The sequence below is a fragment of the Dermacentor variabilis genome, chromosome 6 (assembly GCF_050947875.1).
Source record: "Dermacentor variabilis isolate Ectoservices chromosome 6, ASM5094787v1, whole genome shotgun sequence".
Lineage (NCBI taxonomy): Eukaryota > Metazoa > Arthropoda > Arachnida > Ixodida > Ixodidae > Dermacentor > Dermacentor variabilis.
Window position 1 is genome coordinate 141,891,853 of NC_134573.1, and position 140,317 is coordinate 142,032,169.

Here is a 140,317-nt window from a genome sequence, read left to right on the forward strand (position 1 = left end):
GGCTAACGTTGTCGCTTTCTCCGTTCCGTCAAGTTGCACCCCGCGTCCTAGTGCATATAGGATCCCCAATTTCCTTACCTTCTTTCAATTTACTATATATATATATATATATATATATATATATATATATATATATATATATATATATATATATATATATATATATTACGCGATGATCAGGAAAAAGCTTGCTTCCGTTGCGAGCACTCGTTCTCGCGTTCGCCTTTCCTTTCCTCCAGTTCGCGTTGTATTAGTTTCACAGCCCTCCTCGAGTGTTTCATTTTTTTTCTTGTTTTGTTATAAATCTCGGTCTTCTATAACTGCACAACTTCTCTGCGCCTCGCGAGCGTCTCATCACGGAGGAGGTAATTGCGCGTCCTTTGTGATGGCCCCGAAGAGGCGGGCGCGGGAGCCGTGCCTGTACAGCTGCTTCACCGTCTCGCGTGTTCCTCTTTCTCTCGCTCTTCGTTTCATGCGATTCTTCTCTTAATCATCTGCTATACTGCGCTCGTAGCGACGGAAAATGAGGGTCGCAAACGGACAAAAGACCGTGCGATCCTGATTTTTTGTTATTTTCTTTTTTTTCTTTTCATCTTTGCAGGCTTGAACGAGAGGGCGAGAGGAACGAACGAAACTCTCCGGCAGCGCCAATGGTATACAGGCGGAGACTGCAGCCTGTAGATTAAAAGGAAACAAAAAGGTCAAGGAAAGAAGCAAGATAAGATCAAAATACGGATCCTTATCGCATATAAACAGGAACTAATTTGCCCGCGTGGTGTGGATTGTGAAGCCACTCGCTCGTGCATTCTGAACCACTTCTAATCTGTTTTCTTCTTTTTTTTTTGCTCTCGTGTGCAGGAAGTTTAGGATAGAGACGAATATTGTTGCGTTGCTCTTCAGAAATTCTCGCTTTTGTCCCTTCCTATTTGGTTCTGATCAGTTTCTTTCGATGACGCAGGGCCGACGGGTAGAATTGCGCTTGTTGCTTATAGCCATGTCTCGATTCGGAGATAGTGTTTGCCAGTAGTAACGCGCGCTTGATTTGGCGAGAGATGCGGATTCGTGAGTCAAAAATCCGAAGACACCTAAGCACTTCTTACGAGGTGTGAATGGAAACGCATTCATGCCCAATGAAACACCGCTGCACGAGGCTTCGATTTATGAACTCCTCGCGGGCAAGCGAGCGTGCTGAGGCGCGTTTTGATTTGGCCTTATCGGAGCGCAGTTAGAACACACGCGAGAGCTTGCGCGGACAAGGAAGGCGCGGGTAACGCCGCATTCCGAGAGTGAGAGCGAGGATGACGTGGCGTCGCGGCGATGCCCTCTCCCCTCACGCAGCACCTGGCGCGCTATCGACGCAGCAGAATTTCCCTTTCGCGCGCTCTGCTCCGTCAAGGCGCGCTCCTGCTGTAGCATCGCAGCAAATGTGAATTTAGGCGCCGTTTCGCTGTTGTAAATTGCAGGCACCGGCTATTTGGCTCAGTGGGTAATTTCACGCTTTCGCATCAATAATTTTCCTCTGCACTTGATGCACGAAGAATGAAGAATGGATATGGTATTTTTCGTGAGCGCGCGGTAGTATTTCTAAGCTTATGTTATTCATAAACGCCGGCGTCTACTATACATGTGTGCGTATAAAACTTTCTCGCGTGTTTCTCGTACAGCTGAGATGGTGAAGCGCCATAAACTACAATACCATATCACACCATACCTTATCATGCCGTGCGCTACTCTACCATACCTTCTACCATACCATACGATAGCGTGACGCATCATATCATGCCGTACAATAGCGTGCTGTATTTTACCACGCCATACCACACCTCACCAAAACGTGTCCTAGCTTATTTAACCTTCGTGTGCTCGTACAGATTATTTTCTTCTACTTGGGCCTCTCTGTGCATACAATAGGTTAATTTTTGCAAATGCATCAATGAATAAAGCATGCGCTCACATTGCAGCAGCCCTCAGGCCTGTGTTGTTCATCGCAGAGCCAGTTTGAAATGCTTCAGCTAGCGACAATCACAGATGGAACTGCGTAATTCTGCCGATGCGACAGTTGTAAGGAATGCCTGCACCACAGCCAGGAACACGGCCGTGCTAAAGATTGGCTTTCTATACCGCACCACCCATTCGGTCCCACGGAAAACGAAGTTACGGGCGTGAGGACGTTCTTCGCCGCATACCTAAAACGCATCGCAGTGAAGCCAGCCGCCCACGAGTTAAAACGATAGTGTTCATGCATCAGCCGCGGAGACGAACAAATTTGTGCGCTGCACTTTTGCCACCTCCAGTCACCGCCCGTCCCCTCTCAGCTCAAAACCCGCAGGCTGCGCGTGAATCGTTCCCGCCAATCAATGTTACCGGCGCGCCTCCGCTGTAATATGCTAAACGTGCCGTTAAAGCGACCGGCGACTCACTCGCTCCCGGCGCTGCGAACCCGTGTGCCAAGCCTCCTCCCCCCCCGCCCCAACCGCTTGCGAAAGGACTGTCGCTACGAAACACGAGAAACTGTTCTTTATACTCTTAACTTTCTCACCACTCCATCGCTCTCTCTTATTGCTTCCCTTACGATGCTCGGTGCGAGGCAGTGAAGCCAAAGCGCATGAAAACACAAACACGACGGAGCCACATTTTCTCGGCAGTGCCCAAGCCATTAGCATCTCATTTGAAGCCGCACTGCCGCTGCCGTTAGGGCAGAAAAGGAAAAAAAAATAAGGAAGGCGAGCGAAGCTTGGAATTGTGTGGGGCTCAAGCTCCGGCTCGTCGCCCATTCGGTACCACGCCGCGGCAGCCGCATCGCCTGCAGCCATTGCTCGGCTCTTTCGGTTCCCGCCGCATTAGCTATGCATCGAAAATCTGGCCGCCGCCGCCTCCCTCTGTCCCCGTTCAATCTTCGCCTCTTTGTTTGCCTCCCTGTCCCCTTTGGCCTTTGGAGGCCGCCGGTTCTTCCCCATTTCGTCCCCAGGTTGTCGGCGTCTGGTGACTTCCTTAACTGCACTCGGTGCGGTGGAGCAGCGGTGGAGCGAGAAACGTTGCGCCGCTCTTTCTGCGGCTAGACGGTTGCGCCCTCCGGTTTTGTGGTGCAGTGCGAGACACTCGTTGTTTGAGTTCGCCGTGGCAACAGACAGGACCGGATAATTTAGCGTCTTTACACACGCCCGCACGCACACGCGTACAAACACACCTGAACAAACACATATCCATTACACACACACACATTCTCTCTCTCTCTCTCTCTCTCACACACACACACACGCACGCACAGAGAGAGAGAGAGAGAGAGAGAACGAATGTCTGGTTGAGTATGCAAGCCTGTTATGAAACACGCGCCCGCGCACAACTAATAATTATCAGTAAGCTCTTTGCAGGCTTGATGTTAACGTGCGAAATAAAACAAAGGTGAAGAGCCGCGGTTGTGTGTCGTTACACCCAGCTCTACATGATGCTTTGTCCCACGCGTAGCTCGTACGCGCAACTAACTCGATTCCCGGGGTCCCCTCGTCATGCGCACATTATCGACACCGCTCCCCCGCAAGTATATACGTATATATGCATCAACCGCGTATATCTGTTTAGCGAAAACACCGGCCGACTCACACCCTCAACGTTGTCGCACGCGCCTATATACTTGCCGTTCGCGCCGAGCACGAGATTGAATAACACTTCCGGGTTCCGGTTCCATTGTCGTCGCGCGGAGCTGTAGAGGAGGAGGAGGAGGAGGAGGACTGTTTCTACCGCCCAAGTGCGAAAACAAGGTATCGCTAAGAAGCGAGGAGGTGACCGCGGAGAGGCTGCCACAACTACAAACACACAAACTGCCACAAACACACAAACACATCGTGTGTCAACCGAGACCGCGAAGCTGACGCCGAACACGTCTGCGATATAACGACGTTTGCTCCGAGCCACTGGAGCGGGGGGGCACTCTTCTTTCGGCCTCCGCTGAAGCACGGCGTATCCACCCCGAGGCGTCGGGGTAACGACGGCTTCCTGTCGTGGGTGGGAAAGGAAGTCGGGGAAAAGTGCGAAAGAGCGATATAGGTGGCTAGTTTGAGTGGCCTGATCTCGTCTGTCGTGGGATAAGGAGCGGGCAGGCCTTAATGTGACTTTGAAGCGGCTTCTCCCGCTTCGTGACCTCTCCATTCGTAGTCACCGATCGTGATATCTTTCCCGAGGCACATATAAGTCGCTCGTGGGTGAGCTTATGCGGGAGAGATGTTAATGAACTGTCTTTTTAAAAGGCGCTGGAGGAGAACGTAGATAGGACACTAAAGAGGGACATACCCAGGAATTTTTGGACATTGCCCCTTCGACAATCTGTTGAACTTCGCCGCAATCCGCTCGCGTAACTCTGTGGGCAACCTTCTCGAAAAAAAAAATATGTATTTCAAAAAATTTGGCTGAGTTTCAACAAGTTTCACTTGGCAACGTCTTGAGGGTACTTTCCTTCTAATAAAGTACGCCAATAAGTTCAACAAGCACTTTGTTAGTTTTTCTAGTTTTATATGCACGCATAATGACCTCGGAGATGTCATCCCGTAAAAGAGACCATTTTTCGTGATCCAGTAAATGATAAGGAAGGTATGTATGTGTTTCAACAACTAAACAATACTAATTCCGGAGATATTGGCAGTGTCCAACTAAAACCTATAAAATCACTTTTTGACATTGTTCTACAGTGTTTAACATATATTTTTAATTTATGCATTGCGAATGCAGTCTTCCCTTCCAGCAGTTGCCAGCCTGCTCCTCGCTTTCCCTTTCTTGTTAATGGTGTATATGTGTTCAAAACAAATTCGAGAATGCAAATAGTTCGTTTTACCCTAATCTTTTAATGAATTAAGGAATTCGGGAACTACAGGCCCATATCCATGCTTGCAATTTTCTCCAATGCGCTCGAAAAAATAATATATTATCGCTTAAGTAAATTCAAACGCGAAATAACACAAACATCTTGTTTTCCCAACAACTTTCTAATTTATTAACACGCGAATAGGCCTACACAACTCGACAAATCGATAAAGGTTCGTTCGAACATATAAAAAACAATATGGCTGGCAGTTACAATCATTTGCCACGGCTTCCGAACATATTGTGCACAAATAACAATTTTCTTGAAGCCGCTACTTACAAGAGAATTTTTGAATATTTCATTTACCGAGATGTTTAGCATTATTAGCTAAATGCCTTGCTCTTTAAATAAGGTGTTCGCCGACATATGTGGGTACTGTTACTCCATCATTTTTTGTCGCTAATCTATATTTTCGCGTCATCTTGTCTTTCTTCCTTTATTTTTTTTTGTACTTTGTCCGCAGAACACCTCGCGGACTTATATCTCAATTTTACTTTTCCTATTAATAATTTATTTTTGCTTTTATCGTGCCGAGCTTTGTGTATTTGCTGGTAAACTCCATGTGAATATTTAGTTTACTTATATTTTGTCTGACTTCAGGCGGCTTCAATGCCGCCAGGGTGTCATAGGTGTGCATGGCGCTGCCAAGCTATCGAGAGAGAGAGCTTTAACCGGGGGCTCCTCGGCTACCATGTACTGATGTGATGCCGAAATGAATTGAATCGACTTGAATCAAATTCAGACGCTTAGTCAGCACTTAATTCTGCGTGATAGCGGCGTTTTGTCCCTGAGCAAAACACTGCTATAATGCCGCAGCGAAGTTGGAATAAGTGCCCTAAATGCGTAAGGTATTTGAAGGAAGTATCCTCTCGGCGTTGCTAATTGAAACTTGTTGAAATCTGGCCACTCTGTTGGAATGTATATGTATGCATTCTTCAAAATGTTGCCCATCGAGTTACTCTGGTGTATCGCGGTGAAGTTCAAGAAATTTACGTCACAAATTTTAGCGTCGTCTATAAGTGTCTAAATAATTATTTACCGGTAAAGATGGACTACATTGTACGATCTGCAGTGGTTTAGCCCACACTGTAAAATCATTTACGCCCTTAAAAGTGAAAAAGGGTGTAAATGTGTCTATAACTTACACACTTACGGTGTGATTTATGTAACGGACACTCTAAGGGGGAGAGTTATAGACACATCTACACCTTTTTTTTCACTGTTAAGGGTGTAAATTATTTTACAGTACAGTGAGTATAACATGGCGTTGCGCTGCTATGGTCGAGGGCGTGGGTCCGGTTGCGACCACTGCGGCCGCATTTCCACGCTGGCAAAATTAAAAAATAGAAAGAGAAAAATACTTGTGTACCTTAGTTTAGGTGCACGTTAAAGAACCTCAGGTGGTCAAAATTCAACCGGACGTGTATACGCCCCCCCCCCCCCCCCCCATGCACGGCGTGCTTCATAATCGGGTCGTGGTTTGGCACGTAAAGCCAAAATATTAATTAGTTTAAAATTCGACAGCAGATATATGATAAACACTATAGCACAAGTGCAAGGAGGCCGCGAGCGACGGGAAGATGGCGTTAGCAAATGAATTCGCGTGCACATAAAGCGTATATTGCAGGTTTCCTCCCTGTAGGTGACATCCCCCCTCCCTCCCCCCCTTTTTTTTGACGACCAAATGAAGTTGTTGCCCTTGTAACTAACAAGCAGCTCGCCGCAGGACCGATTGCCAAGCCGTCTCACTCAACTCGACCAAAAGAAGCGATAAACGCGTGTGGAAAAAAAGACATTCCTGTGGCACGCATTCCACGCGTTCCTGAAGTTGCGTATGCATTCTCAGTCGTGTATAGCTGTGTGTACCATCGGTACGACGAGAGAATGGCGTGCAAAACCTCCTACCTGTGCATAAAGGGTATACTATATAGGTAGCAGACGAAGGACGGCGAACAGACGACAAACCCAGCTGCATGCAGGTATAGCCCGGAGCCCGAGTTCTAACTTCGGAATTTGTCAGTTGCGCGCAGTCGGAGGCAGTCGCGGACTCCTGCGGCTATACGTTTCTCATTGTATAGCAAGAATGCCTTGTATATATATATATATGTATACACGGCGCGATTCTGTAACTCAACCGCGAGCCCTAGCTGCGGACAGCTCGCCGTAACACGCCCCCATTATAAGCTCGTTCACCCGCCTTGCTGTGACAGGCTGGCTCTGCCGCCGCTTAGTACCTCGCGGTGGAGCTCTCGAACATCGTTCGGAACCAGCGCCCTCCCCCCCCCCCCCCCCCCTTTGCCCTACGACACCGCGTCAACACCTATAATAGTCCGATGAAGAGTGCATATGCCTCTGTAGCGGTGAGGCCTGGAGTAGTTCGGCGGCCCGCGGCCACTACAAAGCACCGCGGCGGCTCTCCTACATGTAGGTTAACGGCGGTAGGGAACGCAAAGCTTGAGGTCCTTGCGAAAAGACATCCCTTCCTTCTGCGATTCAGTGACGGCACAGCGCGGTGAAGTGGGTTAGGGGGAAGGGGGGAGGCCGGGGGGGGGGACGGGTACAGAATACGAAAAGTCTTTCGGACAGCGGCCGGAGCGGCTTCATTCAGCAACAGAAGCTCTAGCGAAGTGTATGTGTGCCGAAAGAAAAAAATAAATAATGTGAATAAAATACGGAAAGCCCTCGCCCACCCTCCCCCTTAGGGGGGCGAGGGCCACAATAGTTCTTGTGGGACAGTGCTCCCGATCGAAGCAGCTTTGGCGGACGCACGTCTCCTCCTCCTCCTCCTCCTCCTACAGCTATGTGTAGGTGTGCCCGGACTGTACACACTCCCTTTCGTTTTCCCTCGTATTCTCTCAATGAGCCCTACCACCCCCCTCTTCCCGTCTCGCGGTTTCCCCATTCGTATACCGTTCATTCGCAGGGGCGCGCGCGCGTGCGCGCCATGCTGTGTGTGTTCAAGAACTAATTCTCGTCCCATGTACTGCGCACCGACAGTGGACCTGGCTTCTGTGGTCGCGGCAAAGCAAAGACGTCTTTGGCAACCTCCCCCCCCCCTCCCCTTCTATTAGAGGCCCGTGAAGCCTGGTGAAGGAACTGTGCGGTTCCTTCGCCCCGTTTCCTCGGCTAGGAAAGCGGTCTTACTTTTGTGTGTGTGTCTGTGTGTGTGTGTGTGTGTGTGTGTGTGTGAGAGAGAGAGAGAGAGAGAGAGCACGGAAAAAGGGGGAGGGGGCTGACGTAGTCTGCGGCTGCGTCCACATTAGCTCGTTTTGAAAGGGCTCGCCCCTCACTCCATTGCTTGTCTTTGCGGCTAATGGAGTGATGCCGAGGAGGGAAAAAAAAAAGAAAACGCGAAGGTTACGCAGAACAAGAGGTCTCGCAGTCGTCCCTCGATACAGAGAGCTGCAGCAGAAACGAAATAGACGCTCAATCTGGGATGGGTCAATGCGACGGCTGACCACCGCAACGCCAGCTCGCTGTGCCTTCTTCCTTCGACTTTGAAAGGCGCGGCGGCGAGGTTGGTTCCGCTCTCTGTGCGACCACTGTCCGCTGGTCGACGAGCCAAGCCAAGCCGGTTCGGCGTAGGAAAGAGGGCACACAAGATCAGTTCGCCGCTCGTTTACTTTGGATTAGCGAGCGCTCTTTCTGGCGTCGTTGTCGCGCGAGGTATACATACAGCCTCTTTCCTGAAAGGCTCGCGGTTATTACTGTCCCGTGCGGGGATTGACTGTGGGGGGAAAGTACGCAGCCTGTATACCTTTGCACTTCGTGTGCGCACGCAATGTGAGAGGGATCGGAGGGCCATCAATGGTGTGTGCGCAATTGTTGTCTCTTGGGTACGGGGAGCGACTGACGTCGCCGCGGTCATTCCTTCTATTCAATATATACTGGCATGAAAGGTATATGAGCGGTCGTCCATGGTTTGATCTTACGTTATATGATCTGTGCATTCCCATTATTTGAACGCACTCGTATACAACAATCCTCTTCTTGTTTTTGTGTACGCTACAGAGCGTAGCGAATGGCACTACGTTATCAAAATTCAGCGCTTAGCTCTATAGTTTCTCGCTTTTTTTTTCTTCTTCGTCGCTGCTTATGTGATGCCACAGTCCGTGTGCACTTCGTGCGTAAACTGAATCGCGTAAAGCACGCCAGTGTCGACGCATCTGTGATGAATGGGCATCTAGTAATAGGAGCTAACTTTGAACTATTTATTTCCCATGTAATAACGCGCCGCTTAGCACTGTACAGGACAGTAAGGATAACAGTTAGCGTCTGCCACAAGTTCCATGAAGTTGAAGTGGTGGTCCTTTTGTGTCAGTGCGATAGTCGCCAATGGCCGTGCAAACGTTCCGATGGCTGAAGAAGCCAACCCGGATGCCTACCAGATCATCATTATCATCATATTTATGTCCACTGCAGGACGAAGGCCTCTCCCCGCGATCTCCAATTACCCCTGTCCTGCGCCAGCCGATTCCAGCTAGCACCTGCAAATTTCCTGATTTCGTCGCACCACCTAGTCTTCTAGGTGGTGCGACTTGGCATTGGACACCACCTAGTCCTATGCCAAGTTTCCTTCTCACTGATTTCAGGCTGCGACCATTTTTTACGGCTTCCTCAGTCTTTCTCACGTTATAATTTAGAATATCACTCATTTTCGCCTTGTTGATCAGTTTTGACAGTTCCGCAAATTCTATCTTATCTCTTGAGTTGGACACTTTCATTCTTTGTCGTTTCTTTATCAGCTCCTTCGTTATTTGGGAGAGCTAGCCTACTGGTTGTCTTGGTGCCTTACCTCCCACTTCATTTGCTGCCTCTGAAGCCAGCCTCATTACGGTTTCATTCATTAGCTCTATGTCAACATCGTGATCTCTCTGTTCTAAGGCTGCAAATTTGCTTGCAAGTACCAGCCTAATGTTGTCTGCTTTTACCCTTACTGCCTGTAAGTGGACCTGTTTCTTCTTGACCAATTTTACTCTTTCTCTCTTCAAATTGAGGTGAATCCTAGCCCTCACTAACCTATGATCACTGCACTTTACCCTACCTATCACTTTTCCATCCTGCACTTTGTTGGGTTTGGCACAAAGTATGAAATCAATTTCATTCCTTGTTTCACCATTAGGGCTTTTCCAGGTCGACTTTTTCCTGAAAAAGGTGTTCATTATTTTCAGCTTATTCCTTTCTGCGAATTCTACCAGCACCTCTCCTCTAGCGTTTCTAGAATTGACGCCATAGTTGCCAATTGCCTGTTTCCCCGCCTGCTTTTAGCCCACTTTTGCATTGAAGTCGCCCATTGCTACAGTATACTGAGTTTGCACTTTTCTCATCGCTAATTCAACATCTTCATAAAGCTGATCTAGTTCCTCATCATCGTGACTGGATGTTGGAGCGTAGGCTTGTACTACCTTTAGTCTATACCTCTTATTAAGTTTGACTACGACTACAGCTACCCTCTCATCAATGCTGTAGAATTCGTCAATGTTGCCCGCTATGTCCTTATGGATTAAGAATCCTACCCAGTATTGCTTCTTATCTGGCAGACCTCTATAGCAGAGGACATGGCTGTTATTCAGCAACGTATAAGCCTCACCAGTTCTTGTAACCTCGCTGAGGCCGATGATATGCCAAACAATGTCTGGTAGTTCCTCGAACAGTACTGCTAAGCTAGCCTCACTCGGCATAGTTCGGCAATTAAAGGTTGACAGGGTCAGTTTCCATTGGCGGCTTGTCCGGACCCAAAGATTCTTAGCACCCTCTGCTGCGCTACAGATCTGACTGCCGCCTTGGACAGTTGCTCCGCAGGTGATGGGGACTGAGGTCCGTGAGTGAATTGTAGATATCATTGGGGAGGTAGCCTGGAGATAGCCTCGCTATGTTGAGGATGCTGATAAATCACAAACGTGACACGTAGCTACAATGTAGAATGCTCAAACATTCGGGTGGTTGGAGGAAACGCAATGAAGAAATAATAAATACACGAGCAAAAGGAAAAGGCAGGAAAATCAAAAAGGTGGAATAGAAACAAGATTAGAGCGTAATTAAGCAACCACTGAGCCTGGAGAAATAAACAACTAACGGTATAAAAGAAAGACGACATTCATTCAAAGCTTCAGTTCCTCAAAAATTTCGAAGAACGATAATACAGGCAGTATAGAAGCTATAAAGAGTCATTTCTTCTTCTAACCACGATCATCATCGTTCTCCTTATCTTTGTTTCTTTCCCCCACGGGCTGATTTTGACAGACGACGCAATGCGAGACAGCCCGCGCTTTCTCTCTGACGCGTTCGTTATCGTAACAGCAGTCTCAAGAGTTCACACGCGAGAGAACATCCCACTATAGCATGCGTACAGAGACCCGGAGCCGAACTTCGGAGCGCACGCTTCAACTTCGGGAGTAAACGAGGCGGACGAGGGTGTTCCGGAACGACTTGCGACTCTCAAAGGGGTGTCGGCCGGGAAGAGGAAAGGGCACGCCTCCTCCTCTCCCCCCACTCTCGGCGCTCGCTTTCGTACGCCGCCGCCGACGGCGAGCATTGATTGTCGTTCGACCGACGAGAATTTAACGACCCGTTCGCGCTCCCGTCTCTCGACTCGGCGACCCCCTTTCTTCCCTCGCGTTACCCGCTGCGTCCCATTAAAGCGAGACGTGAGCTCCGCAGGAAGCGGAAACAGCGGAAGCGTGAAAGTGCGCGAGCTATTTCGAAGCCAGAAAAACTGCAGTGGACGCCAGTGTCCGTACGCGGGTGTGTATATAACTGTGCACAAAAAGCCGCGATCCCCTTTGCGGAAAGGAGCACTTCGCAGTAGCGAGGTAGCGCGTGGTCTCGGCTTCGTTATACAGTGCCAGTGAGCTGGAAAATAAAAATAATAGGGAGAGAAACGTGGCGCTCAATAAAGCGCCGGGAGTTCGAGCGGTATAAGAGGGCGCGGTTTGCGGGGTTACTCTCGTTGATTTCTGTTCACTCCGTTTCGTCTTTTATTATTTGTACGTTATAGGAACGCTCTATCGTTCTCAAAGAAAGCGGGTGGCACGGTGGTCTGCTTTAAAAGCGATATCACCGGCTTTGTCCTGTGTTCGAATCTCGGCTCTCAGAGGAAAGAGATGATCCGAGAAATGAGACGATGTCTAGACGGAAGTGAAGGACCGCGGCCGGAAGCACGTTTCGTAGATCCTCCGACTATAATTTATTAAGAAAAAGCTTTAGCTCGAGAGGTCCTACCGAAATACAGGGAACGCAGGAACAGTTTCTGTCGACTTCTACGGCACCGAATTTGGTGAGGTTTGTTGAATTTAAATGAAACAAGTAAAAAGCCCAACGACAGTACGTATAGGGAGCAAACGTTTTGTTTAAGCAATCAATTATTTTACAAACATTGTCGAAAGCTGAAAAAAAATAGACGAAAAAGAAAACCTGAGTCATTAAGTCTACAAACTGCAGCTGAAACAAAATGACATCACAATTCTCAAAACTTGATTTATTGAGACACATAAGGAGGACCAAGAAATTGAGGTAATAGACACCGATATGAAATATGTCAGTAATTTGTAACTACGATTTTTTTTTAAAATGCACCTTGCAAGCATTGTAACGATTTCATGCAAGATGTGAATTTGCCGGCCTGAGACGCTCTATAACAGACGCAGTTTACAGAACTGCGATATCTGTTTTTGGTGCAGAGTTAAGAATTTGTAAACGTTGTAGGGGGGGGGGGTTGATCTAAAAAAAAACTTTTTCAGATTCGGTCTTTTTTTTGTGTGTGTGCAAGCTGCGATGTCTTAAATCGACAGTTTGCTTCAATACAGTCGGTATAAATTTTTTATTGCACTAACAAGCAACAACTTTCATCCGACTCAGACGCGGGGTTGTCTAAAAAATAGCATTTCTGCGTATCACATGTACTTGAATACGGAAACTGGAGTTGGCCCAGCTGGAGGCAAAGTTGACCCCGAGATAAAGCAAGAGACGCACAGACACGCTTATTTTGTCTTGTACACGTTAAGTTTACGCAACTCGTTATTGTGCAGTTAACGCAATACAACAATGCATATAGTGCATATGCATTCTTTTCTCTTTTAGCTTGCCTTCCTACTGCTTTGATCCTTACACATATTTAAGGATTTATGACGTCATTCGTGACTTCATTCAGATGACCTCTCCCTCTTTACATTGTCGTCCAATTGTTATACCTGTCTTATATGTTGTTCTTTTTAACGCCTGAGCTATAAGAGCCTGATGCTTGTGAATTTCAAATCAATAATTTCACAGCTTATGTGCCTTTCTATAACGGTCGTTTAACAATACCACGCTCTGTCTAGCTGCAGCAATCACATCGGCGCCCGTTATAAGAAAACGCACAATAAAAGCACACGCCAAATGGCAAGGTGTGCTGTACATAGGTATTCGCGGTTTTCAACTCGCAGTCCCTATAAACAAAAATTGGCAGTAAAACAACGACACCCCTGTGAACAATAGTTTTTGTTCATCATCGTTATCGTCTGCATTACCAGCCTGCAAAATCACTTCGAGGACCTCTTCAATTCATGTTTCTATGGTGTCGATCAGCGCTGCAAGTCCATATATATATATATATATATATATATGCGACATCGTCGACATTGGTCTGCTTGTTGATGCCTGTATACAAAGAGACCCTTTGCTTCATGTATACAGGGCTCAGCGATTGAAACGCGATACTGGGAATGCGGCTTGGCTGTCGGCTCTTTTTTGCGCCACCAGCTGGCTAGGGACACCGGGCCTATATAACTTATGGGTATCACGACGGAATTGAATGCCTTCGTGACGTGTGATGACTGCATTTGGTGAGCCAGCGCTCACAGCTGGTGCAAGAAGCGCCGGTCGCCATGCGCTCCCGTTATCGCGTCTCAATCGCCAAACACTATACCGTAAAAACCTGTCGCTCAGCCGAATAGAAGGTATCGACGATGGTTGCGGAAGTTTGGCTTAACAGAATGGGAGGTTTGTGTTAAGCGTTATTATTACCTTTATTTTTGCATGGGGTTCATGGAAAAACCAATCAAATCCCCGCACGTTGTTCGGAATATCCGAAAATTCGAATTAACCGGGATTCGTCCTGACGGCATACCCATACCCACAACGCGCTCATTGGCGCAGAACAGGACAGCATATACATCGTGGTATTGCTACTAGCTCTTTGATATAACCGCCGCGCGTAGATGATTATAATTCCCGTACGATAGCACATACCCACAGCGCTTCATCGGCCAAGAAGTGGGCGGTGCATTTAAAATAAAAGAGAAAAAAAGAAATACAAGCCAACACATATTGCGTATAGCATGGTTGCGAGAGCGCGCACACACACGCGCGCATGCATATATATATATATATATATATATATATATATATATATATATATATATATATATATATATATATATATATATATATATATATATACACACACACAGGATGCTTCAGGGTACACTTTCAAAAATTTTTAAAGGTTGCCTGTGGCAGATAGCTAAATTCTAGTTTATGAGCCGGTCTACTCGAAGCGGCGGACACTACTTGAAAAAAAAAATTGACGTGCAAAATTGACTAATTAACAACAATGCGATAGTTAGCTTTTTAGCTAATTATCTTATGACCGATATTGCAATTTGCAAATTCTATCAGTGTACTTCGCAAGGCGGATCCATTTGGAACGAATTCTCAGGACGACACCAGTTTCGAGATGCAGTCCCGTACTTTGCGGAGAGATGCATTGGCGTTCCCGTGACTTGTGTGCTTCAGTGCGTGAGACGACGTTCTGTTAACAAATGAACTCGAACACCAATGCATTTCCGCGCAAAGTTCGGGAATTTATATCTCGAAACTGGTGTCGTCCTGAGAATTCGTTCCAAGTGGAGCCGCCTTGCCAACTCCACGGCTATAATTTGTAATGTGCAATATGAGCCGTGAGGTAATTAGTTAGAAACTAATTACTGAATTTTTTCTAATTACTCGATTCTGCTTCTCAATTTTGCTGTGCAAGTATTGTCCGCAGCTTCGAGTAGACCAGCTCATGAGCTAGAATCGTGATACCTGCCACAGGCAACCTTTAAAGATTTTTGAAAGTTCGCTGAAACACCCTGCATATATATATATATATATATATATATATATATATATATATATATATATATATATATATATATATATATATATATATGTGTGTGTGTGTGTGTGTGTGTGTGTGTGTGTGTGTGTGTGTGTGTGTGTGTGTGTGTGTGTGTGTGTGTGTGTGTGTGTAGCGCCACTAATGGGTCAGCTCCGGACCACCGTTAGTTGCACTTCGCTCATCGAAGAGCCAAGGCCTGTGCCGAGTGAGCTCCTGAATAGCACTTTGCAATGGGTGCACGCGGCTTGCATTATGGATCCAGGACCTCAGTGAGTTGTGACGTAGTGCTAACGTCATTTCTCTCGCATTTATTGTTGAATTGCCATGAACTTTCTTTCTTTCTTTTTGCATGGCGCCTATGGAGTTCGCTGTATAACTGTATAGCGCAATTCACTGTATGACACATAACAGCGAGGAACCGTTGTTGCCACACAGATTAATCGTTAGCTTATGTATTGGCCGCTGTGTGTGTGTGTGTGTGTGTGTGTGTGTGTGTGTGTGTGTGTGTGAGAGAGAGAGCTCTTTAATGGATATTGGAGAGGTTTGTCATAATGACACCTAAAGTTTTGAAGGAGTCTCTGTGTGCAGTGCGAAACTTTTCGGTTAACCGTGGCGCCCACACTGTAACGCGGGCTTGAACTTGCTGAGCTTTTATTGTGCACTATGTTTGTCTTGCTCGCGTCTGGCTGTTACTTTGAATCCGCATCTTTCTCGTTTTGTTCACGTAAGCTTGTTCTTCCGCACATTCGAGAGAAGAGAGTTGGGCGAGGAGTGCGCACCCAACTCGAGCCAAACATCTGCTCAGCCTCGGTCATTTCTGCTCAAACCTCTCTCTGAACTCGAATGGCGCGTCTCGTCTTTGCACTCTCGTTCCGATACAGACAGGAAGCAGAGAGCAACGTCGCGTCGCACTTTGCGCTGCAACTCGGCTCTTCCTGTCCAATCGCCGCTGTGTACCGTGTGTGTCGCATTCGATCCGCAAACAGAGCAGTATACACGCCTGACCACACTGGAGGCACAGCGTGGCGCTCGGCAGGCGTGTCGTTTATAGGGAAACGAAGTGGAGAGGAGGTTGCACTTCCCGGAAATGTCCCTACGTGGCGCCTTTTGCGGGGCTTTTAATTGATCTCCGATCGCCCAGTGGGAAGCGAACGCGCCTTTCCCGGCCGGCAGTTGTTTGAGCTGAGCGGTGGACCGCGTTGCCCCATCGTGCACTCTCGAGGCTACAACGTGGCCTGCGAAGTGGGGCTTTAAAGGCGTACGCGGCAAGTGCCCTACTTTTACTGGGGGGGGGGGGGGAGGGGGGAACGGATTGCCGCTTTGGCCGCTGGGTCGCCGATAGGCTTTTCGCGTGCGCGAGTCTTCTAACTGAAGCTGCACAGAGGGCTTTTTACGGAGAGTGATCTGGGCGCGATCGCTCTGTTGGCGCAGATCGGTTGGATGGCTTGAGAGTATTTGCTCGACCGGCTTGCTCTGTTTCGCGTCTGATCGGACACGCGGGGATACGAAACTCAACTGCGTGTGCTATAGGCACTCTGGGTAGCCATGTATGAAGCACTGATGGGGCGCTATATAAATCATGATTAAAAAAGAAAGAAGAAAGAACCCCCGCATATAGAGCTCGCTTTCTCTCTAATATACGAAAGGGCAAGCGTAAGCCAACAGACAAGAAATGTGCGAAGACAAAGTAACGGAAAGACGCGAGCGAGAGAAAGAGAAAGATAGCACAGAACAAAAACTTAGCGAGTTCAAGCGCATGTTACACTGTGGGCATCGTGGGTATGCCCAAGGGGTGTCGCGCTGCGCACAGCGTCCTCTCTTTAACGTTTAGGCTATAGACCACGGTCTAAGCTGTATCGTGGCCTTGGAGGCTATCCTAGAAAAGTCCAGACAACGCACGATTTCCCAGCGCTCTATAGCTTGAGGCGTATGTACTTTCCCTGAGCAGGCTGCATGAGATCCATCTTCAGTACGCGCTGTAGGCCAAAATCTTGTCGAAAGAAAAATCAGAGAGGAAAACAATGGCTATCGGTAGATAGAACTACATATACACACAGTCACTGGAAATGATTTTTTCAGCGATTGAGTTCTCATATGAAGACGATTATCATTTATTAATTACCTTCTCCTTTATTATTAATTATTTTCTCTGTAAGTAAAGGGGGGGGGGGAGCCATTTCACACGCTTTTTTTTTGTGGGCTCTTGTGACGTTGCTCTGAAGCTCTCTCGCAAAAAAAAAAAAAAAATAAGGTGATAGATATAGGTTGTCTGTACACCATTTTACGGACATGGGCCTGCATTCACATAAATCTCTTATGTTATAACATTGTTCGTTAGAGCGAATTCCAGCCAATCCTGATGCTGGACATAATATTGCCAGCCAAGGGTAAGTACACAGTACTTATGAACGAAAAACTTTGAAAATTCGACCTGCGTTTCTTTAGCTATGCTATCAGAACATATAACCTCCTTAAACAAAAGGCGCTAAAGAAAGCTTTTTACTTTGGGATATTGTGATACGCAGACCTTCGAACGGGTTGTTTACAGAATGCTTGCAAGTAGTGTTTGTTACCAAACAGCGTAAGGTGTTGACCTCATGCGTTGTCTACGTAAAAGTTTGTTAAGGAAGGACGAGGCAGCACATGCTGCCTCGTCGGCTTATCGTCGGCTTATCGGCGAGGCTGATCGGCAAGGTCGGCTTATCGGCAGAGGAAGTATACCGACGTGATGAAATGGAGGGTACCACACTGCACAGTCAGGTTAAATGAAAAGAGAGTGCCCGTGTAAAGTATTAGAAGGCGTTATCCCTTTTAGAAACTTTCGAACGAAAGATTGAGTACGTTTGTTCTTGAAAGCAAAAACAAAGTGCCGAACATGCTGGAATTCTTTATGAACAAACATTTGTTGGTACTGAAATATACGTTCCTGAATAACAGTTTAAATACGAGTGTTTTCAAAAGCGGGAACATACTGTCGAACAAGTTAAAATACCATTAAAAACGTTTGTGGCTTCTTAAATAACCGATATTTAAGGGTCATTTAATTTCGGTGCTAAAACAGAACCCGAATCAGAAAACAGAACCCGAACCCGAATTCCCGAATCAGCTGGAATTCTGATATATCTACGTTTCAGCAGTTGAAGAAAAAAAAAGGAAGCTGCCAAATTTCACTCTCATTTCGGGTTTTGTACCGGCACCCACGAACATTCCAGTTACGCCGATACGATCGATAGCCGGGTGGCCTCAAGTTTCACACCCATACGCCCGCTGTCAGTTTGCCCGCGTGACGCAATCGCTCCCGGAATCGCCGCTGGATGGCGCCACCTTCGAGACGCGCCCGTGTGAGTTATATACGCTGCGGTTCGACGAAACACGTGGTGGTATAGCGGCTACCGCTTTTCAGTTACGTTAAGTTTGCATAAGAATGCAAGTGTCAGTCAAACATGAAAATTAGATGTTTGGGACAGAGAACGCAGCTTGCTGCAGAAAGCGTGGGACGTTCCGAAATGATCTGGAGTGCTTGCGCACATACGGGTGCACACACGGCTTGCATCTTCGCAGTTAGAGTTTAAAGAGTCACTGCCTCAACAAGTTCTCATCAGGTCTGTTGTTGTTGTTGTTGTGGTTGTTGTTGTTGTTGTCGTCGTCGTCGTCGCCACTATCGTTTAAAGGCCCATGGGAGCGTTACAAAATGCGCGCTTTGTCATTTATTTCTTGACAAAGGGCAACTTGTAGGTTTATTCTACGTAATACGTAAGTGGTAAACGTAAGAGAGGAAAGAAAAATATTAGAGGAAGAGGGATGATTGGCGCCGACTTTGGTGGTTTGTTTAAACATACACGCGATGAAATAAGTGGTATGTCAATTCAAAGGGCGCTGACGTCGCGGCGTGCGAGCGAGGCTATTGAATTGTACTGTTTGACCGCGGTCGAGCTCCACGAATGCACGGAAAGGCTTTTCTTCCTTGACTCTGACGTCTGGCGGCGACACAATGCAGATTCCGCGTGGCTTTGACGTGCCCGACGCAGACGCACCGTGGGACCGCCCGGGCTGATTACATCTTCCAAACTGCATGGCGCCGCTATATTTTGAGCTGTGCTCGCTTATCTGCCGATGGCCGCCGTGCCAACCAAAAGAAGTCATGCGGGCAAGTGGTCAGACCGGCACATAGGCTGGTCAGGTCGATTGTTGTCCTCCATTCGACGTCTCTTTCTCTATTTTTGTCCCCAGGCTTTGGAAGACAGCGGTTGGTGCGGGATACCCGAGTGCGCGTCTGCTCCTGCTATATAGCTGCTGTCGTCTGCAGTCCGTCCGCACAGAAGGCATGTGAAGGGAGGAATTGGAGATATCAACAAACGTCATGAAAATTCAGTCGTTCTTCTGACGCTGCAGACTAAATTTTTGCTACTGTGATACTGACTGCGTAACAATACAATGTACAAATGCCAGGCTATTATGTTCAGCTTCTGATTAAAGGGGGCATTCATTGCCCAGCAACACTATAAATAAGTTTAAAAGCATTCCTTTAACTCTAATTCTGTTCATTTGGCTGAACAAGTGTTGACTATTGGGGAAAAAACCAAATACCGAAAATCACTTCTTTTCTTCTCCTTTTATTGTATTCGCTTTTATCTTTAGTTTTCCTTCTTGAATAGCGCGTCGAAACAATATGGCTGGTACGTCAATGTGTCGTCACGGATTTCCAAGCGTATTTTCGTATTTGGGGGGGGGGGGGTTATTACGCAGAAGAAGCTTTCCAAATATGCTCGCTTGAATTTTTATAGTACATTCAGAATACCATACCGTCGAACGCCTTTATAACGAAGCATTTGGGCCCTCCGAAATCATTCGTTAAACTCGTTGTGTAATCAATCGTTCCTCATATTCGGTCATTTCGTTGTAAAGGTTGCGCGCCGCACAGCTAGCTCGCAATAGAACAGGGAGAGAGTTATTCGTTCGTTATACAAGTCATTGCGTTGTATAGATGCATTTGTGGTAGAGGCTCTCGACTGTATAGTCCTTCTGTAACATTTAGCCTAGTCCGCGTGTGGAGACGCTGTCAAAATCTATGCCCATGTGGTGCACGTATACTTCAAGATGAGGCCATCGCCCGCGTCTCTCGCATTTGCGTTTTTCCGGCTTGCCAAAGCCTTCTCTAGGATTGTAGCAGATGCTTTGTAGCCGATTTGGCGTAGAAGATGTACAAGTTACAAGTATACAGCCTCACCTAATCGTTCCGTTTAGTATCTCCTTCAAGACGGCATATCGCTCCTCTTCATGCAGATGCGATCACCGCAACCGAAACGCCATTGCGTAAACAAATTTCAGGCTGCCCCTTTCATCTATATAGAGGATGGGGCGCCTGGAAGACACCATATACGGGGCATAAAAAAAAAACGTACGTATAAACGAACGGGATATACCGTATACACGCAAGCCATGGGCGCCTCAGACATAACGCAGCCCACAGCATGTGTATGCGCAGAGCTAGACGCGATTCAAAACCACTTTCCCCTCGTGCGAGGTCGCGCGGGACAACTTTGATGAAATCTTCGCGGCGCGGGCTATAGTGTGATGGGAGGCGACAACCGCTCCCACCGCGTCTCGTCGCGAACGTTTGTCACGACGCATTGTGACAGGCGTGTATATGTAGGGCGCTTCGCGCCTCCACCTTTTCTTATGGCGTCGGCGTTGTCAAAGGAACGCAGGAAAAATTCCGGAATACGCAGAAGGTGGGAATGCAGTCGAATGGGCGCCGCGGTGTTTGCGATGAGTAACACGAGAAGGCCGACGGAGATAAAACGGGTCTGTAACGGGAACGAGTCTCAGGGTTGTGATGACGATGATGTCGTCGTCGTCGTCGACGTTGTTGTTGTTGAAGAAGAAGAAGAAGAAGAACAAGAAGAAGAAGAAGAAGAAGAAGAAGAAGAAGAAGAAGAAGAAGAAGAAGAAGAAGAAGAAGAAGCTGATGACTCAGAAACTGGCGCACACCAACTGAAGGGATCCAGTTATATCTGCTTTGTCGTCGTCGTTGCTGTAGTGATGAGGATTATTGGATGTTATTGGTAGTAGCTGTGGTCGTCATCGTAAACGATGGAAAAGCTAAGAGAAATGTATCTTGCCAATGTGTCCGGCCGGCCTCTTCGGAAGAGGAAAAGAAGACGCTTACGGCGAACAATTGGAAGGGAAGGTTAGTATGCATCCATCTTGGTGAACAAAGTGCCAACAAACCAAGACAGAGAAGGCAGATGCGCGTCTGTAGGTGTTCGCATTCACTCTCGTATAAACTGTTATGTTCTATAGCTGTTCGCAAGATGAATCTATATCTTGACGAAGGTGATGGCCACTTATCTTGAACATCTTACTGTAGCAAGCTCACTCTCCCTCTTTTGCCTCCCTCCCCCAAACACCCTTTTCTTCCAAATTAATATTTTTTTTAATTTTTTGCGGTCTCCGGATGTTCGATTCACCCTTTCGCACCTAAGTACACTTCCGTAAGGATGATGTACTACAACAACAACAACAACAACAACAACAACAACAACAACAACAACAACAACAACAACAACAACAACAACAACAACAACAACAACAACAACATGCGAATGCTGGAGCATGCGGTCCGAGGGCTTATCCGCGATACCTGCCAGTTTCGAAAGGATAGGCCCGGCAGCGCTAAGATAAGCGCATCATGAAGTCTGCTCAAATGGTAAAGAGCACGGTAATCAAACATGAACGCCGTTACAGAAAAAAAAAGTAACCGATTACAATTACAATTGCCCAATTCCGGAATGTAGGTCAATTATTGCCCCACAAGAGTAATTGATTAATTACTAAATAGTAATCGAATACTTCTACGTTACTTTCCTCCAAACGTTTACTAAAGATTGCGCAGATGTATTGACAGAACGATCTGGTCTGGCCCCTTCAGTGGGTCCTCTGCAGCCCTTCGCACATTGCTTATCTATGCTAACAATCGCTTAAAAAAGAAATCGTTGGTCATCGTCCCTCGCTTTAGTTGCGAAGACGTCAGCAGCAACACTGAAAACTTGCTCTAGGAGCTGTAGGAAAATGATAAGGTGGCTATACAGTTTGCTTGTTGTGCTCGCTGTGGGTAGGACGTTGTTGTAACGTATATACGAGTCTTGCTCTCAATACTTCGGTTATTCAGCACCTATAGGTTCTTTACAAAACGCAGGGCTTCGTTATTGCTGGGCCCTGGAGAAGACGACCCTGGTTCGGCCAGTGAAAAGCTGAGGAAAACATTCGTATGTGACTTCCTAGCACTAACGCGACAATTAAGTGGCCTTCGCCATCGAGACATAACTGCACCTGTTCATTTCATCGGCCAAGCTCTGGTGTAGCGTTAGGATGAGAAAACCATTACGGAAATCCTGTGTTTGCCTGTCTGAACATGCGCATGCGCAAAGGCTGCATGCTGCTGCGTGTGGCATGATCTCGACCGTTCTAAACGGCATAGTTTTCGCCAAATTCAGGTACTCCAAAGCTGCGTGGTTCGTTGCAGCTTGTCTCATCAATAAGCTAACTGGTTTCATGTAATTAGTTACCGAAGAAACAAAAGTAATTGAATTAATGTTATCGTGTAAATGAAGTGATCGTCAAATTACAATACACCAATAAGGTAATTGATTACGAGTAATTAATTACACGAAATTCGTCACGTGCACGTCTCACGGTAACGCTGTCAGACTACACACTCAGGCGTTCGCCTGTCTCTTTAGTTACTTTGTACAAAACACTAGAGAGGTTTAGCCGTGCAGTGTTTCGGTATCAGCCCGTACGGCAATACTGCAATGTTGTGCTGTGTACAACCTGCTCTGTTTATTTTTCTTTTCCGGACGGGCAGATTTACCGTATAGGTTCAGGCGTTTTCTTTTTCTTTTTTTTTTGTAAACAGTGATAGAGCAAGGCTAAAGAAACCCCAACACACGGCCCTCCTCACCGAGCTATAAAGGACGGAAAGTCAAAAGGAACGAAAGTACTAGGACACCACACATCACATTACTGTTCCAAATATACTGCATACACACGGCTTGGACAAACAACTTCGTCGAGAGTTTCACGGTGCGGAGGAAGGGGGGGGGGGCGAAACGGGGGGTCCGCGCGGCGTGGCGTTCTTCGCGAGGTAACCGGAGCTCGGTCCTCCTTTCCCATTTTGTGCCAGTTAAGGAAGGCGTAGGGAGTTAGCGAGAGGGAAAGGGGGAGAAAGAAGGTGGAAAGGAGACGTTATGAACGATGATGAAAAGAAACGAAAGAAAAAAGAAAGAAAGAAAGGGTCGGTCGGTCGGTCTCCGTGCGCACCACCTGAGAGCTTTCTTCCCCCTACGTTCTCCGACTTGGTACTTGCTTACCTTTCTTTTTTTGCCATTTTCTTTCTACTTGGCTTCCTTCGTTCCCCCGAGAAATTTCGGCGTTGCTTCTTTCTTTCTTTCTTTCTTTCTCAGACTCGGAACTAGACGTACTACTCAAGCTCCTCTGGAAGCCGCGGCGCTACACGCGTAGGTGTCCCTCCACGTGCGTGCGGTGCTGCTGCGCCCGTTCTCCTCGAAGGTCCGCGCCACTTGTGTTCGAGTGGTTGCCCGCGGAAGAAGGTTCACGACGACGCGGTCGCCTCCACCCCGAGCGGGCTGCCGCACGGCCGGGCTCGAGTCGCGGCGACGACGACGACGAACCGACGGACGGGACGACAGTGGTCCCGAGTGCGAGGCGACGGGCATACCCGTTGCTGCTACAGTTCCGGCGATCGAGTACGACGGCCATGCCCAGCGTCGAGGGAATCTCGCCTCCGCCGCCCGCGGAAGCTGGCTTCCCCCTGGAGCGTCGGAGGAGGCGCGCCCACGGGTGAGCGTTGTTGTGACCTTGATCGAGGTGATGGTGGACACGCGGTGTATACACTGGGAAATAATTTGCACCCTTAAAAGCGAGAAAGGGTGTAAATGAGTCTATAACTCACACCCTTAGGGTGTGATTTGTATAACTCAGACCCTAAGAGTGCGAGTTGTAGGCACACTTACACCCTTTCTCACTTTTAAGGGTGCAAATTATTTTACAGTGTAGCTCAGGGTCCGTGGCATATAGAGCTGTGGAGCTCGAGGTTGCGGTGCGATACCGACCGCATTCCTACGTGGGGGGGGGGGGGGGGGAGAGGGGATGCACAAACGGTCGTGCACTAGTGCGTTGTATGCACGTTTTAATGAAAACCGTGTGGGGAAAATTCAATTCGGAATCCTACGCTAATGCGTGCGAGTCATAATCACGTCGTGGTTTTGGCACGTATTACACCCCAGTATTTTTTTTTTTAAATTTTAATGACCAGGGGGAGTCCTCAATGACGAGGTGTGTACTCTCTGCGGAGGACAGGCCGAGAATCGGGCAGAAACGTATAGGTCAAATTGCGGCTATAATAAGCAGAGAAAAGAATGCTCAATGAATTATACCAAGCAGCAGCAGCAGCAGAACATGGTTGTGCGGCGAGACTAACTGTAACATAAATATAAAGATATTTTAAATAAAGAAATACAAGTTATCCTTTTAATAAAGTGAGGGAGAAAGAGGAATTGATTTGTAAGAGCAAAAAATAAAATAAGGCGAGATTTGGTTAGATTGCCAGTAGAGGGGTAAAAGAACAGGGCAATAGGGAGAGGGGTGGTGGAGCGCAAATCGCAAGTTAGTTACTGCGCCTAGCTAGAAGTGCGGCCTGTTTAAGGAATTACTCGGGAAAACAGCAAGTGAAGTGAAATGAACGGCCCAGAAAAAAAAAAGCAAGCAAGCAAGCAAGCAAATCTGCAACAATTTGTTTCATGCATTACTTTTTGAGCCTCCCCAATGGAACAGTTGATATGCGCAATTTTAATTCTGAGGAGATCGTGGGTTCGAATCGCGGGGCCGCATCTATTTGTAATGTTTTATTTTTATTTGATTCGATTCATTGCTTTTTGTCAGTCGTCAACGTCACTTCGACGATCCCTGTTATCGCGGAGCCACGATTTCGTTGCGAACCAGCTGTTGAAGGGCAAAAAAAATAAATGTAGCTAAAAAAATGAAAGGAATTGTTTACGGAATGTAGAACCTTGTAGCGACGACTCCATTCCGTCGAAGGCTGAACGTAACAACGTTCGTGTATACCTAGCTTTCAGGCTCCTTCCGTATAGCCCCAGTATTGCTTGGGAGCAGTTAATCGATCGAAACCTTTTTTTTTTTTAACGACATTCAAAAAATTTAACGGCACAGCGTCGTAAGTTTACTTTTTCTACCATTTTCTTGATTAAACAAATCTTTGTTGAATCGGCGTAGAAGGTTTCAAGAAAGCAGATGTGACCGAGGACTGTTTTTGTTTTATATTAAATTTATTTTCACTGTGTTGCTTAAGTGGATTTGCGGCGAAGCCCGATCTTGCCTCGCTCTTGGAACGCTTTGTGGTAAGTTCAAATTTGGCTTCCAGTGAGAGTGAAAGGGCAAAGGAAAATATCGTGTGAAGTTGCTGGTAACGAAAGATTGGTTTATTTCGTGCAACCAAAATGAGAAGAGGGAAGAAAAGACAGACAGAAAAAAAACATAGCCAGGAAAGGGTGTCAGGACGGTCTATTGTAACACCTTCGGAAGTTCGGAAACTTCTGAAGCTGCCACTTTTCGCATTCCATTTGGGTTGCAGTATACGCGAATAATATCATCAACGCGGCGAGGCGATCATGACGGCGCATGTCTGGTACATATACTGTGACTGTGATTGCAGCTCCTTCAATAGCTTCAGAGCTTGTCGATCGCCCCTTCAATATGATCGGTAAGCTATTCATTCCTCCGAGATTTTGAATTTCCTGCGTTGTCAATTTTTATGTAATCAGAAAGTACAAAAGGAGAAGAAAAATGAGAGGAACACCGCGGATTGTGAACAGTATATTGAGCCAGCGATATCGGCCTAATTTTATCCAGACCCCGCGCGATTCAAAAAGGATAAGCACAGGTCGGTCATCAGGTCATCTGGTTTAAGGGAGAGAAAATGTTTGATTAGATAACTGTAGGTGTTACTGCGTGCAGCTACATGTTTCATGTGCTATATTGTGATTATGGCCCCTTCACTCAGAGGGACTGTTGATAAATTTCTCAAAGATCGATACTCTTTATTCTAAATCGCTAAAGACTCCATTGAAAGAAAGTCGAGGTGGCACTACGATCCTTTCTGCATCTTCTAATGAGTGCTCTCAATTGCAGAGTAATCAAATATAAGATATTGTACCGTCAACTGTGTTGCGTTTTTCATCAAACGGATTGAATCACTCTTTCGAACCACGCGCATGTGCACACGTTAATTATGAGTTGTAAGCGTTACGAGGAGGAGGCAACTATTTTCGTCCATTGTTGAGTGAACACGCCATTTCAGACATTCCGTCAAACATGGTATAATGCAACCGACATTGTTGCCTTGTGTATAGCTTTACTCAGCACTTTGATGGGAAATGAAACTAGATCGAGTGCGCGGCGGGTTCAATTTATCCGAAGTTTTCTCCTTATCGCAACACCCAGTGGTAGATGCCCAGATTGGCCTCAAAGAGGTTCATTGAAGAGCGACAAATACCGGTAGGAACGTCCGGCCCACTTGGACTGTGCTATAATATATACCTTCGGGGTTTGAGAACAAATGAAGGACCGTGCAAGGAGCGATGGAACGAAAAATGGTAGGCGTAACGTTAAGAGACAGGAAGAGAGCGGTGTGGATCAGAGAGCAAACGGGGATAGCCGATATTTTAATCGACATTAAGAGAAAAAAGAATGCAGCTGCGCAGGCCATGTAATGCGTAGGATGGATAACCGGTGTGGTGAGTAAGTGAGTGAGTGAGTGAAGTAACTTGATTTCGGTCCAGAGAAGACGCAGGGGAGACCCTGCGCCACCCGGCTAGTCCCACAGGGACCGCCAAACCGAGGTTGACGGCCCGATCCCGGGCCCTCTGGACGGCCAGGGTGTGGTCGACTATACATATGGAGGTGCAGAATGGCTGCCAACAGAAGGGAAAAATAATCGTCCTGCATAAATTCAGTCCTGCATAATGCGTCACTTTCTTTCTTTCTCTCTCTCTTTTGCACGCACGTAATGCGACTGTAGCGCCGCCCCATCTTCGTGTGGTCAAGTTCTTCTCTGTATGGTCAGGAATGAAATAAAGAGGGCGCGAGATAAGGAAATATTCGTAGATCCAACACACTCGTTGCAGCAGAGTTCCCTCTATAAACGTTCGTTAAAAAAAAAAAAAAAAAAAAACCTACGATTGCCGCTGCTGCCACCACGCATGCAGCGTTCCGGCGTTGTTTCAGTGCGGTTAAAGGTCAGCGTAAAGGTAGGCGTAGCGCGTTGTATAGCGAGGACAAAAGAAGCGACACGACTCACTACTGCCAAGTGTGTATCTTGTCACTATACTTATTTTGTCCTCGTTTGCAACGGGCTACGTCTTTTGCCATGGTTATGTACCACTGACGAGCTCAATATTGCCACCCTATAGTATCGTAACACTGCCTATATAAGCTGACCGTAAGGGCGCGTTCACACCGACGACTAACAGAGGTCGCGCTACCGACCGCGAGTGGGCGAGGTTCCTAGATTGTTTGATCTCTATAAGGATCCCTTACGTGTCGCATCAAAGGAGCGACTGACGGTGACCGGTGTTCATATCAGCTTGCGCTGCTGCAGCCTGTTGCCGCATTAAAATGTCTCGCGATTGCCTGCATGGTGCCGTTCAACGTCCTACTCGAGCGGCCATTTACACGTAAAATAACCGTAAGCGTATATTCCGACGTCCCGCGCCTGCTGCTTTGGTGGTTGGTCCAGCAGCTCTCCGGAAATCCGCCGGATCGACTGCAGACGACCGTCTGCAAGTCGCGGAGCTGAAAATTCGTGCAGCGAGCGACGAATCCGAAACCGTCGCCTTGCGACGGTTTCGCGACGTATGCGATTTGTGTGTCGCGCGTCAATTCGCCTTCAACAGGTGGGCTGTCGCTTTTCAACTGCAGTCGCCTCCTTTACCATTGCATATATGTATAGTGCCGCGATGTCGATGCAACGCTCTCTCTCTCCCGTTGTCTAGCTAACCGTTGTGCCTCCCGCGGGGCGTTCAGACCGTCCTTTCCGCGTGCGTTTTTTTTTTTTCGCTCGCGTGCGGCCGCGCGAGCGCGTTCGAGTTGGCACGTGCCGTTGGTCTTCGCCGCGCTGTCGCGCAAGCGCCTCAACGATCCGCCCGGGCGACGCGGCCGTTGAGAACACACAGCGCGCGTTATTGAGGCTTCCAGCTGAGCCGTCGTATTCTTCGACGGAACGGGCGCGTGCGGGCGTCTCCGGTTACGCGAAAGCTCATTGCGTTCAATTCCGCGACGACGTACGACGGCGAGACACGTGCGACGGTCGGTTGCGGTTTCCGCCGCTTTTTTTTTATCTCTGTTGCGAACACCCCCCGCCCCTCCCGCATCCGGTTTCTTTCATTTTCATTTCAGTCTTTTTTTTTTATGATCGTACCCTCAGTGAATCTGTTCTCTCTTTCTCTCTCTTAGATGAGGTGGTGACACGACGCCACCTGTAAGCGTTTTGGACACGATACGGGTATATACTGTGTATACTCAAGCAAGGCCATAGCCTCGCTTCCAAGCGTGGCCCATTAATATCGCCTGAGTTTTCTTTTTTTCGGTGCTTTTTTCGGTGTTTAATAACTACGTGTTCTCAATAAAACGAAGTTAAAATGACACAATGCGAAAAGAAAGTTTTCGCCAGAACCGACCTCGTGATGATTGTCGATCGACGTCAATGCGAGATATAGCAGTCAAGCAAAAATATGCACCGACGCCCGTACCGCATTGCTTAAGACGCACCTTTAATTTGCGATCTGCAAAATGAGAGAGGTAGGCTAAGAATACTATAGTCGGCGCATTACTACGCCCACGCGCACCACGACAGAGCGTAAGGTGTACATCTTCGTACACATCACAAAGAAAAGCTCATAAACGCGGCCTCCCAGCCGCGTGGCAACAGTTTTTATCCCATCTTTAATGCATTGTATAGAATTGCACGACGTTCAGTGTATCCATTACAACTTCGAATGAACTGCGGCGCGATTGCATACATATGAGTTTTCTCAAGCGTGAAACATTTAATTTTCGTTGTCAGCTATACTGTGGGACACAGCGCGTGTTCTCACTTTTATGTAAGTCGGCGAGCACGGCGTTTTGACATCAGTGTGCACCAGTACATATAGAGTGGTGCTCGCAGCAAGTCGACAGAGACTTGTCAGCTTCGCCCAAGGGGAAGCATCGAAACCGACAGCAAGGTCTATCGTCGTTACACTCGAGCTTCTCGGACGCTGTTCTGTAACACTATATATAAGCGGAGGCGACATGGCGGGACGCAACGGCTGCATAGCAACGTGGAATAAGCGACCTGCAGCGTGGCGTGTCACAACGCGGGAGAGATCGGGAACACGCCGGTAGCTGTGATATCGCGCCGTCGCATATCTGGTATACGCACGAGATAAGATTGCAGTAATTTTAGAAAAATTGCCGCAAATAATGCAGGTCGAAAAAATTCTCCACTTCGTTTCCTTTCTTTTTTTTGGGCGGGGGGGGGGAGGCGTTTGTCACGGCATGGAGGGGTTGATGTCCGTTCTGCTGAAGACTGGTGCACGCATGCGCCACTGGCTGTGTTCACGGTGAGCCCACAGCTGCTTAGCAGGAACTATATGCAGTTAAAACTCGATCTAACGAAACCCGAGTCTACGAAGTTCCCGATCTAACGAAATTTCCATTCTGAGGTGGATATGCCCATAGGGTTCAATGTTATCATCAACCCGAATTAACGAAACAAACTTGGCCGAACTCGGTTTAACGAAGTGTTTTTCCTGAAATAGATGAGTAAGGAGAAGCGGTGATTTCTTTCTAATTTTGACACAAAAGGGTTCTTCTTCGAGTGCGCGCTCTAAAGCTATCGCGTATTTAGGCGCCATGGTCGCATCTCTATAGCTTTATTTTGACGAGGCTGCGCGCTGCGCTGATACACGGAACAGCCGACTCAACACCGCCTCGGTAGGGGCGGGCGGCGGTGGTTGCTTTCGTTATTTCATGGTTTATGCGACAGATATCTGGATTGCAAATGCAATGGCGTGGTAGCTTTTGCGAGTCGCGACGTTACAGTTTTAGATTTCGAAGGACCGAAAATTTTTGTTCTCGATTTTACAAACTTCGCGATTTAGCGAAATAATTCGAGCGTGGTCGATCGTCACTTCGTTAAATCGAGTTTCAACTGTAATCTGTGCGCGCACAACGTGCGGGCCATAAGCGGATGCCAGGACGCTGCACCTTCGTGGCTTCCGCAGAGACACGGAGAAAGGAGTCGCAGAGCTGCGGACGTGTTATGCGATGATCCACTTCGGCGATACAATCGCAAGCTTGGCCGTGCTTTGGCCATCAGGCGCGCGCTGATTGATATGGTTGAGCAAAATTGAATGAGTTGATTCCCATGGTTGGACAGTATACGTCATACGATTTCGATCAACCAGCCAATCAGCGCTCCTGACGGCCAAGGCGCGGCCAAGGCGATAGCGTCACCCAAGTGGATCGTCGCAGAATACATCCCCTGATTGGGCGAAGCGAAACGCGGCGCGTGCACTTTGGCTCCGTCGCTTTTGCAGCCAAACGCACTGTGCATCCCTGTATGGATTTCTCCACGCGCCGGACAGCGCATGCGCGTCGACACCGTGACGTCACGATGGCGGACGGCACAAACGCGCCTCGAGTGCCAGAACTTATTTCAGTAAAGATGAGTCGTCCAACCTTTTAGTGTAGAAAACATTTCAATAGCGTAGTTCCCACTATATTTTTTTTTTTACCTATGTAATTCGGAGACGATGGCTTAAAGGATACGAAGGAGGCCCAAAGAATTTTTATCGTTTAGATTTTTATGTTATGGTTGCCCCCGATGATAATTAGATGTGCATACTAACTTTGCTGACTAACCAGAAGAACAATGGAGGCTCTTCAATATACAAGTTGGTTCCGTACTTGCGTTACTGGGCGTGCGTTTAAATTGCGGACCGCAAGTGTTAAACGCACCTGCATTATACTTTAAGCCCGTGACATATTATCGCCACGTACAGCAGGTGCGTCCTGATGTATATAGTCGTTCTCGAAAACCGTGTTGTAGATACAATGTCAGCCTTACTGCTTCCTCTTTCCCAGCGCGCCGCGCACGTTCCAATAATGTGTCGTGGGGCGCGATAACGGCGTCATTTCTGGCTCACCTACGCGGCTTCATGTGGCATATAGGGTGGCAAGTGCTCCAGACGCGTGACAGGCTATAGAGCAGTGGGGCGTAGTCCCGTCTTCGCTGTGTCCCAATTGCCCCCTTCAAGAACCCAACAAATATGTGCTCCTGCAATGCGTCGTTGCTATACGGTATCTTGGAGGGCCGTGCATGCTGGTTTCCGTGGCCCTGGAGTTGACCGCTTTATTACATATGGTCGCTGCTCACGTGACCGCTTCGCGCGACTTTCCATTGCTGCGCGAGCCTTTTGTCTATGGCGTAACCGGTGCGAGGCAGTTGCCGCGGGACGTTGTCGCCGCGCGCTGTTTCCGCTTCTGGAGAGGCTCTACTTTGAGCTACTGTCGTTTCTGTGAGAGGAGTTCTTCCTTGGGAAAGAGGAGTTCCTTCGACAGTGGCCATGCCGTTTCCTGTCGGTGGCTGCATGATGTACGCGTGTGGCTTAATTTTCGACCAGCCTGGCTCTTGCAGCCAGGCTATCACGAGCATTCATTGGATGTGCATAGAATGTACGTGCATGCCCGTGATTTCTGTGTGTGCATGCTCTCGTATACAATATCATTTTTGTATATGCGCACCTCATAGCATCACTACAAAATTATGTAAAGTGTCTCTGTCATATCGTCATTGTGCGTAACCATTGGGTACACTGTATACATACTGAACATCATTTCATATATGTGGCATTTAGTTTATGTGTAACTGCGCGTTTCCGTGGGTATATATGTGGTTATATGTTAGTGAGTGAGGACTCGGACACTATACTATGAAAACTTTCCGTGTATACATGCAATGCTTCGTACTTTGTACATGTTATCGTCACCTGTAGAATTTATTTATTTATTTATTTATTTATTTATTTATTTATTTATTTATTATACCTCAAAGGCCCCAGAGATGGGGTATTACATGAGGGATGAGCTTAGTTTAACAAAACAGTGATTCGAGAGCAGCCTTGAAGTGATGAGCGTCGGAGTCATGCGTGACGTCGGCAGACAGATCGTTCCAGTCCCTTGCGGTTTTCACAAAATATGATCGTAGATGGGAGGTATAGTCTGCGCCGGGGGAGGATACACGGCTTTTCTGTGGTTAATGCGGTTGGACTGACGATGAGCTGCTAATATAGCTGAACTCTGGAGTGGTGAATGTTAGAATTTGTGAAAAAGACACAGTCTAGAAACAAGACGTCGTGATTTTAGATTAGTAAGACCGGCACGGGTTTTTAGTTCAGACACGCTTGCATGATAAGAATATTCAGAGTAGATAAACCGGGCTGCACGGTTTTGAACTGCTTCCAGTGTATTAGATGAGGATCCCAGACAGAGCATGCATATTCTAACTTAGGACCGGACATATGTAACATAAGCTAGTAATTTTACATATGGGGGAGCAAGTCTTGGGTTCCGGCGGAGAAAACCGAGGGTTGGATTCGCGGCATTGGCTCAGTTAATGACATGATGTGACCAAATTAGGGTAGTTGAAAAGGTTATGCCGAGGTATTTATATGAGTCAACGGATGAGATTTCTGAGCCGTATATGGTGTATTTCCCTGATTGGTGATGCTGTCTGCGATGGAAAAAAACTAGTGAGGTTTTTTTAGCATTTAAAGAAATCAACCGTTCGTTACACCATAATTCAATGCGTTTTAGGTTATTTTGAAGCAAATCCATGTCTTAAGTGTTAGTTATGGGTCGATAAACTACACAATCGTTTGCGAACAATCGAATATTAGAAGAGATCTCAGTAGGAAGGTCATTAACGTAAATTAGAAAGAGTAGTGGTCCGAGAACTGTGCTTTGTGGTACGCCCGAAAGGACAGAATATCGTTTAGATGACTGCGTGTTAGCAAATGCAAGTCTAGTACAAATGGATTAATCTTGAGACGGGAAAGTTTTAGGAGTAGCCGTTGGTGTGGAACTTTGTGAAATGCCTTTTCAAAGTCTAAGAAAATCGCATCTACAGGTACGTTCAAGTCGAGGTTAGAACTTAGATCATGAAGAAATAAAGCTAGCTGGGTGCCACATGAAAAACCTTTACGGAAACCATGTTGAGCAGGATGAAATAGGTTATTGGATGCCAAAAAGTTTATGAGCTGAGAGTAAATAACATGCTCCATTAGTTTGCAACAAACACTGGTGAGTGAAATGGGACGACAACTATATAGCACAACGATGGAGGACCTCTCTTTTTTTTTGGGGGGGGGAGGGGGGGACTAAACAATCTTGCCTACTCTCCAGTCTTCCGGCACCCCTCCGTGATCGTGATTCAGTGTTCGTATCACCTCTTGTTGAAATAAACTTTTTCTAAACAAAGGTTTTTTGTCGAGGACAGAGAGAACATCCTGCCGGAATGCGGCGTGGCAGTACTAAGGTTCGCGCAGCAGTTTCTGCGATGCCCTTGAGTGGAGGTTCACGCTCAATTACCACAGGCCATGGCCTGGCGCATTATGGCAACCCCCAGGGTGTTCCCGTTGAAAACGTGTAAATGCGACGCGTATATAGCCGTCATTCAATTCATGATGTACATCATTCGCAAGGTATGCGTAGAAATGCAGGTATGCGGATGGCCCTGTGAGACGTCAACCCACAGATGTCAGGAGGATGTGGCGATGCTATAGAAGTCTGTTGTTGACGTAAGCATAGCGTTGTCAGGAGAGGTCGTATCTATATGATGCAGGGTGTCCCAACTATCATGCACCAAGATTTAAAAACATGCAAATGTCACGTACTGCTCGACAGAACCGGTTTTGACCAGCTATATATACGTGGCATTTGCATATTTTTAAACCTTTGTGCATGATAGTTGGGACACCCTGCATATACAACCTCTCCTGACGATGATATGCTGACGTCGTGAAAGAAGCTCGCGAATACGCTCAAGGTGCCTCAGGTGGCCATTCGCGAGGCAATTTTGCGCGTATTCGAGGCTTCTTTCGCGCTCGGAAAAACACATTTATATAGTGCGTATTGAGCAAGAGAAAGCTTTATCGGGAGTTTTTCATGTTGCTCTACAATTTTATGATTTAAACTTTTCACCGAATTATAATGTTTGAGAAGTTGATTAGTTAAGACAAATTATGTGATTAGGCGCACGACGAGAAAGTAATCTGAGAATCTCCTATAGTGACGGCAAACAACATTACCTTGGTTCTTTCTGTCCAGCTACGTGCCATTTGTGTATATTAAGATCTTGGTGCATGATAGCTGGGACGCCATGTATATATACTATATGCAGTGAGAAGTGCGACAGGTGTAAATACATATAAGCCTTCTACACCTCTTGTGTCACTGTGGCACATACCATTCCGGGCGAGTGACCAAAACTGGGTCCAAGTGGTCCAATTATGGGGTACAGACAAAATCTGAGAAATAGGTAAAAACGATTAAAGGAACCATTTGAAAATTTAATCGCGCCCTATTCCGTGAAGTATATAGTCGGCGCGCTTTTAGACCTGAACTTATATAGGATATAGGAGCCGACATTATAGAATGGCTTTGCAGTACTGCGGGTGTACGGGAGTTTTTCGCCGGAGGCATGAATGAGATTAAACAAAGGAAGGAGAAATGCAGGTTCATAAGGTGAATGTGTGAGGTTATAGGACACAACGGATAGAGGTCTTCATTATTTTTGTTCTTTTTTCATAAGTTCTGCGTAATTGGGTATAGGGGTGCCATATACGCGAAAACCACGTAAAGTTGCTTGAAAATTCACATTTGGAACGTTTTGGCAGCGTTGTCGAACACTTAAAGGGACACTAAAGTGAAAAATGATTTCTTCTGCATCAGTAAATTACCATTCTACAACATCAAAAACACCACTCTTACAGCGATAAGATGTTTGGTAAGCCAGAAAAAGCGCAGGAACGAACTACGGGTGGCGGCGCCTAAGTTCCCGCACCTGGGGGCTGTGACGTCTTGGATTTTGATGGCATCTTCTAGGGCCTACTAATTATATATAGCGGTACAGATTGACTACATTGTGTTCTAAAGGAACCAAATATTAAACATGGCAAGTTTCGGGAACCTTTATTCAGCCTACGCGGCCCAAATGCGAAAACATACTTTGAAGTCCCTGACGTCACGCTGACGTACCGGCGCTGGGGTTTCGGCGCGAAATTCAAGTACTTATACATGGACCTCCATTTTCTCATCTAATAATCAATCTATTTCTTTGATATGACTGCCTGCAGGGTTCTCAAACAATGCTTCATTAGTCTAAACTGATTTATTGTTTCGCTTTAGTGTCCCTTTAGCGACATGTAGACGCGCGTTCATAACACAATGGCAAGCACTGCAGCTGCACAAGGCGCCTATACATGCAGTTGCAATCAAAGACCGCTTCTACGTACTAACAGGACATTTAGGCGGCACTAAACCAGTGTTTCCCATAAAATATTGTGTGAATCTCATTTTCTTACAAAATCTCCTCATGTGTGTTGTATACTATATAGCAACCGATATTTCGCGCGATCGTGAGCGGCTACTATTCCCGTATATTTCTGGACGTTATTAGGACGTGTTCTCGAACGCATATTCAAGGTATACCCCAATGTGGCATATATTTCCGACGCATGCAGCTCTGCTTCTTGCCGATGGTAATGCATGACATGACAAAATAGTGCCGGAGACGTACATGTCCAGGTTAAGCCACCGTCAACGTGGGAGAAGCTTCTTTACTCTTTAGATTATGTATCATGCTAGTTCCACTCTAATGCAATACGCCAGGCCGTGATAAGAAGCCTGTCGCCACGTCTTGCAAGTCTATATATGTGCACATCTGGTTGCTGCCGTCGACTGCACCAGATTCTGTAAAATTTTACTCTTACTACTCTCACTACATTTACTGATACAAGTAGGCAGTCAAGGTGGCTTTCCATATTCTCCTTCTTGTCCTCTTCTCATCCTCCATCTTCTTCGTCAGGTGATCAATGAGGATCACTGTATATACGCGTCAGGTGTTTCCAGACCTATTCATGACCTGGATCCTGAAAGTGTGTCTTCAAGTGGTATATCTGACCGACGTATTCCCGACGTGTGCCCAAGCGGTCATTCCGACGTATTCCCGAACAGTACTTCCGATCATTTTTCGAACGCCATGAGATATAGGGGTCCATTCTACACCGCGCAGTGGCGGAGCCGTGGTCCTGGTCGAAATGCAGTAGCGCATGCGCAAAGATAAGTATTTCGGTCATTGTAATAGCCTTGCTATAGTACCGGGCAGCGTGGGGAAATGAGGCGACGTCTGGTGACGGCACGCCGAAGATACATGAAAAATGCGTCGAAGAAAAAAAAAGCGTATTTCTGATTTTCTTTTCGTTCCGAGCATTTAACACTTATCTGCAGTGTGTCAGAATGACTTATGGAATGCTGATATGTGTGAACTGTAGTTACAGCAATGAATTTCACCGCGTATTTTGAAGATGTGTTTCTCGAAACTGGTAGTACGTCAGCCCAGAAGTTCCTCTAAATGAATATTTTTTTACTGTCCTGATTGAATTGCGCAATCGGAACATGTGCGTTAGAGCAATTAATTAGAAAGTTAATTATGCGACCTTTTGTTATGATAGCTAACATCACTACGTATTCGCTTTGTCGTACAAGTATAGTCTCTGCCTCTCCAAGTAACTCAGATGATGATAGAGAAATTAAATATCTATAAGACAGGAGATATTTACTCTGCATGTTTCTATTAGAAAATAAAAGAAAATTAGAGAACGCTTAAGCTTCGCTTTTAAGAGTGGTACGCGATAGCATTCAAAGATCCCTGACTGCTTCTCACGCTTCCCGGCTACTGCAGCTTCCTTAATCGTAATGTTTACCGGAAAACGCTGGCGGCGAATGCTATATATAGTAGAAACGCGGCCTCTTGCGTGGGCCGATCCCGGAGGTTGTTCACAACCGCGCCAGAAATATTACATATTTCTCGGGCTTCTTTTATTGCTTCGCACTTTTAATATTTCGGTCTGAGGAGATTTAACATGAAAGGCATGCGCTGTCTATGTTTCGTTTCATGACATTTGTCTGCATGTGGGCGGTCATTATCAGAACTCCGAGGAATAACTTAGTCCGGAATGTAAAACGCCGTTTAAGCAACTTGAGCTATAGAATTGTGTGGCAGTTCTATAACCCGCATAAACCGCATGTCATAAATGAAGGCGTGGTATATATATATATATATATATATATATATATATATATATATATATATATATATATATATATATATATATATATATATATATATATATATATATATATATATATATATATATATATATATATACATATATATATATATATATTATAAACGGGAATCTTTCGCTCACGCGGACGCCAGCGCCGAACGCAGACACCGCATTTTCTGCGACACGGGGCCCTTAACGCTGTCGCGTTAATAAGAGTTGTAAACACTTCTGTATTTCACTGCGAGTACGATCTACGAATGAGGCGTTCAAAATCTGCGTGCTTCTGTCGGCACATATGCTGCTGCGGCACCGCTCAGTCGTCCTCCTTTCTGGCCCGCTAAACTTAGCGGCCTGCTTTGCCCGCGGGCCAAACCAGCCGGAACCTTCAAGCATTCCTTGAGCTTCCTGCAAAAATTACCCGAGGAATTTCTCACGCTATATAGTGGCTCCTCAAGCTGTATAGGTAGGCTCGGCGGTTCAGACCGCACGATAATATATTGATCCGACTGGACTCCGTCCTTCTGGCTTGCAAGCATCCTTTTTTAACTTTGCCGATTGATAATATTCAACAAAATGACACGTCTTATAAGCACAACAATTCGCAATGCTTATAAATGCGCGCAGGAACTCTTTGCCTTCGTTCGTGTACAGTACGCGCTGATTTCTTTGAAACTTACGAAGGGTATGACATAATAAAAGAATGCATTCTTAATATCATGAAAGATGATTATTTTGTAAGCAAACAACAGGTTTCACCGCTTTCATTTGATGTATATATATAGACGACGTCGCCTTTCTTCTGCTTTCTGCGCACGGAGCAGCGTTGGCGCTCTTTCTCGACTTGTCGTCGAAGTACTCATCGGCATTATTCGGCCTGCCTTCCTGGTGGACCTGGCTTCGACGAGCGTTCGCCGAAATAGCTTGCTGGAGACAATTAATAAGTAGCGAGGAGCAGTGGGAGGTTGCCTTACGCGCAGCTCCAGGTGCGACCTTCAGGAGGCTAACCTGCATGGGGTGGGCAGAAAAAGTAGCGGAGGCCTACGTCAAGCATAGTCTCTCCCTCCTCTACCTTCTTTCCCTTATAGAGGGATAAATAATGTTGTTCATTCATTCATTCATTCATCATTCATTCATTCATTCATTCATTCATCACTCTGCGTTGCGCCGAACGCGCGAGAAGGCACAAATCGTTGCACATCACTCGGCGTTCAAGCATGGGTCCATCGCGCGTCCAGTGGGCAGCTTTTCCCGGGTTCGCGTCTTGCCAGAAATGCTAGAACGGCCGTGTATACATAGTGCACGGGGTGCATGTTAAAGAACCCCTGCAGCGCGAAGAGCAGTATGGGAACGCTGTCATGATCAGCGGCATCGGAGCCAGCTGTGAAAGAAGACGATGAACGCGCGAGACGAGCGCGTATCTGAGACCACGCGGTGTCTGCAATCAAGCACGCACAATATAGGCGCATGTCTTTAGTAAGCCAGAACTGTGGAGCAGCCGTGGCTTCGGATCGGAGCGTCATCAGCGTAACTTAACAGTTCGGCATTGCAAACGCGCTTCTCCCTTTCACGATGCTTTCAAGGTCGTTCTCGCAATTATGCCAAACACACCAGCGCACCACAACTCGACGCCACGTCGTTGCTATATACACGAAGTGCTTACGAATCGTTCAGATAACTGCCTGACGAGATTCGGCGTAATTTTTCTCTTCTTCGTTAGCAATTATATATACGGACGCTCGAGCTGCATTCACATCATCGACGCCGTCGTTAATTGTCGTGCGGTCCCGATGATGGCTTACGCGGGGCTTCCGCAGCTGGTGCGTGCGGGTCTCCATGCAGAGACGCGGAGTGTGTTTGGCTGCGCAAAAACAACAAGAACAAGAACAAAAAAATAAGCGGACGTACCGTCAAGGCTTTGCTCAATCGTCTCTGTGACGAAGCAAGGGCATGCAGCGTTCTTCACACGCACGCACGCACGCACGCACATACATACATACATACATACATACATACATACATACATACATACATACATACATACATACATACATACATACATACATACATACAACACACCATTTCGCGAACCGCGTGAGAGCGTCAACTTGGCTGCAAGACATTTGCACTAATCAACCGCTGACACACGTATAGGGTGTTTCATGTAACTTGTGCCAAGGAGCTCCACGTGACGGCAAACATATATATATATATATATATATATATATATATATATATATATACCGGATGTTTTAATGAACACTCTTTCCAAAATTTTATTTTAATTGCCTCGTGCAGATAGCAGAATTCTAGGTCCATGAGATGGTCTACTATTTAATCAAAATTTACCAACTAAGTTTTGAACTATAGTTACCGTATATGGCACGTATTGCAGTTTACAAATTCTTGCCGGGGAGTTCGCAAGGCGGATCTACACTTTGAGCGAATTCTCAGGATGAGACACCGGTTTGCAGTTCTGAAGGTGACGCGTCATGCATGTTTGCCGCTGCATCTTGCACGTGTGAACCCGCACTATATCAGCTAATATTCGAACTTTAAAACGAAGTCTTGGTACAGCTGCGCGTGAGTTGGTTGACGTCTACTTCATCGAAAGGAAAGGTGATTCATTTATAAATGAACATTTTATTGTAATACACAGTAATACACAGCATGCGCTGTACACATGCATATATGCAATGGGCGTTCTTCTGGAAGCAGATCAGTCGGAAGCGTGCGTGCGCTTGCCAATGTTGCTCCCTGTCGTGCGCCTCGTCTTTTGCTGCGCCCGAATTCTGGCAATTAATCGTACACCGACTATATAGCCCAGCAACGTGTTTCATTGAATTCATCATCATCATCATCATCATCATCATCAGCCTGGTTACGTCCACTGCAGGGCAAAGGCCTCTCCAATACTTCTCCAACTACCCCGGTCATGTACTAATTGTGGCCATGTTGTCCCTGCAAACTTCTTAATCTCATCCGCCCACCTAACTTTCTGCCGCCCTCTGCTACGCTTCCTTCCCTTGGAATCCATTCCGTAACTCTTAATGACCATCGGTTATCTTCCCTCCTCATTACGTGTCCTGCCCATGCCCATTTCTTTTTCTTGAATTAGCTGGAGATATATGGCTTCCGTGATGCCAAGGAAACTTTACACGAGGCAATCTTTGTTCTTCGTCATCTATGCATACATATATGCCGCGCCTGAAGGTCGGCTATAGATGCGTTAAGATTCACAGGAGTTTCACAAGTATATATATTTATAGTGCTGGTCACTCTTGGTCCGTTGCTTTTCCCTCATCTGTGCACGTATGTTTGCGCTTCCTGCGCGACGGCGCACTGAAGTTGCTGCGCCCTGTGACTATACAGACGGGTTTCTTACTGTTTTCTTTATATAGTGTTGTTCTTTCGGTTTTCATTTTATATACAATCCAATTCACTGTTAATTCCTCATGGCCTCGTCCCAGTTAGGGCACATTATACGACGCTTTCCGCAGAATCAGGTTCTTCGTGCATCACCGCCGCACCGAGGACATGGTGTCTAAACAGCGCTGGAGTGCCCCAATTTTTGATATTTGCGGCATTATAACGGTCGAGGAATGTGTGGACGAACAGCATGCCATGTATCTTTTACTTTCACATGTGTGGATAATTTGTCCCCTTCGAAAAAGTGCTTCACGCGTTTCGATCCACCAAACCGTTGGACGTCTGTGATACGGAGAGTTAATTACGATATCGTCGGACAGTCATTGTTATTTATTGTTTGTGTCCACATCGGATATAACTCCATGGGGTCGTTCTGTTATACTGGCATTCACGATAAATGATCGCACATGGCATATATCCTATTGTGCGGGCACATTCTTGAGGGTGTCTATAGAGTTGATTGTGTGGAAACATCAATTAGTATGTTCCTCCTTGGGTTGGTTCGGGCCCCTCTGACTCTCTCACGGCATATTCGTTGAAGGCAGGCTGTTTGCCTGTTGATATTGTTGAGAATGCCCATATAGCCTCAACTGCCACAACGTATACATGGTGCGTACTTTTGCCGAGTGAGTTGCGTAGCTGCAGACTCACCCGTACACGAAGTTCCGATGAACTTCCTCTTCAACCGTCGATTCTCTTAGTGACTGGAACAGCTAGATCGCGATAGAAGCCATCCGGATCGAACAAATTCGCGATCGGTAATGCCTGGACCTGGCTCGGCCCGTGATCGAAATTGTTTGTGTACAGGGGCATAAATCGACACGTTAGGAGGATTAGATCCTTGTTCGCTATATACAGCAGCAAACCGTTGTTCACGTAGTTCACACTAATCTAATATGTCACGTACAGTGCTGCCTTCGTGTCTTGTGCTGTTTTCATCACGCAAACGCGAACTTGACCGCATTTGTCCCGTCACTTCTGAAGAAACAGCGCGGCAAGGCGAAGACTGACAGAAAGAAGACAGCGCAAGCCCTCTCTACTTTCGTATTGTAGAAGCGTAATGTACCAATAGCTTTTACAACTTAAGTTTCTCTAGGTGAAACATTTAAGGAGAGGTTGGCGCCCATATGGTGACGTCGGCCACTGCCCTTCGCTGACATGATGATTCTCTGGCGTGAGAAGTAGCGGTAAGAAAAAGAAATACGGTGACGTCATTTGCGCAGTTTACGTATACATAAAATAGAAATGTTCGCAAAACAAGCGTTCTTTGCCAAGCACACATGAGGGGTCCTTCTTGAGTGTCCCACGCATTTAGTGACTCTTTATACATATAGCCCGGGCTATGGGCCGCGACTGCGTAGCGCGATGCCTTTTCCGATGCTATTCCTTTTGGCGCTTCGTCAGTGGCCAGAGCGACGACTCCGCCCGCTCAATCGATGGGATCATCGAGACGGTCTTGAACGACATGGGTGATAAAAGTGGCGCGGAATCGAGCGGAAGGCATCGCTACAATATCGCGAACCAGATCTCTCATACGCTGCATGGTGCCTTGCGCGCATCGCACATTATGCCGCGACTACACACCCTCGTCGCGGAGATGAGATTCCCACCGCGGACTCCAGTGTAGAGGAGCACGGCCAATGGGGAGAGAAACACACAGAGAGAGAGAGAGAGAGAGAGAGAGAGAGCGAGAGAGAGAGATCCCCAGTGGCAGCGCCGGCTTCGTTTTCGAAGGGGGGCCGGCCCTCGACGGTTCGGCCCAGCACTCCCGCGTCATTGTGATCCCGACAGTGCGTGCATGTGGTTAGTCGAGTGCGGACGCTGCTGCATGCATATGCAGCAGCGGACCCTTGCCACAGATGGCGCGGCGGACGGAGTGGCCGCGCGATGTGGGCTGTCGCTCCCACGGCTTGTTGCAGCCTTCGCGTGGGTCTCCGTTGTGTATCCGCACACTGTACGTGTGCTGGCGGGGTCCTTACTGGTATACGAATACGGAGGATTAATCCCGAGCGTGACGGATACGCTGGAAAGCTGTACTTGCCTGTCTGCCGCGGTGGCTCGACCTTCTGGGCGTCTCGCCAATAGGGGATTAGCGCGTCTCCTTCTCACCACCGCGTGCGTAAATGTGCGCGTTCTATTCTTGTGTTTGTTACACGTTCGGGGAAACCGGAAATCTGTTCGACGCGAAACAGCTATTCGGAGAATACCCGGCGACACCGCATCTCGCTCACTGTTTGCGGTTTCACCGCTTTCTGGCCGAGAGTCTTGAATTTCTGGGTGGAACCAGCTGGTCTAACTGTATGTACTGTTGTTCCGCTCACTGTATGAACGCGTTAAAGTTAGGACACAGACAGACAGACAGACAGACAGACAGACAGACAGACAGACAGACAGAGACAGACAGACAGAGATAGATAGATAGATAGATAGATAGATAGATAGATAGATAGATAGATAGATAGATAGATAGATAGATAGATAGATAGATAGATAGATAGATAGATAGGAACGGCAATGATGCAGTTCAAGTGACCAGTTTGATCATTTCCTGCGTCAGGTGTAAAATTATAGTTAGTTTGAACTCCCTACAAACTCCCGCCAGGAGGCGAGTAACCTTTTTACTCCCACGAATGGGAGTGAATAAAACACCGACGCGGGAATTCGCTAGAGGGCAAGTGATTCACTCCCATTCAGGGTGTATAGTGCAAGAAAGAGAGCTAAATATTGGATACAAAAGGTGCTCACTTTTAAACACAACGTCACCCACTGTCATTAAAAATATCCACGAAACAGCCTCTCAATATCTGGTTGCAAACAAGCTTTCCAAGAATGACTGGCTTCTGTATGGTATGGACGTTTCCAAAGACGCTAAATGAATTGTTGGGGAGAAAATGTAAGACGTTCTGGGAAAAGAAAAAAAAATAATTCTGGATAACTTGCGTGCCGTGAACAAATATAAAAGGGCCCGTTGCAAGGGAAACATCACGCTGCATGACTAGACTGCCAAAAACACCAAATGACAGAGTACCAGTAAAACTCAAAGGCTATAGTCCCGCGGGCTTCTGCCGCGAAACCGAAAACAAAACTTGCATTTCCCATTTTGTTTCTGCGTTGCTTCGGAAACGTTTGTCTCTTTCTCACTTGCGATAAGTTGCGATCTGCTTTGTCAAGCAGCTGGATAACAGTAACAATGAATGAAAAGTCGGTTGTTGCAATATGCTTGGTTAGTTTCGATATTCGAAAATGTATATACCGAATAGTTCCTTTTCGAATGCCAATACAAATAGTTAGTGTGCAATATTCCCTTCGTATTCGAAGTCTCGAATATTCACCCACCCCTATAAAAATGTCATCTATCCATTACAACAAAAGTTACACGCAGTTAATTACATGTAATTCGTTACCTGTACATGCCTGACAAGGAAGAAATTGTTCCTGAGAAGGTGATGGCATGTGCGGTGAGAGTTTTTCTGCTGCCAAAGTAAATGAGCTTACAGCCGGAGTACACTGTAAAACAATTTATACCCGCAAAAGTGAATAAGGTTGTAAATACGTCTGTAACTTACGCCCGTATACGCCCAAGAAGAGCGTAAATTATTTTACGTTGTAATTGCTGAGACCGGTTGGTTCTTCCTTTGTGTGCCGGTGACATGACAACACACCGCACGCTTATGCGCGTGTATATATATATATATATATATATATATATATATATATATATATATATATATATATATATATATACACAAATAAAACGTCGTCATACCAACTTAAAGCTTAAGTGATATTGTGAACAAGCATTAGGAAGAACTTGGTAGCAATATTTTTTGCAACTTGTTTGGGCAGTAACTGGCGTATGTATAAGGCGGTCCTCTACAAAGAGTTGGAGGCTATTGACCGCAATTTCTTAAGTCTTGACTGGTAGCCCGGATGGTCTTGTTTTGGTTTCTCAGCTTGCTCGGACGTTCTCGTCTGAATGCCCCGATAACGGTTCTGGCTTTTGACTCAAGGTCACTTGAACGTCGCCGACAACGGGAGCTAAAAGTAATTCATGCTTAAAAATGGAGCTAGGCAGGCTACGTAACGCGTAAGGTAGATGACCGATGGACCATTAGAGTTACGGAATGAGTGCCAAGGGAAGAGAAACGAAGCCGAGGACGGCAGAAAATTAGGTGGGGTGATTGAATGAGGAAATTTGCAAGGTGCAAGTTGGAATCCGCTAACGCAAGACAGGAGGGATTGGAGATCACTTGGAGAGGCCTTCGTCCTTCAGTGGACCTATAGATAGGCTGAGATGTTGATGACACGCATTGAATCTCTTTTATATCAAAATATTTGAACATTCAGAAGCCTGCTGAAAGGCACGCGATATATTTGTCCGGTATATATTTTAACGAATGTGTTTAAACATTAAAATATATAATATATCATGTCACATCGTTTTTAGACGCTAACATTACGAGCCTCCGTATCACTTTTGGAGAAATATTTCTCTCTTCAGCGTGAGCACTTTTCTATTTTTGCTTTGCCGTGCTACTCGGCACTCTCTATATAAAAGCTTTTTAGCTTGCTTGTCATGGTAATCATGAACGTCCACCAACTAGCCCCGTTTATTGCTTTACTAAATGGTAACCTGCATTTATACCACTAAAAAGGTTGTTATTGAAATTACATTGAGTTTTTACTGGCTTTTAAGTCCTTGAAGTGACTTTCAGTATATATGCAAATAATATTGCGCGTGACTTTTGAAAGAAAGACTCATTTACTTATGTCTTTTATGCGTGCTCGCCTCTCCTTGTACAAGTTATGAGTTACGTTCAAAAATTTCTTCCATCGACGTCGAGTCACAAAGAACAGCAACGTAGAAACCACTACATGCATGGTAACTCCTCTTAAGAAGATTTGGAGACTCTTTAAAAAGCTTAAAAGCTTTACTTCCTTTGTGTCTTTAAGTGCGATTAATGCATGGCTGGTTTGTATGATGTACAGTTGTCTATACATATGTACTGTTCACTTTCCTGTAATGCAAGGGTGCGAAAATGCATACCATTTTAAAGACGCACTATACCCATTTTAAGGTTGTGGCTATAGTATATCATCTCCAACCAATCTGCTTTGCCGGTAGCCATTTCATACTTAGATCTACACTCTCGATTACGGGAACGCCATAATTCTCTTTTGTCTTATAATTCTAACTAGACTATTCGCTATCGCCATTAGCTCTCTGACGCACACCACTCTCTTCCTGTCCGTTTGCGTTCCGCCTAACACTGTTCGTTCCATCACTATTTACTTAGCCCTAACTTGTACTCGAGCTTCTTTGTGAACCCCCAAATTTCTGCCCCATATGTAGCACCGGCAAAATGAAATGATTGTGCACTTTTCATTTCAACGACAGTGGCAAGCTCCCTGTCTGGGTTTGGTAATGCCTACGGCCAGCACCCCAACCCATTTTTATTCTTTTGTGAATTTCCTTCTCCTGATCAGGAGAAGGAAATTGTGAGTAATTGACACAAATCAATGTACCCCTGCACAGACTCTATTTAGAGACTGACTGCGATCCTGCATTAATTCTTGTTCCCTTCCCAGGCTATTGAGCGTTATCATTGTCTTCTGCATATTAATCTTCAACTGGCAACTCTTACATCTTCTCGGTTAAGGTCCTCAATCATTGGTTGCAATTTATCACCATGTTGCTGAACAGCACAATGTCATCTGCAAACCGAATATTGCTGAGACATAATTCGCCGTTGATCTTCACTCCTAAGCCTTCCCAGTCTATAATACCTTGAATACTTCTAACTACGCAGTGAATATCATTGGAGAGACTGTGTCTCCTTGTCTGACCCCTTTCACGATAGGTAATTTTCTACTTTTCTTGTGGAGAAGATAGGAAGCCGTGGAATCTTTGTAGGTATTTCTCAAGATATTCACGTATGCCACTCCTTGATTACGCAGTGAATCCATGACTGCTGGTGTCTCTACTGAATCAAATGCCTTTTCATAATCTGTGAAAGCCATGCATATACAAATGTTAAGTAATGCATACTCCGCAGATTTCTCAATTATACCTGATTGATGACATGAACGTGATCCACTGTACAATATTCCTTCCTCAATCCAGCCTTCTTTCTTGGTTGATTGAAGTGAAGTGTTGCCCTAATTCTATTGCAAATTATCTTGGTGAAAATTTGATACAATACTGAAAGTAAGGTAATGGATCTATATAATTCTTCCATTCTTTTATGTCTCTCTTCTTATGGATTAGTATAATGTTGGCAATCTTCCAGCTTTCTGCATGGTGTACCTGCGTTGTGTATATATGGGCGCAAGCTTTCCAAGCATAATATATCCTCTATCTTTGATTAGATAGACTGTTATTCCATATTCTTCTGCCGCTTTTCCCCGGGACATGTCTTGCAAGGCCCTTCTAACTTCATCGGTATACTTATAGAAGGAGCCTCTGTGTCGTGCTCATCACTATATTTCCATGCAATCACTCTTGGTTGCGTGGCTGCTTTGAGTATACTGTATAAGTCATGCAGTATAGAATCCTTCTGCTGCTTTAGCTACCATCGAAATTGCTGGTGTCATTACCCTGCTGACAATTCAGAGAATACATTTTGCCCTTTCTTATGCTGGGTTTTCTTCTGACTGATTTAATGCTGTGGCCATATTTTACGGCTTCCTCCATTTTCCCGACGTTATAATTTCGAATTACGTTAACTTTCTTTTCGTTTATCAGCTTTGACAGTTCAGCGAATTCCATCTGATCTCTTGAGTTACACTTTCATGCACTGCGCAGTTACATGCCTAAGTGCACAGAGAGAGAGAGAGAGAGAGAGAGAAAGAGAGAGAGAAAGAGATAAACAGGCCCGGGTGGGAAAGGCAAGGAGGTTAGCGCATGTAACTGCGCGTAAACCCCGCGACGAGATAGACTCGTCTTATGGGCTCCTTCTGAAAGCTTCTGTTCCTTCTAAAAAAATTCAAAGAACTCTAAGCAGCGGTCCCACGAAGTGTTTGAACTCCGTCAGCCATTTCTCATTTTCGCCACGTCCGCGCGAGATGCCCGTTTCCTATAAACGCGCTCCGTGCGGGAACTCGAGTATATAAAGAAAAGGGAAACGGCTTCCCGGCACGGAGACAGGACGGGAGTGAAAGGAACTCTCCAGGCATCAACGAATTCGCGCTGCGGAAACGACATCTGCCGCTCTCACACCGCGGGAGCTCCTGCATGGCTCTTATAGAGCGAGATAGGTCGTACTCAGTGACGCTCTGAGTTTGCCATTTTAACGAGTATACACATAAGCGCTTGAGCCGAAGTATACGCACCGCCCCTCTCTTGCCTTCTTTGCACGGCTTACTTTTTTTCCTCCCCTTTTTCTAACCGCGATGTTCTTTGAGTGCGGTTTCAGAGCGCTGCAGCAGACGACATACAGAAGCGGACGAATCCGCAGCAGACGAACAGCAGAAGACAAACTGTGAGCACTTTTGGCTGTTCGTTAGCGCCGCAGGACGCAAGCCTTATATGTATATGCATTCAAGAAGCATCGTGAGAGAGAGGTTTTAAAAAATAACAAATAAGAGAAAGAAGAGAAGGAAGAAGCCACGAACTTAAGAGCTGCATTGATGTACAGCACAGACAGAGAGCATCCAGGGGTGAAACGCGGACTCATCGCGTCGGCCAACGCCTATGCGCATCTATACTTTTCTTTTGCCTTTCATGTGACATGCACTGCGTGCAGCCACACCACTTTCTCTGTCTTTGATTTTTCTTTTTCTCCTATACTCTATAGATGGGCGGAAACCGCACGAAAATTCATGGTGCTCAGCCCGCATCCGCATTGCATGCTTCAACGCTCGCGCGCGAGGTTTATTATTATGCGCGAGGGTGCGAACTCGCGGTGGATCTGCGGGCTCCCGCGTGGATCAGTGCGTCTCCTCGACGACCTCTCTGTACGGCGTATATACGGATCACCGATCGCAGAGATCTGTTCCCGCTTTCTGGTTGGCTCCCTACTGTGAGTGCGTGCACTTTTCGCGCTTTCAACCTCCCTCTCTCCCCATTTTTTTGCGGCCGCTTCACTGCAACGTCGTTCACATGCCTGCTGCAGAAGCGCGCTGCGGTCTCATTCACATCTCCACGCCATGGAGTTGTTCGTGCGTACATGCACGAGGCGTCTGTTCGTTGGCCGTACAGCTTTTCTCTCCCTCCCTCCCCCCCCTCTCTCTCTCTAGGTATTATTCCAGTTTCGAATGCTTCTCTATTCTCAGTCTTGGTCCTCCTGTCTGTCTGTTTCTTTCTTTTTTTTAGGTAATGCACTTCGCTTCGTGGTCTGCGAACAGGCCTGCGTAAAGGCACAACAGGAGGATCCTAGAAAGAGAGTATATATATATGCGTGGTCCCATCAAAAGCCGGGGATGCGGGCTCGCTGTGATGCATCGCAACCATGCTGCGCCCATGAACTGTCGAAGTAAATAAACAGAAAAAAAGGTCATAGAATCAGCCTGCCCCGTCGGGCTGAAAATTACGGATTTGGCAGCAGCAGCTGTCGCTGCTCCTGCCGCTGGCGCTGCCATGCAGCTCTGGAGGAGTGAAGAACACAATGGGGGAAAACGTTTTTTCGGGCACTACTAGAGAGGGCGCTCGATTGGGGAAAGAAGGGATGAGGGCAGAGAGAAGGGTGGGAGAAGGAGGGGAAGAGCGGTGTCTCTTGGTGTTCGGTCTCGTGGAGATGTACTATACACAGAGCTATATGTGCGACGTCACAAACGTCGCCGCGAATAAAGCAGAGAGAGAAATGGCGGGGCCCTATACGGCGAGAGAGAGAGAGAAAGGAGAGAGAGAGTGATTGTGAAGAGGAAGAGAAAGATAAGAGATGCAAAGAAAATAAAGGTGTCCCATAGAGAGACGTCAGCGGCTGCGGCTGAGAGCGCGGCTGGAGACCCGGGAGGGGGCGGCATCGTGCTGTCGCTGAAACCAAAACTGGCGATGCGAGCGCCGAAAACGATAAGAAAAAAAAAAGGAAGTGGCCTGGGGTTGGTCGGGATGAGGGCAAGGAGAGAGAATAAACAGGGAGCAAACAAAGGTAAAAGAGAAAAAAAGAACATCGTCATCATGCGGTACTTTTTATACGTCGCTTTCCACGCAAGCTTTCGCTGCGGCCGCCGCCGACAGTGAGGACGGAAGAACGTTAAATCAAGAAGAAAGCGAATGTTGGAGGATGCGCGGGAGTGGTAGGGGAGATGGGGAGGGGGGTGCGCAGTACGAACAGAAAGGAAGCCGCTGGGAGAGCGGCCGACGGATCCCGAAAACGGGAACGCAGAGGGCGGGGCTTCTCCTCTCCCCCGTTTTTTTTTTTTCAAAATCTAGAGGCTGAAACTGGTGCTGCGCCGCCATTGGCTGGCGGGCCGGGCCTTTGTCGTGCGCCGGCCGGGAAGTGGCTCGCGATTGGTTGCTCCTCTCGATGCGTGCCAATGGGGAGGCGAGCGGGCGCCGAAGCGAGCGGTGACGCGGGCGGTGGAAAGGCCGGCGCAACCGCTTTTGCGGCGGCGTGGGTTTTGCGCGGCGTTTTCGGCGGCGGCGCGAAATGGTCACCGCGTGTTGCGCGACCAAGTGGCGCGTCGGAGGCGTTGGCGGTGGCGGCGGCGCTTTTGCAGTTCACCTTTCAGACGCCTCACGAGGGCCAATTTTGGGTCCGGGCGCCGAGGAGGAAAGGAACGCCGCTGCTTCACAATAGGGATAGCCCGAAGACAGCCGAGCCAAGTACGCGATCGGACTATAGCTAGCGCCTGCGGTACACTCGACTACGTAACCGACGTGAAAAAAAAGAAAGGGGAAGGCCTCTTCAAATTTCGCAGAGACGTTCTTGGAACTACTCGCGGAAGGCTTTCTTTTTTTAAATATAGGGATTCCATAGGATCTCCGGCGTGTAGCACCATCTACTGGTTCTTGTCTTCGTTGAGAGCCGTCGCGTTGTCATTTGACGCCGCCTGATTCGCGGATTTCGTAATCAACGATTGACGTTATCGTCTCGAGGCAGGATCTTTAGAAGGCACTCGAATCTACGCAGTCTTTGCGCTCGCTTTCTTCGAGCTCAACGGTGCAGTGTGTTGGCAAGGGAGCGGAGCTGTTGTCTGACCTTGTCATCCGCTGCAAGGATCCGAGCTACAACTCTGCGCTGGGCCAGCTAGGACAAGTTCGCCAGTCGCTGCTAAGGTGAGTGGACGCTTTTTGCGACACCTTGGGCGCCGCGAATACGTTCGCATTGTGAGCCACTCACGCGTAAATGTCCTTTGTCCTTACGGGCACTATGGCGCGTGGAGTTCGCTCATATATGGCGCAAGCGTATGCCCGCTGAACGTTGTTTCATTGATTGTATCTAAATTCATTATTGGTTCTAAGTTCATTCGTGTTCTGTATAGGCTCCACAGGACTTCGAGTATCTTGGGCAGGCTATTTTCCTTCCTCAATTATGTATATATATCTTTATATGGGACTATATAGTCACGTTGTACAGTGACGGTGAACAAGTATACAACGGTGCAGCGCAGGTCACGATCGAAACTAACTGTTAATTGGGCACGCACCTGTGTCCAGGAAAACAGGTAACCCTCAAGCATGCAACGATAGCGGTGAGTATTCAGGCGGTGATCGTCGAAAAACTGATTCGCGGGTCAAGCGCGTCTACTTTTATACCTGACTCGTCGAATGTTCCAACGTAATCGCTGTGCGCCTGCGTCCCTTCCAGAAATATATGCACTAAACAATTACTGTTGTACGCACAATCTCACTATGTATACACAAGGTTCGGTGCCAGCATGCAGACAACGGATAGAACCATGCAGCGATAACATTCGAGAAACTCCCTCTAGAAAGGCGCGCGTCCATCGCTGAGCCATAACTTTAAACATTTGTTAGCCGGTCGTGAAACGCGCCCACCGGTAAGTGATAAACAAGTAAGCATGTCAATATGTGAATGTTATATACAGGACCATCCACTGTTTAAGAAAAACTTCGTTAGTATAGTTTATATAATATGGTGTCTATACATTGCTTCTGCTTTATTATGGAATATATATAGTGGGCAATTTGAGGCCACGTAATGCACACTTCTACTGACGTATACAATATGCGCACGCATGCCTGCATGAACATGTTTTTCATCTTCACGAAGAAGCCCACGGGTTTTCTGTTCGCTGCGAAAAAATGACGACATTTTCGACCATTAACAAAGCCTCGCGATGCTTCAGTGTGAAGATATAAAGTGTTCTCCCAACGGAAACGGGGAAATAAAGTGCCAAGCTTACAGTCCTCATAAAACTATGGCTATAGCTGTGTACCATGTTTTCTTGAGCTCTGCACCGAAAATAGCTTACACTAGCTCATCTTATGAGTCATTCAAGGAGTTCCCTCAAAGACCAGCTATAAGCGTAGTACAAAACAGTTTTTTACATGGTCAGACAGGTCAGATGTAATATTTCAAGGAAAGCGGCTGCTGGTGCGGCTGCCGGGCACGATAAATGAGCTCTTGGGTTTTAATGCCATATATATGCCCTACATATACGGACTGCATGCAGCCACCGCATATATATATAGGTTGTCCGTCTCACGAAAAAAGTGGGCCGATCCCGAAGGCAGTGCATTCTTACACGCAGCGTCTCAAAGCACTATATATATATATATATATATATATATATATATATATATATATATATATATATATATATATATATATATATATATATATATATATATATATATATATATATATATATATATATATATACGAGGGAAGAATACGAGAAAGCGCACGCGTCACGTGATGCATGCACTGCACGCATATTAAAGAACGACTTCGGCACGACAGAAGCATATGCGCGCGATCGAAACCTATAACGGTTAGAGCGTAATTGGGCTGCTCTATATACTCTATACGGCAGCTAGAGGTTCGATCGATCCGCCACCATGCTCCAGGCATTTCTTTATACCTCTATATATGCATGCTTCACCCAGTATATGGTGGTATCTAACAGAAAATTCAAGGTGTGTTGAGTGAATGCGTCACAGTGTGCACGAAATGGCAAGTTGGTAGATACGAGGTATATATAGAAATGTCACTATGAGAAATGATAGGGGTCTAGGTCGCCCACGAGGCACGCGCGCAACTGTCGTGACGTCACAGTAATATCATACTCCGAGTATGATATCGTATCACTAAGAGAGTCAGCGGTTGCGTACTAGTTATGACCTATCTGCAATATGCTACAAGCCTGCAATAGTGTTTTCTCTTTCACCTGAAACGCCGTATAGTTAATCACCCGATTGTGCCAGGATTTCATGGAACCCTGAGCATCGTTCACCCGCATTAGTCGTAATCGTTCTTTGAGGCATGGGGAAAAGTGTCGAATTATGATACAGACTGTCCATAAAGGTATGTTTAAGAGACATAATTTTATTCCCAAGGTGCGGCCGTTTACATTGAAATGAGTCAACGCGGTATACTACTGTCACTTTGAATAACCGCTTCGAGGTATATAGGCACAAGTTAATTATTTATAGCAGGCATTATGATGAAATAGACGGTGTTATTTTGCTCTTTCGGCCACGGCGGCCGCATTTCGATGGGGGCGAAATGCGAAAACACCCGTGTGCTTAGATTTAGGTGCACGTTAAAGAACCCCAGGTGGTCAAAATTTCCGGAGTCCTCCACTACGGCGTGCCTCATAATCAGAAAGTGGTTTTGGCACGTAAAACCACAAATATTATTATTATTATTATTATTTTGCTCTTTGCTGGTAGGGCAACGCGACACGTCGAGCATCACGTCGAACATGGTATATAACAGTGCAGCGCGGATTCTGTAATGCATTCTTATATAGCGCAGTACTTTGCAGACTCCGTGAAAGGAAGCAACGCACATTGAGTGAGTGAGCGGGCGATTTATTTGGATGGACTTGGAGATGTTGGCAACTACTGTGTCACCACGACTTCTCCACAGACGATAAAGAGTGAGAGAGAATGCGCGTTGGGGAGATGCAGTGAAGTCAACCAGACGAGCACAAACAATACATCGTTTAATGATCACGCATGATGAAGCTTCCGGCAATAAAGCACATTTTCAAAACGTGCTTGGACATTCATGTGAGGAGAAAAAAAAAGAAACAGCAATGATACGGCATGTTGTACAGTTTCTTCTGCGATTAGACACCATATATATAGTCGATCAACGATGACAATCCAATAATATAAATGAAATAAAGAACACGCACAAAAGGGCACGATGTGTGTTAATACATGAATACAATATTGCTTTCATTCAAGAAGCTTATAATAATGCTTTTATAGAGCAGATTGCTCTAGTATATGGAAGGGGTTCAGTTTAACCGAAACTCGAGTTCCGCGGTTTCTTCCCTGACACCACTGGACCGAGGTGACAAAAAACAGGTTGCGCGCACCGCAACTGAAAGGGATGTTGGAGAATTCAATTATGCAGACCTTTTGGTGAACGCGAAATTACCCGCCCGAACATGACCTCAGCATCACTGTCAAAAAAAGAAAAAAGAAAGGTGCGTTTCAATTCTGGCCAGTATTGGAGACAGTCTACGTTGACAGCTAAAGAGGCAGCTGAATTCGAGCCCAGTTAACGGAATGGATCTGGAACACGTCTCTGCTACTCGCGCCGACAGCGCCGAAGGCTACCTCATACGGACCAAAAAAGAAAAGAAAATTATGAAAAGCACATATTATGACTAAATATTTAAATTCGTTTTTCGCGCTTGGACCCATAGGAAAAGCTCAACTTAGCTTACGTTATAGGCGCACAAGAAAGCGGGAGTATAAGCTTTATTGTGCGCGGACCAGCTTCCCGTCGAGTTTCCAAGCATTCTGCTCAGCTTCGCCATCTTGATTAGATACCAAAATATGGCATACATCATTTTCGACTTCGATGGCAACTGTCTTCGCGAAGCTGTCATTGTTATTATTTTTTGTGGCTTCGTCAGAATTGGAACAATACTCGTAAGCTGTCCGCTAGCCACCTATAGTTGTCTAAATAGCCGGCTATATATGGCGAGTATAGGAAGAAAACCCAAGTTGGTTGGTTGGTTACTTGATTGATCCTATATAGGAGATATGGTTTATCCCATGGGCTACGGGGATAGGGTATTATACGGGTGGTAGCAGAAAAAGAAAAGACTGAAAATTAATTAAGCAAACGATCTTGAAGCTATTAACAAAATATTTATAGCATAAATTAATAAATAATCATAATCATCATCATCATCCTCAGTCTATTTTATGTTCACTGCAGGACGAATTGGCCTCTCCATGTGATCTCTAATTACCCCTGTCCTGCGCCAACCGATTCCAACTAGCGCCCGTAAATTTCCTCATTTCGTCGCACCACCTATATAGTCTTCTGCCGTCCTCTACATCAATTACCTCTCTTGGCATCCATTCTGTCACCCTAATGGCCCAACGGTTATCTAATCTGCGCATTACATGACCTGCCCGTCGCCATTTTTATTCTTAATGCCAACTAGAATACCGGATATATACCCGTTTGCTCCCTGATCCAAACCGGTCTCTTTCTGTCTCCTAACGTTATGCCTAGCATTCTTCGTTCCATCGCTCTTTGCGCGGTCCTTAACTTGTTCTCAAGCTTCTTTGTCAGTCCCCAAGACTCTGCCCCATTTGTCAGCACCGGTAAAATGCACTGATTGCATACTTCCTTTTCAATGATAACGGTAAGCTTCGGGTTAGGAGCTATATTAAATGAGCTTATATATATGAACTATGCCATTATGAACTGAAGCCCCCCCCCCCCCCCCAAAAGAAAGAAAGAAAACACCAGCATCCACGCTCCTTTTCTATCCCTCCATGCGCTTCACGGTGATTTGTAGCAGGGAATATGCTTTAGCTTTGCATATTATCGCTCCCGATAAATGTATGCAATAAAACTTCGTTTGAAGTTGAAGTGGAAGCGACAATTACTTCGTTGTATTCATTACATCGTTATGTTCATTTTGCATGTGCTGAAGTGTGACTCTCCATGAGGATTTCATGGGGAATTTTACTTGCTTCATTATATTCGCATTTCGTTATACCCCGTTTCGCTATAACGAGGTTTGACTGCAGTGAACGGACGATGTGACTAATACTAATAAAAAAAAAACGACAATGTATCGGAGGACATCCTTGACTTCAATTGCAGTTCTTCTGAGGTCGCGAGAAAGAAAAGGTAATGTTATTCATACTGTGCACAATTACATCTCTTTCAGAAAAAAGTGTTTTTGTATACCGTGCAAGAAAGTATTTTTCAGAATTTGACAGGAATTAGTGTATATGTACATTATAAAAAAATATGCGCATAATCTGACTGCCAAACATGAAATAATTCTCACGCCGATGACGAGAACTAAGAGAGAGAGAGAGAGAGAGAGAGAAATCTTCCGTGCATCCGACGGGTCCATATGCCTGCCTCTGTCTCTCTCGTATTGGTCCATTTACCGAATTGAAGCTTTCCGTTTGGTTTGAGCAGATTTCAGAGATGTTCCGCTTTAGCGATGTATGCACGACAGCACACCCTTGATCCGTTAGGCAGGAGCGTCAGGCGAAGGGCCTCAGAAACTAGAAAAAAGAAAAGAAGGAAACCCTTGGGACCGCGCACTCGCGCGTGCAATACTTTCAAGCCACTTTTCGTTATACTTTCAGTCTTCCTCCAGTGTTCCTCAGCCTCAGTTTCTGTAGTCACCCATATTTTAAGTTCACAAAATAAAGTAGCCCAACTTTTTTTTTAAGCAAAGGCCCTATACTTCACGCTCACATTTATATATGCTATCTTACAGACATTACATTATACTGTATACCGGATACGTAATAAACAATGTGGCGAGTAGGGCGCGTTGTTGCATGCCTGAAAACGCGGCAGCGCGTCCCCGTCCGTGTCTTTTAGCGCTGCCGCCTCTCCAAATACGGACTATAAAACAACTTCGGTTTTGCTGAAAAGGTGACTGCAAACGTTGTCTGAAAGAAATTTCTACAATATATTATCGCATATTATGATATGACATTCATTTCGTTACGTTTCAGCGCATTTTGCTTCAATATTGTCCTGGGGTCATAAATGCGTCATTACTCACGTAGTATAGTAAAATATAAACACCCCAGAAACTGGCTGGGAAAACGGCGCCGGCGGTAGCCCAATTGGCTAGAGCATTGCACGCGAAATGCGAAAATGTGGGTTCGTATTCCACCTGCGGGCCGGCCAGTTGTCTTTTTTTTTCATTCACTTTCATTTCAATTTATTTATCGTTTCTTTAGTTCAAGTTATTTCCCTTATGTTGTCCTTGTTGTCTTTGTTGGCTTCTTTTCGCACTACTCAAGTATGTAATTTGGTTTTTTTTTTTTTGTAACCGCGAATCGTGCATTTTATGAACTTTTCGTTTGCTATATTGGCGCTGCTGGTATACTGTATATACTCTCTGTGAGTAAACAATCTGCTGAGTTGCACTCCGACTGTTCTGCCAAGTTTGCAAGAATTAAGGCGGGGTGGCGGCGGTGGCGCTCAAACGCAGCAACGACTGCGGGATTTGGGGGAGCTCGTCGAGTTGCGTATCAACGCAGCTTTTATCCCCCTCTTCTCTCTTCACGTCATGCACATGGGTTCACTTGTCCGTCAGAAATAGAAAATCAAATCAACTCAAAACGTATATTTAACTTCGCATGTGCATACGTCATTCATAAAATATTACCTTCATTTTCACGAAATTTGATCTGAATGGCTGTTCTATTAGACACTGCGTTCGTATGAAACACGCGCACGTAATGCTATGTGTGGGCGCATGCTTGAGAAATTTGCTGCGAAGGTCATAATTAACCTACACACACACCGTTAAACTTGTCACATCACCCACATTCGTGTGCGCCCCTCCTCCTCCCCCCCCCCCTTTTCTTTTCTCACTAAATATGAACAAAGTGCTTTGTTTATAGTTCACCGAGGATATCGCGGGAGCCTCGTAGAGTAACTAATGAAAAATAGGGACTATAGACGAGTGTTCAATAAATATTCACAAAAGTCACATAATCAAGCCGGAAGCGTCCAATTCTCGCCACACATTATATACAGATAACATGATTTCCATTTCAGTCGAATTTCAACTTTGCGTGACGCAGGTTTCTCTAGCAACACTGGGCAAAATAGTGTATGCAAGCGCTCACGAGCGGCCTCATAATGCTTTCGAGAACTTGCCTGTAATTTTTTTCTCCTTTGTTTTACATGGGCCCTGATTCAGCCATACACATTTAACTTCGGCATCCACAGCAGCCACGATGTTCTGCTCATTTCGCCTAAATTTGATCTCAGTGGCGGTATTTCTTTTTCCCAGGACAGCGGACTAAATTCGGCGCAGCTGGTAACCCGCATATATAACGCTCCGGCCGGAGCGCTCGCATTCCTAATTTACTCCAAAAACTTGGACGTAAATAACTTCAGGCTTTTCGTACAGAACACCCATAAGCTTCCCCATCTTTTCGTTGGATATGTAAACAAGGTGCCTTTGCTAAGTTCACTGAGAACTCCGGGCAAACCCATGACGCGCTTCGTATATTACGAATAAAGATAGCGGAAAAGCAAGTATAGTTATAGTAAATATTAGCCATCCTAGCTCACGACTCAGCCAGAAATAAACTTTTTTTTCACATGTCAGACCTATATACGTGGCCCCAATTTCAACCGAACTTGAACTCGGTGGAAGCATAGTTCTTCTACAGGATTATAGGAAACATTGCTGTTTTCAGCCGTGTAAAGCTTCCAGCACTTTATTAAGGAGATCGATAGTCAAGTAAAAAACATTCTGTCGAGCTAGATTGAAAGATTACGTTTCTGTCATAGTGGATTCGGCATTCGTATCGAGAAGAGGAAACGTATTCTTGGAAGACCACTTTCGGAGGTATCGGTATAAATGCGCGCTGATTGGCTGGTTGAGCAAAACTGCTCTCGAATCATACAACTCGCCCTGCACTACGTCGCGCGATAGTAATTTTATATATATATATATATATATATATATATATATGGATTCACTGGGCTATTGGTTCACAGCCAGCATATACCTGTGGCCCAAGCTAGTACACAACTTTGGCCCCTGGTTGAAAGAGGTTAGATACATACCGTAGAGTTACCGAACAGGGCTATAATCGCAGTCTAACTACAATTTTTGGTATGGAGAAGCACTTCCTGTTTTCTGTTCACGTACTGTTGTCAGTTTTGATGCACAATGATGTTGTCTTACTATTGTTGCAGCCGTCGTAGTTTTGCTGATGGTAATAATATTTGTATACAGTTACCGTTTCGTCGCTCTACGCGCGTATACTTGGCTTACTATGTAGTATGCGCTGATGTTAGTATTTTAAGTTTTTTGTTTGTTTCTTTGTTTTGGTTTGGGGGGGGGGGGAGTGTCAAGCTGCTGTCGTAGCTTTTAGCCCGAAAGGATCGTCTAGTCCTTTTTTTTTCACTGGAAAAATAAGGTTTATTAAATTTGATTTGATTAATAATTATCCTTGATCCTCCGCTCACGTGCCTCTGCTCCAGCGCCTACACTGTAAAATAATTTACACCCTAAAGACTGAAAAAGGGTGTAAATGTGTCTATAACTTACACCCTTAAGGTGTCCAATATATAGATAACACCCTAAAGGTGTGAGTTGTAGACACATTTACACCCTTTTTCACCTTTTAGGGTGTAAATTATTTTACAGCGTATAGCGCGTCGTGTTCGACAGAGGAACGCCGCGTAGACATGCGGAACGCTGTTTCTGTGTTTTCATTGGTCGTCCGAACTGCGGGCTGCACGTGATCAGGACAGCGTGCATATATATGTACACATATACACATCCGGGGCACGACGCCGCAGATGCAGCTGAAGTAGATCAGCATCACAACTGCTAATGCAATAGAAGTCTTCCAGGGATAAAATCCAAGCTTCGGCCACTGAAGCTAACATTTATGCCGTAAAAAAAAGCCAATGCCTAAGAATTTAAATTCGACCAAGTAAAAGAGACAACGCGCCTACATATGCTTGCTCATTCTCATTCTTGATTTACGATTTTTCCTTATCTTGAGTACGCAGGAAAGTATATCCGCTAGCTTTCGGTTGTCTGTACGAACAAAATTTGTTAAAGAAGCACGTGTATACGTCAACCTACTTTGTTACGCCTGCCACTTGCCAGAACTGCTCGCATTTCCTGAATAACTGTTTCGGTAAAAAATGCCGGATAATTCGAATGATCACAGGTGCTATATAATTAAAAATATATTGCGTACGTCTATTGTATACGCTGTTGGGAGCCTTTGAGTGGAACAACTGATTTTTCATATCGAAGAGCTTTCCAAAGAAAAAAAAAAGGAGAAGACGCGTGTTCCATGTTGTTTGTAAGTTTGAAAGATTCCCATTCGTCACTTCTTGATAGTCACGCCACAGCGTGAGAAGCCAACTGCTGCGTTCTGATTTTATTTCGCTAACGATCATGACACTCAAGGCGCTTTCGCGCCGTAATGCTGTCGTGGTACCGACTCGCATGCAAACCTGCAGCGTTGAGCTGGCTATAAGTCTCCGTATATACGCGAAGTATACGTTTGTCTGCAAAACCCACGAATCCAATCGGGGACGCACTTTGGGACGATCACTTTCGGCGAACGATATATATCGCCTCGGTCGTCAGGCCCGCGTTGATTGGCTGGTTGGGCAAAACCGGAGCACTATATACGTCACGCGAACGCGATCGACCTACAGAATCGCCGAAAGTGATCGTCGCAAGAATACACGTTCCCCTGGAAGGGCACCACCATGACGCTCCGCACAGTCGGCGAGCCATGCAGGGAAGCTCTCTGGCTTCTGCATGCTGGGATGAGTGTTGTCCGCTCACACAACATAGACAAGTTCAGCAGCTATAGAAGGTTGTTTACGTACGATTCCGCCCCGTTCCCGTTTCACGCGTGGCTTGCTTTTTGCTTAACATTGCGTGGCTACAACGAAGGCGCCAAATAAAACGGACGAAGGAAGGAGACACGGGACAACCTAGTACGCTATCGTTCTCTGCTAATCAAGCGAAACCCGTGGATAACCGGTTTTCAACCGTTAAGTCCATGTTTCCCATGTTTGTCCCGTGTCTCCTTCCTTCGTCCGTTGTTTTATTTGGCGCCTTCGTTGCCATCATGTATGACCAACTCGCCCACCATCACGTGCTCAGCGATTGCATGGCTGCATGAAATGCGCTGATTTTGCTTCTTTAACAAGCGCGTGTCTCAGAGACGCCTGCCACGCACTGTCAGCTTGGTTGTAACACGAGGAAGAAATCAAGTATATATAGACGCACCCTATAACGCTCCTTCTCATTCTATTTCGTATTGCGGAAAGTGGAGAGCTTTCGGTATGTGAGCGGGTCGCGGGATCGAATTCCGGCCACGGTGGCCGCATTTCGGTGGGGGCGAGATGCGAAAACACCCGTGCACTTAGACTCAGGTGCTCGTTAAAGAACCACAGGTAGTCCAAATTATTCCGGAGTCCCCCACTATGTACGGCGCGTCTCATAATCAGATCATGGTTTCGGCACGTAAAACCTAATAATTTAATTTTTGTTGTGTGTGTGAGCGTTTGCGCACGCGCATTAGTGTTCCCACTGTCAATTCTGCTGAGCGGGTGTGCGCGAATTGTCAGGATGCACCCTGCATGCAGTCTGAGAGGAACGGCGCCCTACCAAAGTTGTCTACACTGCAAACTATAATTAAAGGGAATAAGGGTGTAAATTATTTCGCAATGTATTATATGTATATAGCATTATCGCTGAGTACCACAGTGCGTATTCCATACTGTGGTGCATGTACGCACTATATATATTCTGAGCGGAACAGACAGTACAAACGTCGATACCGAATGTGGTCCTTTCATTGGGGTGTTGACGAATGCCGATGGTTCTGCGTCTGCCTCATCTGGGGCACCGATCGAGCTGCGATTCCCGTGACGCCGGTGCCGCGGCGTTCCTCCCGAGACATGTCCGACAGATATTTGCAGAGTCTGCCGGAGGGAGACCGCAGACTACACGCACATCTTGTGGGACTGCGTCAAATATCCAGAAGAAGCAAAATCAAGAACGCTCCCACCGCGGCTCAAGGCAGCCGCGAAGAGCTACGACCGAGACGCTCAGCTCTGGTCCTCGGGGCGCTCGAAAGGCAGGGACCCAGCGAGCCGGCAACGGCGAGCGGAGACCCGCGCCGAGTAACGGCGACTTCGAGGATGACGTAGACCCTCGTCGGGGCGCGCGAGCGCCCAACTGCAGGCATAAATAAAGTTGGCTCCAATCCAATTCAATCCAATCACCGGGCCAGCCTATAATTAATTGTGGCGCGCGCGGTATATCTGGCAGGAGCATGCTGCGCGTGGCAGTGGGCTGCAGTCGCACGCGAGTTTTGTTGAACGCTGCGCGAGGAGGTAGCGAGCGCAGCACCAAACCTTGCTAACGTTTTCCGTGCTTTGGCCTGCGGCCGGCCGAAACAGCTGCTAATTTTGGAAAGCGAACAGCTTGCTTAATTCATTCTTTCACCCGTCTTTTTTTAGTGGGCGGTGGTTGATGGGGGGGGGACTTTCACCGCCGCCGGTAACCAAGGCGCCGCCGATACCAACCCTCGCATAATTCTCATACGATCCTCCACTCGAAAAATATTTCTCCACTCGTGATGATGATGATGATGATGATGATGATGATGATGATGATGATGTTTTGTGGCTGAGTTAATTGAGTTTAGCGCAACCGAGTAGAGCACAGCGCCGTCCCTTGATCGAAAAAAGACGCTACGTACGCTTTTCAAGAGCTGCCGCCGGAGACGAGACGTTCATTTAAGGGATCGCCAGCCGTTTGTGCGCAGGCGCGAGTAAGAGCGAGCGCGAGAGAGAAAATCTGGGGGCTTTTGCTGCTTGAACATATGACCCTGTTTAAGCATTACGGGGGAAGTTTCTTGGCGCGTGTTGTATGTGTTTCTCCCCTAGACATGCCGCCATTGCGGAGTGCGGTCGAGTACGCGTTTGTTTATATGCTCCGCCGCTGGCTGCCCGCGCGGTGAGGCAGTGGGCACGGACGCCCCATTTTAGTGATCGCTGTGTCTGAAGGGGCAATTAAGGTTCTGACTGGTGTTGTATAAGTCGCGGGTCACTTTTTTCGTCGTGACGATAGATTGGATTTTTTTTTTTACAAGCACTGCTCCAGGAGGGCACGTGTAACCGGCGAACGGATGCCTCAGGAGAGCACCTGAGGTTATAATAAAGCAGGTGGCACAGGATCTCCAGACCACCCAAGGGGTGGGGGGGGGGCGAACAATGCTGGAAGCAGGGCGGCCGGTGGGTTGGGGCCGTGGTGGCCGAAACGTGCCAGGGTTGCCTTCATCGCCGAACGCGAAACTATATAAATAGACGCATGCAGGCGCTTTCGCGCGAAATCTTTGGGGCGCCTGAAGGTTCATATAGTATGCTGTGGTGGGGCGTGCCATCTATAAGCTACATACCACTATAGTAGCTCTGGTTAACGGCTCTGTTCCGCATACCAAATTACTTAACGAAACAACGAACTCTACCCAAATGTTCTGACTGCCGCAAACACGCACCTTCGAGCGCGTCATTGTTTTTTGTAGACGAATCTCTATAGAAACGTCTTTTATTTCGCTTACATCGACGGTCATCGTCGATGGTTTCTACAAATCGCTTCGTCACTTATACCACCACATCCTTTCTATTGACTAGACAGCCGAACCATTCTTATAGCAATAAAGAAAGGCAATTACTCAATCTAGCTATTTTTATAACTTTAAACACGCTATTGCGTGTACACCATTTAGGCGCTTGTATACCTATCGCTTGCTCAGTGTGCGTATAAAATATATCATACTGAAAAGAAACGATGTTTGTTCTTTGAAATGCTAGTACGCTGCGTTTGCGCTTACGATTATTTCGCTGCTACATGAGCACAGAGCCACGACGAGCAGTGTGTCTTATCCTCAAATGCTACTACAATTCGCATCTGCAGTTTCGTGCAGGATCAATTTGGCTGTTGGCGATGAGGAACATTTCTTACGTCTCTGAGTTAACGAAAGTCTACACTACTGCTGAACGGAGAAGAGCGCTTAATACATCTTCCATATATTTTGAAAGAATGGTTGATAAGTTCTTTCTCGAATAATTACCGTGCGCATTTAATTCATGGGTGTCGTGATGTGTGATATATGTTTGCCATGTGTTCAGTCCCACCATTGCGGCTTTAGCGCAGTGTCTTCATTTGTGACAATGTCAGCAAGTCTCTTTTTCTTTTAGTTCATTATTTTTCCCACATATATATATATATATATATATATATATATATATATATATATATATATATATATATATATATATATGTTCGGCCGTTGCGTTTATTTTAAATGTGAAGCACCCTCTATCTGTTTCGCCACGTTTCTTTGCGTCGTCGGTCGTCCGCAGCCCATTGTGTACAGCGAGCACAGTGTTTCTTCCTGTTGTCATAGCTAGGTTTAATCAGTTCGTGTGCACCATGCAGATGGCGCTTCAATAGCCTATCTTATTGCGGTTTACTTCATATGGCGTTCTAAAGGGAAGCGTCCTTTGCCTGTGTGGCTGGGTCGGTTTTACGCCTCGATGCCTCAGCAAAATCTGTCACTCAATGAATGAATGAATGAATGAATGAATGAATGAATGAATGAATGAATGAATGAATGAATGAATGAATGAATGAATGAATGACATCTTTGTTAAAAGGCTGGCACTTCGGTATATGTTTGGGGCTATATAAGGGAATTCAGACATGGGGATTAAAGAAGTTGCGCATTGAAAGGGGGGGTATTGAAACAGGTTTTCAAGAAGAAAAATCCAACGATCTGCCTGTTAGTGCGTCACCTCGTATGACAACAAGTTGCGTGTAAAACCGAGAGCGCGTCAGTTTGCCCCATCTTTTCCTCTAAGTGCTTAATGCGTTATTATGTGACACTTTACCACCTTCAGGGTCGCGTTCCGGTTCGTGACGGGACAGGGTGGAACGTTTTTTCGCCGGACACATCACCGTCGCCGTCACACCGCCGTGGACAATCGCCGTCGTCGTTGCCTTGCTGCTGCCGTCACGCAGATGCTTTTGTCATACGCACAATTGGTCGCCCTATATATGCACGTTTATGTCGGGTCATCATGCTAACGCTTTTCAGAGCCCCAACCGATGCTGGACTTGCAGTTTCGCGCCAAATGCTTCACCTGACATCGATTCCGACAATGTTTGCAATCTACATCACATTCACACTTCTGACTCGTGGTTTTGTCTTTATTGTGATACAGTCCAACGTATAAGTTGGAATAAATTATCTTAACAATGGTATAAGCACACTTATCCCAAATTTTTTTTTCTGGACTTGCAGGTGCTTACGGTCGCTATAGTATATATTGCGTTGTTCCAGCTGGCGTGTTGTTTCTTCCTCACATCAAGCAAAATTAAAAATTAAATTATGGGTACGAAAACCGCAATCTGGTTACGAGGCACGCCGTAGTGGGGGCTCCAGAACAATTCGGACCACATTGGGTTCTTTAACATGCAGCTAATTCTAAGTATACACGGGTGTTTTCGCATTTCGCCCCCATCGGAATCCAGCCGCCGTGGCTGCGATTTGATCCCTCGACCTCGTGCTTAGCAGCCCAACACCATAGCCACTAAGCAACCACGTTGGGTCTCTAGCAAAATTATAATCGTTATTTCAAATAATATTTCCTAACTTATCTTTTAGCATATCCAGTGTTTGACGCTTATACTGTGCGTATGTGTGTGCGTGTGTGTGTTTATGTCCCTGTATCTGCAGCAGTGAAGCTTGTGGACTGCTGTCTTATCATTGGTTGGTAACAACTGTATTTAGAGTCCTGCAGAGCTTTCGCCGACGGGGCCTTAGGTCTCCCACGTGGGGACGTCGAGGTGTTGCCCCGCCGCCACCTCACGGGCCTGCTGGACAGCCCAGAGTTGTTCACCGAGGCTGGGGCTGCGCAAGGCAGCGGCCCACCGCGGCGGAAGGGTTCCGGAGTTAGCACCGAGCGGGTTTTTGTTACAGTCCCAGAGCATGTGAGTTAAAGTGGCTATATCGGTGTGGCAGACCTTGCATATATTTGTCGGGTATGTGCCAGGGTAGAGCCTATGGTATTGTGCCGGGTTCGGGTACGTGAGCGTCTGCAGTTGTCTGAGGGCCACCCCCTGCGCCCTGTCCAGGTTGTCGCTGGGCGGAGGGAGAGGTGCGGCGGGCCAGGCAGAGGGCCTTGGTAATTTCATTGTAGCTGGTCGAGCAGTCTTTGGTGCTGTCCCATGGACGACGGTCGCCGGCGCGGTTCGCGAGCTCCCGCGCCTTGGTGTGTGCCATCTCGTTTCGGCTGCGATGTGTATCCGATACTTCTCCCGTGTGCGCCGGGAACCACTGGATTCTGGTTTGAAAATCTACCTCCCGCTGGACTTGCCGATTGCTCAGGACTCGCGCCGCGCTACGTGAGATCCGTCCTTTGGCGAAGTCTCTGACCGCTTGTCGCGAGTCGCAGAGAACCGTGGCGCAAGTCGGATCCGTGAGGGCGAGTGCCACCGCCGCTTCCTCCGCTTCTTCTGCGCGCTCGCACGCTACACTTGCCGTTATGCGCGTTTTGCCACTCGAATCGACGACCGCAACCGCGAATCGCGAGCGTCCTGCGTATTCCGCGGCGTCAACGAACCGTGTCCCCGTTTCGTCTCCGTGGGTGTGTAGGAGAGCTCTGGCCCTGGCCACTCTTCTTCCCCGGTTGTGTTCCGGGTGGACATTCCGTATTATCGTTGCTGTGAAATTTTACTGCACCGATGCGCATGTTCCTTAATATTTGGGGTTTTACGTGCCAAAACCACTTTCTGATTATGAGGCACGCCGTAGTGGAGGACTCCGGAAATTTTGAACACCTGGGGTTCTTTAACGTGCACCTAAATTTAAGAACACGGGTGTTTTCGCATTTCGCCTCCATCGAAATGCGGCCGCCGTGGCCGGGATTCGATCCCGCGACCTCGTGCTCAGCAGCCCAACACCATAGCCACTGAGCAACCACGGCGGGTCGCATGTTCCTTGTCGAGTATTGAGTGTACATTGAGTGCGCATTGAGTGAGTATTAAGTGTACATTGAACTATTATGATCTGTTGGTATTGAAGTATACGGGGCTGGAGCACCCTTCGCTATTGCTTTCTTCCGGTGATCTGACCTCAGAAGGCTGCGCTAGGCAAGTATGTAAAGTGTTAGTTGACTCCACCAAAAACCATCACCGTTAATCTGTAATCGTCACTTCTTCGTCGTAATTGAGTAGCATTGTCATGCCGTTGTCGTCACAGTCGTCACAGTTGTCACGGCGTTGTCCTTCTGAATTCTGACAATCCATGCATATATTATAAATTAATTTCCAAGAGGGCTCTAAATTACAAGTCTATATGGTTACAGACAATAAGTGGACCGCCTAAATTTATCCTTACAAGTCATCAACAGGAAGTCTGCATTTAAACAATCCGCGGATTGTATAAATTCACTCTACATGTGGCCACCGTTAAGTACACATTTATAGGCAATCCATGGGCAGTCAAAATTCGTTTGTGTAGGCGCAGTCATTCATTCGTCTCGCACGCGGCTAAGAAGCACGCAGATACACACGCACAATATAGAAAAAGGCAAGCTGCCTGCAAGCGGTTTCCGATACCGCGGCCCCCACACAAGGCCACACGTATACCCAGCTTGCACGCATATACCACCCACCAGCACGATCGCAATCTTAACTGCCGCAAAACTGCTCCCCCATTGTGCCATATGCCAGTGGCACGCTCGTCGCTCCTGTCGTTGAGGCTCTTGAAGTAACAAATCAATTCACCCAGCGCGCGAGTCGTGCGGGCAGGAAGAGTTTCTGTTTTTTTGACGACACCGACGGTATATCGGAGAACGGGATCTTCGTCTCGTCGCTGCCTCGTCACAACGCCACCATGCAGCTTCCGCCAAAGAGCGCTCTACAAGCGGCCTTTCGATACGCCACCACCACCACCACCATCACCACCGCAAACAGCCGCACCTTCGCCTTTCCCTCTTCACCGACCCACCCAACCACCCTTCTCGAGCTTCAAGAGCGGGCTTTGAGCGAAATACAAGCGACAGCGCGGGGAAGTCGGCGAAGGAACGGAGGTCGCGGTCAAAGGCGGCTCAAAGGAAGCCGCCCCGCGCGCATGCCGACCGTTAATTCTCCTCTCCAATTCGAGCAAGATAAAAGGAAAAAAAGAAAAGAAAGAGAAGCGTCGTTTAGACCCACGGCGCGGTAACGTAAACCAAACGGACGCAGTTTGTCTGTATATGTTTACCGTAGGCATAGCGTGTATACACCTCTTTCCTTTCTGTGTGCCTGCTTTCAACTCGCAGCCTCAGTACGCGGACGTCTTCGTCGGCTGCTGTGTGTGTTTGTTAAAGGACGCACACAGTGTAAACACAAGTATAGATGTTCAACTGTGCGCGACATCAGAGACAATTTCGACGACGTCCTTCAAACGTTAGGGAAGGCAGGGAAGTTGAAAAGGGCAGAGCTTTCCTGTCTTTTTCTTTCTTTCTCTCTCTCTCTCTCTCGTTGCTGGTTCATGGCAGGGCTGGTGTCCAGTTTCCGCGATGCAACTGACTCGGATAGCTTTGCTCGAATTACGGTTCTCGATGCTTGGATTTTTACGTTTGTCGAGAGAAACTTCCGCCTTGTAGCTAGCTGCATCCGAGCCACAGCGGCCTTGGTTGAGTCTAGATGTGGTTCTAGGTCGAAGTGACCCCGATTTCTGACTCGTATGTCGTCTCCTCCTCCTTTCGTGCTTGTGTCTGAAACACCTGTGCCACGGGTCGCGTACTGGGGTCGGGAGCCCCGACTGCCTTGCGGTGCTTGGCCGCCGGAAACAGAATTACTTTGTTCTTCAGTCACTCGTTCGCGTTATTTCTTTCTTCGCGATTTCGAGGATCAGGGAACGGGAGAAGTGGAATTGAAAACAGAAAAAAAAAACGAGGTCAATGTTGCGACCCGTGATGCAGCGAAAAAAAGGGCGCGTTATGTTCCGCACGTGCGTGTAACCAAGCCTCGTCGTTTTGATGTGCACGTGTAAGCATACGTATACATATAAGCGACAGCGAAGACATGTGCGTTTCGGGTGTCGTCTTTCTGTCTTTAGAACGGGATTGAGACGTGACCTCCAAAACTTGCGAATCTTCTCTTCATCCCTTCTCGGTTGAATTTCGCTTTTGCCTCAAGTTTTCTTTTTTTTCTTCCTCTCTGTTCTTCCATTCTTCAGGGGAATGAGGTCGATGGTTACACACACGCAGGTCCTCGGAGAAGAGTCGAGTATCCGTCGTCCGTCGTTTTGTTTGCTACGGCGCAAATGTCACGTGCTCAAGCGAAGCAGGACTCTATTGAAACGTGAACTGTGGCCTTGACGCGTTTTGACTGCATGCTGTTCTGTCTTGTGATATCTGGCGAACGCAGCAGGTGCCGCCTTTTCAGTTTGTTTGTTTGTTTGTTCATTTGTTCGTTTCATTTCGTTCTTTCTTGTTTGTTCGTTCGTTCGTACCGTCTTGTCCCGTCGTTGTCTAAATGTGTACCACGTGATTTCATGCATCGGCTTATTTTAAACGTTGCTAACACGCACATTTGGGATTTCCTCGTGCCGAAAGACGCGAATGTGTGCCCCAGCTGCACGGCTGAGCCAGCGGTTGTGTACCCAGGTGTAATATTATACTCCGTGTGCCAAAGCGCAAGAGCTTCTTTCCAATTGCTCAATGTTTATCAAAAACAGAAGAAGAAGACGTAGAAAAAAAAGTAAAGCTCTGTTTACGATTGCACTTTGGGACTAATGCTTTTTGTAGAGCACTGTTTCGAGAAAGGACCGCCTAAGGATCACTCACTGTAAGCCCTAAAATCCGCGAACTGCGACGTGTGTCTCGATATCAGCTGATCCGTGACTGACTACACATCAGCTAACCCGTCTGAAACCTCATTTCCGGCTATATCCGTGGTTCGGTAGCCACGGGAAGCAAACCTCGTGACCAACGAGAGAAGTCCGGGAGAATAATAGCAACGTGGAGACTTCAGTGGTAACTGCAAAGTCAGTGAAGACATCCCTGAAGAAGTGATTCAAAGGTTATTGGTTAATGTTGAGAAACTTCGGGTAAATAACGCTGCGCTTTTGCAAAACACTGTGAAACTCCAATCGAATATTCATAGCCAGCTACCTCCAATATGCTTCGGATGACGTTGAGAACATAGAGCGTGGGATCTCCATGTCTTTTTCGAGCTATATACAACTGCTTTTGCATAGGCCCGTCTGAATATTAACACTGTAATTTACTGCTAGTCGCTAAATGAGCTATATCTTTTGGAAACTCAAGCTGTAACTATGGCCATACTTTGAAGAAGCTTTTAGCACTTCGCCTGTCGTTTCCTGAAGAGAAGAGCTGGAGGAATGCGGCGAACAGCGTAAGCTGTCACTGAGTATCAGCGTCGACCTGAATGCGTCGGCGAAGATAGAACCGTGACGCAACACGTTCACTAAATGCGTTTCCGGCCGGGCGCCATTGACCGTATTTTCCTGTGATATTTTACAATGTGCTCGTCACAGCACATAGCCTCGTGTGAAGAAATCCAATCACCATGGGGTTATAATTTTACGTTCCTTGGTTTGTTTGTTTGTTTGTTTTGCTATAGTTAGAGCTTTACTATTTTTTTTTGTTATGTGGGAATTGAGGATTTCTGGGACTTCTCACGACTTAGTCATTCATTCCAACATAAAAAAATCGCGTTTTCATTAACCAGCCAACAAGTATCGATGGGGTCGCCGAGCAGCGGGCACAAATTCCGACCGCAAATCAGCATCGAACGCTTCTCAGTTTTCTGTTGCGTAAGAACACACGCACCACGCAGAAAGCCTGCCTTACAGCTCGCGTTTGCAAGCCTCCCTCGTCACCCGCTAACCTCCGCCCACACCCTTCGAACAGCTGGTCAGCTCGGAGAAGCTCCTGCGGAGAAAAAAAAAAAAAACGCGGACAAGGCAGTACACATTCCTCTTCGACAAGCTTTCAATATTGTAGCTATACTCGCACTCAAGCGCAGGAGGAGACGCGTCCACTTCGTCGACCGCATCCACTAGACGAGGAAGGGATGCGGTTAAGAGCTCGCGGGTGACATTTCCGAGCGTATACCGCGGACGCTTCCGTTCCCTCCGCGCGTCGTGTATAGGACACACCGCAGCTGACACTTCTCCGATCAACGGCCCCCTTTCGCGCTGACCGAAGCCGTCTATAGCGTCCGCATGTATATATAATATCTAGACCACTTCCACATACCTACTTCAAAGCACACACGCACACGTGTTTCTTCGCATCCCTACTAGAGAGAGAGAGAGAGAGAGAGAGAGAGAGAGGAAGCAGACCGGGATAAACCAGCCTTTCTCTCTCCTTGTCCCTTTATTTTTTTTTCTTCGAGCTCGTCTTTGCTTTCAGTTACACGCCGAGCCGCGGCGACGAGGGCACTCGAAGATGCACGAAAAGGAAGACCGTGATACAGAAAACGAGGGAGGAGGACGGGATCGGGTCGTGTGGATCGCGAAGCCAAAGTCGAAGCCACGGGCGAGTCGGACCACGCCAAGTTGGATTCACCGGGCCGGAGCTGCATGCGCTGGCGCAAGGCAGCTACCTCGAGGCCGTTATGCCGCCGACACATGTATACCGTGTTTACTCGTGTATACAGCACGCGCGCGCTTTGTATGTTTTCGGATTCTCGGCCAGTGTGCGGCTCTCACACGAGTCGGGCATATATGCGATCACCCGCTAAAAAGTATCAAAGACGTCGCGAATGATGAATAATGTTGACACTGCAGGCTACACGCTGTACACACGCTCGTTTATTTCGAACGCACCATCCGACATCTTTTTTTTTTTTTTCATTTCGTAAACTCTTCTTCCTCCACCTTGCGGAATTCCGCCGAACTATAATTTGCCAAATTTATTTCAATACTCAGCACTACTGGTCAAGTTCCGTATCAATCTTGGTCGCTCCCGCTCTCAACGCCGCTGCCATCATCGCCGGAGCTTACTACCTTCTCGAAGGATGAGGTAATAAACTCTAGTATTCGATCTACACCCTATATTACACTGCCAAAGATGGTCTCGTGCTGGATGCCGTCCCTGCTGCTCCGATGTACCAACAACTTCTAGCGGTGGCATAAATTGAAATCTAACCTCAAGCATACGAAATTCAATTTTTTTTTTATGAAACTACCTTTCTTCAATATGTCGAACTCGAAATTGGCGAGTGCGCGGGCTTTACACGAATAAATACGGCATGCTATACTTGCACTCGGCGCACGGGATCCCCGACTTTTTGAAAGACATCGCGAAAATCGCGTTTTATACAGCCGCCGCCCTCTCGTAGGCGGCTTCGGACACACAACGCTGTAGGCCGCGCGACCGTCCACCCCACCCGTCGTGCATTGAAGCTGGCCGTGCGGCGGAATGAAGGGGGAGGGTGCTCCTAAATAGGGGGGTGCACCTCGGCATCCGTGGCCGTGCCGTAGAAGAAGGTGCGTGTGTACACGGTAACAATGGACGGCTTGCAGACTTTGGGAGTCCATCGTGAGCGACTCGAATACTGCATGCGGTGGCGTGTACCCTGTATAACGTGACGATGGTTGGGAGAAGAGGCGGACGCCAGGAGGCTTTTCCCGCATTGCCTTCGGCAATGCGGGTGAAGTGTCCCGTGTGTGCGCGCGCGCGCACGCCTCCAGGTCGCGCATGGTCGTGCCAGGTTCTCGGGGGCGCTTCTTCGAGCTTCCTTCCTTTTCTTTTTTTTTTTTTTTTGTTCCTGAGCGGAGTGCGCACCTGCGTTGGGGGCACAAAGCTCGCGCCAAGATGCGGTCGCGTCAATAAGCGGAGCGAAGAAAGGAGTCGCAGAAAGGGAAGAGTGGGGGAGGAGAGAGAGAGCGAAGAGGGGACCGCGGGTCGAAGTCGCGAAGGCGGACCTGGGAGTCACGCCCATCGCTTCGCGATTCGCAAGAACGTGGGCGCTGTGTTGTACAGACAATGAGGGAATGGCTGTTTAAGGACCGTAAACGTCTTCACACAGGGAGAAAGATAAGAGAGCCATGCGCGGCTTCTGTGGGCGCGCGTACGCAGGCTTTTGTGCCTCACGAATGTGTGTGTGTGTGTGTGTGTGTGTGCTCGAGCTGCAGACAGAATTTCGGCTTTGTCGTAAACTGTTTGTCACGGGAAGACTGTATAGGCTAACCAGGTGCGAGTTGGGTGCCTGCAGTTGGGCTGAATTTACCGGCGAATGCGAAAATATACATACGTAGCTCTCAAGAAAGAAATATGTAACCAGACAACGTCAAAGGAAAGTATCACCCAAAACAGCGATGGCTTCCCGATGACAGTGGCTGCGAGATCGACGATAGAGTCTACATCTACGTCGACGGCAATGCCGCCGATGGTGCGGCGACAGTAACGGAGGCGGCACGACGGCTGCAACGACACGAATGCGATGACGATATGCGCCGACGACGGAGGTGAAAATTGACACGTCGCACAAGAGAGATCGAATGGCGGACGTGAACAAGTTTCATTTTTTTTTCTTGCGACTTCAAACTGGAAAAAGAAACATGATGACGACGCCATGATGTTGTGTACTTGCGGCTACAGAAGCTTTGAAATCGGCATTGTGGAAGTAACCTTCTACATAAGCTAGCTATAAAGTTCTGCATAAGGTAACACGAAGTCTATGTCAACGTCTAAATGTTATGGATGAACATTAACTGGGTGGAATTTATTGTATATTTGCTTCAATTTTATGTTCGATTGAGCAGTTGTCGTTCTGATGTGTTCGAAAGCTAACAAAAAAAAAATATTTGTACTTATGAATCGTGTCCATTTGATTAAAAGAACGAAATCGAATGGTACACGCTTCTATTCGTTATTGTAAAGTTTAGAACATTCGCACACAGCAGATACGTACAGCTCGACAACGCAACATACATTGTGGAGATCGCGGCAGTCCGAACTATTCGCCCGGGGGCGTCGGCTTGAACGAAGACGTACTGCGAGTGCGTGGACTTCGTGCCCTCGACAAGACGGGAGTCTCGGAGGCTACATTTATTCGGTTAACACACTCGTACACAGCGCTTCGCGTGATGGCGCTATAAAACCAACGTTGCGAAGTTTTCATCACATAACTGCACTTCTAGGTTTTAGTTGAAACCACGAAACAAGAAACGTCATGTTTTTCATGATGGAACCTTTAATATAGCCCGTTAAAGCCATATTGTGCTATAGGAAAGTAAGATTGTGACGCAGGTATTTCTTCCCGGCTCTGGAGTAGCGCTAGAGTGCCCGTGTCATGGCCGGCGGTGTGTTGGTTTGTACCTTACTTTGATTCGTAACAACTTTATTTATAGTCCGGTGGAGCTTTCGCCGGCGGGGCCTTAGGTCTCTCAGGTGGGGACGTCGAGGTGTTGCCTCGCCGCCGCCTCGCGGGCCTGCTGGACGGGCCGGAGTTGGTCACCGAGGCTGGGGCTGCGCAAGGCAGCGGCCCACCGCGCCGGAAGGGTTCCGGAGTTAGCACCGTGCGGGTGCTTACTAATGACGAGAATTTCATTAAAGCTTTCGAGACGTTCGAGCATGATGTTGCAGAGATGGTCAGATTTGTATACCTCATAATTGCTAGCTCAGTAAAAAAAAAAAAAAACAATTTCTAGTGGCTGTTGTGATTACATCCTTTATATAGGCCCACAAAGATTTGTGGAACATTGTCGACTATAAGAGGGCGCTACTAGATATTAAGTTGAACTCTATTATTGAATCCTCGTTGAAGAAAACAAAAAGTTAGCTACGAAGCTGTAACTGCCCCAATGTTCTGCATTCTCTCACAGGAAGTCAGTGCAGTTGCGGTATCTCTCTCTTACAGCTTATTAAGTTCTTGCAAACAAAATGCTTCCGTCTGTTTATGTAACCACCCATTCGCAGCATAGGTAGCCTCCAGAACGCTCCGAAATCTTTGTCCCTGTGGGTGTTTCTTGAGATTAAGGAAAATAGGATAGCCATGAGGGGCCAGTTTAGGTGAATAGGGCGCATGGTGCATGACTTGAAAGCCTAAGTAGATTAGTTTTGCCTTTGTTTCACCATACAGTGTGTGACGATCGCATCGTGATACAACCGGACGACACCTTTGGAAAACTTTCCTGGATGTTTTCTTTTAGAGCGGCGAGCGTCGGCGTAACTGAGCAAACGAACACAGCGAAGGATGAAAAAGCGAACGCGGAGCGCAGCAAGGGATTAAAGACGCGAGAAGGAAAGCGGAGGAGGAGGGTATGGCGAAAGCGTGAGAATAAAAGCGTGAGAAGAAAAGCGTAGTGCGGCGACGATGGCTACGAGATGGCGCCAGAGTAGCGCGCATCGTCTGGTAGGTCTGTTTGCGGCTGCTGCTGTGAATCGCGCCCACGCGTCATCCACGCGCTGCCTCTCGCGATTTCTCGTTGCAAACTTCGCTCTGTTTGCGACGTGCTGCACGAGGCAGATTGTTCGCTACAGCCAATATTTCGCGAAATAAAAATACGTATAGAGCTGCGCTAAAATTCCGCATTGTGGAGTATCGTAATCGGTTAATTTTTTTTCCTGATGTATTGCCTCTATCAATAAAGTATACTAATATTCTGCACTGATTATTGCATCCTGTTGGAGGTTTTCCACCAGCAGTACTCCCTTTTCATCCCCAAAATTGGGTAGGCTGCATCAGGGACGCAGCCACATCAAGTCACGTGAAACGTCTTGCACGTGCTGCTGGTGGTGTACGAACGTTAACGTACAGAAAAAAATGCAAGTAGCATTTATTCGCGTATTACAAAGCTTACACGCATATAACCTGTGATACAGCTATAGAGGGGGCCATATGGTCTAACCTTGCAATCCTGCTTGCTCCCTATTCGCACTCGGCTGGCCGAGATCGAAGGGGGCCCCGGACGCGGAATGGCGATCCCTCTATCTTGCTACCCAAGTCTTTCCACACCATTTCTGAACCTAACGTGTCGAACACAGAGAGTCCTTAGCCGAGCAACCGCCAATTCCTTTTTGCAACAAATTACACACTTGTAATCCTCATAACTCTCGATGATCGAGCAGAGGTTTGAGTTTGATTACTTATACCTAGTGTGACAGAGTGAGCTCTCTAAAACGTGTCCCCTCCCGCTTGGATCGACCAACGTATAACTGCAGCGCAATAGCGCATCTCTGAACGCTGAGCGCGCAGCTAAATTTAGCTCCGATTGCGTCTCGCGCGGTGAGACAAAGGCGCTTTTATTGCACGTGACACATGCATGATCGTGCAGTGGATTCTTTCCTGTCCGCATCGATACCAAAGCAAGACGAGTGAGTAGTACGGTTGCAAAGATGTAAGCTATATCAGTGTTACATGTTTCGTTATATTTCGTTACAGTATACATGTAGCCTCACATGGGGTTTCAGCAGGCGACCTGCTATATGCTGACCGAAATGAAAAGACGTTTCACGTCAAAGCTGTTGCCAGTTATTTCTGCACCGACCTTTTCCACACGGGATTTCTCTGCCCTGGGAGAAGCGATGGGCACCGATGTTTCCACACGTTGCCTTTTTTTTTTTTTGCTCAGTTGTAAAAAAAAGCTTTAGGATCCTCTTTCAAATCAACCTTTAATTCTCACTTCCGAATCGACGTGGATACTGGAACGAACACTTTCGCGTGATATTCCCAGATGTGTATAGCAATACTTTTGGCTCATATCCGGCGGTCCTGCACGATTCGTATTCAGATTAAAGTTTATTGCTTCTTATTGTTTCATCATTATACCATGGAGGGCCGCCGGTTAGTATTCTGTAGTAATTCTTTTACAAATACATAAACGAACGTACGCACTACACTCAACACTAAGTTAACCATTCATGCTGACGACACAACATTGATTCTTTTTTCCGGCACAGACGAAGTCCACCTATTAATTTAGCCAACAAAGCTCTTCATGCTAAGGACAAGCCACTCGACGCTGACAGGTTAATACTTTACGATTACGAACCAACTGAGGTATAATGAACGAATCCAAGTCTTACATGTTATATTTTCTAGTGCATCGTCCTGGGACCATCACATTCGGTACATAGCTGGAAAAATGTTACCCGCCGCTGGGGCTTTGTCGCGACTTCGTTGCCCCGGCTTCACTGCCCGTGAAGCTATGCTAATCTATAATTACTTATTCTTGTCTCACCTTAATAATTTTCACCTAGTATGGGGAACAACAAGCCAAACTATAACACGTAATACATACGCTTAGAAGAAGCGCCTATAAAGGGCTGTCGATGATGTGCCCCTACAAATAAACACTGAGCCCTTTTCTCCACGTCCGTGGATTGTAAGCACATTTAACATGCGCGAACTGAATCTATTTCTCGCACGTCGGAAAACATTGCGGAGTAGCCATCACAACACTACTACGTGTTTCGTTCGCAAAAAGAACAATGATCCACACAACGCTGTACTCTGAACAATGGCACGTGAAATGCCTGCGAACGAACTGCAGCAAGCAAAGTTACTCCTGCATTTTTTCAATGCTACTCAACAAAACCGCAAACCGTCAATGCACTGCCACAAGGCGCCACAGTTCCCACCTTCATTGGCACTTTCGCGGTATCACGAAGAAAATATGTACGAGGTGTGACAAAAAAAAAAACGAGGCTGGTCCAATAAATTATTGTACTTACAGAATCAGTTCTCTGTGACAATATCACCTTCAAAGTAATCCCCTTCAGCATTCACACACTTCTGCATTCGGTGCTGCCATGGCTGGTCAGTTCTGGAACGAGGTTTTTGGAAGGTCCTTTAGGAGATTCTCCGTTTTTACCTGAACCTCTTCAACTGAGGTAAAATGGGTTCCCTTTAAGCAAGATTTAACTTTAGGAAATAAAAAAAGTTGCATGAAGCCAAATCAGATGAATAAGGAGGATGCCCCATCACAGTAATGTTTTTGCTGGTCAGAAACAGATAGGCTTGACAGATAGGGTCGTGTAAGCGGGTGCATTGTCCTGGTGCAACAGCCATCCATCACTCCACAACTCTGACCTTTTTTTCCTAATTTTTTCACGAAGTCTTTTTAGTACTTCAGTGGAACAGTTTTGATTAACAGTCTGGCCACTGGGAACCCACTCAATCATTACAATTCCATTAATGTCGAAGAAGACAATTAACATTGCCTTGAATTTTGATTTTGACATGCGTGCTTTTTTGGGTCTTGGGGATCCTGGAGACTTCCACTGCATTGACTGGCGCTTAATTTCTGGGTCATAGGTAAAAATCCATGTCTCATCACATGTTACAACAGATTCCAACAAATTTGGCTCGTTTGCAATGCCTTCTAACATGTCCACACACACGTATTTACGGCACTGTTTTTGGTCATCGGACAGAAATTTTGGTGCAACCTTTGTACAAATCTTCCTCATGTGTAATTCGTCTGTTAAAGTGCGTCGAACAGCTTCCCTATCCAAGTTAACCAGCTCCGCCACTGCATGAACACTTAATCTTCGATCACTACGGATCCCATCACGAACTTTGGCAATGTTTTGGTCCGCAATCGCTGACCTTGGGCGCCCAGCACGTTCAGCATCTTGCACACTGTCCCTTCCCCCTGAAAACCGCTTATGCCGTTCAAACACACGTGCACGAGACAAAGTTTCATCTCCATAAGCCTCGGTTAACATTTGAAATGTTTACGTGGCTGATTTCTTAAGTTTCACAAGAAACTTGATGTTGATTCGCTGTTCACTTTTTATATTGTTTTTCCGGCAGAATGCAGTTACACGGGTTCACTCAATGACGCAGCACTCCCAACTAGCGTGATCGGTTCCGTCGAAACTGGCCGCATGAATCGAGGAGATGTGTGGGATGACGTCAGCAAAACGGTTGTTGCCAACTCCACTCTTTTTTCAAGCTACACACTTACTCTCGTTTCTTTTGTGTCACATCTCGTATGTTCTCATTTATTGCTTTGTTACTTAATTCGGTAACCACTACTTTCGATCATGTACCACTAATCGATCATATATCGATTGCATTTCATACGTTCACCTTAAGCAGCGCTCTCGCGTACCACTGTCATCTGTTTTGAAATGTGGCGAGTCGCAGGCCAGTTAACTGACATGACCAGCTATTTCCTTTGCCTCGTCCACTTCCTGTACTCATGTACATTTGATTTTGGATCAGCCTTGGTTTGATTTGATTTGACTTGACATGATGGCTTTGACATTTGCAGGCACAGAAACCGAAACAGGCCTTATACTGGGTTTCTCACTTTCAACACCTGAATGGCCAGCTTTAAAATTGGCAAGCCAAGTTTAATTGTGCCATATTCAGCGCCACTGTCGCTTAATGTTTGTGGCATTTCATTATGGATTTGCTTCGTGCTTTTACCTTGGAGAAACAGGAACTTGGTTATGGTCATCTGCTCTTCCACATTGAACTTTCCTTGAGGTTCCTTCATGGTCAATTTGGACCTTAAACAGACAGTCGATCTCGAAACATAAGTGGCTAAGATTTGCACCGTTGAATGCAGACAAATCGACAATATACCCGGCAATTCACAGTTACACTGCTCCACTTTTCTTTGTAAGGCTCAATACCTACCAACAGTCCAATACCAACTTTACAACTACGTGACACTAAAAAAAAACGTGTTGCAGTTTTATTGCATCTATTAGAGAGTCTAAAAATCGACAAAGCTAATCATTATCCTTGGAAATTGCATGATTCACTTGCTTCTTTTATGTACGCATTATGAAAAGCAGGTTCACGACCTGCTGTTGTGAGAGCAACCTGCAAAGAGCAATGTTGGATATATCCATTTTAGTAACACTGCGTTTTGTTTTTTGTAGGTAAATAGTTTATGACCTGCTGTTGCATTTATGTGTGTGGGGGGCATTTGTGTGTGTGGTATTGTGGAAAGAGGCTAAAGTGTCAACTTCTTAGAAGTGTCATCGGCTAGACGGCTATAACGCCACCTATACTTCCTCACTTGTGTATATGCAAATAATAAACAAAACAACACTGTGCAGTAGTGCAAGTTGTCCACATCATCAAGTGATCCACACGAATAGGCGAAATTGTTCTATCAACCTCTAACTGCGTTTCCAAACCGTTTATAACCTGCGAAATAAACAAAAACATACGAGCAGCCCGATATATATACACTCTTTCTTTTACGCAGAACATCTTTTGCCTAATAGCGTGTTGTACAGTTCTGTAGCGAGGCTACGCTTGTGACATCCTTTCGGGGGCTCACAGCATGCGCGGCAAACTCTCTGTGCCGATAATCCGCTTCCCGCGGTCACGCTTACACAGGACGCGACGAAAATACCCCTTAATCCCGCTTCATCGGCATTCAAAACTCCAGGTCCCGTCACAAAAGACGACGCCCCGCCCCCCTATAGCCGCACGCACAAGACTCGCGCGCATACACGTGCGATTCGAAATCCACCGGATCATCAGCGAGGAGGAAATCCCGGATCAAGACCCGCGCCTGTGCACAATACGTGTTTGAAGGAAGACCGCGCGTGCCTATACTACACACAACCGCGTTCCTCTCCCCAATAAAGAAAGCACGACAAACGTTGGGTTCCTAACGCTCCAAGAAGACCCGATCCGTTTCGCGCATGCGCGTTCTTCACTGTCCCGAGCGTCCACTCGAAGCGCGAGGTGTGCGTTTATACGCCCGACAATGGGCACGCCACGGTTAATACGGTATTAGAATGCCCCCTCCCCCGCTCTTCGAACCTATATATGCAAAAAAGTGTTAAGAGACAAGGCGTGCGCTCAGCCGAGTCGGGTATTTGCGACCCCGGAATCCGATGACGGCGAGTTCCGTGAGTCGACTGTATAAAACGAGTTAAAAGAGGAAGCTCAAAAGAATACGAATACTTTCGAACGAGGAGAGAGAAAAAGCAACGTGTATAGAGCAATGTTTGATAATAGAGAGCCCGACACAACGACAAACTATAGTTGCTCTATAACCCAGCGTGGAATGGGTGAAAGATGGAAGGAGGGTGGGGGGCTCCGACAGATCCTCTTCAAATCCCGAGGCATGCAGAAGAGGCTGCGTCGTACAGGCCAGCAGGAGAAGCCTGTCCCGAAGGCAAAGACGTTATACCGCGCGGGTTGAACCGTGCTGGGGCGGCTTCTCAGACAGAGCTATACGTATGGGCCCAGCGCAGTGGACCTATACATTTTCTCTTTTACTTCTTTTTTTGTCTTCTTATATTTAGTTCCCTAGCGGCGAGACAGTGATGTCCACCACAATGAAAAGGAGGGAGGTGTTGTCATGTGTTCGTAGATTATCGAACGTCACTGAAGGATTAACGCCAATAGAGGGGAAAACGCCGCTCAAAGCAAGCAAGTCGCCGCCGCCGTCCAAGTAGAATGCGCTTCACATCACAGGGGTCTTTTGCCGGACCCCGGCCCATGCTCGTTGTATGGTGGTTATAGTATATACAAGGCCCTGCTGTATACACGTGGCTGGTCAATACCCGCCTTTCAACGCGGTTAGATTCTGCGGCAGCCTATGTAGGTAGCGCCGCAGTGTATAGTATAGTAATACGGGCGCTTATGTGCAGGTTCGGCACACACACACACACACATGCACACACATAGGGATCGGTACTCTTGCAAAGCGGGCCGGGTCGGTGGCTTTCGTCAACTGGGCGCAAAGGGATATCGGCCAGCGTAGAGAGAGAGAGAGAGAGAGAGAGAGAGAGAGAGAGAGAGAGTGGGTCTGTGCGGTAGAGGAGGCGAGTCCATGGTAGCATAGCGAGTGTAATGAAACGGGACAGGCTCCCGGAGAAAGAGAAGAAAAAGAAAGGAGGAAAGGCGAGAGAGGGATGCGTTCAAAACTCAACGTTGGGATAAAGAAAGTGAGAAAGAGAAATGAAAAAAAAGGAGGATGAAGAGAGTAGTTAAATAAGGAAGGGATGTAAAGGGCATCGACGAGCAGGAGCAGACAAATCGGCGAGGAACACTGTATACAGAGGGCGCGCACCTCGCGTACCCAGGAGCGGCGAAGCAGCGGGAGCCACGCCGGGCCCGCTATGTACACAAGCACAAAAGCCGATAATCCGGTGGGGATCGGCCGCCCCGGTCACACAATCGGATCAGGAACCAATTGTCGGTAAAAATGGGAACCGAGGGTTGTTGGAAGGAAGCAAGGCGGGAGAAAAGGGGGGGAGGACTCCCTAGAGTAGCTAGGGGCGAGGGAGGCAGCGGCTTTATTATTTGCGGTCGCCGCGCCGCGGCGCTCCGCGCGTTGTCAGTGTGCGCGGGTTCGGACGGCCGCGGTCCCGGCCAAAGAACCGGCGTATACTGCCCGCGCTTTCTCTTTATTAGCCGTACGCATGCGACTATGACTGCTGCTGCGCTAGTGTCCGCACACCATGCGTGCGTGCGTCAGGGATACACGAAGTTGGCGTGCTCCCCCGACATCGCTCGCTCGCGTCGCAGTGTAGGTGCGTATACCGCACGGACCGCCGCACTGTTTTGTCGTCGGCGGGGACCCGCGAGCGTATTTGCCTTGCAAATGAGCCTTCGTTTGCGTCGCTTGGCTGTATCTGCCTGTGCTTTTCTTTTTTTTTTCTTTTTAACGAACTACAACTGTCGGCCGTCTCTTCCCGTGGGCGGATCTCTTTTTTATCTATCTCACTCTCTCTCTTTCTCTCTTCTTACTATAGTTTGTGAGTTCGTAAACCTGGCCGTTCTTTCGTTTCTTTCGAGGCGTGTCGTTAATGCGAGAGTCTAGTTTGACGGTGCATTGTAGGAGAAAGCAAGTTTGTACAGTACGCAACAGCTAACGAGCAACAGTGACGAGCACTGACAAGGGTCTTTGTCTGACCCTGTTTGCTGCATCGTCAATATTTAATAATGACTCGCCCAAACCACTACCTTGTCGAACAATCTTGCTTATATTTATCATTAATTTCTCTCTGCTCGACGGCATTTCTGTATTGCGGACCAACTGACTGATCGCAGGAAGGTATTAGTACGTGAATACCAGTTTGTGATCTCAGTACTCTCAATAAAGTTTTTTCCATCCATCAATCCATCGGGATAAAAAAGACCTACGTCAGCTGTGACTGTGGTATTCATGCTGCTAGCCTTTTTACGTGCGACAGCGGCCTTAAAGAGCTGCCCCGGCACTCTTACGCATCTCAGTAAATCTTTTCGTAAAGTAAGCTTCCACGTAAGTGAGATATCTATGGGGAGAAACAAGCTTTACCGGTGCTTCATTGCATTTTAATTTTATTTTCTGGCGAGTGCCTCCTTATTGCAAGCGTTTACGAGCACGCAAAAAGTTCATGCTTGGAGAAAGTCTCTCCGAAATGTATTATTGCGCAAGAAAAGTACGAAAGCTAACGAAATGAACGTTACGCTTCCTTATCGCGAAGGGAATCGGTATAGGCGCAGCTCCTGCAGCCCATCGTCTTTGGGCGCGGCGCCCGGTCACTGCGGTGAAGCCACTAAGACGAAAACCAGCGAAGTAGACGCGTGCGTCCACCTCCTCGTCCACAATACACCGGTGTGCACAGTCGTTGAAATAAACACCAGAGCTCTCACCAAGCGCATGCGCCAGCACAAAGCAACAATACAAGTACCATCAGGACTAGGGTGGCCAACCGTCCCAAATTTAGCGGGACAGTCCCGACGTCTGAGTAAATGTCCAGTGTCCCGACTTGACCCAGTCGAGACGGCCAAATGACCTTACTTTTTTCTTCTTTTTTTTTAGTCTACTGGATAACAATAAATAGACCAGATTTCCTTTTTATGATGCCTGGCAGCTTGGTTGCGCATTCTTATCGTTGGTCTTCTGTCACAGTGTCCTAAACGTAAAGGCGGCTTAGTGTTTGTAGTAGTTCAAGTTCAATTGCAGGCCCTAGGCCATTCACAGCATCTGTGTTCGTATTGGTGGACGCGTTGTTCAGGCAACTGTGCTGCACTTTTTTCGCTGTAAATCGCGACACGGTAGGACTAAACTAAAATGCTTAAACTTCGTTGCACGTGCGGACTGGTGGCTCCTACACTGGCAGGGCCGGTCGTCTCCATCCACACCGATACTTCAGGCTCAATTCAATGCAGGCTCAATACACGTTTTCCCAATCCAATCCAATTTCAATTGCGAGCGTCCATAATTCATTGTCAGCACAGTTTACCTGAGCAAACCGCAGACCTTTCGATAAATTAACCGAGAGCCGCTGTCCGGCTCTAACCATACACATATCTCAGACTATGAAGAAAGTGTCATATTTCTCTCTCTCTCTCTCTCTCTCTCTCTCTCTCTCTCTCTCTCTCTCTCTCTCTCTATTTTGTTCCGTTCCTTTATCGCAGACGACTGCCAGCGTACAGTAGAAGATTGCCTAATAGATGAAACAATTCACTTCACGTTTCGTTGTCCCCAGATCTATAGCTGCGTATATACCACCTTGATTATTACGCAGTGAACCATGTTGCATTGCTTGGGGCTCGAAGCCGCATTTAGCAACTCCCCACGACGTCCTCATTGAAATTACCGACTGCCTCACTTGCGACGCATGCAGCTGTGGCAAGGCACTCACACACCTTTTCTATGTCTCCCGCACTATATAGCACCGAGGCAAGCGAGGTTAACAGTACTGGATGGACTGAACATTCACGTTTTATTAGAAAAAAATTTTCTAGGTCAGTGCCTTCCAAACAAACTCCGTGCAAAAAGTTGTATCTGCGTTTCTCAAGTTCTTGAGGCATAATGGGCCTTCATTCGTGCAGCCTGCTGCTGCTGTATAATGTACGTGGGTAACTTTGACCCCTGTCACACTGGACGTTTTAATGTCATTCGAATCGAATGGCATTAGCATCAAATGATATTATTCGGCTGCTACACAGCGATATTTCATGCCATTAGAATAGAATGACTTCTGCAATCGAATGAGTTCGAGAAACTCATTCGGCATTGCTGTCGAACGATTGTATGCTCTCCACCTCAGAGACAAGGCAAAATATGACATTGAGCGTTTGTGATTTCAGAAGCACTCGTGTAAAGATGCAAATAATTTTGCGTGGTTTAAGGAATCTATCATTCTAACTAGAGAAAGACTGTACGGTAGGCTGTCACAAAATGTTTTTACTCTCCACCTCTGTGGCGTGTGGCGGCCGTCGCTTTACTAGTGGGCCCTACTGTAAACAATCGGGCGCCTTTGTGCGCGTGTTTGTGGCGTCTCGAATGGCATCTGCATCTATTTGATGATCGAGCCTATGATTAGTATGAATTGCTCGTAATGGAAAGCACACACCAACTAACCGCTTCACCTACTGCAGCTGAGCAACATCGTTCGGCGCTGCCATGTCAGACAGATTGTTCGTCTGCAGTTTATCGGCTATGGCTATTAAGGTGATTTAGCCTTCTTTTGGCTTATGGTGGCCAGATATTCGGGAATTAAGTTTTGTATATGCGTTATTTCAGTGGAGCGACGCCCCATATCTATATTAAAGTAAGTTGACTATTCAGACATTCTACACCATGCTTGTTCTACTTTTCTCACTACTTTTTTTTTGCAATGATCGCCATTGATATCATGACCGAATGACATTAATTTTTGCAGTGTAGCACCACCGTGGGTCAAACGGCATTCGTCGCATCGAATGTCATTCGAATCTAATGACATTAGAGTGTCCAGTGTGACAGGGCTATTTCGTTGGGGGTAGTCCTCTCTCATTTTCTTATTGCGATAACAAGTATAGGGACACTGCAGGCAAATTGCCGCCGTCGTTGTCACCGTGAGCCTCCGTGTAAATTTCAAGGAGGATGGTGGCTTGGTGCGGCAGCGTCTTCTCACGCGCGCGAAGGACGAAGGCGGGTGCTCGCGCGCCGACTTTCCGCGCGCGCGAGGGGGAAAGCAGGAGACGTAAGCACGATAGGGAAAGAAGGAGGAAGGGAGGGGGGCAAGAGTAGCGCGCGTACTACCTTGGAAGTAACCTGCGTAGAGTTCGAAGGCTAGCCTACCCATTATAGCTGATGACCTTGTGTGCGCTGTGTTCTCGCGAGCCCAGTTCGCGTTGAAGCGAGAGGCAGCGCAAAGGGGAAATTCGCTCGCCGCAGCTGCCGCGATTCGTCACGCCAGCGTTCTGGCGGCGAGTGTCCGCGGTGAGATGTGTTCATGGTTGCCAGTTGCGCGCGTGGCACCGTGATTGTTACTTTAGTTAGTAAGCGAATGTTTTACAGCCGTTTATATAGCTGAGAAAACCACTAACCTTACTGCGTGTAGATGTCTAATGATTCGCTATCGCTATCAGCACTTCGCCTTTCGGGCGAAACTGCGACATTTTTTCTCTCCCCTTACGCTAACTTACTCTTTTTATCCTCGCACATCATCGACACTTGCAGGATCGCCAACCAGAACTACCTTCCCACCTTTGCATACATTATTTCTCTCTTACGCAGACCTCATCATTTCTTTCAAAGAGCTTAACATTGGGGAGAAGTCAGTGACATACTGGTTGCCAATAATCCTATCATACCATGAAAATGCATCATTTGATCAGTAATCACACTCTCCTGATACCCATGATATACCTAATGTGGGCTACCCAAATTCTAGCTGCCCGATCCAAGCGACTGTGTCATCATCCGGGATAGACGTCCGTTCTGCCGACACAGGTACCACGTTTTACCGAGTCTTATTAAGCAGGGCAGCGACATCCCAATACTCTACATGTTCCAGTCTAGATCGGCCGGACGAGAGCGCATTGCTTTAACGAATGTATATTTACACGCAAAAAGTCCCCAGACTTCCTCCCCCTCTCCAATCCACCCCGCCCCCTCCTTTTCAGCTGCCTCTCCAGGGATCCCCCGTCCATCGAAAGGCGACAGGGCGCGCGTCAGAGAGCGTAGTAATACGCATAAGCCTCCACTTGCACCGCCGCCTAGTGTTACGTCGGCTTCGAATGTTTGCTCGCGGGCCAGGCCCGGACGATACCCACTCGGGGTCTCGCCGCTGTCGGCCAGACTGTGCACACACAAGAGGAGCGTAGCAAATAGAGTGATTTGGGAGCGGGACAGAGCAACAGGAAAGGGAGGTATAAAGGCAGAGGGGCGCAACAGATGGATACCGAAAACCGGGGGAGTCGGGGGGAAGCCCCGGGCTCATCTCCATTGCAAATGGAGTGGACTTCGTGAATACCCCCTCCTACCCACTGCTACTTCCACTCCCCCTCTCCTCCGCGGCAATGCGCCGGCTCACTGGCATAGACAAGTTTGTATTATAACCCGTATGTACATACGTTGTTTGAGCTCTCACTTAGTGGGTGTAGTTAGGTCGAACCAGGACGCTCAATCTGTAGTACGCTATTCTGGAAATCTCGTTTGACTTTCTCTTTTGTGTACCCATACCTCGTCTTCCTTTTATTTTTATTTTTGCCTTTTGCTGAGCTTTACTTCTGACTTGTCAAGCTTTCCTTTTCTCTAAGTACACCAGGCTGCGCAGTCGTACGTCACGCCTATAGTGACGCCTACAAATAAATGCCCACGTTCAAAAGGTATTGTGCAGTAGTTGCTACAAGTAAATGTTGCAGCGCAGTTTGTCTCCTTTTGGTTATCTTATGCCGAGTCTAAATGGAGCCAATAATAAACGGCTGTCGTGTGACTTTTTTATTTTCTCGCGAGATCATAAAAATCTTTCATTTTCATAACACTTAAAGTGAGAATAATGCTTACATGTGGTAGGGGTACTGCAGCTTCATGATCCTATATATATATATATATATATATATATATATATATATATATATATATATATATATATATATATATATATGTAGGGTAGGACTTCTGCCGCAAGTGTAGTTCAGGCGAAGGTGACGTACCATACGGGGGAATTTGGCAGGCCTACGCGGTGGGTTTCGTGCGGCACTTCACGCATGCGAATCCATAGGCGTGAGCACAAGAGGACCAGGGATGCCGTGCGACCCCCCCCTCCCCTACAACAAGCCTGCAGCTGTAGGAATACCTAATATCGAGTGCACAGCCGTTACTTCCATGTCCTATTAGCGACTTCGGTGATTGCAAAGTATTCTGGCGCCTTCTAATAGAAAGCCCTGTTCACGCCAATGCGCGAAGCTATAACAAATGAGGGCAAAACTTCTGGTCAATCTAAAAAGTTGAAGCGGTGCTCAAGTGACACAGAATCAAGAGCTATTTTTGTTTTCGCGGACATTGCAGATGAGACGAAAAGACCCTTGTCGAAAACGTTGGTTTCAGGCAGAGGCCTCCCTGTTGGGTCATGGTTTATCACTTCAAATCTCTATATCATTTTGACCTATTTATATTGTTCAGATATCGTACGGCCTGCATTTCTTTTTTTGGGCAGAGCCTGTAACTCGACTGTTTTACATTTACACGTCGTAAATGACGATGGCGTTCGAAAGCTCATTCCATAGCTTTCGTGTAGTTTAAGGCGTAAAAGCGTGCGCTATTAAATAACTTATTCTGCGTTTCTTTCTCTTTTTTTCGCTGATGCAGATGTCCAGATGCGAGGCGTAAGAACCGGCACCAAACGGCCATGGGGGAACCACTGCCGACCAGCCAGGTGGGCTCCGACTCGGAGCTGGACGTGGAAGACGACGACGAGGAAGACTCAGGCAGCACCAGAGCCGAGCCGTCCTCACCCGCCAAGAAGGCGGCCGGCGCGCTGGGCTTCTCGATCGCGCGCATCATGGCCCCGGACAAGGCGCACAGGAACAGCGCGTCTTCCGCCGCCTGCTCGCTCTCTGCGATGCTCCACGACTGGCGCCGAAAGCTGCAGGCCTCCGGGGGGTCCTGGATCAGGCCCTCGCTGCCGTACGGCGGCCCTCACCCCAACCCCGGAGTCGAGCGCCAGGACTCGACCCTAGCTCTGGGCATCGCCACGACCGCGCTGAGCCAGCTGGCCAGGCTACACCAGGGAGGAGGCGGCGGTCTCGTCTACCCCTGGCTGCAGCAGGCTTCCGACGGCCTCGCCTCCACGACGCCGGCGTCGGGGTTGCCGGACATCGCCGCCCACGCAGAGCAGACGACGGCGAGGCTGGTGCGACCTCAGCCGCGCCTGGCAACCATGGCGTGCGAGGTCCTGAAGCACTCCAGACTGCAGGACACGGAAAAGGCCGCCACAGGAGCAGGCGGAGGCGGTGGAGCCGGCAACAAGCAGAAGACATTCACGTGCACCGAGTGCGGGAAGGTGTTCAACGCGCACTACAACCTGACGCGACACATGCCCGTGCACACGGGCGCCCGACCGTTCGTGTGCAAGGTGTGCGGCAAGGGCTTCCGGCAGGCCAGCACGCTGTGCCGCCACAAGATCATCCACACCCAGGAGAAGCCCCACAAGTGCGCCACGTGCGGCAAGGCGTTCAACCGCAGCTCGACGCTGAACACTCACGTGCGCATCCACGCGGGCTTCAAGCCCTGGGTGTGCGAGTACTGCGGCAAGGGGTTCCACCAGAAGGGCAACTACAAGAACCACCGGCTCACGCACACGGGCGAGAAGGCGTACAAGTGCAGCGTGTGCAACAAGGCCTTCCACCAGGTGTACAACCTCACCTTCCACATGCACACGCACAACGACAAGAAGCCCTACACGTGCAAGGTGTGCGGCAAGGGGTTCTGCAGGAACTTTGACCTCAAGAAGCACTCGCGAAAGCTTCACGAGAGCGTCGTCGCGTCCAGCACAACTCCGTCGCGCCGACCGTCGCCCGCCGAGGCGGTGGCGAGGTTCCAGCAGCTGCACGCTGCCCCGTTCGTTGCCGCGTCCGGGATTCTCGTCGACCGCGCCATGATGCCCGCCGCGCTCCTCTGACCTGCGGCGAGGAGGCGCGGCGTACGGCACCGTTCTCAAGGGGCAGAGCACCTCCGGTGTACGATTCCGCGGGCGATCTGACGCATGACCTGCGCCTTCAACTGGAGTGCGCGGCGTCCGAAACCTCCAGTGCGCTCCTCTTCTCACGCATTAATGATCTCGGAGGCCACGATAGCTCCCGGACAGGCTCCGACAGTTGTGGCAGTGGGCGTACACATCGTTACCAGAATTCACGTCGCAACATGTGTAGCAAGAGATGCAGGGTCGATGCGGCGTGCGCCACGTCCACAAGATGACCGCTATGACTGGAGGAACGTCTCGGAAACGTGGTGGACCATGCTGCTGTTGTCACGACTATACAAAGTCGAACAGCTCGTGCAATCGCACCCCGTGTCACTCGCTTTATGTGACGACATTCCCGGACCAGACTTACACAAGAGGAATGCAGTGTTGTTGAACCACGCCTGGTGTACAGGACGGTTCACTTTAAAGGACTGCACTTCGCTGAGCGCAGTTGTGGAGTGTGTGAGTTGCACCAGGACAGATCACGTGCGTGCGGGACACTTGCTGTGCGTACCCTCTGCCCATATAGACCCCTGATCGTGGAACTTGTTGAATTGAGTCATAAATGCAGTAGAGCTGTTTAGTCTGTAATAATTAAGGTGGAGATGCAAATTCGTGTGAAATATTTGCGGAATGTGTGTTACCGAATCTCTGAGACGCGTCCAGCCTCGCAGAAACACTTGTCACAACGTTCTCTGGTGCTGTTATAGCAGACCGCGCCAATTATACGCTCAGTGTCGGCGTACTGAAAAAACAAAACAATAAATAACGTGGTGGCGGCGGGCTTTACGACACGATAGGTGCATATGTATAGTATGGCGTACTCGTAGGCAACCGCACCTGATGACTACTCAAAGAGAATGCACAAGTAAGCTTCTTCTGTTTTAGGGCTGAAAAGCTTGGGCTAATATTCCGCATGAAGTCTACATCATGGCCATTTATTTTCTCTTGAGGAATAATGCTTACGATAGCGCATGTAGGAACTAACGAACGGCCAAAATAACGTTGTAATGTCTGTGCGCACATCACCAGACAGGTCACATCGGTTTTTATTTCTGTTTTTTTTCCTGTCATCAACCAGTATCATAGCATCAAGACAAGCTCACAATCGTCTTCAACTTCCCTTCCAACGGGAAATGTTTCAGTATAGATGATGGCTTCTGGTTACTTTTTTTCTTTTTTTTCCTTGTTCCGTGATTCAGGCGTGGCGAAACGAACAATGTTGCATTATTCTACAAATAGAACCAACTGAAGCGGGGTTCCCGCATTTGTGGTCTTGGTCGATCCCCCATGTGTGCAAAAAAAGAAAAGAAAAAAGAACGCTTTTTAAAGAAATACACAGAATCGCGTTAGAGATTTTTTTTTATTTCAAAACAAAACTAAAAACATCTTTTTTCAAATGGTTCCATTTGTCAGCGAGAGCTCGGGCTACAGCGCTACTGTACAAACTAACGGCACGACCGAAACGCCAAGGCTTTTCTAGATGCACGCCATGATATTATGCCTCTCAGCTCATGTGAGTTAATGCGAGTTAATTCACACCCAACACTTTATTCCCGGCACCTGACTTCCGTGGCAGCGGTAGTGGTATAGAGCAATAGTTGTATGCTAAACACTCCAAGAACGCGAATCTAGTTATTTTCGAAATAAGACGATTACAGCTAAGTGACTAGCACAAAGCCTCGATTTAAGCAGGAGAAACATGTATTGCCAAAACAAATATATATATGACAGTGCAGGAAACTCCCAATATGCAGTTTTCATCACTGAGCATGCTGCACTTCCTCGCACGATACTACAGCGGCCGAATTCACAAAGCTTTTCGTTCGTTATTAGCTGTTTTAGCTAATAACGCTTAACGTTATTAGCTTTATTAGCTGTTTGCCATTGGCCGGTCGCTTTCGGCAATAATATGTCCTACATTACGTTCGTCTGGCACCTACTCTAACCAATAGTTCTAGCGTGAGAACGCTTTTGCGAATACAGACCGAGGTTTGTGTCATGTAGAGTTATAATGCAATAGCTTGACTGCAATAAGGACAGTCTGACGATATATCATGTACATAGTGCTGTATAGAATGAGTCAATTGTGAGAGCAGTGTAGAATAGGCATGTTATTTATTGAAAAAATAATAAAAAAAGCCACTGACGATGAACACGGTTTGTTTGTATCCCACTATGCACTCTGCCCTATGAATTGGTGATTTAGTTGCTGGCACGTTGAGAACGAAGCGGCTCACTGACCATAGTCGAAACAAAATGACGCTTCGGGATCCGTACAGGTCCCTCCGCAAGCTGTTTATAATCGAATGCTCAGCAAGGGGATCCGCACAAATCTCGGAACGTCATTTTGTTTTGACTGCGGCCAGGGATCTGTGTCGCTCCTAAACGTAATTTCACCCGTCGAGACCGTATTGTGTCGAACTTTCGACTAACTGCTTGCACGTAATCTTCACGCGTGCTTTGCGTGCCATCCATATAAACATATAAACGTTTCAACGCTACAGCGTCGAAGTGCAAGCTTCTCAAGGTAACCCTTTAAAAGGCTCACATAAGACCTTTCGAGGGTATCTACTCCACGTGTTCGCACGTTCTCTGCGGCGGCTTCGAATAAAAACCGCGTTTTCAGACACCTTGCCAGATATTAATTAACTCTCGGACGCTGGCTTAATGTCAACATCGATCATTCTGTAAGCCTGGAGCGAAAGTGCCATTGCTCGGCGCGCACGCTAGCACTGCTGAGGGGCTTTTCATTTAGTTTAGTTTTTTTAGTTCCGCACGTGTATAAGCATTCGCATTGACGCATGGTTGAAGCCAGCGCGTTCCATAGAAATGAGCGCACCAGGCTGCGCGGAAATTCTAATGCGCTATAGCCTTACCTTTCTTCTGAAAAAAAAATTTCGTTATATTCGTTTATTCATCTCGAGAATCAAGTTCTGCACGTGTATAAGCATGCGCCGTGATACGCTTCAAGTCAGCGCGTTCCGTAGACATGAGAGCAACCAGGCTGCGCGGAAATTATACTGGGTTATAGCCTTACCTTTTTTTCTGAAAAAAAAAACGGTTTCATTATATTCGTTTATTCATCTCGAGAATCAAGTTCTGCACGCGCATAAGCATGCGCCCTGACGTACGCTTCCAGTCAGCGCGTTCCGTAGAAATGAGAGAACCAGGCTACGAAGATACGACCCAAAGGATGCAATTTTGTTTTAGAGTGTATGCGAGCCCACAGTCTTAGGCAAAATTACACCCTTTTGCCACACAACAATAATCGTCATCTAAGTAATTTGCCGTTCACGCGCCGAATACTCGCTATGTTTCCGCAAGGAGTCCGTCCGCCGGAAAATCATTACTAGGGGTGCTATTCTCGACACGCATGGCGGCTGCACGACCGCCATTATCCGCCATGTTTACTCTCTGATTGGCTGTGGAGAGCTAACGTGCCTTAAAATTGGTGCCGGGAAACGGAAGTGTTGCGAAATGTCATTTTGCGTTTTCATCAAGATGACGAAACGTGACGTGGAGCTGCAAATATTATGGACTAATACATTTTTTTTTTGGTCCTTGGCAGGTATATTGTGATGTTAGCGCTTCAAAAAGAATGTGAGCGGTAGCGTGCAGAAGCCAGTGCAATGCATCTGCAATTGCGCGAATATGTGGTGGCGATGCAAGATGCGCCATGCCAGCTTGCTGATTGGCTGGAGGAATATCTCGTGAGGAGCGTCACAGGAAGGGCTGTTTCGTAAACGTCATTTTGACGATGCCTGACGTTGCGCTGGGCCGCCACTGCTGAGATTTTCCGCCATAATTTTTGCTGCGACGAGCCGCGCGAGTTATGCTAATGGGCAGCCATATGCAATGGCAGCCGAGAGGAATGCGTATCGCCACATTTTCCCCGTCATTTGGCACCACGAAAATCTTTTGTTCATAACGCGTGCTCATAGTATTTGCATCGCTCTCTGGTGGTGTTGGCATTTGTGTTTGGGGCCATCGTTTTTTAAAAGAACGCGTTTATACGAAATAATATTGGTTGAACATAGCAAACTTTCGGCAATGTTGTCCACTTTTCACTGCTGCATTTGTATTGTAATCAAGATTAATGCATTTTCGCACAATCAAAAGTTATGACAATGACCTCTTTCTAATTTATAAAAAGAAATGTACGCAAGGCGGCGCCTTGAAGTTTCCTCCCTCGGTGCGAGTAACCAGCTAAATGAACAAGAGATGGCAGCGCCGGCGCTTGCGTCGCGCTAGTGGATATCTCTGGCGCGCGCAACGCTATCGGTGATGTTCGGCCGTTTCTCAGCCAGCCGCGTCGGGCTGAGTCACTTGCGTTTCATGAGATAGCGATAACGTGGCCTAGAACGTGCGCGCATCGCCACTGGTAGGTCGCGTATGTTGTCGAAAGCAAGAAACCAAGCGCGTTGGTGCCAACATGCGATGACTCATTGCATTTTCCGGGGACACGCATCCTTGCTATTGAAGCAGACGACGGCCTGTACGCAGCAGACGACGGAAGCGAGAAGCGTTTTCGACGGAATAATCATACGCTTTGAGATAGCTGCTTTATTTTTACTGCGGAGGAAAACTGTTTTGCTTTACCAATAACGCCACATTCAGTGTCTTCATTTCAGTTTCTTAGGCGAAACGTCAAGTTGGCGTCACGTTACGTAAGCAAAACGGGGCCACCAGCGCTATTTTGTTTGCGCCGCGCCTACGTCACGCATCGAAGAAAATGGCGGAATGTCCAGAATAGCGCCCCTAATCAGGTGGTCTGCGTAGCTCGCCGGTAGTCATATGCGCAAACGTAGATGAATCACTCCGTCGCGTTTCCGCTACTTCAGCGATGGCATTTAGAAATTAGCGATGCGAACCAAGCGAACACACGAGGGAGGAAACGGGCGAGGGAGGGCTTTTCACTTAAACGTGCGGTAGGCTAAACATCTGCGCAGTGAGTGACATATGTTTTTCTTCTTGTTCTTTTTTTTCGTATCACATTCAACTACATACTGCTACATATCTGCAGGAGAGAGGTAACGGAAACAGCTAGCCGAACAGAACGCTGGAGCTGAGTTTAACGATATGCAGATATCCATACGCTTGGACAGGTCGCGCACGTGGTTGACCTTGGCATCAAGTGCCGCGCTCGTGCTCGCCCGTGAACTATAGTTTTCTTTAGATTAGGGGGACAAAAGGCCCGTTGGGGCCCCCTAATCTAAAACTCTCTTCTAATCTCACTAACGGAGCGACGTTACCTGTATAACGCCAATAGACAACGAAGCCAAAAGAATGCCAATGAAACCATTGCATGTCGGCTTTATATGGTCGAATATATAAACAAAAAAATGGAGACTCTCGATTTGCTCTTTCTCTCGTTCAACCTAATATTTGTATTTCATCATCATCAACGTCGGCATCGTCGTCATCGTCGTTCTATGTATGTCAAGTGCAGGACGAAGGCCCCTTCTAGCGATATCGTCTTATTAGCAGTTACAATTACCACCGGTCGGTGTATCTCAGACGCCGTCGTGGCACAAATATATGCCGTGCATTTTTTGGTCGACTTCGAGTTTCATCGAGGGCTTCAAGCTCATGCAATATCTGGGACGCCACACGTCAGAGCGTGATCACTAAGCTCCGCAGCTGTCATTGCGAGGTATATGTTGAAACGTTGCACGTTACACGGACAGAACATCCTCCGCAAAGGGAAAGGATGCATGTGTCCGTTTGAAATGAGCGAACGTATACGAGGGGGGGGGGGGGGTAAGTGCGCGGGAATTGAGGCTTATCACTAACATCTAACATGGGCAGTCAACTGGCTGTTTGCGCGAATCCGAGTGATATGCGTTTTTCTTTCTTTCTTTCTTTCTCTCTTTCTTTCTTTCTTTCTTTCTTTCTTTCTTTCTTTCTTTCTTTCTTTCTTTCTTTCTTTCTTTCTCGCTTTCTCTCTTTCCTTCTTTCTTTCTTTCTTTCTGTCTTTCTTTCTTTTCCACAATGCTTGGCTACACAGCTGTGACTTTTGTGAGAGAATCACAAATGGAAACGTATAAGCCGAACACAACGGCGGAGCCGAGTTTTAATAACGCTTGCAGAAATAACAATCCGCTCGTATGCAGATCGTGTACCTGGCTAACCGTGGCAACAAGTGCGGCAGTCTATTCTCGCCCGTAAAAGAACGTCCCTCCCCCCCTCGCTCCCAAACGTATCTTTTTATCTGTTCTCTATATTGCGTTCAAGACCGCCTGCTCCGTTAAGCTCGTTGTTTATAATACAGGAATTCAGCTAGTTAGCAGCGGCGTAGCCGGCGGGCTTCGTGCTTCGGAGTCGACGACTTGTCGAACGTATAGCTATAACCACTGCGGCAAGAGTTGTCCCAACTTCCAGCATGCCGAATGCATGCATTCGTTTGAAACGAGCGAACGCATAGGAAAAGGAGGGGGGGGGAGAGGGGGCAGTGCGCGGGAATTTAGGCGTATCACTAACATCTAACATAGGCAGTCAACTGGCTGTTTGCGCGAATCCGAGTGATATGCTTTTCCTCCCTTCCTTTCTTTCTTTTTCTTCATAATGCTTGGCTTCACAACTGTGGCTTCTGTGTGAGAATCATAAACGGAAATGCATAAAAATAACTATCCGCTCGTGTTCAGGTCGTGTATCTGGCTAACTATTCGGCATCAAGTGCCGCAGTCTACCCTCGCCCGTAAAATAACGCCTCCCCCCTCCCCCCCCCCCCTCGCCCCTCGCTCCCAAACGCATCCTTCTACCTGTTCTCTACACTGCGTTCAAAACCACCTACTCCGCTGAGCTCGTTGATTGTAACATAGGAATTGAAGTAGTTAGCGGCGGCGTATATAGCCCGCGGGGTTCGTGCCTCGCAGTCCACAATTCGTCAAACCCAACCGATTACTGCGCCAAGAGCTGCTCCAGCTTCAATCATGCTGGAGGCGGGGACGTGGAAGTGCACGATCACGGCACTGGTCGCCGCACTTGCGGCACCGCTGCTGCACTACCTGTGGTTCTCGCTGCGGAGATTGTTTCGACCCGATCTGCCGCCTGGACCGCGAGGCCTGCCTCTCCTCGGCTACCTGCCCTTCATGACCCAGCACGGACATCGCGACATCGAGACGCTCAAGCAGAAATACGGCAACGTGTTCGGGTATGTTCATACCGGATTGGATGGGATGCTCATATGGTATGGTATTCCTTATGCGATGGCGCACACCCACTGTGGGGGATTGGCCAAGATTTGGATGAAATTATGCTATCTTTATTAAAAACTAAGATTGGTAAAGCTAACTGGAGGAAAGGAACAAAAATAAGATGTTTAAGAATTCCAGACAATCTCTTTGTAGCAATTATAAAATCCTCCACGGTTGAGCAAATATCCTTGTGGCACTTTCCAAGAGAGGAGGTTCCTAGAGAAAGGATATTTATAATTGAAAAGCTCAAACCAAGCTATACGTGTAAATCTTGATTCTAGATTTTTTCTTAAAGAAGTGAAATGGCGGCAGAATATGAAAAAAATGATCTATTGTTTCATCTTCTCCACAGACTGGGCACAGAGGGGAGGGCACCAGACCAGCCCTATGACGATAGAAGTTTAATTTTGGTATACGACAACGTAATCGGGTAAAGATGACTTCAGTTTTTCTCGTGTGAAAGGAATTTTTGGGCCAAGGGAATAGGAGGTGTCGATATTCTGAAAAATTAGCTACAGCTGGGTTCAAGAAGTCTTGAATTATTGTATATCTCCTGAATCTAGTAGTCTTCAGGTAAGCTATTGTAGGAAGTAATGGAAATACAGGGCCACTGAGGGCCGCTCTCGCGAGACTGTCAGCCATTTCGTTCATGACTAATCCTTTATGTCCAGGCACCCAAAGCAATCTAATTAAATTTATGTGGACAGGCACTAGAAAATGAAATGTACGTAAAAGGTTAGTGACACCATTTGCTGTGAGCGAGGAACATAAGGATAAAGAATCTGTTATTATTACTACCGCCGATATTGACGAATTTAGTCTGCGTAAGGCTAGAACTTGAGCTAGAAATTCAGCCAAAAATACGGAACAGAAGTCCGGAATCCTGATTGCAAATGACTAGTCTAGAGCGGGAGAGAAAATGCCAATTCCAGATTTTTCTTCCCACTGTGAGGCGTCTGTCGCAATGACCATACTTATAGATAAACACAAGAAATGGTCCTGTAATAAGCCGTTTAATATATTATAAGAGAGATGTTTTGCATTATTTGGGTACATGTCATCATATATAATTTGTAGGTTCTCTCGCACATCACAAATAGGCGGTATCTCCCAGAGATGTACATTTAAGGGATTTATCAATGTTTGTACGAAGACCACCTGTGGTGTATGAAAACGATGCCAGTTTACTCCGAAGAAAAGTGCAGGCTGGGAAATAAATATGTATTTCAATCTTGTAATAGGGGATTCATACAATTTTAAGACTGTTTGCACCGTCAGTAACCGAAATCTACACAATATGGAGGGCAACCTAACTTCTTGGTGTAATATGTTATTGGCAACATATTTCGGTAATCCGCAACACAGTCGCAGGGCTTCCTGCTCAAGTAGAACAAGGGGACGTAATTTATAAGCTGGAGCACTAGAAAATAAAACACATCCAAATTCTAAAATGGGCCGCACATACATTGTGTATATCATTAAAAGTGGATCTCTCCACATTTCGGACCGACTGTTGCACAGCTTACGTAGCATACCAACTGCTCGCACTCCTTTTTTAACCATATGGTCAATATGGCCGAGCCAGCTGAGGGAACCGTCATATACTACACCTAAGTATTTCACCGACTCCACTTGAGGTATAGCCTCGAGGCGATAGGATATCGATATATTAACGGGATTGTTAAGAGGGAAAACCAATATCGAGGATTTTCTAACGTTAAGTGAAAGGCGAATTTTGTTTAACCAGGTTTCTATGGCGTTGAGGTAGTTTTGTAGTCGATAATATAGAGAGTGAATATCACTGTCTGATGCGAAGAAAGCAATGTCATCCGTGTATACGTATGTTTGTATATCTTGATGAAGAGGAATGGAACACATCAGAATATTAAATAGTAATGGTGAACTGACAGCTCCTTGAGGAACACCTCGTGATTGATTATATATACTCGAGGAAACGCCTCTCAGGCTGCAGTAAAATGTTCTTCCATTTAAAAATTCACCAATCCAGTTTGAAAAATAAGAGAAGCCAAAGTACTTCTTCTTCTTCTTCTTCTTCTTTAAATTGGAACAGATCATTTAGCCGCAGAAAACCGAAACAGCGTTCTACACGAAAGAAAATTGAACCAACTTGGATCGCCTTTACCTCTGGCCATGGAGAGCTCAAAAAAATTGAAATTATGATTAAATTTCGGGGTTTTACATGCAAAAAAAAAGAAAAGCAATATTACGATCTGATTCTGTGGTATGCCGTAGAGGTGGGGTTCCGGATTAATTTTATCCACCGGGGGTCCTCTCGCGGCAGCACGTCTGGCAAGTGGTCGTGAGGCCGCGGGGAGGCCTAAACATCGCAAGAACGCAGACTGGGATCGTTGCCTCGGCCATCATGGCGGCGGCGAGGGTTTCGAGAGAAGACGTGCGGCGGATACTTTCTGCCCCAACCTTCACCAGAATATCCTGGTGGTGAGCACCCCCGATAAGGGGCGTGCTTTGGCCTATGCCAAGATTCAGGTCATCCGCATCGGGCACAAGATACACGAGGTAGGCGCGTACCAAACCACACCATATGGTACGCTCAAGGGGATCATTGGAGGCATTCCCATCGAACATGCTGCGGCGGAGATTGGCCTGAACGTCGTTAACGCAAGAAATCCATTAGCAAGAGGGGCGCAAAGAATTGGCAATACGACTACCGTAATTGTAGTTTTTGAAGGCCAAAAGGTTCCAAATTATGTATGTTATGGCCCTGTGTTAACGAGGTGCAGTCTGTACCGCAAGCATTTCGATGTCTGCAAACAGTGCGGCAAAATAGGACACAGAAGTGATGTTTGTCCTAACCCCAATATGAAAGTGTGCTTCGATTGTGGGGCCAATAACCCTGTCGATGGCCACGAGTGTAACCCTAAATGCAAGCTTTGTGGGGGACAACACCCAACGGCCGATAGAGAATGCAAGAACAAATACAAAACTCCCTACGTAGTAACTAAAAGGCAGTGGGAGCGCAAGATGGCGGTACAGCGCGTACAGCAACAACTACCATCAGGAGAGTTTCCACCGTTGCTGACGTCAGCAGGAGCGAGCAGCACAGCTGCCGCATGCTGTATGTGCGAGTGAAATCGTAGGGGGGGGGGGTGGAATGGCTGAGCCGACGATGGTGGCTCAGTCGTGTGTGCGCAAAGGAAGAAAGCGGGGAGCAAGCGCGCCGCCTTCCGTCGCGCGCGATACATCGCGGGGAGAGCGTGGAATTAGGGCAGAATCTAGGATTCTGTGAATCTGTGAACGCGCAACATGTTTTTTTGCCTTGTTTGACGCATTATATACATCGACTTTTTCTTAGACACGTAGATTTATTGGGGACTTATACGTATATTTAAATATCTTGTATCGAGATATCGCGTTTACGTGCAATGAACTGTGTTTCCAGTCACAATTTTTGCCCTTTATCAAGCTGTATCTTCACATTTCTAATGCACGAGTGCGAGTCGAAGTAATGGTTTGGTTCATTATCTGCGAGGCATGCGCGTAGCAGAGTGGTATCTCTCATTTACAAAAGTGGTACGCATGTGTGATGAGGATAAATGTTCTTTAATGCTCTCATACACTGGGTTGAACATGGTTGCCTGACATAATGGACACCTCGAAATCTGAACAGCGTGGTGTCGCGAAGTTTTTGACAGCTAAAGGTGTTTCCCAAAAAGAAATTAATTGCCGTATGGCTGCCGTGTACGTTGAACATTGTATTTCAATAGCCACTGTAAAGCGTGGGAGCAAACGGTTCAAAGAAGGATGGGAAAGTTGCAAAGACATTCCAAGACCGGGCCAATGCCATCGTGCAATCACATCCCGCACGATATCAAAGGTTGACGAGCTGATGAGACAAGAATGGAGGACAAGCATCGATGAACTGGCAGAGCGTGTGAAAATGAGTCACGGCTCGGTTCACGCCATAATTCATGAGCACCTCGGTTATCGGCTCTTGTGTGCGCAATTGATGCCCAAGATATTGATCCACCGCCAGAAGATGCAGAAGTTTGGCGCTGCTTTGACTAATCTGATCCGGTATCACAATGAGGATAACGATTTCTTGTTTGCTATTGTGATCGGGGACGAACCATGGGGCCACTACTACGAGTATGAAACACGACGGCAAAGCTTACAGTGGAAACATTCGAATTTACCACGGCCAAAGAACTCGAAGGCCGTCATTTTCCCCGGAAAGGTGTTGTTGACATTTTTCTCGAACGTAAGGGGCCATTACTGATAGAATTTGCTCAATCTTGAGAGACTATCAATTGTTTCCGATGTTGTGAAACGCTGGAACCACTGCGTGTCGCAATCAAGAACAAACTACGTGGATAATTGACGAATGGGGTCATCTTGTTCCACGACAATGCCCGTCCCCACGTCGCTGGTGTGGTTAATACATAACTGGTAAAGTTCAAGTGGGAAACCCTGCAACATCCGTCATACAGCTCAGACCTGTCCCCTCGCTACTTCCACATTCTGGGGCAACCGAAAAGCAGCTCAACGGAACTAGATTCGTGCCGGACGATGATGTGAAAGGGTCAGTTACAGACTTTTTGAAGCAGCAACCTAAGGAGCTTCATGAGACGGGTATCACGCGACTCGTTAGTCAATGGGGCAAATGTCTAAATTCTCATGTAGACTGCTTTTTAATAAAATACCTCGTTTGTCATATATTCGCACTGACTCACATGCATTTGACTCGCCCTCGTATTGCTTGCAGAACTGCTTTTTATACGTGCTCTCTGTTGCGACTATAATTTCGGTGCGATTACTCACGATTCACGACTGGTGACAGATGCTCCTGCGTAATGCATTGGAACAAATGACAGCATCATGGAGATTTTTCACTGGCCGTTGCATATATACAAGAATGTACACATGGTACTTGAATGACTAAGTTTCATTAACATATTTGTCCTCAACTTGTTCATTTCATGGCCTTGTCATTTTTCATATCAGCGGCATGCGCTGCTTTCCTGGTTTCGAACTGATATAGTTCTAAAGTTCGTGTGATGTTTTCTTTACTTATTAAATAGACAAAAACATGGAAGCGTTGATATCAATTACTTTGGGCACAATTTTTGGCACATACGAGAATATACTTTTATGGAAAAATACAAATTTTACTTGTTTGGACAGTACGTAACGTTCGTTTACAATTCGTTTGCTGCGAATTCTGTAACGTTGGTTTACAGAATTCGTTTACAGCATTTTTGACAATGGTAATGCAGTTATTATTCATGTGTTTGATCCCTCGACAAATTGTTTAAGAGGATCGAAACTTTAGCTGGGGGCCCAATCCGACGCGGCCTATTCAAATACATGTAAAACGCAGAAACGCTTTTCTGAGATAGTCCTGCTAATCGCTTTTAATGAAATTTGTTGCATTTGAGAGAGAAGGTAAATTATAGTGTCTGTTGGAAACGGAATTTCGATTTACGGCCTGAATTTTGTACAAAGTATTTTGAAAAATTTGAAATATCGAAAAATAGAAGCACGACGTTTACAAAATAATACCTATGTACCAAAAACAGATATCTCGGTTCTGTAAACGGCAACTGTTAGAAAAGTCAATGCGGAAAAATTTGGTGTGTCAATTTGTATCGTGCGTGAATTGGTCACGTAGTGTACAAGGGTTCTGAAAAAGTCGTATTTCCATAATACAAATTTCTTTTAGATTCATGTTTAACATATCTATTTTGTCCGCTGTAGATGTACTATTAGGCGCAATTCACAGAATTGTGCTATCATTTTTCATTGTTGAGTTACTGAGTTTTAAGCTTGATAGTTCCGTTTTCTGAAAATTTGCGATTTTGGCCAATTTTTAATATAGTATTGACCGCCTAAATGAAAAATTCGAAACCAACAGTCGCTGCAATTTAAATTTTTCTTTTATATTCAACAAACATCGTCAAATTTGGTGCAGTTGTTCCGAGGGAAAACGAATTACCCTTCTGCATGTATTTAAATAACAGCACCCGAGCTAAAGCTTCCTCTTAAGGAGGAGGCCGAGCTGCAACATGAGCCTCCCCGCCCCCCCCCCCCCCCCCGAACGAAATTTCTGGCTACGCCACTGCCCGGCAGTGGAAAGCAGCCTAAACCATCTTGATTCCCAAGACGGGCAAGCCACCCAACATTGAGAACCTCCGGCCGATCTCGCCTTCGTCGTGTGTGGGCAAAGCGTTGGAGCAAGTACTCATGAACAGGTGGCAGAGGTACCTGGAAGATTCGGGCTCTACCCAAATACCGTCATCAGGTTCCGAAACAAGCTCGGAACTCAGGACGCCATGATACAACTGAAAAATGAAATTCTCGATGACACTACCAACACGAAAGACAAGCGAGCCATCTTGGGTTTGGACCTGCACAGCGCTTTTGACAAAGTGAGACACTCTGCGATCCTGGCCCAAGTGTCGCAGCTAAACATGGGCAAGAGAATATATGCGTACATCAAGGATTTTTTGACGAAGCGGACCACCGAAATCATTGCCGGTGACCTGCCGCTCCAAAAGAAGAAGCTCGGCAGTGTCGGGACCCACCAGGGCTCGTTCATCTCCCCCTTACTTTTCAACCTTGTAATGATAGGGGTGGCCGAGCGCCTCTCGCGACTCGCGCGGGTCCGACACACCATCTATGCCGACGACATAACGCTCTGGGTCCCAGGAGGAAGCGACGGACAAATCGAGAGTACGTTGCAAGAGGCGCTTGAGGCTATCGAGGAGCAGCTGGACGGGTCTGCGCTTGTCTGCTCCCCAAGCAAGTCTGAGCCGTTGGTGATTCCCCCAAAAAGAGCAGCTAGGAAGACGAAAGGCAGCAAACCTGTGAGAGAGCAGGAGACAATAAAGATCAAGACGAGCGGCGGTGACACGATCCCGGTTGTCGAGAAGATCCGAGTGCTGGGGATGCTGATTGAGCGCAAACGAGTCAACGGCGAGACGGTCAACCGTCTCGCGGCCGATGTCACCACGGCCATCCGCCTCATCAAGATGGTGTCACACAGAACAGCAGGCATGAAGGAAGAAAGCCTCACCCGGCTAGTGGAATCCTTCGCTATAAGCCACATTACATACGTTGCTGCTTTCCACAACTGGAGGCCGTGCGAGCGAAATAAGATCAATGCGCTCATACGGAAAGCGTACAAGGCTGCACTCGGACTTCTCGACTGCACAAGCACCAACAAGTCCCTGGCCCTGGGAGTGCATAACACCCTGGAGGAAATCGCTGAGGAGCAGATTACCGCTCAGCTCGCGCGGCTATCGGAAACAAGAACGGGCAGACAAGTGCTGCGTGACCTAGGCCTTGGGCCAAAGGAAAGGGGACCCGGAAATACAGAAGTGCCTGTACCGGACGCAATTAGTAGACGGCTACGGGTATATCCGGTGCCAAGAACCATGAACCCTGAGTTCCACAAAGAGCGGCGTGCGGCGAGGGACAAGGTGCTCATCGATCTCCATTTGAAAGACAGGGGTGCCGTGTTTGTAGACGCGGCGGAGTATCCACATGACAGAAAAGCATTCGCCGCTGCAGTCTTCGGGGCATCGACCGGTGCAACAAGAACAGCGGCGAGTGTGTGCACTCGATGGGTGCATCCAGCCAAGGAGGTGACCATTGCCCTGGCCATCGCCAACCCCGAGTGCACGACTGTGCTCTGTGATTCTAGGACGGTAGTGAGAAATTATGCCACAGCAAGGGTGTGTGGTGAAGCCGCGCGTGTGTTACGTGTGATCGATCTCGCGAGTGAAAATCGGTGTGAGACGATAAAGTGGTTTCCGGCCCACATGGGCAGTGATGTGTCGGATCACAGCAACGCAAACCACAACGAGACGTCGAACGCGGCGGCGCGAGGACTAACCAACTGTGCCGCTGCTACTGCGCTCGACCCGTCGTGGTGGTGGGAAACCAAGGACAAAATGACTTCCTACAACGAAATTGTGAAGTGGTACAGACTAGAGCGAAGGGCTATGCCGCCACCTCATCCGGGCTTGACCCCTAAGGAGGCGGTTTTATATCGACAACTTCAAACGGGGTCGTTATTCACCCCGGCGTTGATGAGGCACGTGTGTCCAAGTGTTTATGTAAGTGACATGTGTTGTGTGTGCCGAAAGGAAAGAGCCACTGCAGCTCACATCCTTTGGGACTGTGCTAAGAATCCGCACGAAGCTGCAACAATAACAACGCTCCCGCCGCGCCTCGAGGCCGCAACGAGGTGTTATGATCAAGATGTCCAAGGCCAAGCCGTCCAGCAGATCTCGGCGGCCCTCGAAAGGACAGACCGAGCGAAACCGGAAGGAGGCTGCCACCCTAAAAGAGAGGCAGGGGCGGTCAAACAAAGGGAGTAAGTAGTGAGGCCACGGCCGAAGTAGAGGCGCCACAAGCCGCGAAGACATCATGGCCGCGTCACGGTGACTGCTCCCTAACAGGGGAAGGTTAACCGTTCGGCAGGCATCACTTACTCCCTCCACCTGGGGTTCTTTAATGAGCACGCAGTACAGGATGCGTGAGCGTTCTTGTGTCCCGCCCTACCGGATTGCAGCCGCCGCGGCTTGGACCTCACCCGCGACCTTGTCCTCGCCAGTGCAATTTGCGCAATGCCATATAGTTGCAGGGCTGCCGCGTCGGGATGTCGAAAGCACATTCGCGAGGGCATTCGGCTGACAGAGGGTATACGCTGCCTTGAAAACTCCACTTACAATTCGTTAATTGCTGTGTGTCTTGTACAGTAACTAATTAGGAAAGATAATTAGGCATTTTTGTTTAGTCTAGTCGATTGTGCGTTTTAATATTTCATACGAGTTATGTCCGCCAGCTTAAGTAATACAGCTCAAAAACTAGAATTATCTGCCCCCCGCAATCTTTAAAAATCCTGTACAGTCTAAAAGCAGCAGCAGCAACAACAGTAACAAAACACGCCGTAAGTAAAACCTTGTTATAACGACGTTGAAGGAGGAGACATAAATTGCTTCGTTATATCCATTATTGCACTTACTGCCACTACGTATACCTCTACGGGGATATCAAGGTGAATTTCATTTATTTTGTTGTATCCATTATTCCGTTATGTCAAGTTTCGTTATAACGATACTATTGCCCGTTGTATTGAGTATCTGTCTTTTTCACTCCTGTGCTGTAACGTGTGACAAAGTGGCAAATTTTTTTTCTGCAGACTTCAGCTCGGTTTCCGGTACGTGGTCTTCTTGTGCGACTTCGGCTCCATAAAGGAGGCCCTTTGGAACGATGCCCTACTCTACCGGGCGCACGAATTCCCCCTCAACGTCCACGAGAAATCTCAAAGTAAGCACGTTTGCCTCGGTTGTAGAAGATATTACTTTGCACGCCAGTGTCGGCTGTGGTATAATGTCACTGTCACCACCAGCATCTAACTAACATCGATAGCGGTTTCCTCAAATCAAGCACCCTCGCCTCATGAGCAACAAGCAGTACATTCACAGCATATCGCAGCATCATCTGCCAATCACCCATCAACATCCGATGAACGCCCAATGAACATTGATCGTGGCAGTGGTGTTGGGGGCGTTGCCAGAGGCAAGGTTAGCCTGGCAACTGCTCCGCCTCAGCGTCCCGATCCCTGTCGTGCAAGCGTGTCACCGTGAGTCCGTCAGTTCCTGTTTCTCGCAGAAATGTGAGCAAATAGTGGGCGAGATCTCGTAGCACACTCTCCGTGGTCCTTTCAGGGAAAACTACACTTGCTCTTCCCTCGAGTGAGGAAACCTTCCCCGTGGTGGCATAGTTGCTTTGGCATTGCGCCCCCATCATTACTTATATAAGCCCGAGGGCGTGGGACCAAACCAGTGACCAGGGGACGTATTCACAACGGTTTGTTTTTTGTTTGTAAGAACCTCTTTCTGATTGGTCTCAGCCTGTGCTAATATTACGTTCGCTGTCACCGTTGGACGGATTTTGTTCTTCGAACTTTACTATAGCGTAAAAACTTTTTGTGAATGCGGTGTGAGGATTGTGAGGTCAATCCCACCGTTCGTAACCAGTTGTCAAGATTGGAGTCGAGCATGAATTAGATGGTAGCTGGCCCATGCCGTCATCCAACTTATCCACGCTGAGGACATTGTGCAAGGGAAGGACTGCTTCTCATGGAGAACGAGGAATATGGGCTGATTTACAGGATCTACATCAGGACCTTGCAGTTTGTCAGTCTAGCATGACTGCGAGAGAAACTACGCCGAGCAGCCGCACAACAGCGGTTTATAAACACTCGGTCCCCCCTCGATCCCAAGGTGAGGGAAACGACCGACCAGGCACCATAGACGAGCCGCCTCTTTGCGCGAGGGATTACACACACACACACTTCAGCACAGGTTCACGGTCCTCAACTGAGGTCAGACGGTCTTCGCAGAACTCGGGGATGACGTCAGGAACGCTGCGTGGGAAGGGACTTCGAACGACGTTCCCTCGGGGACTCCCTTGTTCACAGCAGACCAGGTCGGCGGAGGCGGGTTCCGTCACAAAGCTTGGTTTGTCGAACTCATCTCGGCAATACCGCGACGTAGAGTGGCGGACGTGCCACATTGTCCAAGAAAAGTTGACGCCGCTGTCGCAACTGGCTCGCAAAACTTGCACCTCAGCGGGCCGTTCTGAACAGCGGGCCCAGATTTGTAGCGGCTTGGCACAGCACTCTCAAGCAATTGCGTGTGTCCGGGGCTCTGCTTTAATGTTTCCCTGTCTCGTTGCATTCCGTAGTACATTCCCTGCCGTGAAACAAGATCACTCAGATCTCTTTTAAAAAATAACCTACCTTACAAGTCGCTCGCGGACATTACGGTTGCTTAGGTGATGTTTCTATTGTTAGTACGAGCAGCTTCGCAGGTAACTCTTTATACACTGAAGAGGAATGTGAAGTTAAGCTGGATTAATGAATAACACCTCTGGAGTACCAACGGTGACAACACCACACTGGAGTTCTCTCACTAGCTGCGTGTGACGTCACGAGTCTTCACCGCATGTATGCTCCTGACTAGTTACTGCAAATTAAAGGAACCAAATGTTCAACCTAGGGAGCTTGGGAACCTTTTCCTGATCAGAAACAACCCAAACTTACGAATGTACTTTTAAACCTGTGACGTCTCGCTATATATGTACCATAACTCCGCCGCGGTTTGAACGCGAAGTTCATAACGAGAAGCTTCGCCCTTATTAATGATCCTAGCTTTCATCTAACATCGCAGCACCTTCAGCGATTACCGTGCTCGTACAGACATCTTACTCACAGGAGTAACACAACTAGGCTAGACTGTGGCTCACAAGTTCACCAGATCAGAAGTTACTTGAACAGCGATAAGTATATGAAGGAAATTAACCATAGACATAGAAAATAATAAAGCGGCAAGTATGTCCAATTACATCTCGCCTAATTTCTCGCATATTAAATTTACTGCATTAAGAGCGTTTTTGTTTGAATAAACTCTAGTGTTTTGATCGAGTTTTTAAATGTAGTAATGCATATATGTAGAGTGCTCGTTTATGTTCACATTCCGTGTGCGTTTTTCACATGTGTATGCGTGCTTGTATTGTTATCCCTTATTCGTTGCGTATTTGTGTGTATTTTCTTTAAAGGGACCCTGAAACGCTTTTGACGATTTTCTACAAACGTATTGAGTCGTTAGAGTAGGTCCTTCTGATCATTAATTGACACATCTAAGTGTTCCGCGTAAAGCGTGTAATTTATTATAAGGTTTTAAATATGCACATCGCTGCCGATCGCAGCACATTGCTCGGCGGAATTTTAAGCCGCCCCTACCCATATGACCGAAATCACCCATACGACGTCAGTGGGGCGAGCTATCCGATTGGCTGACAAGGGCGCGTGATCGATAATTTTTCCAATTTTATGATAAACAAATGATCTTCGTAATAGTTGGAATGTTAGTTAATTTGTTTTTATGAAAAGAAAGTAACATAAAGAGCATGCACAAGAATAATTTTTCAGTATACTTAAGCACTTCCGGCCGGCACACAGCGTGTGTCATCTGCTTGTGTTACAACGTACTCCATTTTGAACAGAGCTCCGCGGTCAGAGTCGGTTTCAGTCTTTTCGCGAGCACTATGATTCGACTTTGTTGCCTTGTGGACTGCAAACGTAGCGACTGGCAATATGCCAAGTTGCGACATCGTGTCCCTCTGCAAGGCAGCGTACGAGCGAACTGGCTGCTGCGCATAGGACTGCCGCTATTCGATCGGCGCCAGGATTTGCGCGTTTGTGGCCGTCACTTTACACCGGAAGATTACTAACGCAATAACGTTTTCCGAGTCCGGTATTAGGGAAAACGCAAGCGCAAGGGGACAGTCTGGCCGCTTGACTTTGCCGTAACGGGATGAGCCATGAGATGAGCAGAAGGGCAAATGCGAATGGTCTGCACGGTGCAGCCACCTGGTGGCACAGAGCTCAACCATACACAGTAGCAGCAACGAAGCGTGTTCTTCTTTGCTGCTGGTGTGTATTTTTCGCAGGAGTGTAATCTTGAACACGTTGTTTTTATAAATGTTTAAAATGTTTTACACTTGGTTAGAGCAATATTAGCGCCTTGTTTGGCTGGTTAAGCTCTGCACCAACAAGTGTATGGACCGTGCAGACCGATCGGGCCGCTCACGTACGTCTACGCTAAAGTTCCTTCATCAGCTTGAGTTTATGCCTACAGTAATTTGCCGAAATGACCAGCTTGCCTGTGGTTACCGGAATACAAGACACGTTCGGCGCTACGACAGAATGCTCGCAACGCACGCTGCTTCGATGGCTCTTGCTTGGGGTCGACGGCCAAGCGGCTAGCGGAGCGGTCTCGCGCGGGCGGGGGCGGGCTCCAAAACAACCGGAAGTGGACGACGTGACGTCGCATCGTGGCGCTGAACCAGTGAAGGCGGAGCTTAGCCCCGCTCGCTCGGCGAACGAGTTGAGGAGGAAAAGCATGGCAAGGGAGGAGGGTAACTTCTAATCGCTTGTAGCTCTAATAATACGAAACGCTTCACTTAAATTGTGATGCGAATGTTCTACTTAAGCTGTACCCTACGCGTCTACAAAATTTGTCCGAACCGTTTCAGGGGCCCTTTAAATGTACGAAATTAACGTTTCCATTGTGCTGTCACAGTTTTTGTGCAACTGCAGTTCCTGCATGTTTGCAGGTTGCCGCCAGGCGTTGCTATTTCATTTGCGACGCCTTTTCCCGCTAATAGACAACTGTTTCCTATCAAATAAATGAAAAATCGATCATGGGAAGACTGCTTAGCCATGACTAAGGTAGTTTCCCGTAGCTCTTTCCGGCCCATTTTGGCCAAGGCTGAGTTATTAGCGCAGGATACGAAAGATGGATAGATGTAATGAGAATTTAGTGAAGACTTAAGAGCAGGGACGTCGAACGGAGATGCTTTCCTCTGTCCTGTACTGGGGGGAAAGGGAAAGGAAAGAAAGAGAAAAGTAAGGAAAGATGATGAACGATGCTGAAAGCACATACCGTGAGCGCATACCGAATGAGACGAAATCATACCGTGAGACAAGAGATTGCGTCGTTCATTCACAGCGAAGCTGCAGCTTCGCTGGAAAAGAACGACGCAATCTCCTTTCTCAAGTACGGTAGAGGTACACATGTGTACCTCTACCGTCCAAGGAAATTTTCGTGTTGTTGTTGTAAGCAAAAAAACTCCACATACGTGGGCCGATCTCACAGATACTGCAATGCCGGCCCGATCCGCCGCGGAGGTGAAGCGGGCGTTAGTTAAGCACTTCCCATACGTGGGCCAATCCAGGATATATAGTGCAATGCCGGGCCGACCCACGGCAGAAGCTCAGTTCGTCATTAAGGGGCCCACAAACACAGCTTCGCGGGTCATCCTTCTTCACAGAGTAAAAGGGCACTAAGTTTTTTTCTTTTTGGTACACACGTATTCTATCTTATGCTGCGATCGCGTACCGGCGAAGCACTTAACCGCACGTTCCTCATGCAGGCATGATTCTGGCCAACGGGCCGCGTTGGAAGGAACAGCGCCGGTTCACAATGAGGACGTTCAAGACACTGATCAGCACCACGCAGGTTCTCGAGACGTATATACACGTGAGCTATGGCTACGGCTGTTCCTCCGTCAACTTTCTCTTGGCGACATGTCGTTGTCACTAAGAAAAAAAATTGCCAATGCCGTAGACAAACGCCTCTTCATCGTGATCGCATAGGCTGACGACCATGTATTTCTGAGAGTTGCAGACGACCAGCAGACGATAATAGCGATAATTGACTCACGCACTATGACGAACGAAATCATATTTTCATGCAAAGAAACAACAAAAGAGTTTTATGTAACAAGTTTGTACAAATTTGATAACTATTTAGAACCCACCAAAAAAAGCTGGTGAGCTTGACCTAACCCAACTGGATTCGAATCTTTGGACCGTGTAGCAGCGATCATTGTCGATCACGATCAAGAAATTCGATTCGGATCGAGCACTATGGCGAACAAAAGTGAACGTGTGACACCGGCATAACTCGTAGTCACTCTTAACGTCATAAGAGGCTTGGTTGGCCAGCGAGGAAGAAAAAAAAAAGAAAAACGGAACGAAAGACGGTTGGCGGTGCTTGTAATTCGCCGCGACTCCGTAGATTTTCATCGGATCTGCTCGAGCTTAATTAACATTTTGTCGGTAGAAATTAACTGCATTCTAATTGTTCAAAAAAAGATGTAGATCGAACTTCCCAAGTTTCAGGAGCCTTTACGAAGCCACCACCAACGTTGCTATTTAAGAGCGTTGGCCACAACGGTCCAAATGCGGAGAAAAGTTCTTTAAAATGCGTGACGTCACACCGACCTACACCGACGCGTAGGGTTCGCCGCGAAAATAAATAAAATGGAACTTTCGCTTTAAATTTTTTGTCCGATAATCAATGTGTTACCACTAAATAACGAAAAGTGTGTTTTGAAAGGACACCGGATCATTCTCAAGGGATTATGTGTTTCTTTTCTAATATCTCTTTAAAAGCGCTTCTTCGATTTACCTAGTTCGGGCAAACCTTTCAATGACCTCGGCTTTTGATCTAATAATAGGCTCGTCACTGCCACGGCATTTACCTGCAGGACGTAGTTCCTGATTTCACCGGGAGGTGCTGTTCTCAGGCGTTATTGTGGACATAGGAAAATTCCGCCATGTTGTTGAATTCACCATCTTGTGAGCTCTGATTTGCCCACACGGCTGCTACTGCCTTTCTGATTGCTCCCAAAATATCAGCATGGTGGAATTTGACGATGTCCGGAATAGTTTCGTGGAAATCAGTGTCGTGAGTGTCGATGTGTGCTCATGGCCCAGTGACGCTCCATGGAACATTAATCAGTGGCACAACCACAATGCAACCATGTTGCAGCCTGATTTCGTATAGTACCTGACCAAAAAGAAAATTGAGAGAGAGAGAGAGAGAGAACGTCGACAGAGAACTGGAAGTTGTTACGTGTCCTCCAGGGAGCGTTCCGCCCGTAAAAAGTTTTCAAATCGGCGCAATAATAGCCGAGATAGAAATATTTCAATACCGCGAACCCATGATTTCAGCAGGCGGGCTCCACTGCCAAGCAAGACGCTCTCTCCACTCGCCCCGTCAAGCCTACGCAAGCGAAATTCATTCCCTGCGTTCTCCCATACCGGACCTCGAGGATCACGTGTTGCATATGTCACGGTCCCCGATTTTATCTTTCTTTCTTTTTTTTTTTTTGCTCCACGCTTTCTTTTTTTTTTTTTTTGGCGCTGCGCACTTCCGCTGAAGGCGTCGCGGCGCGAACTGTTGCCTCTTTCGCGCAGCGCATGATTTTGCGCGCTGTGCGCAAGGAAGCATGACTAGTGGTATGATTCAGTGCTACACGAATACTGAGGCAGAACAAACGGATCGCAGAGTATGATCACGCGCTGGAGCACGAAGAAAATGGCATAGTTTCGGTACCTGCCCACGTGACCGCACGATCATGGGAACAAGCAGACGAACGGAAGTACATCTCTCTCACTTTGGTTCGAAGTAAAACAATAAACGCGCGGACATTACGTTTGTGTTTTATTATTTCTCTAAACTTCAGTTCGTCAATTCAAGCAACAGATCGCACAGATACCAGATGTTGTCTTGAATTATTCTAGAAGTCACGCGTCACCACGAGCGATGTCACACTGCGGACACGACTGCGTAGGCGCAGGGGCATGACTGCGTCACCATATGGCTTGGAGCACGGCGTCCGCGAATAGCAATAAAAACGGCGTTCTGTTTGAAATTTCAAATCGGACACGATCGTTATCGCGCAATGTATGCTCTGCGCTTGTCAGCTCAAAATGGCCAGACCTGGTTGAGGCGCCCTTTAAGGCCAGTGAGCCATCGGTGACTGCGATACGTGGCACGTGACCTTTGTATAACCGCCCGAAGTAGCTACATTCCCATTGCGGGCGCAGAAGTTCTTATCATAACTGAAGCGGAACTTGCGCTGACGCAGGCAAAATCGCGATCGCCGCGCGTCGCCATTCGCGAAAAATAAAACCATACGCTGCTATCACAACCATATTAGGGAAGCAAGCCAAGTGAGCAGAGAACTGCATGTTTCACCAGGACCTTTTCGTTTTACTGAACCGTCGCCGACGTGACCACTGCCGCATGCAGGACGAACTGTCGAACTTGGTTCGTGAGCTGGCGTCTCGCAAGGGCGAGCCCGTGGCCATCGCCTCGTTGTTGTGTTCGAGCACGTCCAACGTCATCACGGCGCTGGTCTACGGCCGTAGGTTCGAATACGGCAGCCCCGAGCGTGTCGAGCTGGACGAGCTCGCCGATGGGATCCCGGCGTTGGCGGCACAGATTTCGTCCATCAACTTCTTCCCGTGGCTGCGCAGAGTGCTGTCCGTCCTTCGCATCGGAGCATGCGGGAGGCTCAGGAGCGCCATGATACGAAGGGATCGCCTCTCAGAGTGAGTGGGCTGGCCGAGTAGCTCGGGTTCGGGGTTACGGGAGTCTACCAGAGATTCTATACTTGCGATGACAAGTTGTACGTCTTCGTACTGGTTCGTGAGAGTCCGTGTCTGGAGACCTTCGTACGTCATGTGATCCTCCGAGATGGGTAATGGTGCGAAACTTTACTTGTGATAGCCAGTTACGCTTAGTGTTTGCATTGGTTAGTGAAGCGCTTTGGCTGAAGCTGCTTATGTGTCACAGGTGCCTTCAAGATGTGTAATCGCGCAAAATTGTACTTAGTGTTTTCATTGGTTCATGCCATTTTGGCTGAAGCCCTTTGTATATCTAATGGCAAAAAAAAAGGAGATCTGGGAGAAAACCAAAGGTCGTCACCGATATTTCGGAGCCGACAGCAATAATTCGCAGACTGCCTGCTAGATGGCACCAATATGGGCGCTGCGGAACATTTGCTAAGTTAGCTCAGAGGCTTCACCAAGGAGCACAGCTCTGCCTCTTGCTAGCGCAAGGTGGTCAGCATGTGCCTGAATTAAGCCCTACTTGATGGGCTATAGAGAACATACATGTACACCAGCGATCGTCACCGTACGCATGGGAGATACGAACTTGCAAGTTCTTTCAATTTCAGTTTTAGGTGAAGAGTCTTTGTTCTTGTCTGCTTAAGATTCCTTCAGTTGACAAGATTGAATTTCACACATTGTGATGCAGTGAAATGGTATTTAGACACCCTCCTTGTGCGCCTTGTTTTCCCTCTCCACAGGACCCTAATAGGCCTTCACGAGAAAACGCATCAGGACGGCGTGGTTCGTGACTACATTGATGGTTTTCTCAGTGAGATGAGACGACAAGAGCAAGAAAAGACTTTCACGCGTGAGTATGGAGAGTAACTGTGATTCGATGAGTATGAACTATAGCCCCATCTAATCTTCCCTGTCCAGCGGCATCGTCTTCCTGTGTCTTCGGCCTCTGCGCCATCTGCAGCGCACTTTTCTACGAACGTGATCCCGTCCAACCTTCAGCCTCCTTCGGGGCGTCTCTGTGTTTCAGCGACCATGTGTTTCAGCAACGTGTAGTAGATTCAACAAGCCAAGGTCAGCGTCCATCAGATTTTAGCACGAAGCTGCTAGGGAAACTGATAAAACGTTTCTTTCTTTTTCCGTGCATCTGCATCCCCTATGAGAATTCCTTCAGAATTCATTCGCCTTAGTCATGTTTCAGTGCTTCGAGTGAAGGCGGTGATGTCGAGTTCAATCCTGGGAGGCGGATGGAACTCGACGCTAGTAGCTCCCCGTTCCCCTAAAAGGTGTTTCGGTTTGTTTAATGGCTTCGGGCTTTATTCTGGTGGATGGCAAATTTCACTTTTGTGAGACTTTCTAAATACACTCGGTGCTCGGAGAAATATTACGAATACTTCTCCACCCTTTGTATACATTCAGTTTTGGAAACATACCAAACTGAGCCTAACTGGTTCCTCGAGATTGACAGTAGTCATTTTCCTGACCAAGGGACGATTGGCCAGGCCCGTATAGACGTCGCCAAAATCCGTGAGCTCGCAGTCAGCTGGTGCAGGAACCTGAAGGTAGCGTCACCACCTGTCCTGATATTTCTTGAGTCTTTTTCTGGCTTAGCCCCTCTCACGATAACAGTGGCCGTATTGCTATTGCAAAGGCGTATTTTGCTATTAACAGCTCACTTTACTATTCACAGTAAGTGCCTCTCTTAAGGGATGATAGAGAGAAAACTAATTCTGCCTGTAGTAGTCAGCTGGCCTTTTACCATAAAGAAGAACGCCACTTTTACCGCAATAGGAAAACTGTAAGCCAGAATAGACGCAAGGGCGAAGGACACGTAGAGACGCCTCCTTGAAGGTCACGCACCAGTTTTCCGTGACGTCAAGAATTTTGACGGCATCTGCTAGGACGTAGTAAATTTTTTTGTCTGTAAAAGGGGAATACATTGTAATTGAAAAAACGAAATGCCATAGACTAAACTGAGCATGTTTCAGTAACCTTTATTGAGCCAGGAAGTGGCCAGAATACGTGAATAAAAAGAAATTGGTGACGTAGCACAGACGTACGCGGTGCTCCGGTTTCGGCGCGAAACTTCGAAAGGAACGTCGATCTCTCTTTCTTTTTCTTCCAGTAATCAACCTATATCAACTCGCAATGAACGAAAACAGTATTTGGAAAGAACACTTTATCTGGTCTAACATACACGCCGTTTCTCTTTACTGCCTCTCTGAAACGCGCCCTTTGTCGTCGGCCATGCGCTTTGTTGCAGCCGACGTGCTCACGAGCAACGCGGCCTCCTTCTTCGGTGCCGGGAGCGAGACCGTGCGCTCCGCGATAGAGTGGCTAGTACTGACGTGCGCCGCCAAGCCGGAGGTGCAGAACCGCGTCCGGTCCGAGATCGACGTCGTGCTCGGTCAAAGCGGTCAAGGTTCTCGCGTCCTGTGGGAAGACCGCAGCAGGATGCCGTACACGCAGGCCTTCATCTGGGAGATGATGCGCTGCGAGCCGGTCAGCCCTTTCGGCCTCATGCGATGGTGAGCTCCCGAAACGAGGACGTCCCTGCTTTGCGCGCTGTTCTTAGCGGGCTGTGGAGAGACGCTGCTTCCGGCCGACTTCGTCTTTCTCTTCGCGAGAACCTGCTCCACTTGCTCTTGGTCCAATTTGGGAACGCCGCCGCATGCATTCAGACTGGTTTGCGTTGTGGTTATCTCCGTGCGGAATGCGATCGAGATACCCCCACGTAGGATAACGAGCAGATATAACGTTGCTGCTACCAAGACAACCTGCAGTACAGTTACCTTCCAGAGTGGCGTCAGTACATACGCTCTCTGTAGGCTGAATCGAAAGTATATATGGGCATACTTACAAAAATTGTACCTGTATCCTTGTGTGGCGTGAAATTCCTTGGATTTGCGCTGCAATTACCTACAATACCTTCCAGTATGTGCATGGCAAGGGCAAGGGAGCTCATTCTGTCGCGTTCTCATCCTCTAAGTCATAGCGCTATCTGTGATATGGTTTGACGCATCCTGCTTTAGGTCTCAGTAACGCTAAACAACGTTTTTGCTGTTGCCTGATGTTGCCTGTTGCCTCTCCGCGCTATCGCCGCAGTGCCAGGGAGGACACGAAAATAAGCGGCTACGTCATTCCACGAGGCAGCGTCGTTGTCCCTTCGCTGAGGTCCATCTTCTACGACACGTCCTTCTGGGGAGACCCAGAAGTTTTCCGTCCCGAGCGCTTCTTGGTCGAAGGAGGGACCCGAGCCAGCAAACCTGAGAGGTTGATCCCTTTCTCATACGGTAAGAGCGTAACGATGTCTTCTTTCATACTTTAGGTTGTTGCCGCAGCGTCTAAAAAGACAGTACTATGACGCTACACATCAAAGCAAGGCAAAGGAGACACAGGTAGATGCGTGTGGTGGAATAGGAGTAAAGGACGGGGAGCGAGGATAGATATCGGTGAACACGAGAAGCCTCAGGATCGAACCATTGTACTTCGAAGAGGAACTTGTATTCGTCCTCTCCTCCGCCTTTCCCTTTCCCCATTAGTCGAGTGGCCTAAGCGCGCACACGAAGGAGTGAGATAAGGGCTGGGTTTACCCAGCACGGTATCGCGCTAATGCGCAACTGTTAATACGCATACGTCAAGGTAAGCACCACCATGTCCAGGTATGGCATAGCTGATACGTACTGCATGTAGCGTGGGCATATACGCCGCAGTAAAAGTAAATGTGAGTGACGATAATAGGTGATGATGATGTCTATTGGCATACCCTTTGAAACGAGGCGCCGAGAAATACGCGGCTAGCCAGTATAGTATAGGCGCTAGTAGTGACATCACTTAGTAGCAGCGCGGTCACCTAGCAACAGTAGGGGGCCTCAACGCGTTCCCTCTTCCACGGGGGTGGAGAACAGCAGCGCTAGGTGGTGACATCTGGTAACACTGCGGTCAACCAATGCTAAAACGAAGCAGAACTTTCGTTACAGTTAGTAACGGCGCAACGATTAGCAGCTGGCTTAAACGCATTTGCAGCGCCATAATCAACACTAAATTTGAATCGTTGCTCTTGAAGCAAAGAGTTGTGCGGAGCACATGAGTGTTCTCACCGCGGTATGTTGATCGCAATGTTATCAGGTGTCACTATACGAGTGCTGCCGTTGTCGGATACCTATCCTGGCATGCTGCTGCGCACGTGATCAGCTAGTGCGTCTCTGGTATGCTAAAGCTCCATTATCAGGTATTCAGGTTCATCGTATTGCTCGACGCAAAATATGGAATGCAACAGCATATCTCGAGCTCTTGAAGCCTGAGAAACAAAACATTCTTATCGAAAACGTCGCTTCCTTACAGGCAAGCGTTCTTGTCCCGGGGAGATGATCGCCAACATGGAGACGTTCCTCTTTCTTACCACCATCCTGCAGCACTTCATCATCGAGGTGCCTCCCAGTGGTCCGGCCCTCGCTTTCGACGAGGTGTTGACCATATCGCTTAGGCCCCGATCGCAGGAATTAGTTTTCCGCGCAAGAGAAATGCGCGGTTGAAAACACCCTTAAAGCACCTCTAACAAGCGGTTTTGCAGAGTACTTTAATCATGCGCGCTCAGAGACGTCGCTTGGAATTCCTGAGAACCCTCCGTTACCGCTCTGTGGTTATGATGATGATGATGTTTCAATGGCATCCCCTTTGAAATGGAGAGGTGAAAAATGGTCACCTAGCCTGCATGATTTAATCAGGTGTGCTATACATGTTTCTTTTATCTAGCATTTTAGTGTACATCTCCTTAATCTATTTTCCCTCAATATCTACCTTGTACCGCTAGCCATGACTGTAAGAGATCCGGTCGTATCAATCTCTAACCTGCTTTTTTTTCAACAATACTTTAACCGCCTCTTGCTTATCTTGACTGTTTACCGGACGAAGCTTCCCCCCACTACCTAAGCGCTTCTGGGAGGTGTACGCTACCTACATTTCTCTCTGAGTGAATCTTTTTGCATTCCTTTAAAATGGGCTGAGTGTTCTCCAGATTTTTGCTGCAGCATGCGCATGCCACAGTGACGCGCCACCAGTGAGCGACAAGATGAAGCTTGTCATCACTTTAGTGGCCTCCGATGGCGCAGGCTTCTCCAATCTGGGAGGCCATGTCACCCATCACCTAATAAAGCGCTTGAAATTGCCTATATGACTGGAAAGTTGACTTAAAATGGTCAATAGGTCAATCGAGTTCAGACCACCATCAACAACCTTACCAATTACAGGCTGTAGGACAACATACTAACCACATTGGCTTTATGTCGTCATTTTATCCCTTTATTGCGTAGAAAAGAGGTGTGCTCTCTGGCACTACTTTATAGATTGGACGTAATAGTTCTGCGGAAACCCGCAATTTGGAGAGAAGTAATGAATACAGTGAAAATGATACATCCACCCAATCGTAGCATTTGCTACAAAGGAAACCCGTTCTGTTTCCCCAAACGAAATGCCTCACAGTTGAAGACAAATCCGTCCTGATGCGGGACTCGAACCTAGGATCACTGCCTTGCTAGGGCAGCCGCTCTATCCTCTAAGCCAACAAGGTGGCTAGCAAATTGCGGGACGAAGTCGGCCTTATCAATAACTCTAAGCAAATGCAAAAATTCGACGTGTGGCGAAGAGGAAGACGAAGAAGGCGCTCTTGTGTCGGCTGTGCGCGCGATCAGCGTTCGCCTACTGTCAGTGCGACTAGACTGCGCCTAGTGCCTTATAATAAATAATCTTATTACATTTGGTGAAGGTGCCCCTGGCGCGGAACCCAACTTCTGTCGCAGCTGTCGTCACTCTTTGCTAGAGCTTCGATGAGCTGCGTCGACAAAGGGTCCTTGCGCGCAGCGCTCTCGCACCTGGCGACTCTCTCGCGGGCCTCAGGCTTCGCTCAAACACCACGCCAGCAGCATCGCTCTCTGTTGAGATTAAGGATATCATTCGTGAGGAAGTGGCGCGCCAATTGTCTATGCTGCCTCTCAACGATGGACCTCCCCAGCCTGACACATCTCTGGCTGCTCCCATTAGGCGGGCCATTCGCGAGGAACTTGCTGGGTTCTTTACCTTTCGCCCAACCCTGCCCTCCCGTGGCTGCGCGCGGTCGCAGAGTTTCCGACGCCCACTACTCTTAAGGCGCTCCGCAGCTTTATTGGGCTCTTCTCTTACTTTCGGCGTTTTGGGCGCAATTTTGCTACTATCATCGCACCACTGACCAATTTGCTTGCCGCTACCAACGGCATCTCCGCGTGGTCAACTTCCTGTGACGCAGCCTTCCAGCAACTACGTCGCCTACTTACTTCGCCACCGATTCTTCGACACTACGATCCCACAGCGCCTACAGAGGTACATACGAATGCCAGCGGTATCGGACTTGGTGCAGTCCTCGCACAACGGAAAGACGGCTATGACGAGTACGTCGTCGCATATGCGAGCCGGACTTTACAGAAGGCAGAAGCCAACTACTCAGTAACAGAAAAGGAGTGCTTGGCCATTATTTGGGCGCTCGTCAAATTTCGTCCATACCTATATGGTCGCCCTTTTGACATTGTCACCGACCACCATTCACTTTGCTGGCTGTCCTCGTTGAAGGATCCGTCAGTTCGCCAAGGCCGATGGGCACTCCGCTTAGAAGAATATGATATCCGCGTTGTCTACCGATCGGGCAGAAAGCACTCTCACGCTGATGCGCTTTCCCGATCGCCGCTACCTTGTGATGTGGCTTCAGTGTCTCCGCTCTTCGCATCCATGTCAGCCTTCAACGTCGCTGATATGCCGGACGAGCAGCGTAAGGATCCCCTGCTTTCAACTATGCTGAATTTCCTCCACGACCCATCCGCCACACCCTCTTCTCGAACACTTCGTCGCCAAGCCGCTCACTTTACTGTCCGCGACAACGTTCTTTACCGCAGAAATTATTTGCCTGAAGGTCGCAAATGTCTCCTAGTGATACCACGACACATGCGTACTGACATATGCGCTTATTGTCATGCTGCTCCTCATAATGGTCACGCCGGTGTTCTGAAAACGTATACTCGGCTAAGGCAGCGTTTCTACTGGCACGGCATGTATCACTTCGTGTGCCAGTACGTACGCGCTTGCACGGCGTGCCAACGGCGTAAAATCCCACAGCGCCCTCCTGGTGAGCTACAGCCGCTGCCCTGCCCGGCTCGGCCCTTCGATCGCGTCGGCATAGACCTATATGGGCCACTTCCCTGCAGCTCCTCGGGTAACCGATGGATAATTGTAGGCGTCGACCACTTGAAGCGCTACGCCGAGACTGCCGCACTCCCGGCGGCCTCTGCGTGCGAAGTTGCGTTCTTCATCTTGCGGAACTTCGTTCTTCGACATGGCGCACCACGCAAACTGCTCAGCGACAGGGGACGTGTCTTCTTGTCCGAAGTCATCCAAGCCCTTCTCGCTGCATGCAGCATCGTTCGCCGCAAGTCTACAGCCTACCACCCGCAAACGAACGGCTCGACAGAGAGGCTTAACCGCACACTCGGCGACATGTTGACTATGTACGTCGCCTCGGATCACAGTAACTAGGACACTGTTTTGCCGTTCGTCACGTATGTCTATAATACTTCCACACAAACTACCACACTGGCTTTTCGCCCTTTTTTCTGCTGTATGGACGAGAGCCCTCGTGTACTATGGACACAATTCTCCAATACCGACCCGACGCTTCCGAATGCACGCCTGTGTCTGAAGCCGCCAAATATGCCGAGGACTGTAGGCCGCTCGCGCGAACCCTTACGACCGCTGCTCAAGGTCGTCAAAAGCTGCGACGTGACAGTGGCGCGCTTACACCAGTTTTCCCGACTGGTTCCCTTGTTTGGTTGTGGGTCCCGCCTCACAGCTCTGGCCTTTCGACCAAACTCCTTGCACGCTATGATGGCCCCTACCGCGTCATAGACCGTCCTTCCGCTGTCACCTATGTTGTAGAACCTGTGACACCTTCACCCGACCATAGGCATCGCGGGCGTGACACGGTTCATGTCAACCGACTTAAGCCGTACTATGACACCTTCATCCTACCTACACCGTAAGTCGCCAGGATGGCTCCTCTTCTCTCCCGGGGGCCATTGTGGTGCAGAGGAAGACGAAGGCGGCACTCTTGTGTCGGCTGTGCGCGCGATCAGCGTTCGCCTACTGTCAGTGCGACTAGACTGTGCCTAGTGCCTTATAATAAATAATCTTATTCCAGACGTAAATAGTTCTGCAGAAAGCCGCAGAACTCATTTTGACTTTATTAATTACTTCTCTCCGCCATGCCGGTATCCGTGCTGAACTCAATTCATGACATGAATAAGCGGGTATACCAAAACAGGCTTTTCCAGGAAAAAAAATTAAGCCTATGTCCCAGTGGAATATCCACGCAGCCGGGTAAGCTGACTTCTTTCGAATGTGCTGCTTTCAAGCATACGTCAATGCGCATGCTAATATACGCACTGAACTCGATTCAAGGGATAAATAAACATATATACTAAAATCAGATTTTCGAGTACAAAAGGAAAGCTGACGCCTATGTCACTTCGCATGCAGTAGAATTTCCACGCAACTGGCGCGCCCATTCCTATCGAACGCTCTGCTTTGAAGCATACTTCACTTCGCCTGGTAATATAAATGCTGAACTCGATTCGCGATATGAATAAACGGATGTACCAGAATCGGCTTTCCCCCTCAAAAAAAAAAAAAAAAAGGGGGTAGGCATATAGCCCATTAGAACATCCGCGCAAAGGGGTGTGGCCATTTCTCTGCAAAGCGCTGCTTCGACGCCTACGTCACTTAGCATGCTAACAAAGGGGCTGAACCCCATTCGCGGGATGATAAACGGATATACCAAAACCGGCTTCTCGAAAAAAAAAGGTAAGCATATAGCCCATTAGAACATCCGTGGAGCGCGGTGTGCCCATTTCTCTGTACGGCGCTGCTTCGACGCAAAGGTTACTTCCAATGCCAATAAAAGTGCTGAACTCAATTCGCGGGATGATAAACGGATATACTAAAATCGGCTTTTCCAGAAAAAAAGTAAGCATATAGCCCAGTAGAATATGCATGCAGTCGACTGTGCCCATTTCTCTGTAAAGCGCTGCTTCAATGCACATATCACTTCGCACGCTAATATAGGTGCTGAACCCCATGATCGGGATGAATAAATGTATGTACCAAAATCGGCTTTTTCAGAAAAACAAGCATATAGCCCCTTCGAATTTCCGCGCAGCCTGGTGCGCTCATTTCTATGGAAAACACTGACATGAAGCATACGTCACTGCGCATGCTTATACAAGCGCAGCACTTGATTCTTTACATGAATAAAGGAATAAAACGAAATCGGTTTTTTTTAGAAAAAAAAAGGTAAGGCCCAGAAGAATTTCCGCTCAGCCTGGTTGCTCTCATTTCTGCGGAGCGCGCTGACATGAAGCATACGTCACTGCGCATGCTAATACAAGTGGAGAACTTGATTCTCGACATGAATAAACGAATATAACGAAATCGGTTTTTTTAGAAAAAAAGGTAAGGCTATAGCCCAGTAGAATTTTTGCTCAGCCAGGTTGCTCTCATTTCTACGGAGCGCGCTGACTTGAAGCGTACGTAACTGCGCATGCTTATACACATGCAGAACTTGATTCTCGAGATGAGTGAACGAATATAACGAAATCGTTTTTTTAAACAAAATGGTAAGGCTATAGCCCAGTAGAATTTTTGCTCAGCCTGGTTGCTCTCGATCATTTTTACGGAGCGCGCTGACTTGAAGCGTACGCAACTGCGCATGCTTATACACATGCAGAACTTGATTCTCGAGATGAATAAACGAATATAACGAAATCGTTTTTTTCACAAAAAAAGGTAAAGCTATACCAAGTAGAATTTCGGCGCAGCCTCGTTGCTCTCGTTTCTACGGAACGCCCAGTAGAAATTCTACGGAACGGAAAAAGCACTGGGCTATAGCCTTAGGTTTTTTCCTAAAAAACCGATTTCATTATATTCGTTTATTCATGTCGAGAATCAAGTTCTGCGCTTGTTTAAGTATGCGCAGTGACGTATGCTTCATGTCAGCGCGCTCCGTTGAAACGAGAGCAACCAGACTAGGCGGCAATTCTACTGGGCTATAGCCTTACCCTTTTTTTCTGAAAAAACCTGATTTCGTTATATTCGTTTATTCATGTCGAGAATCAAGTTCTGCGCTTCTTTAAGTATGCGCAGTAACGTATGCTTCATGTCAGCGCGCTCCGTAGAAATGAAAGCAACCAGGCTAGGCGGAAATTCTACTGGGCTATAGCCTTACCTTTTTTTCTGAAAAAACCTGATTTCGTTATATTCGTTTATTCATGTCGAGAATCAAGTTCTGCACTTGTATAAGTATGCGCGCAGACGTATGCTTCATGTCAGCGCGCTCCGTAGAAATGAGAGCAACCAGGAGGAAAAATTCTACTGGGCTATAGCCTTACCTTTTTTTCTAAAAAAACCGATTTCGTTATATTCGCTTATTCATGTCGAGAATCAAGTTCTGCGCTTCTTTAAGTATGCGCAGTAACGTATGCTTCATGTCAGCGCGCTCCGTAGAAATGAGAGCAACCAGGCCGAGCGGAAATTCTACTGGGCTATAGCCTTACCTTTTTTCCTAAAAAAACCGATTTCGTTATATTAGTTTATTCATGGCGAAAATCAGCTTCTGCACTTGTATAAGCAAGCGCAATGACGTATGCTTCATGTGAGCGCGCTCTGTAGAAATGAGAGCAACCAGGCTGAGCGGAAATTCTACTGGGCTTTTTTACCTTTTTTCCTAAAAAACCGATTTCGTTATATTCGTTTATTCATGTCGAGAATCAAGTTCTGCGCTTCTTTAAGTATGCGCAGTAACGTATGCTTCATGTCAGCGCGCTCCGTAGAAATGAGAGCAACCAGGCTGAGCGGAAATTCTACTGGGCTATAGCCTTACCTTTTTTCCTAAAAAAACCGATTTCGTTATATTAGTTTATTCATGGCGAAAATCAGCTTCTGCACTTGTATAAGCAAGCGCAATGACGTATGCTTCATGTGAGCGCGCTCTGTAGAAATGAGAGCAACCAGGCTGAGCGGAAATTCTACTGGGCTTTTTTACCTTTTTTCCTAAAAAACCGATTTCGTTATATTCGCTTATTCATGTCGAGAATCAAGTTCTGCGCTTCTTTAAGTATGCGCAGTAACGTATGCTTCATGTCAGCGCGCTCCGTAGAAATGAGAGCAACCAGGCTGAGCGGAAATTCTACTGGGCTATAGCCTTACCTTTTTTCCTAAAAAAAAAAACGATTTCGTTATATTAGTTTATTCATGGCGAAAATCAGCTTCTGCACTTGTATAAGCAAGCGCAATGACGTATGCTTCATGTGAGCGCGCTCTGTAGAAATGAGAGCAACCAGGCTGAGCGGAAATTGTACTGGGCTTTTTTACCTTTTTTCCTAAAAAACCGATTTCGTTATATTCGCTTATTCATGTCGAGAATCAAGTTCTGCGCTTCTTTAAGTATGCGCAGTAACGTATGCTTCATGTCAGCGCGCTCCGTAGAAATGAGAGCAACCAGGCCGAGCGGAAATTCTACTGGGCTATAGCCTTACCTTTTTTCCTAAAAAAAACCGATTTCGTTATATTAGTTTATTCATGGCGAAAATCAGCTTCTGCACTTGTATAAGCAAGCGCAATGACGTATGCTTCATGTGAGCGCGCTCTGTAGAAATGAGAGCAACCAGGCTGAGCGGAAATTCTACTGGGCTTTTTTACCTTTTTTCCTAAAAAACCGATTTCGTTATATTCGCTGATTCATGTCGAGAATCAAGTTCTGCGCTTCTTTAAGTATGCGCAGTAACGTATGCTTCATGTCAGCGCGCTCCGTAGAAATGAGAGCAACCAGGCTGAGCGGAAATTCTACTGGGCTATAGCCTTACCTTTTTTCCTAAAAAAAAAACGATTTCATTATATTAGTTTATTCATGTCGAAAATCAGCTTCTGCACTTGTATAAGCAAGCGCAATGACGTATGCTTCATGTGAGCGCGCTCCGTAGAAATGAGAGCAACCAGGCTGAGCGGAAATTCTACTGGGCTTTTTTACCTTTTTTTCTGAAAAAACCTGATTTCGTTATATTCGTTTATTCATGTCGAGAATCAAGTTCTGCACTTGTATAAGTATGCGCAGTTACGTATGCTTCATGTCAGCGCGCTCCGTAGAAATGAGAGCAACCAGGAGGAAAAATTCTACTGGGCTATAGCCTTACCTTTTTTTCTGAAAAAACCTGATTTCGTTACATTCGTTTATTCATGTCGAGAATCAAGTTCTGCGCTTCTTTAAGTATGCGCAGTAACGTATGCTTCATGTCAGCGCGCTCCGTAGAAATGAGAGCAACCAGGCCGAGCGGAAATTCTACTGGGCTATATCCTTACCTTTTTTCCTAAAAAAACCGATTTCGTTATATTAGTTTATTCATGGCGAAAATCAAGTTCTGCACTTGTATAAGTATGCGCAGTTACGTATGCTTCATGTCAGCGCGCTCCGAAGAAATGAGAGCAACCAGGAGGAAAAATTCCTGGGCTTTTTTACCTTTTTTCCTAAAAAACCGATTTCGTTATATTCGTTTATTCATGACGAGAATCAAGTTCTGCGCTTGTTTAAGTATGCGCAGTGACGTATGCTTCATGTCAGCGCGCTCCGTTGAAATGAGAGCAACCAGGCTGAGCGGAAATTCTACTGGGCTATAGCCTTACCTTTTTTCCTAAAAAACCGATTTCGTTATATTCGTTTATTCATGTCGAGAATCAAGTTTTGCACTTGTATAAGCATGCTCAGCGACGTATGCTTCATGTCAGCGCGCTCCGTAGAAATGAGAGCAACCAGGCTGAGCGGAAATTCTACTGGGCTATAGCCTTACCTTTTTTTCTAAAAAAACCGATTTCGTTATATTCGTTTATTCATGTCGAGAATCAAGTTTTGCATTTGTATAAGCATGCTCAGCGACGTATGCTTCATGTCAGCGCGCTCCGTAGAAATGAGAGCAACCAGGCTGAGCGGAAATTCTACTGGGCTATAGCCTTACCTTTTTTTCTAAAAAAACCGATTTCGTTATATTCGTTTATTCATGTCGAGAATCAAGTTCTGCGCTTGTTTAAGTATGCGCAGTGACGTATGCTTCATGTCGGCGCGTTCCGTAGAAATGAGAGCAACCAGGCCGAGCGGAAATTCTACTGGGCTATAGCCTTACCTTTTTTCCTAAAAAACCGATTTCGTTATATTCGTTTATTCATGTCGAGAATCAAGTTTTGCACTTGTATAAGCATGCTCAGCGACGTATGCTTCATGTCAGCGCGCTCTGTAGAAATGAGAGCAACCAGGCCGAGCGGAAATTCTACTGGGCTATAGCTTTACCTTTTTTTCTAAAAAAACCGATTTCGTTATATTCGTTTATTCATGTCGAGAATCAAGTTTTGCACTTGTATAAGCATGCTCAGCGACGTATGCTTCATGTCAGCGCGCTCCGTAGAAATGAGAGCAACCAGGCTGAGCGGAAATTCTACTGGGCTATAGCCTTACCTTTTTTTCTAAAAAAACCGATTTCGTTATATTCGTTTATTCATGTCGAGAATCAAGTTTTGCACTTGTATAAGCATGCTCAGCGACGTATGCTTCATGTCAGCGCGCTCCGTAGAAATGAGAGCAACCAGGCTGAGCGGAAATTCTACTGGGCTATAGCCTTACCTTTTTTTCTAAAAAAACCGATTTCGTTATATTCGTTTATTCATGTCGAGAATCAAGTTCTGCGCTTGTTTAAGTATGCGCAGTGACGTATGCTTCATGTCAGCGCGCTCCGTAGAAATGAGAGCAACCAGGCTGAGCGGAAATTCTACTGGGCTATAGCCTTACCTTTTTTTCTAAAAAAACCGATTTCGTTATATTCGTTTATTCATGTCGAGAATCAAGTTCTGCGCTTGTTTAAGTATGCGCAGTGACGTATGCTTCATGTCAGCGCGCTCCGTAGAAATGAGAGCAACCAGGCCGAGCGGAAATTCTACTGGGCTATAGCCTTGCCTTTTTTTCTAAAAAAACCGATTTCGTTATATTCGTTTATTCATGTCGAGAATCAAGTTCTGCGCTTGTTTAAGTTTGCGCAGTGACGTATGCTTCATGTCAGCGCGTTCTGTAGAAATGAGAGCAACCAGGCTGAGCGGAAATTCTACTGGGCTATAGCCTTACCTTTTTTTCTAAAAAAACCGATTTCGTTATATTCGTTTATTCATGTCGAGAATCAAGTTCTGCGCTTGTTTAAGTATGCGCAGTGACGTATGCTTCATGTCAGCGCGCTCCGTAGAAATGAGAGCAACCAGGCTGAGCGGAAATTCTGCTGGGCTATAGCCTTACCTTTTTTTCTAAAAAAACCGATTTCGTTATATTCGTTTATTCATGTCGAGAATCAAGTTCTGCGCTTGTTTAAGTATGCGCAGTGACGTATGCTTCATGTCAGCGCGCTCCGTAGAAATGAGAGCAACCAGGCTGAGCGGAAATTCTACTGGGCTATAGCCTTGCCTTTTTTTCTAAGAAAACCGATTTCGTTATATTCGTTTATTCATGTCGAGAATCAAGTTCTGCGCTTGTTTAAGTATGCGCAGTGACGTATGCTTCATGTCAGCGCGTTCTGTAGAAATGAGAGCAACCAGGCCGAGCGGAAATTCTACTGGGCAATAGCCTTGCCTTTTTTTCTAAAAAAACCGATTTCGTTATATTCGTTTATTCATGACGAGAATCAAGTTCTGCGCTTGTTTAAGTATGCGCAGTGACGTATGCTTCATGTCAGCGCGCTCTGTAGAAATGAAAGCAACCAGGCTGAGCGGAAATTCTACTGGGCTATAGCCTTACCTTTTTTTCTAAAAAAACCGATTTCGTTATATTCGTTTATTCATGTCGAGAATCAAGTTCTGCGCTTGTTTAAGTATGCGCAGTGACGTATGCTTCATGTCAGCGCGTTCTGTAGAAATGAGAGCAACCAGGCCGAGCGGAAATTCTACTGGGCTATAGCCTTACCTTTTTTCCTAAAAAACCGATTTCGTTATATTCGTTTATTCATGTCGAGAATCAAGTTCTGCGCTTGTTTAAGTATGCGCAGTGACGTATGCTTCATGTCAGCGCGTTCCGTAGAAATGAGAGCAACCAGGCTGAGCGGAAATTCTACTGGGCTATAGCCTTACCTTTTTTTCTAAAAAAACCGATTTCGTTATATTCGTTTATTCATGTCGAGAACCAAGTTCTGCGCTTGTTAAATATGCGCAGTGACGTATGCTTCATGTCAGCGCGTTCTGTAAAAATGAGAGCAACCAGGCCGAGCGGAAATTCTACTGGGCAATAGCCTTGCCTTTTTTTCTAAAAAAACGGATTTCGTTATATTCGTTTATTCATGTCGAGAATCAAGTTCTGCGCTTGTTTAAGTATGCGCAGTGACGTATGCTTCATGTCAGCGCGTTCTGTAGAAATGAGAGCAACCAGGCTGAGCGGAAATTCTACTGGGCTATAGCCTTACCTTTTTTTCTAAAAAAACCGATTTCGTTATATTCGTTTATTCATGTCGAGAATCAAGTTCTGCACTTGTATAAGTATGCGCAGAGACGTATGCTTGATGTCAGCGCGCTCCGTAGAAATGAGAGCAACCAGGCTGAGCGGAAATTCTACTGGGCTATAGGCTTACCTTTTTTTCTAAAAAAACCGATTTCGTTATATTCGTTTATTCGTGTCGAGAATCAAGTTCTGCACTTCTATAAGTATGCGCAGAGACGTATGCTTCATGTCAGCGCGCTCCGTAGAAATGAGAGCAACCAGGCTGAGCGGAAATTCTACTGGGCTATAGCCTTGCCTTTTTTTCTAAGAAAACCGATTTCGTTATATTCGTTTATTCGTGTCGAGAATCAAGTTCTGCGCTTGTTTAAGTATGCGCAGTGACGTATGCTTCATGTCAGCGCGTTCTGTAGAAATGAGAGCAACCAGGCCGAGCGGAAATTCTACTGGGCTATAGCCTTACCTTTTTTTCTAAAAAAACCGATTTCGTTATATTCGTTTATTCATGTCGAGAATCAAGTTCTGCGCTTGTTTAAGTATGCGCAGTGACGTATGCTTCATGTCAGCGCGTTCTGTAGAAATGAGAGCAACCAGGCCGAGCGGAAATTCTACTGGGCTATAGCCTTACCTTTTTTTCTAAAAAAACCGATTTCGTTATATTCGTTTATTCATGTCGAGAATCAAGTTCTGCGCTTGTTTAAGTATGCGCAGTGACGTATGCTTCATGTCAGCGCGTTCTGTAGAAATGAGAGCAACCAGGCTGAGCGGAAATTCTGCTGGGCTATAGCCTTGCCTTTTTTTCTAAAAAAACCGATTTCGTTATATTCGTTTATTCATGTCGAGAATCAAGTTCTGCGCTTGTTTAAGTATGCGCAGTGACGTATGCTTCATGTCAGCGCGTTCCGTAGAAATGAGAGCAACCAGGCTGAGCGGAAATTCTACTGGGCTATAGCCTTACCTTTTTTTCTAAAAAAACCGATTTCGTTATATTCGTTTATTCATGTCGAGAATCAAGTTCTGCGCTTGTTTAAGTATGCGCAGTGACGTATGCTTCATGTCAGCGCGCTCCGTAGAAATGAGAGCAACCAGGCCGAGCGGAAATTCTACTGGGCAATAGCCTTGCCTTTTTTTCTAAAAAAACGGATTTCGTTATATTCGTTTATTCATGTCGAGAATCAAGTTCTGCGCTTGTTTAAGTATGCGCAGTGACGTATGCTTCATGTCAGCGCGTTCTGTAGAAATGAGAGCAACCAGGCTGAGCGGAAATTCTACTGGGCTATAGCCTTACCTTTTTTTCTAAAAAAACCGATTTCGTTATATTCGTTTATTCATGTCGAGAATCAAGTTCTGCACTTGTATAAGTATGCGCAGAGACGTATGCTTCATGTCAGCGCGCTCCGTAGAAATGAGAGCAACCAGGCTGAGCGGAAATTCTACTGGGCTATAGGCTTACCTTTTTTTCTAAAAAAACCTATTTCGTTATATTCGTTTATTCGTGTCGAGAATCAAGTTCTGCACTTGTATAAGTATGCGCAGAGACGTATGCTTCATGTCAGCGCGCTCCGTAGAAATGAGAGCAACCAGGCTGAGCTGAAATTCTACTGGGCTATAGCCTTACCCTTTTTTCTAAAAAAACCTATTTCGTTATATTCGTTTATTCGTGTCCGGAATCAAGTTCTGCATTTGTATAAGCCTGAGCAGTGACGTATGCATCTTGTCAGCGCGCTCCGTAGAAATGAGAGCAACCAGGCTGAGCTGAAATTCTACTGGGCTATAGCCTTACCCTTTTTTCTAAAAAAACCTATTTCGTTATATTCGTTTATTCGTGTCCGGAATCAAGTTCTGCATTTGTATAAGCCTGAGCAGTGACGTATGCATCTTGTCAGCGCGCTCCGTAGAAATGAGAGCAACCAGGCCGAGCGGAAATTCTACTGGGCTATAGCCTTACCTTTTTTTCTAAAAAAACCGATTTCGTTATATTCGTTTATTCAAGTCGAGAATCAAGTTCTGCACTTGTATAAGTATGCGCAGAGACGTATGCTTCATGTCAGCGCGCTCCGTAGAAATGAGAGCAACCAGGCTAAGCGGAAATTCTACTGGGCTATAGGCTTACCTTTTTTTCTAAAAAAACCGATTTCGTTATATTCGTTTATTCATGTCGAGAATCAAGTTCTGCACTTGTATAAGTATGCGCAGAGACGTATGCTTCATGTCAGCGCGCTCCGTAGAAATGAGAGCAACCAGGCTGAGCGGAAATTCTACTGGGCTATAGCCTTACCTTTTTTTCTAAAAAAAACCTATTTCGTTATATTCGTTTATTCGTGTCCGGAATCAAGTTCTGCACTTGTATAAGCCTGAGCAGTGACGTATGCATCTTGTCAGCGCGTTCCGTAGAAATGAGAGCAACCAGGCTGAGCGGAAATTCTACTGGTGGGCTACAGCCTTACCTTTTTTTCTAAAAAAACCGATTTCGTTATATTCGCTTATTCGTGTCGAGAATCAAGTTCTGCACTTGTATAAGTATGCGCAGAGACGTATGCTTCATGTCTGCGCGCTCCGTAGAAATGAGAGCAACCAGGCTGAGCGGAAATTCTTCTGGGCTATAGCCTTACCTTTTTTTCTAAAAAAACCTATTTCGTTATATTCGTTTATTCGTGTCGAGAATCAAGTTCTGCACTTGTATAAGTATGCGCAGAGACGTATGCTTCATGTCAGCGCGCTCCATAGAAATGTGAGCAACCAGGCTGAGCGGAAATTCTACTGGGCTATAGCCTTACCTTTTTTTCTAAAAAAAACCGTTTTCGTTATATTCGTTTATTCATGTCGAGAATCAAGTTCTGCACTTGTATAAGTATGCGCAGTGACGTATGCTTCATGTCAGCGCGCTCCGTAGAAATGAGAGCACCCAGGCTGAGCGGAAATTCTACTGGGCTATAGCCATACCCTTTTTTCTAAAAAAACCTATTTCGTTATATTCGTTTATTCGTGTCCGGAATCAAGTTCTGCACTTGTATAAGCCTGAGCAGTGACGTATGCATCTTGTCAGCGCGCTCCGTAGAATTGAGAGCAACCAGGCTGAGCGGAAATTCTACTGGGCTATAGCCTTACCTTTTTTTCTAAAGAAACCGATTTCGTTATATTCGTTTATTCGTGTCGAGAATCAAGTTCTGCACTTGTATAAGTATGCGCAGAGACGTATGCTTCATGTCAGCGCGCTCCGTAGAAATGAGAGCAACCAGGCTCAGCGGAAATTCTACTGGGCTATAGCCTTACCTTTTTTTCTAAAAAAACCTATTTCATTATATTCGTTTATTCATGTCGAGAATAAGCTTCTGCACTTGTATAAGCAAGCGCAATGGCGTATGCTTCATGTCAGCGCGCTCCGTAGAAATGAGAGCAACCAGGCTGAGCGGAAATTCTACTGGGCTATAGCCTTACCTTATTTCCTAAAAAAACGATTTCGTTATATTCGTTTATTCATGTCGAGAATCAAGTTCTGCACTTGTATAAGTATGCGCAGAGACGTATGCTTCATGTCAGCGCGCTCCGTAGAAATGAGAGCAACCAGGCTGAGCGGAAATTCTACTGGGCTATAGGCTTACCTTTTTTTCTAAAAAAAACGATTTCGTTATATTCGTTTATTCGTGTCGAGAATCAAGTTCTGCACTTGTATAAGTATGCGCAGAGACGTATGCTTCATGTCAGCCCGCTCCGTAGAAATGAGAGCAACCAGGCTGAGCGGAAATTCTACTGGGCTATAGCCTTACCTTTTTTTTAAAAAAAACCGATTTCGTTATATTCGTTTATTCATGTCGAGAATCAAGTTCTGCGCTTGTTTAAGTATGCGCAGTGACGTATGCTTCATGTCAGCGCGCTCCGTAGAAATGAGAGCAACCAGGCTGAGCGGAAATTCTACTGGGCAATTGCCTTACCTTTTTTCCTAAAAAACCGATTTCGTTATATTCGTTTATTCATGTCGAGAATCAAGTTCTGCGCTTGTTTAAGTATGCGCAGTGACGTATGCTTCATGTCAGCGCGCTCCGTAGAAATGAAAGCAACCAGGCTGAGCGGAAATTCTACTGGGCAATTGCCTTACCTTTTTTCCTAAAAAACCGATTTCGTTATATTCGTTTATTCATGTCGAGAATCAAGTTCTGCGCTTGTTTAGGTATGCGCAGTGACGTATGCTTCATGTCAGCGCGCTCCGTAGAAATGAGAGCAACCAGGCTGAGCGGAAATTCTACTGGGCAATAGCCTTACCTTTTTTTCTGAAAAAACCTGATTTCGTTATTTTCGTTTATTCATGTCGAGAATCAAGTTCTGCGCTTGTTTAAGTATGCGCAGTGACGTATGCTTCATGTCAGCGCGCTCTGTAGAAATGAAAGCAACCAGGCCGAGCGGAAATTCTACTGGGCTATAGCCTTACCTTTTTTCCTAAAAAACCGATTTCGTTATATTCGTTTATTCGTGTCCGGAATCAAGTTCTGCACTTGTATAAGCGTGAGCAGTGACGTATGCATGTTGTCAGCGCGCTCCGTAGATATGAGAGCAACCAGGCTGAGCGGAAATTCTACTGGGCTATAGCCTTACCTTTTTTTCTAAAAAAACCGATTTCGTTATATTCGTTTATTCGTGTCGAGAATCAAGTTCTGCACTTGTATAAGTATGCGCAGAGACGTATGCTTCATGTCAGCGCGCTCCGTAGAAATGAGAGCAACCAGGCTGAGCGGAAATTCTACTGGGCTATAGCCTTACCTTTTTTTCTAAAAAAACCTGTTTCGTTATATTCGTTTATTTGTGTCGAGAATCAAGTTCTGCACTTGTATAAGTATGCGCAGAGACGTATGCTTCATGTCAGCGCGTTCCGTAGAAATGAGAGCAACCAGGCTGAGCGGAAATTCCACTGGGCTATAGCCTTACCTTTTTTTCTAAAAAAAACCGATTTCGTTATATTCGTTTATTCGTGTCGAGAATCAAGTTCTGCACTTGTATAAGTATGCGCAGTGACGTATGCTTCATGTCAGCGCGCTCCGTAGAAATGAGAGCAACCAGGCTGAGCGGAAATTCTACTGGGCTATAGCCTTACCTTTTTTTCTAAAAAAACCTATTTCGTTATATTCGTTTATTCGTGTCGAGAATCAAGTTCTGCACTTGTATAAGTATGCGCAGAGACGTATGCTTCATGTCAGCGCGCTCCGTAGAAATGAGAGCAACCAGGCTGAGCGGAAATTCTACTGGGCTATAGCCTTACCCTTTTTTCTAAAAAAACCTATTTCGTTATATTCGTTTATTCGTGTCCGGAATCAAGTTCTGCACTTGTATAAGCCTGAGCAGTGACGTATGCATCTTGTCAGCGCGCTCCGTAGAAATGAGAGCAACCAGGCCGAGCGGAAATTCTACTGGGCTATAGCCTTACCTTTTTTTCTAAAAAAACCGATTTCGTTATATTCGTTTATTCATGTCGAGAATCAAGTTCTGCACTTGTATAAGTATGCGCAGAGACGTATGCTTCATGTCAGCGCGCTCCGTAGAAATGAGAGCAACCAGGCTGAGCGGAAATTCTACTGGGCTATAGCCTTACCTTTTTTTCTAAAAAAACCGATTTCGTTATATTCGTTTATTCGTGTCGAGAATCAAGTTCTGCACTTGTATAAGTATGCGCAGAGACGTATGCTTCATGTCAGCGCGCTCCGTAGAAATGAGAGCAACCAGGCTGAGCGGAAATTCTACTGGGCTATAGCCTTACCTTTTTTCCTAAAAAACCGATTTCGTTATATTCGTTTATTCATGTCGAGAATCAAGTTCTGCGCTTGTTTAAGTATGCGCAGTGACGTATGCTTCATGTCAGCGCGCTCCGTAGAAATGAGAGCAACCAGGCTGAGCGGAAATTCTACTGGGCTATAGCCTTACCTTTATTTCTAAAAAAACCTATTTCGTTATATTCGTTTATTCGTGTCGAGAATCAAGTTCTGCACTTGTATAAGTATGCGCAGAGACGTATGCTTCATGTCAGCGCGTTCCGTAGAAATGAGAGCAACCAGGCTGAGCGGAAATTCCACTGGGCTATAGCCTTACCTTTTTTTCTAAAAAAACCGATTTCGTTATATTCGTTTATTCGTGTCGAGAATCAAGTTCTGCACTTGTATAAGTATGCGCAGTGACGTATGCTTCATGTCAGCGGGCTCCGTAGAAATGAGAGCAACCAGGCTGAGCGGAAATTCTACTGGGCTATAGCCTTACCTTTTTTCCTAAAAAACCGATTTCGTTATATTCGTTTATTCGTGTCCGGAATCAAGTTCTGCACTTGTATAAGCGTGAGCAGTGACGTATGCATGTTGTCAGCGCGCTCCGTAGATATGAGAGCAACCAGGCTGAGCGGAAATTCTACTGGGCTATAGCCTTACCTTTTTTTCTAAAAAAACCGATTTCGTTATATTCGTTTATTCGTGTCGAGAATCAAGTTCTGCACTTGTATAAGTATGCGCAGAGACGTATGCTTCATGTCAGCGCGCTCCGTAGAAATGAGAGCAACCAGGCTGAGCGGAAATTCTACTGGGCTATAGCCTTACCTTTTTTTCTAAAAAAACCTATTTCGTTATATTCGTTTATTCGTGTCGAGAATCAAGTTCTGCACTTGTATAAGTATGCGCAGAGACGTATGCTTCATGTCAGCGCGTTCCGTAGAAATGAGAGCAACCAGGCTGAGCGGAAATTCTACTGGGCTATAGCCTTACCTTTTTTCCTAAAAAACCGATTTCGTTATATTCGTTTATTCATGTCGAGAATCAAGTTCTGCGCTTGTTTAAGTATGCGCAGTGACGTATGCTTCATGTCAGCGGGCTCCGTAGAAATGAGAGCAACCAGGCTGAGCGGAAATTCTACTGGGCTATAGCCTTACCTTTTTTCCTAAAAAACCGATTTCGTTATATTCGTTTATTCGTGTCCGGAATCAAGTTCTGCACTTGTATAAGCGTGAGCAGTGACGTATGCATGTTGTCAGCGCGCTCCGTAGAAATGAGAGCAACCAGGCCGAGCGGAAATTCTACTGGGCTATAGCCTTACCTTTTTTTCTAAAAAAACCGATTTCGTTATATTCGTTTATTCATGTCGAGAATCAAGTTCTGCACTTGTATAAGTATGCGCAGAGACGTATGCTTCATGTCAGCGCGCTCCGTAGAAATGAGAGCAACCAGGCTGAGCGGAAATTCTACTGGGCTATAGCCTTACCTTTTTTTCTAAAAAAACCGATTTCGTTATATTCGTTTATTCGTGTCGAGAATCAAGTTCTGCACTTGTATAAGTATGCGCAGAGACGTATGCTTCATGTCAGCGCGCTCCGTAGAAATGAGAGCAACCAGGCTGAGCGGAAATTCTACTGGGCTATAGCCTTACCTTTTTTCCTAAAAAACCGATTTCGTTATATTCGTTTATTCATGTCGAGAATCAAGCTCTGCGCTTGTTTAAGTATGCGCAGTGACGTATGCTTCATGTCAGCGCGCTCCGTAGAAATGAGAGCAACCAAGCTGAGCGGAAATTCTACTGGGCTATAGCCTTACCTTTTTTTCTAAAAAAACCTATTTCGTTATATTCGTTTATTCGTGTCGAGAATCAAGTTCTGCACTTGTATAAGTATGCGCAGAGACGTATGCTTCATGTCAGCGCGCTCCGTAGAAATGAGAGCAACCAGGCTGAGCGGAAATTCTACTGGGCTATAGCCTTACCTTTTTTTCTAAAAAAACCTATTTCGTTATATTCGTTTATTCGTGTCGAGAATCAAGTTCTGCACTTGTATAAGTATGCGCAGAGACGTATGCTTCATGTCAGCGCGCTCCGTAGAAATGAGAGCAACCAGGCTGAGCGGAAATTCTACTGGGCTATAGCCTTACCCTTTTTTCTAAAAAAACCTATTTCGTTATATTCGTTTATTCGTGTCCGGAATCAAGTTCTGCACTTGTATAAGCCTGAGCAGTGACGTATGCATCTTGTCAGCGCGCTCCGTAGAAATGAGAGCAACCAGGCCGAGCGGAAATTCTACTGGGCTATAGCCTTACCTTTTTTTCTAAAAAAACCGATTTCGTTATATTCGTTTATTCATGTCGAGAATCAAGTTCTGCACTTGTATAAGTATGCGCAGAGACGTATGCTTCATGTCAGCGCGCTCCGTAGAAATGAGAGCAACCAGGCTGAGCGGAAATTCTACTGGGCTATAGCCTTACCTTTTTTTCTAAAAAAACCGATTTCGTTATATTCGTTTATTCATGTCGAGAATCAAGTTCTGCACTTGTATAGGTATGCGCAGAGACGTATGCTTCATGTCAGCGCGCTCCGTAGAAATGAGAGCAACCAGGCTGAGCGGAAATTCTACTGGGCTATAGGCTTACCTTTTTTTCTAAAAAAAACCTATTTCGTTATATTCGTTTATTCGTGTCCGGAATCAAGTTCTGCACTTGTATAAGCCTGAGCAGTGACGTATGCATCTTGTCAGCGCGTTCCGTAGAAATGAGAGCAACCAGGCTGAGCGGAAATTCTACTGGTGGGCTATAGCCTTACCTTTTTTTCTAAAAAAACCGATTTCGTTATATTCGTTTATTCGTGTCGAGAATCAAGTTCTGCACTTGTATAAGTATGCGCAGAGACGTATGCTTCATGTCAGCGCGCTCCGTAGAAATGAGAGCAACCAGGCTGAGCGGAAATTCTACTGGGCTATAGCCTTACCTTTTTTTCTAAAAAAACCTATTTCGTTATATTCGTTTATTCGTGTCGAGAATCAAGTTCTGCACTTGTATAAGTATGCGCAGAGACGTATGCTTCATGTCAGCGCGCTCCGTAGAAATGAGAGCAACCAGGCTGAGCGGAAATTCTACTGGGCTATAGCCTTACCCTTTTTTCTAAAAAAAACCTATTTCGTTATATTCGTTTATTCGTGTCCGGAATCAAGTTCTGCACTTGTATAAGCCTGAGCAGTGACGTATGCATCTTGTCAGCGCGCTCCGTAGAATTGAGAGCAACCAGGCTGAGCGGAAATTCTACTGTGCTATAGCCTTACCTTTTTTTCTAAAAAAACCTATTTCGTTATATTCGTTTATTCGTGTCGAGAATCAAGTTCTGCACTTGTATAAGTATGCGCAGAGACGTATGCTTCATGTCAGCGCGTTCCGTAGAAATGAGAGCAACCAGGCTGAGCGGAAATTCCACTGGGCTATAGCCTTACCTTTTTTTCTAAAAAAACCGATTTCGTTATATTCGTTTATTCGTGTCGAGAATCAAGTTCTGCACTTGTATAAGTATGCGCAGTGACGTATGCTTCATGTCAGCGGGCTCCGTAGAAATGAGAGCAACCAGGCTGAGCGGAAATTCTACTGGGCTATAGCCTTACCTTTTTTTCTAAAAAAACCTATTTCGTTATATTCGTTTATTCGTGTCGAGAATCAAGTTCTGCACTTGTATAAGTATGCGCAGAGACGTATGCTTCATGTCAGCGCGCTCCGTAGAAATGAGAGCAACCAGGCTGAGCGGAAATTCTACTGGGCTATAGCCTTACCTTTTTTTCTAAAAAAACCTATTTCGTTATATTCGTTTATTCGTGTCGAGAATCAAGTTCTGCACTTGTATAAGTATGCGCAGAGACGTATGCTTCATGTCAGCGCGCTCCGTAGAAATGAGAGCAACCAGGCTGAGCGGAAATTCTACTGGGCTATAGCCTTACCTTTTTTTCTAAAAAAAACCGATTTCGTTATATTCGTTTATTCGTGTCGAGAATCAAGTTCTGCACTTGTATAAGTATGCGCAGAGACGTATGCTTCATGTCAGCGCGTTCCGTAGAAATGAGAGCAACCAGGCTGAGCGGAAATTCCACTGGGCTATAGCCTTACCTTTTTTTCTAAAAAAACCGATTTCGTTATATTCGTTTATTCGTGTCGAGAATCAAGTTCTGCACTTGTATAAGTATGCGCAGAGACGTATGCTTCATGTCAGCGCGCTCCGTAGAAATGAGAGCAACCAGGCTGAGCGGAAATTCTACTGGGCTATAGCCTTACCTTTTTTTCTAAAAAAACCGATTTCGTTATATTCGTTTATTCGTGTCGAGAATCAAGTTCTGCGCTTGTATAAGTATGCGCAGTGACGTATGCATCTTGTCAGCGCGTTCCGTAGAAATGAGAGCAACCAGGCTGAGCGGAAATTCTACTGGGCTATAGCCTTACCTTTTTTTCTAAAAAAAACCTATTTCGTTATATTCGTTTATTCGTGTCGAGAATCAAGTTCTGCACTTGTATAAGTATGCGCAGAGACGTATGCTTCATGTCAGCGCGCTCCGTAGAAATGAGAGCAACCAGGCTGAGCGGAAATGCTACTGGGCTATAGCCTTACCTTTTTTTCTGAAAAAAAAACGATTTCGTTATATTCGTTTATTCATGTCGAGAATCAAGTTCTGCACTTGTATAAGTATGCGCAGAGACGTATGCTTCATGTCAGCGCGCTCCGTAGAAATGAGAGCAACCAGGCTGAGCGGAAATTCTACTGGGCTATAGCCTTACCTTTTTTTCTAAAAAAAAACCGATTTCGTTATATTCGTTTATTCATGTCGAG

At 46.8% G+C, this 140,317-nt stretch overlaps 2 protein-coding genes across 2 annotated transcripts; both read left to right on the plus strand.

The window, feature by feature from the left end:
• Window positions 1-23,477: 23,477 nt before the first annotated feature.
• On the plus strand, window positions 23,478-90,808 carry LOC142584393 (uncharacterized). The gene is made up of 2 exons (XM_075694538.1): window positions 23,478-23,858; window positions 88,596-90,808. Exons 1-2 carry the CDS (start codon window positions 23,776-23,778, stop codon window positions 89,905-89,907), a joined length of 1,395 nt encoding a protein of 464 aa, XP_075550653.1. The 5' UTR covers window positions 23,478-23,775; the 3' UTR covers window positions 89,908-90,808.
• A 5,944-nt stretch (window positions 90,809-96,752) lies between these two features.
• On the plus strand, window positions 96,753-119,318 carry LOC142585357 (cytochrome P450 2J4-like). The gene is made up of 8 exons (XM_075696070.1): window positions 96,753-97,126; window positions 106,357-106,484; window positions 111,159-111,265; window positions 113,828-114,129; window positions 114,891-115,000; window positions 116,411-116,675; window positions 117,253-117,440; window positions 118,492-119,318. Exons 1-8 carry the CDS (start codon window positions 96,906-96,908, stop codon window positions 118,680-118,682), a joined length of 1,512 nt encoding a protein of 503 aa, XP_075552185.1. The 5' UTR covers window positions 96,753-96,905; the 3' UTR covers window positions 118,683-119,318.
• Window positions 119,319-140,317: the final 20,999 nt, after the last annotated feature.

Coding starts and splice junctions, on each gene's coding strand:
- LOC142584393 (XM_075694538.1), top strand. CDS start 23,776: ATGCCCAGCGTCGAGGGAATCTCGCCTCCGCCGCCCGCGGAAGCTGGC. Junction 23,859..88,595: donor CGGAGGAGGCGCGCCCACGG/GTGAGCGTTGTT, acceptor TCGCTGATGCAG/ATGTCCAGATGCGAGGCGTA.
- LOC142585357 (XM_075696070.1), top strand. CDS start 96,906: ATGCTGGAGGCGGGGACGTGGAAGTGCACGATCACGGCACTGGTCGCC. Junction 111,266..113,827: donor TTCTCGAGACGTATATACAC/GTGAGCTATGGC, acceptor TGCCGCATGCAG/GACGAACTGTCGAACTTGGT. Junction 115,001..116,410: donor GCAAGAAAAGACTTTCACGC/GTGAGTATGGAG, acceptor GCTTTGTTGCAG/CCGACGTGCTCACGAGCAAC.